The 144,179-nt window shown below is 34.9% G+C and overlaps 10 protein-coding genes across 29 annotated transcripts in view; 8 read left to right on the top strand and 2 right to left on the bottom strand.

Annotated features, from left to right (window-relative positions):
• LOC108607646 (voltage-dependent L-type calcium channel subunit beta-2) overlaps positions 1-44,181 on the bottom strand; it is a 45,321-nt gene extending 1,140 nt beyond the window's left edge. Inside the window, exons 1-11 of one of the 18 annotated variants that reach the window (XM_017998583.1) lie at positions 44,110-44,181; positions 39,636-39,936; positions 21,590-21,625; positions 5,295-5,411; positions 5,018-5,239; positions 4,839-4,950; positions 2,558-3,057; positions 2,320-2,487; positions 2,116-2,245; positions 1,404-1,658; positions 411-451 (exon numbers count right to left, since the gene is read on the bottom strand). In XM_017998583.1, coding sequence (XP_017854072.1) covers positions 426-451; positions 1,404-1,658; positions 2,116-2,245; positions 2,320-2,487; positions 2,558-3,057; positions 4,839-4,950; positions 5,018-5,239; positions 5,295-5,411; positions 21,590-21,625; positions 39,636-39,737 — 1,668 coding nt within the window. In that variant the 5' untranslated portion in view covers positions 39,738-39,936; positions 44,110-44,181 and the 3' untranslated portion in view covers positions 411-425. Of the gene's footprint in view, positions 1-367; positions 452-720; positions 951-1,403; positions 1,659-2,115; positions 2,246-2,319; positions 2,488-2,557; positions 3,058-3,840; positions 4,730-4,838; positions 4,951-5,017; positions 5,240-5,294; positions 5,412-6,049; positions 7,148-8,729; positions 8,861-21,589; positions 21,626-39,635; positions 39,937-44,109 lie in introns of those variants that run through there. The other 17 variants (XR_001915509.1, XM_017998572.2, XM_017998573.1 and 14 more) reach the window with 17 other exon arrangements.
• On the top strand, positions 15,997-16,969 carry LOC108607648. Its single transcript, XM_017998588.1, has 2 exons — positions 15,997-16,085; positions 16,174-16,969. The coding sequence occupies exon 2, from the start codon at positions 16,174-16,176 to the stop codon at positions 16,900-16,902; it is 729 nt and encodes a 242-aa protein (XP_017854077.1). The 5' UTR covers positions 15,997-16,085; the 3' UTR covers positions 16,903-16,969.
• Positions 44,182-53,106: 8,925 nt separating the features above from the next.
• LOC108607644 (protein abrupt) lies at positions 53,107-104,709 on the top strand. Its single transcript, XM_033294857.1, is given in 8 exon segments — positions 53,107-53,121; positions 65,250-65,289; positions 76,216-77,023; positions 78,309-78,681; positions 78,684-78,890; positions 78,965-79,246; positions 79,302-79,500; positions 103,300-104,709. Coding segments are annotated over 6 exon segments (2,553 nt in total). The 5' UTR covers positions 53,107-53,121; positions 65,250-65,289; positions 76,216-76,574; the 3' UTR covers positions 104,343-104,709.
• Positions 104,710-106,980: 2,271 nt separating this feature from the next.
• LOC108602912 (protein abrupt-like) lies at positions 106,981-108,406 on the top strand. Its single transcript, XM_017991228.2, has 2 exons — positions 106,981-107,649; positions 107,713-108,406. The coding sequence occupies exons 1-2, from the start codon at positions 106,992-106,994 to the stop codon at positions 108,156-108,158; spliced, it is 1,104 nt and encodes a 367-aa protein (XP_017846717.1). The 5' UTR covers positions 106,981-106,991; the 3' UTR covers positions 108,159-108,406.
• A 1,712-nt stretch (positions 108,407-110,118) lies between these two features.
• Positions 110,119-118,899, top strand: LOC108608044 (kinesin-like protein KIN-7I). The gene is given in 11 exon segments (XM_033293254.1): positions 110,119-110,294; positions 110,359-110,481; positions 110,547-110,890; positions 110,944-111,860; positions 111,965-112,120; positions 113,637-115,906; positions 115,909-117,413; positions 117,748-117,984; positions 118,039-118,159; positions 118,219-118,646; positions 118,708-118,899. Coding segments are annotated over 11 exon segments (6,378 nt in total). The 5' UTR covers positions 110,119-110,161; the 3' UTR covers positions 118,852-118,899.
• Positions 118,900-119,696: 797 nt separating this feature from the next.
• Positions 119,697-120,328, top strand: LOC108607778. The gene is made up of 3 exons (XM_017998811.1): positions 119,697-119,807; positions 119,860-120,099; positions 120,165-120,328. Exons 1-3 carry the CDS (start codon positions 119,720-119,722, stop codon positions 120,275-120,277), a joined length of 441 nt encoding a protein of 146 aa, XP_017854300.1. The 5' UTR covers positions 119,697-119,719; the 3' UTR covers positions 120,278-120,328.
• A 187-nt stretch (positions 120,329-120,515) lies between these two features.
• LOC108607775 (probable serine/threonine-protein kinase fhkB) lies at positions 120,516-122,265 on the top strand. 3 transcript variants are annotated; one of them, XM_017998806.1, is made up of 4 exons: positions 120,516-120,606; positions 120,868-120,959; positions 121,031-121,129; positions 121,207-122,265. In XM_017998806.1, exons 1-4 carry the CDS (start codon positions 120,589-120,591, stop codon positions 121,916-121,918), a joined length of 921 nt encoding a protein of 306 aa, XP_017854295.1. In that variant the 5' UTR covers positions 120,516-120,588; the 3' UTR covers positions 121,919-122,265. The 3 variants fall into 3 exon arrangements, with proteins under 3 accessions (XP_017854295.1, XP_017854297.1, XP_017854296.1); XM_017998807.1 differs by lacking the exon at positions 120,516-120,606 and adding an exon at positions 120,618-120,799; XM_017998808.1 differs by lacking the exon at positions 121,031-121,129.
• Positions 122,266-122,410: 145 nt separating this feature from the next.
• On the top strand, positions 122,411-123,905 carry LOC108607776 (lysosomal thioesterase PPT2 homolog). The gene is made up of 5 exons (XM_017998809.2): positions 122,411-122,614; positions 122,702-122,801; positions 122,861-123,010; positions 123,258-123,531; positions 123,584-123,905. Exons 1-5 carry the CDS (start codon positions 122,480-122,482, stop codon positions 123,780-123,782), a joined length of 858 nt encoding a protein of 285 aa, XP_017854298.1. The 5' UTR covers positions 122,411-122,479; the 3' UTR covers positions 123,783-123,905.
• Positions 123,906-123,953: 48 nt separating this feature from the next.
• On the top strand, positions 123,954-126,146 carry LOC108607774 (double-strand break repair protein MRE11). The gene is made up of 3 exons (XM_017998804.2): positions 123,954-124,363; positions 124,414-125,938; positions 125,995-126,146. Exons 1-3 carry the CDS (start codon positions 124,137-124,139, stop codon positions 126,085-126,087), a joined length of 1,845 nt encoding a protein of 614 aa, XP_017854293.1. The 5' UTR covers positions 123,954-124,136; the 3' UTR covers positions 126,088-126,146.
• A 1,162-nt stretch (positions 126,147-127,308) lies between these two features.
• LOC108608001 lies at positions 127,309-128,326 on the bottom strand. The gene is made up of 3 exons (XM_017999166.1): positions 128,299-128,326; positions 127,506-128,118; positions 127,309-127,444 (listed from the first exon to the last, which is right to left on the bottom strand). The coding sequence occupies exons 1-3, from the start codon at positions 128,324-128,326 to the stop codon at positions 127,309-127,311; spliced, it is 777 nt and encodes a 258-aa protein (XP_017854655.1).
• Positions 128,327-144,179: the final 15,853 nt, after the last annotated feature.

Genomic DNA, 144,179 nt, shown 5'->3' with positions numbered 1-144,179 from the left:
GTTGAAATCAACGATTTTTGAAATCATCGCTTTTCGTAGCATTTCGCGCTATAAAAACTAAATCAACTAAAATTCGTTTAATGGCAAATTAACAAGGACGCAATTCAAAATAAGTATAAGGAATTGAAAAGCAGTAACTTGGGTGTTTTTTGGGAATAGGGTTATGTTACGTTTGTTGTTTATCAAATTAAAAAATTAAGAAACATAACTGTAACGCCGACTTTTGGGGGGTAAAGAGTGCATACTCACTAAGCTTAAAGCTTTTTAAAAACGAACACAATTTGCATGAGTTGACAATTTGCTAACTTGAATTGATGAGAGCCACATAGTATTTAAACAAAGAAACGTAAGAGATTAAACAATTTGACTGAACTGAGGTTGTTGTCTCGAGCCTGTAGGAATACGAGTAGAAGTACGACAGACACTTAGAGGCGCACGACGCCAGGTGTAACTGGAAACGAGTACAAAACGAGTACAAAGAGTGCACATTTAGAGATAAGAGTAACGAGTACCTTGAGTTGATGTTTTGTATGTTGTATGAAACTGAACTTAACTGAAGTAGTTAGTGTGGTTAGCAAAAGAAACTCAAGCTAGCAAATAGAGTTAGTTAAACTTAAACTTAGATTAATCGTACTACTGCTGGTTAATGACGGAATTCGAAATGCTGCCTAAGCAAGCGAGTAACAGAAGAGCGAAAATATATATAAAAGAAAGAAACACCTCGACATTTCAGAGAGAGTCAGAACCTTTGAGCTTGGCTAAACTGCAACTGGACGCCTTTTGTGTAATTTTATACGAATATTTTGTTTAGATTGCGATATCGATATTGCTGTCTTTTTGTTTGTACTTTATATTGTTGATATATCGATATTGTGTGGAGTTTGTTTTGTTTTATATTTTTAGTTATAGCATTGATGTAAAGGGACCGGGTATGTCTCGTGCTGTGAATGCTGTGAAGTGTGGGCACAAAATAGAAAATTATAAATGAAATAATAAAACTAAATATTGAATACTTAAGCTAATGCCTCAGCTGAACGTATTACTTATGAATTACATACAAAACGGGAAAGGGGCTAAGACTACCGCATGAAATGACGTTTAAGTTACTACTCGTTACTTTAGAGCGAGCGCGTAGAACGACAACGAGTAAATGAACTTAAAATTTATACCATGATGTTAACTACTATTACCATTTTTTAATATTTTACAATAAACAACAGAAATATTCGGGTATAGTTGTTAAATTTTTCAAATGCGTTTACTTGGATTCATGATGATGACGTTTCTTTAAACAATACTTTGTTGTTTAATTATATAAAATTGCTGTTTTGGTACTTAGGCGATTATAGAACGAGTATATATTGTAAAACCAAAATCAAAAGCAAGAAATTATTGGAATTTACCTTGGTCCCAATCGAACTCTCTATCCCAATCCCTTTCTCGCTCTCTTTCCCATTCGCGTGCTCGCTCGCGCTCCCATTCCAAATCTCTCTCTCTGTCTTTCGAACTGCGATCGCGATTGAACTCTCTATCCCAATAGTCGCGCTCATTTTCGCGCTCTCTTTCTCTACTCTCGCGCTCCCGCTCACGATCCCGACTACCTTCGCGCTCAACACTCGCCATGCGCGGCTCGTGCTCATCAAACTCCTCGCCATCGACTGCACGCGAATGCGAAGAGAGAGCAAGAAGAAGCAACGATTGGATTTTATACGGTACAGTCATGGGAATTTGAATTTGAGAAAGACAAATTGTTTAGAAATTGTATATGTAATTAAAATTGTGCAAAAGTACGTGTAATTTGCAATTGTAAATGTATATTCATGTGAAATGTATAATGTAATAAAAACATAACCAAGAGAAATTAGAATTTGAATTAGTTTTGAATAACGACTGATCCGTGAGACGCTGTTAATCCTTTTTTTTCTCATATGTGTAATGAAGCCGAATATCTTAAATATAATATTCATTTTTTTTACAACTCGGAAGTTGTTGGGTGAAAGACAGTGGATACAATGGAGGTTTTCTTCTTTTTTTTTACAACATTTAGACGGTACGCGTTACGTATATGATAAATGAGAACGTATGAGTGTGGTGGGGGGAGAGTTTGGAACTTACCTGGTGGTGTTGGGCCCATGCGGGTTGGGTCCGCGGAGGGTGATGCCGAAACCTCCTGAGAGGGCAACGGTCTGGCAATGGCTGGAACTGTGCCTGGGCGTATATCTGGATGCGTGGCCTTCCAGTAGGTCTAAAAAACAAATTGATTGATTAGCAAAAGAAAACAAAATAATGCTGTTCATTGCTTTTCGAAATTGAGTATACCTCCAAATATTCAGCTATGTGCTCGCAGGCATCTTCCAATTGGTTCTCATCTAAAATTACATCGAACATTTCCGGTGGACATTGGGCTAATTTTTCAGCGGCAACCATTTGTACGGAGAGGTTTTTAGCTTGTGATTTGCCACGTGATTTGATTAAACGCTGTAAAACCTGTAAGACAAATAAAAAGAAGCAGATTAACATTAAGTTGATTTGTTAGCTTGTTTGTTTGTTTACTTACCTTACTACTACTAATCTTTAAGTAAACTATTGTTGGCGCTAATGAAGTTTTTGCTAATTGTGACGGATGATTGATTGTATCACAATCGAGTACGACCAGCTGGAGTGAACGTGCCAGCTCAAAGATGCGCTCGATCTCCTCTTGGACCTTGCCCAGGCAATCGGACCGACTGCTGGAGCGCTCCATAATCGCACGCTTCGATGGATTGTTCATTATGGAACGTTTCGCCAGAGATATATCGGCCATGACGCGTGTGATGATGATGCGTCCCTCGAAGCGTCGCTTCACATAGTCGAAGAGCGCTTTCTGCATCATGTCGGTTACCTCGTAACCCTTAAGGCTTGGACCCACTAACACAACGGGACGCATCGATGGCACCACATCGTACGGGCTGGCGGTTTCCTGTTTCTTGAAGAACGGCTTGCGCTTCTCCTTGTTGGGCGGTGTGGCCAATGGTTGTTTGCCATGACGTCCTGGTCCCATGGAATCTGATTCGTCACCTAATTATGTTAGTAACATTCGCCAAAACAACAAACAACCGAAAAATGTTTGCCACATAGCGAGCGAACGATTTTGAGCGAAAAAAGAAAGAACATAATGGGCAAAGTATGAGCGAGTTGTGATATGAAATGGCTACGATACGACGTACGTTCGCTACGAGTTGCCAAGCCAATTTACAGAACTAAATATACCACTCAGTTCGTAATACTCTAATTACAGCAGAAATTAATACAAATTTATGTACAAATTGATTTGTAGTAAGATTTGCAGTAAATAAGCAAATTTTGGTGTGCATATATTTCTTATACAAGTAAAGTCTCTGTGCAAGGTGAGTGTGGGTGTAATGTCTTGTCTGCTATTGTGGATATGCCAATTGATAATTTCTGCAATCGTATCAAGCGACGTCAAGATGCGTTTGGGTAATGTCAACTCGAGGATGAGATACAGCCTAAAGCTACTAAGACTTAGGTCTAAGGAGTTTGTTTTTGTATGAAGTGAAGTTGAACAACCTAAAGTTGAGCTAATGGGTTTGCTAAAAGGTTTAGAGGTACAACTAATTTGCATCGAATTGTGCGTCCGACATTATTTCCATATTCAAACTTTAGTTAGCTGTAGATTTTATAGTTTCCTTTTATTGATCTGAATTCTTCGCGTGCTTCTCTAGCCAATAGTTTTAGCATTAGTTTAGCTTTAGCTTTATGATAAGCACAACTGATTTGTTTAGTCGAAAATGAAGTTTAACTGAGTACTGAGCTTGAGCTGATGATTGACATAAGACAAACCTTTGTTTTTCTTGCGTGGTGTAGTACTATAGGGGTCTTTGGAACACAGTAGTTGTCGTAGGAGTAGTAGTAGTAGTTGTTATGTAGTTGTTGTTATTTGCATTTTATAAATTGTAACATTTGGTTTATAGTTAGTTAAAAGAGAGTTGAGTGCGATTTTAGTAGTATTAAATACGCTTCTAGTTATTATCAAAAGGGAAATTATTAGCGGATGAGTTAAGAGTTAAGAGCGTGCGTAATAAAGTTAAATCTAAAAGAAAGCTGTGTGTTTAGGTGTGTGTGTCTGCATGTGAGAGCGAAAGAGAGAGATTGAGAGTGAGCCAATTCGTAGAGGATTTTTCTTTTTGGTCATGCAGAAGTTTCAGAGATTAACTACTTCAATATAGGACTGGACCATATTTGACAAATGCTGATTGTAAATCATGTTTGTTATTTTTTTTTTGTTTTTTTGGTAGACAATTGCTTGGTTGCAGTTTTTGTTTATGAATTTTGCGCATGATATAATATTGGAAATTATAAAAATTATACAAAAATGTACAGCAATTTTGTAGCCCAGTTTGAATGCCAGATTGAGTAATTTTTAGCTCTAAATAAAAGTTGAACAGAAGACGCGTTTTAAGCTCGAATCAAGTATTTTTGGCTTTTCTGATATTAACATTCGGACATCTCTTGGTGGTGGTAACTCCAGTGTGTGGACTGTGAACTGTTGCCAATCGCGTTAATGGGGTTTTTTTTATTTTGATTGAAACTTATTGTAAAATGTTCGCTCGGTTCGTTAGATAAGTTTTTTTTTGGTTTTGGTAAAGCCACGACGACGATAGATATTTATATGTACGACATAAATATATACGAAAGAAAAGTAAACAATTACATTGAGATTATAAATAACAAGAGTTATATAAAAATCATAAAAGAAAAGTTATTCAAAAAAGTCACGAGTTGACGAACTAAAACCTCGACCAAAAAAGGAAATTAGGCGAATGAAATGTGTGTCATACCAGGTGTGGGGGGTGTGCTACCTCGAGATGGCTCCGCACCTGCTTGTCCCGCACCCAAATTGCCGCTCGACGAGCCCTTTGTGCCATACAGTCTTGACGGTCTGGTTTGATTCTACAAAAGATTCAGAATTAGCAAATGGTATTTCAAAAGGAAGATCTATAGCTTGTTGATCGGGCACCTGCATGCGAATGTTATCTAGCTTAGCGGGGCTGGGTATGAAGCCCACATCACAGCCTTCCTTAACCAGCCTGCCGATCCACCAGTTATTGTCATACTTCTCCTTGATGTGCAGAAACTCCCGCATCTCGAATGAAACAGCGCCTCCTTGTACGGGTGAATCGTCATCGATGGTACCATCGTATGCTACGTTCGTTCGCACTGCGAACGCTACTGGTTTGCTCTGGAAAGTTAAAAGATAAGATAAGTCTATAATTTGTATAGTAGGATATACTTACCCTCGCTTTATCCAACTGGCTTAAGGCCTGACGTTCCTTTTCTCGCCGAAGCGATTCCTTTTCCTCGTCTAGCGACAGATCGGATGACGGTTGTGAGTAGTTCGAGTCGGCAGAACCCTGTAAATAATAGAAAGAAAAAGATAATTATTTTATTAAGCAGCCATATGCTTATATTTTAAACAATTTTATGATGAGTGCGTTCATTGGTATTTCATTTATTGGACGCTTGCCAGCACTGAGTATAATAGAATTTCCTGGGTTTTGCTTTTTACTTAGACAGGCTGCAACAATTTGTGCTCAATTGCTGCAGTTCATGAATTTCACTGTTCAAAAGATGAAAATTAAATTTAACTGCAATATATATATTAGACAAGATATTAGACATGAAGCACATGCTATTGAATAGCTAAGTATTGAATGTAGAGGGCATAAATCTATGCTATATATATTATACTATGGAATTATCTCGATTGGCTTTAATAAATGAAAGTTTAGCTTCAAATTATTTTATGAAACTAATTCAAAGAATATTTTAAAATAATTATTCTTTTTTATTTCAAAATATATTTGAAAAAGCTTCAAGGTTAAATATATTTTGGAGTCTAATAAGCACCTAATGTTTTACATATTTTATCTATAAGCACTTTAACTGCTTTTAAATTTCCATTTTTAATTTGATTACACTTTAACGGCTTTCAAGTTTCTTAAAAATGTTTTCATAGTCAAAAATTTCTCGCAGTGTTGATTTTAAGCACCTGTGTGAATAGCTTATTGTATCCGCTTTGGTATGATGTATAACCGAGGCCAAATCGAGACTCTCGATGTTGGCCACCCTGAATGGAGGGAGCATCTGAGGAGGAGGCGCGCTGCACCATGGGCCTATCAGCCCGATAGTCTTCTTCGAATGAAGATATTTTGATACCGTTAACGACGACACGCTGCAGCAGCAACAACAACAGTAGCCACAATCGAATGTTGGCTCAAAGCTGCTGCCACAGCTGTTCAAAACTGATGCAAAGAGATGATGCTAACGATGATGATGATGACGATGACGACAGTCGGCTGGCTGGATGGCTGGCTGCTGGCTTCAGCACTTGAACTGTGAACTCTGAAGCAGCAGCACGTCCTGCCCGCAACGAAACGAAGTTGGGACGTGCATCAAAGCAAACTGAACTGATTAGCCAAGAGTCGTTAATACTACACGCGTCAGAGCAAGCGAGAGAGCGCGCACAATGGAGAGAGATAGCGCGCAAGTTAATGTTGGTGGGGGCGCACTAGTTAGTTTGGAAGTCAGTGAATGGCAAGTAACTGGAAAAGGCCACGCTAAACGTCTGCCGGAATGTTGGAGCTTTGAAAACAAAATATATATAAAAATATATTTGTACTCCAATGTGTTTTTTATTTATGCGCAATGTGTTATTATTACGCCGTTTTTTTTTGCTTTGATTTCGTGTTTTATTTTTTTGGGGGTTGTGGCCACTGCCTTTGTTTTGTGCGTTTAAAAATAGGTATTTAGTATGTCAGTTGAGACGCGCACACACACGTACGAGCACACGCACACACTCTCGTATTGCTGGAAAACGCAAACGCAAAAAGGAAAACCATTCGCAGGGCGTGTGGGTGTAAGGGCACGCAAATTTCTTTGCTTCTGAGCTTTAAAACCTTTAATGCTTTTTAGTCTTTGTTTTTTTTAAATTTATTTATCACTTGTTACTTTGGCAGTTGCTATTTAATGCTAGCTTAAATATTTATTTTATTATTTTTTTGTTTAATTTAATGGCACTCTCTCTCTATCTATACGAATAACATGCCCTCGCCTTGCAATACACAATCAACATTCACATTCACTCGAACTCAATTCCGCAAGCAAACTGAAATTTGTATGTCTTATTAGATTCTCCAAAAAATTCCAAATACACAGCAGGAGCAGTAGCTGCCAAACTGTGGAGCGCGTGTAGAGTTTCCAGTGCGTAAATGTTGTTTGGAGCAGCCCCCGCGCACCCACCCCCGCAAGCGTACACTATAAGTGTGAGTACTACGCGAGTACTCACAATTCAAATACAATTGCAATTTAGCGAAAATCAAATGTAAACAAAATAACATTTTGACTATGCGCCCATTGGAAATTCAAGTGCAATGGCAAATTACTTTGCCCCACTGTACTAATGGTTAACGAGCAACCCCCGTTACAAAGTTAGGCTATTAATAAAAAGCGTTTTGTAGCTATTTTTAGTTTAGTTTAGCCCTAATTGTTTTTCAATTTAGTACAGAATCTTGTCATGTTGATTAAATTGTCAATGTGTCAGCTTAGGGTGTGAAAAAATCAATATCTATCTAAATTCAGCATAAGGTCGTCCACCTGTTGGCGAACTTGTACATTGGGTATGCGCAAATTAAAATTAATTAAACAGACTTGAACGAAAATTGAATTTAATTAAAGGCTTGTCAAATGTTATCAAAGTTAATAATTTAAAAAAAAACGAATTTTTATTTAAATAAAACAAAATGCTATTAGCATATTAATTATGCTGACTAAAATCACAACTGTTGACATTGTTTAAAATAATGACTTTCTTGTCTGCCGCATCACAGTCCAATGTGCAAACATAACGTAAACATTTCGCATTCCAATGCAGGCATACAAATTCCAAGGAGCCAAGCACACACAGAGAGCGAAAGCTAGCGAGAGTAAGAGTGCGAGCGTGTGAGAGCGCGAGAGCTTTCGCGTAAATTTCTACACTTGCTGCTGGCGCAGGCGTCGGCGCTCTCTCGCTCGCGCTCTGCGCTGCGCTGCTGCTGCTTCTTCTTCTGTTGTTGCCATTGTCTTGTTATGTGCAAAGCAATGCCAAAGACAAATGCGATTGCCATTTGCCCCACACTCCACACGCTCACATTTCAGTATTGGGTTCGACGCTGGTCAAAAAGTATTCTGCGGGGCGAATTATTGTTTACCTTTTCCGCTAATTTTGCAAAATGTGGGCCAGCCAGCCCCAGCCACGTGTAATGAACTTGAATACAATAACAATAAACAAAACAATTGCAACCACCCAGCCATTTCATTGTCAGCATTTATTTGTCGTTATGCAGTCGTTCAACCTGCGAGCCCAGCTGGGGCAACTGGTGGATTATACTATGTGAACTGACCCAGTTTGAAATGCATTGGCATTTGGCTAAGCTGGGCGAGCATTTGTTAATGCCTTAAGCTTAACTTAGTTAACTTAGTTACAAATCAATCAGCACATATTTTGTTTGCAATTATTGAAATCAAAATAAACCGCAGTGAGAGCAAAAACAAACAAATTGTGGGGCAGATGTTGTTGTCAAGATCACAGCGAGAGAGCGAGAGAGCGTTGGATAAAAATAAACTAAAAACCAGACCGGGCTGGCTGAGTGCGAGCGAGACAGCAAGCATTTAGTTGGGGACCACACACTTACCCGACGGTTTTTATTTCTAAAGGGCTTATAAGACTTGGCCTTATGCTTGGCGCCCAGATGCAGCTTCTTCATCTTGGAGCGTCGTTTGTATATTTCAACAAAAATTAATTAACAAATTGTAATCGCTGTTTAGCACTTGCTGCTGCTGTCGATTTGGTTAATAAATAAATTATGCAATCATTTGGCAAATCATTAACAAATTGCCAAAAACATAAACAAAACACGCGGCTGTCATATTGAGCATATGAATTATTTAATGGGCCATTATAATTAAAAAAAATTAAAAGTGGGTCAGCTGCAGCCTTTGGCTTGAGCTGGGCACAGTAATAGCAACAAGTATATATACTATATATCGTGGCTATATGTATTCTAGATTTATGAGGCACTTGCAGCAACAACAAAATATTCTTTTGCTTTTTATTTTTATGACTGAGCGACAAAAACGAGCTGCGATCGAACCACAAACGCAAAGACAACAATTTCAACTGAGTGGGACACGATCTGAAATACATAGATCGACAACTAACAGAGAGAGAGAGAACCGCATGGCGACATTATTTAGTTTTCTTTTTTCTGGGGGAAACTCACAGCTGTTTGGCGCACCAAAGTAAAGAGCATGACAAATGACAAATGACAAAAGTCTCTAAGGACTCTTAAATTGGTTAGATTGGATTGAATGGAATTGCAATAGAGAATGTATAAATAGATAAAAATAAACTGCATATTATAATTGAATTATTATATCAATATCTACATATTATTGAAGTTCATTATTAGCGCTAAGACAAGACTAAAATCTGACCTAAGTCTCATACGACTCCAATTGTTATTTGTTGCATTAATTTAGTAATAAGTACATATTTATATTTATTATTATTATATTACATTTATTTTATTATGCATCTGCCTAATTTATTTTAATTTCTTATGCTTTTGTCGTCAACATTTAATCCTTTTTGCCTTGATCTTCGTTTATTGCTCATACGCATAGCCCTGTCTATGCAGAAAGTCTATGAAGCTCGTATAGCTGGGCACTTGCTCGCTGTAGGCGCCGGCGGAGCCATAGCTGGCAGCTGGAGCAGCAGCTGGCGCAGCACAGGGCACTGGCACCAATTGTGGCTGACAACTGAACAAATAGTTCTTGGGGCAGGGCGGGGAGGGCACTCCATAGCTATCCTTGCCGGCATTGCAGCTAGCGCTGGCCAGCGCCACACAAACCGTTATCAGCAGGGCTACGATGAACTTCATGTTGTGCGTATACTTAATGTTGCTTCAGTACTAATCAATACACAACATAAACAAACTTTTATATAGCAACTGCAGTCAAGCAAAAAATGCAGACATGCCAATCTTTGAAGAATTGCTTTAGTTGCTTTAATTTATGTGGGTGGCTACCAGGTGTTAACACTTTCTTTTTATTTATTTTATTTGAGAGTTATTTGTTGATGTCAGTAATTTTAGCTTGACAACCAAATACATTAATTATAGCACAATTTATTTAAGCTCAATTTGCAATGCTTACAAAATTCAAAAGCTGAATTTGGTAAACAGTTGCTATTTATATTTTTTATAGATTATTAATAAGCATAGAAAATATGTTAATAATTTTGGCTAGAAACCGAAAATTAATTTTTATTTTTTAATAATTATTCGTTTGGCAATTTGAACACAGAAAGTTTGTGTGGCTCTATTCGTTTAATTCAGCACTTTAACTTTAGTCTTATATATCAAATTTTAAGCTAATTTTGTATGGAAATATTTTTAATTATTTTAGATTTCATTATCGCTTGCGCTATAACTAACAGACCACTATATCCGCAAATAGTTCTCTATATGCTCTAATGCATTTAATTTGAATTTAACTGAAATACAGCTTAACAGTAACAGCTGCTGTTAACAGCAAGTTAACAGCAAAAGCAATGAATTTATGCAGTCTGCTTTTAGGCAGCGCATTTAATTCACAAAGTCTTTGATAGAAATGTTTGTTTTAAATTTCACGAGGTAATACTCAATATTAATAAGAAGTCTTCAAGCTTGTTTAAATTATTTCATATTTTTTGTAAACAAATTAATTTCCCCACAAGACGTATGCTAAGTTTTTTTCTCCATATATTTAAATAATTAATAATATAAGGAAACAAGATTTAGTTAAATTAACCCAAATGAACTAAATCTTGTTTAACCCAAGTAAGCCCAAAAATTAGCTGAAACTTGTTTCTAAATTTTTTTTGCTGCTTATGAACACCAAAACTTTTCCTAAATTAAAAAAAAAATGCTAAACAGAAAAACTAATTCCAGCAGAGATATTTTCAGGCATTAATTTACGCTTCCATATTAATGCATACATTTTTACAATTCTATAACTAATACTATTTAAGTTATATTTTATAGGCTTTTATATTCAAAGAGTCCCCCAGCTATAGTTAGGACTTGCTTACTTCTGAGAAATAACTGTTAACCCTTACTGCCTTTATGCAAACTAATGGACTCGTATGTAAATATAGTTTAATATCATGTATACATTTGTCAGTCATAATTGACATCAAACAATTTGAATAATTTCTGTGAGCGAAACTCGATTGAAATTGTAGCTTAAATTGGTGATCAAAAGCTGCGGCGGCTGCTGCTGCTGCTGCTTCGTTTTCAAAGCAATTGATCGTAAATTTCGTTTTGAAACTTTCATTCAAAGCAGTTTCAAACGAAACAAAAAAAGGGAAGACCCTGCAGCATTTTGAGGCAGGTACATGCGGTGCTTTTAAAAATTCTAATTTTATTTTGATATCGATGCATGGGGCAGAGGCAATTACCCACATGCAGATCGAAGCTTAGCGGCGGATCGAGCAACGATCGGATCGAGACTTTAATAATAGGGTACGGCTTAGGGTACAAAAGCGTGCGTGTGTCTTGGCCTTGGCAGTAGGGCAACGGGCAATTGGCCATGGTTCGAGCCAATAACGGTATATAAAATATATCAATATTTATTTGAAGCTGCAGCGTCGAGTAACTGACTAAATCTGTTTTTAAACACATTTCATTCGAGTTTATTGACATTGCAACTAAAATTGTTCAGCTGTCGCGCAGCTTGCCACAAAAGCGTTGCAGCTGCCACACCAAAAAGACAAAATAACTACAAGGCAGCAAAACATGTCGCGGTACTTAGACCGCCGTCGCTGAAAGAGACAGCAAGAGAGCGCAAGAGCGAGACAGCTTTTACCCCTTTGGCAGTCTAACAAATTTTTTATTGCGTCTAATTTGGCTCAAGCTGAAGCAGAACGTGGCATGTGTACATGCCACACACTACTACCGTAATTTAAGACACTGCAACAACAACAACAACAACAACAAACTTGGTCAGCAGCCGTCGCAAGCGGCGCAGCGTCCAATTAAATATGAAAGTTTTTTTTGTTTTTGTTTTTTTCGGGTCGACAGGACTTCGAACGTTTGCGCTGATGAAATGCCACGGTCTGTTTTAAATTAAATTTAATTAGTTTATTGTCTGGGGCAACACCTTGGCTAACTAACAAGCCACAAAGGCAGCAAAACAGGACACAAAGGACTTGTTGACGTGTGCCAAAGCAGCAGCTGCAACAACGTTCTGCGCCCACGTTGCCTGCAACATGCCCCAGCCCCAGCCCCAGCCCCAACTCGTGGCATCCGCGGCGAACGCCGTTTTAAGTGGCCCATTAGTTTTGGCTTTGGGTGTCAATTGCCATTTAAGCGCAATTTCCTTTTTGCATTCATCGATTTTTTTTTGCGCCATTGCTTTCCTTTTTTTATTATTTTTATTTTTTAGCTTTGCTGCTTGACAGCGAAATAAACTGAGCGAAGTGCATAACACTTGGAGTTGGGTTAATGAGTTTTATACTCACTAATGCTGATAAATGAAAATTCTATGTGCAATAATAAATTAAACGTTAATTGCACTTATGACTAATTGACTGATTTCTTTTTAATGTTGTACGCACAGCAATAGAAAAGAAGAATTTTATTGATTTAAAAATGAATGAAAAATATAATATACAAATATTTCCTTTTACTTCTTTCACACATTAGATAAATACGACATTAATCAAATTGTTCTATGCTCTAATATAAATTTGAGCAGCGCATAGAAGACTTTGACTTTTCATTATATATATAATAATAAATTTTTATACTGTAATGAAAAGCGCATAGAAAACTTTGTCCGTATTCAAAATTGAAGAGCAATATTCTCTTCACTCATTATATAAATACAAAATTGTTGTCTGCTATGTTAAAATTTTGAGAAGCGCATAGAAGCCTTTATCTGAATTCAAGCAATATTTTCTCTCACTCTTTCCATTCATTATATAAATACCAATATTAACAACGTGAGAAGCACAGAAAACTTTATCTGAAGTTTAATAAGCACTTTACACTATATTTTAAAAATATATATTTCTACATTCAATTAATTTAATTCCACCATGTTTTTCTTTTATAAATTTCTTCATTGTATATTAAGTTTTGTACAAATTATTTTTATCCATTTAATATTTGCAATATTTTCTTGCAGCCTTTTCATTTATATAAATACAAAATTGTTGAATTTTGTTGCCTGCTATGTTAGAAATTTGAGTAGCACATAGAAGACTTGATCTGAATTCAAGTAATATTTTCTCTCATTTATTATATAAATACCAATAATATTAAAAATGTGAGAAGCACATAGAAGACTTCATCTGAAGAGCAATAAGCACAACAGACTTCGACTGCTATCTTTTAAATATATTGCTACATATAAATAATTTATTTCCAACATGTTATTCTTTTATAAAGTTCTACCTCATATAATTCTTTGACTATTATTTTTATACATCCAGAATTTTGCTAATTTACGGTAGCAGTTTTATTTTGTTATTTAGTTATATTAAAAGTTGTAAGGCCTACCTGTTGGTTCTGCAATTCTCTGGGGGTTTGTTTTGGTTGGTTATTGGTTTTTCTTGTATTGTCTACTATACATATGCAGATACATATAGACTTGAGTGTGTGTGAGTAGCTTCTATATGCGCATATTTGTAGTTAATTAATGCTTTGGGCTTAAAAAATTGATAGAAATTGAAATTTCAACATTGACTGGAAGCTGCACACATCTGAAAAGGTAACAAGAGCAGTTTGGAAGTTAGTGCGAGAGCTTTAGACTAAGTAACTAGCCGTGACTAAATATAAAACTGAAAAAAGCGCAAGAAAATAAAGGCAGGCACTACTATAAAAATATATATAACAAAAAGCTAATATAGCTATGTGTGTGTGTGTGTGTGTAGTACATGTTGTGTTTTATTTTTTTGCAATGAGAATTTCAAAGCCAAGGTCAACTAAAACATTTGGTTTCCTTTCTCATATATTTTATATAATTTTTTATTTTTATTTTGGCGTTTCCTCTTTGTGCTTTTGCTTCTTTGGGCTGCTGTTTTCGGCAACTCCCGCGGGCACTGCACGTACTTTTGCATTTGTATCTGTAGCTCAGCCGAATTACGAGTATCTAACAGCTACGCAGGCGCAACTTGTTGCCTGTTTGGTGTCTGTCTGCTGCTACGTCCTGCCTGCCTGCCTGTCTGCGCGTCTGTCTTGCTGTCTGTCTGTCTGTCTGTCCTTTGGCTGACTGTTCACTTGATCAAGCACAAGTACAGCGTCTGTAGTCGCAACTTCCACACAAGCCAAATGCCATGTGTTGCTGCTGTCTGTGGCAAGGAATTTAAGTTTTTTTTTAGCTGAAACCTGCTTAACGAACAAAATAATAAAAGCGCCTAAAAATAACAAAACGCAACTTGCTTTGCACATTTGGCCAGCGGCGCAGACAGTCCCCAGACATTGCAGCACTCATTAGAATTGGCCAGACACTTGCCACAACAATTAGAGTTGCAAGTTCAGCTGAGGAAGTGGCCAAAAAATATAAAAAATTTAACTGAGCAACTTACAACTAAAATTTTGTTATTCTTGAGACTTTTACTTAATTTTTGCATTCTCATGTCGCTGCTTTTGTCATAACTTTGGGAATTTGCGCTCTGCATTTTAATATTTTTGTAATTCATAATTGCAGGCGTACAAAAAATTCTTGCAACCCAAAATGCAATGGAATTTAATTAAATTACGCTGCTCTCAAACTTGAGCTGAATTTTTGATTAATTTTAAATTTGTTATTATGTATAAAATTTTAATGCACAATTAGAAAAAAAATGCAAAATAATTTTAACAACGTTAAAGCAGCTGAAGTTGGCCCACAGACTGAGTCAGCGCAGCGCTGCTGCTCTTAATGCTAAAGCAGCTGCGGATGTTGGAGCGGGCAGTGTGGGGAGCTGTGGCCAAGTGCAGGTAACGCAAATGGATGGCTGGACTTGGAGGCTCGCACTTATTAATGCTTAATAAATGGCATTTCATTTCTTATTATTCTCGGACTGGGCGCGACGTGCATGTGTCGGAGGATTTTATTGCAGCACCGGCTGCACTCACTCACTCACTCATTGTTGTTGTTGTTGTTGTTGTTAATGCGAGTCAATATATTGGCCATGACTAAGGTTGCAGACGTTGTGTTCAGCGACAGCCCAAGACAGTCAGTCAGTCAGTCAGTCAGCGCGTCAGTTAGTCAGTGAGTCCAATGTGTGCTAAAGTAATTATTTCATTTGAGCCAACAATGAGGCTGCAAGTCTGCCTGGTTGTTGGTTTCAGCGCTTTGAGCGACTGTTGGCTGTTGCGGCTCTGAGATGGACGTGGAAATTAAAGAAACTGACCAGTTCCCATTGCCAGAGATAACCGCTTTCAATGCTTTTAACGATGCGTCTTTTTAAAGTACTTGGGGGAATGTAAATGAAGCGGGTGTTTGCGCCCAGTTAAGCTTCGAGGTCTGCGGGTCAATGCACTCTGCACACAATTGTAAATTTCATGGCCCAATTTAATGTTGCTATAATACATAATGTTATTTATTTTTTGCAATTCATTTAAAGCTTTTGTTATGCATGCTTACAAAATTAAATGTAATTTTTAAATGCGCTACGCACATGCGCCAAAAAAAAATTGACAATCGATAAGCGCTGCTAACAGCTGCGCGCGGCTAACAGCGACTTAACAGCGTGAGGTGAGTAAGGCTGCCCAATGAGTTAACATAAACGTTTAAAAACAACGTTTTAAAACACAAGCAAGCTATAAGTAAAACAATATAATAAACTATAATTTTTTTATAGTTTATAAGCTTTTTATAATAAACAAAGCATATGCGCGCAGCTGCTGGCAAAATTAAATAATCCAACAGCTGTAATCGATGTATCGATTATTTTAAACAGCAGCAGCTTAGCAAAAAGTCAAACAAACAAACAAATATTGTTGTAAAATCAACAAAAAGTAAGTTTAATAACATAAATTAGTGTTATAACTGCTGTGCTTAGACTCAAGTGTGTGAATTTAATGTTTTTTTGTTTGCTTTGCGCAGATGTCAGCGTCGACAACAAATGCAGCGGCGTCTGCTGCAGCCGCAGCCGCTGCGGCTACTGAGCGCAAGTCTGAGCTGCGCGCCTGCAGCACCAGAAACTGCCAGGTGAACAAATATGTTGAGGTGACCAAGCGCAAGTGCGCACAATTTGTTACCAAGCCTTATATTATGTCCAGGCCGCTGGTGGTCAATGGCAAGGGCAAGACATCGATTTTTCAAGTGGGCGGCGACGAGGGCTACTTGGAAAATGTTGCCGCCTTGGCAAGCACAACGGGCAGCGAGAACATCAGACCTATATATCGCATTAAACCAGGCACACATGCACATGTCATTAACTATGTGTTCATAGATGAGGGTTCGGAGTCTATGGAGAAAGCAAAGTCGGAGGATCAGGAAGCAATGCGACTGCTGCAGGAATCACAGCGTGAAAGCGCCACAGCCAAGCTGCTGAAACTAATAACTACACATAAGGGCGGCGGCGCAGTAGCTGCTCCAGTTACTGCTCCAGCTTCAGCAGTGCCCAGCACAACAGCAATAGCTTCAGCTGCTGTAGCGCCGCCGCCGCCGCCGCCGCTGGTGGCCAACAGCAGCGCACATGTCACCACACCGCAGCTGCATCCAAACTTGGCCATTGCCAGCGTCGAAGGCGCCGACGTTAGTCGACTACAGGAGGAAAATATTCGACTGCGTCAGCTGCTGTCGCGTCTAAATGCCACACAACGTTCTTAATTGTTAACTTAGTTTATACAACTGACTTGGAGCTACACAAAGTTCTGTATTCAATTTAAAATATATAATAATAGTAATGCAAAGTAGCGCAATTTTCAATTTTAGTTAAGCGGCTTATAGCCAGTCGGCTTGGCTCATTTAATGCTGCGCAACTTTTTAATGAAACTGCGGCACAGAATCTCAATCTTGGCCCATACACAAGTTAAATCTTAAGGGGTCATAAATGTGGAATTTTATGTGTCATACGCGGCGTCGTCCTCGACGCTGTTGTGTCCAGGCAGGCAAAGGCGAAAACTTTGCAATCGAACGTAAATTAATTTTTATGTTACCAGCAATGTTGCCACAAAACCTTGCCACACACTCAAGAGCAACAACCACAACAACAAGCAGCGCATACATTATGCACTTCACACGCACACACACACGCATGCTTATATGTATGTATTGCAGTTGGCATGTCGTTGGCTTTCTGTTTGTACCTGCTGTTAATTATTATTCGTAAGCAAAGCTTTCTGTATCTCAGTCTGTTATGAATTTATAATTTTCGATTCTACCAACTACAAAATGCAAATAATTATACAGCGTAATTAGCTAGGCGTAGCTTAAGCATAAATAAAGAGCATAGGAAATGAATTTTTACTATTGAAACTCACATTGAAATGATTGACATTGATTTTAGACTAATAACATTAACATAGAACTAATTTTGACTGAATTTCAATTTTGCATAACAATAAGTTCTAATAAGTTAGCTAGTAAAAATATAAATATTTTGTTACTTCTTCATAATTTAGCTAAAATTAGCGTGAGACCTTAATCTTTATAACAGTTTTATATACATATAGGTAAAGCTTTTGTAAAAAAGTGGCTTTTATTAAAAAAGTAGTCTAAATTGTAAATTAATTCGGTTTTGAGCATTGCAAATAAGGCAGCAGTTTTATTAAATAAAATATGCGAATCAATTCAAAATGAATTTTGCCTATTTAATTGCAGAAATAAGTTCTTATTGACACCTATATTAACTTTTAATGCATTAAGCATAAATTAGAATTAAAGTGAAAATTTGGGCATGTTGCTTGTACAGCAGTTGCTTATATAGTATGCCTACTGTACAGTGGGCTATGCCATAAATAATTTGCTTAAACCTACTACGTATGCATAGCTCTGTGGACAGCACTCAGTGTCAAGATCAGGACACGATTGAGATTGAAACGCAGCAGCCATTGCTCAACAGCAGAGGAAGCACAACTTTAACTACATGTGTGTGTGTGTGTGTGTGTGTTTGTTGTTGCCTCTGCGCGTTGATCCTCGTGGCCGCATAAAAAGTAACGAATGTGCGCAATAATAAAAATCATTAAAATAAAAATGTTTATGAGAGTGCATAAACAGAAACAGAGAGAGAGGTTGGGGCACTTGATGGCGACGCGTTGTCCAATGCCAGCGCGGACAGAACGCATTTGCGTTCGGCAGCGATGCGGGCGGCGCAGTCGCGGGTGTGTCAATGGACAACAACTCGAGAGAAAAAAAAAAAGAAAAGCAAAAGTATTCTGCGCATTTGTTTCGCCTGGCACTCAGCACACACACACACACACGGACAGACAGAGAGACAGACAGCGCGACAGCGATTGTAGCCTGGGATGCTAACTCATTTTGGCGTCGGCTGCTGCTGCTGTCGCTGCTGCTGCGCAGGCGCAGGCGCTCGGCTCAAAAATAATTTGCAATTTCTGAGAAATACTCACTTTTGAGCTGCTCTTTGCGCTTGGGCTTTATGCGCTGCCGCTGCCGCTGCCGCTGACGTCGCCGTCGCAGCTTCTCAAGAACCTTGCCCAGTTGCTGTGCGGTGTGCTTCGTAATGAAAATTAAAATACGCAACCGCACTGTCCCCCTCGCGCGCTCTCGCTCTCTTGCTCTCTCACTATCGCGCATTCGTTTTTCGACTCTCTTGACTTCGTCGCCTGTTCGGATTGCTTGTCGTTATCTTGTCATGTCAAAATGGTCTTACGAAAATGTAGCTTTTGTATTCCAAGTGCAAATGAGCAGCAAAGGGTACCCACGCCCCGCCCCCGCTACCCCAGCACTACACCAACAAGCAAATGTTCCTGCTGCTGCTGCTGCTGCTGCTGTTCGCCTTTGCGTTTTGTTTTCCTTTTATTTGTTTGCTCACTCGCAATTTTTATGCCTTTATTGTTGTTTACTTTTTGCCTTCGTTTCTGCAAATGCTTTTAAGACTTTAAGACTTTTTAGTTTGTAGTTGAGAGCGTACAAATTTTTACGCCGCCGCCTCGAGGAACAGGATTGACCACGCTCTCTCGCTCTCGCTCTTACATGCAGCGCTCTCTTTCCGACTCTGACTCTGACTCTGATGATGACACAACATGAAAAGGTAAAACACGCTAAAAAATATTAAATACGCTACACTGCGGCCTTTTGACAGCGCACGTAAATTTGCTTTTGCCCGCGCTTCCTGCTCCTCTCTTCACCCACTCGCTCTCTCTCTTTACAAAACACCTCAAGTGTCACCCTCCTGTCCCTGCTGCTGAACTGTTCTTACCACAGTTTGCTTGTTGTTGTTGCTGTTTAATTGCACATAAGATCGAAGATCATTTGCGGAGTGAGGAGTGAGGGGGCTGCTGATCCCAGCGGCAATTAAAATAGAGTGTAAGTTAAGGATGGCATAAAACTGGGATCTTTATATGGCGAGCCTGCACTCGCATTCGCTGTCATCGGATACGGATATGAGTCTCTCTGGAGGCTTCGGTTAATGCTTTCCAGGAAAGCTTCGATGGATGGCATGCAAAGCAAAGCTTAAGCGCATTATCAATGCGGCTTAACTTTAACTATTTAATTTGCTCCTTTATCAAGGTTTCATTGAAGCTTCAAATTAAGCAAATTAAACTGAATTAATTTTAAAAAATTGTTTAAAAATCTCTTTTTATCTGAAAATGCTAAACTTTCATAAACTGTTTAAATCTAAAGCGTCTGCTTTCAATTTATATTCGCTTTAAATTATATAAAAAAGCCTAATTAAGTTTAAAGATATCTTGCATTAAAATCTATTTGAATTTCGAATTCGAAATTTAAATACTGTTTATAGAAAATTTTATTCACGCAGAACTTGTTTACATCTTAAGCGAATTGGATATTTACGTTCTCTTTCAATTTATATTTTTTTTAGTTAGAAATTCGAACTAACTAATAACTTGCCTCATATTTAATTTTATTTAAAATTTTACAACAAATTGCTACACATAGAATTTAATTCTTTTTTGCTTTTTTTTTCTCTACTTTTAATTTATGTTTTAACGCAATTTTTTTAATTAAACAAACCCAAAAGACTGTGCAAATTTCTTTCTTATATAATAATTCCCTTGACATAAATTATTTCATTTAATGTTTTATGATCCATTGTTTAGATTTGGTGTAACGCGCTGATAAATTGCTTAAGATTTATATAAACTTTCAGCAATTAGAGTCGCCATGGGAAGCGCTGAGCAATTATTTTTTATTATGTTAGAAGAGCATATGCGCAGATATTTAACAAACATTTGTTTATTTAGAAAATGTGTCAAAATTTAGTGCGGCAAAAACAAATGAATTTAATTAAAACTTTAATGTAGCGCACTGAGAAGTTATGAAGTCAATTTAAATCGTGCGCATCGCCGACTGCCAAAAGAAAGAGAGAGCAAGAGTGAGGGAGGGGAGGTGAGGCGAGCTGGGAACTGGGACAAACAGCAGCCAACACATGCGAATTTTTGTTTAGAAGCAGCAGCGAAATTCAAACAAAATGTGAGAGGCAGATCCAGATCCAGAGCCAGGGTCTGGGCTCTCGTCATTTCCTGCGCTGCTTAAGGGAAAGAGAGGGAAGAGCGGGAAGCGGGCACAGGCAGTTGTCCTACCGCATTCTAAGTTCTATTGGCACAAAGACCGACTTTTGGCGTTGCGAAGCGCTTGGCAGTATCCGTTAGATGCGCGGGCTACAGATGCAGATACATTTGGCTGCTTGTTGTTGTTGCTGCTGCTGCTGAAACTTGTTTTCGTTACTGTATTTGCGCATAGGCAGCGTCTGCAGGGCTCTTGGACTTCCCAGGCTGTATCAACTGTATCTAGATACATATGTATCTGTGTCTGTCTGTGTGTGTGTGTGGCGCACTCTGGCGGCATAGTTTGCATTTTCAAGGTCGCTGCCGCTGCTTTGCTGCTGCTTCTGCTGAATTCAGCGCCATTTCTCGAACTCTAACGAGCGGGTAGACTTTGCAGATCTTGTAATCTCAGTCCTGAGATTGGGACTGAGCTGCGCTCATTACATGCAACATGCGGCTGGTGACAACAGTGCAACAAATTCAACACATAAACTAAAATTTTTACGAGTCGCACAGTTTGTTGTTTTTCGTTGCTGCAACATTTCGCGGCTGCTGACTCACCTGAGCAATCAACAGCAGCAAGGCGACGCATCCTTTGCCAACTTTTTTCTGTTGTTGTTGTTGTTTCCCATGCCACATTGCAACGCCTTGATTCATCGCCAGCAATTGTGAGTCAAACTAATTGCGCCATGAATCATTCAAGCACTCACCAAAGCCAATTTGCTTATATTTTAAGTAAACATGCGCTAAAACTTAAGCCAAGCCATGCATATTGCCTAAAGTGCAACTAATTGCAAAGTTTATAAGCCAAGTTAGTTCAAACTTACCTTTGAGGTAACCAAAGTTAGTGTAGGCGAACAGCCCTGCAAGCAAAACAGAAATTATAAAATTAGTTAAGTTTATTAAAAATATTAGCGCACAAATTTTATAGACTAAGCTGAGATTTGCTTTAAATATAATAAAATACCATAAATTGCATAAAAATAATACTATAGCTTAACTCAACAAGTTAATTAAGAAGTTACAAATATGCTAACAATTATATTTTACTCTAAGAACTTGTTTAAAATATCCACTAAAAAATATTTTATGTCAAAAATTTGTTTATTTATTATTTATGAATATTTAAGAGTAATATTATATAACAAATATACTCAAAATAATTATTAAATATTTTAGAAACCTGCGAACTTTAAAATTTTATACTATAAAAAATTATTGAGCACAAAATTTTAAAGCAAAAGTTTTATTATTATATTGCAAATCTTATTATATTATTTAAGTCAAAAATTTGTATATTATTTTCTGAATAAATATTTAAGAGTCATAATGACTAATAAATATGCGCAAAATAATTATTAAATATTTTAAAAAGCTGCTATGTTAACAAATTATTGCTTTAAAAAAATATTGAGCACAAAAATTTTAAAGCAGAAGTTTTATTATTATATTACAAATTCTAAGAATTATTACTATTATTTTATTATTATATTACAATGCTAAGAATTTGATTAAAATTTTCAATAAAAAATATTTTAAGTCAAAAATTTGTTTATCTTTTATTAATAAAGAAGAATAAATAAATATGAATAATATAAAATTATAAATATGTATAAATAAATAATTATTAAACATTTTAAAAAGCTGTTATGTTAACATATTTTTTTATTACTATATTTTTATATTACTATAAAAAATATAGAGCACAAAATTTTAATGCGGAAGTTTTATTTGTAATAAAAACAAATTATTTACGCCTTTTAGGCAATAATAAAAAATTATGCTAATAAAAATGCGTATGCATTTTAAATGATGCTATTTAAATTTCAAGCTAAATCAGAATTTTTTATGCTTGCTGCGTATTTTATGCAGTTAAAAGAAATTTAAAAAGTATAAAGAGCGCCCCATGCAATTTCTTGTAATTGTCGAACAATGAAATTATACAAATGGCAATCTGAGCATATGTATCTTATAGATACAATGCGCTGCTGCAGCGCAGACTCACGTACACTTGACTACAGCCAAAACACACGTGCAATTTTCGAAATTCGAAAACAATTGAAAAATGCATTTGCCGAAACGTGTGCCGAACAAAACGCAGCCGAAGTTGTTACCAGGAACTGCTAAATATTTTGTATCTTGCCATAGAAATCACGTAGCTGGATCCTTGTGAACTAATTGGGTCAGGCCATAGAAAAGATAAACAGCTGCAAATCCTTTCGCTTTCTAAGAATTTTCACGCCTCTAACAAAATGCTGACATTTGTTGTTTTCAGTGTAGGTGCAATGAACTTTACAAAGGCCCTAAAACATTTGAATTTTAATAAATAGTAAGCCGCAGTCGCAACTAAATAAATTCTGAGCGGCGTTTTCAACAACAAAAGCAATCAAATGATATTTAATTTTATACAGCAAACATGTATAAAGGTATAATAAAAAAAAATCTCAACTAACTAACGAATGTAAAGACTCTCTGCCAGCATCTTGGTCCACTACGCGTTGCCCATGATTAACATAACATGAACTGGAATAGAAATGGGGAATGACCGCAGCAAGCAGCGCGCCTAAGAAAAAAAAAAAAAAAACAAGCAAACAGCTTAAGCGAAGGCAAAACAGTCAACTTCAAATGGTACATTAATTAATAATTTCTTTAGAGAACTCAGTCGAGTATATGGCTATATATACTATATACTGCCTGTCCAGGCCATTGGCTCAAGCCGGATACGTCACAGCGCTGTGGCTTCAAATTAGAGTTCAACTTTTTTTTTTGGTAATCGCTACGATTCGCAGCACTCTTGTTGGCCAACAAAGAGATACAGTCAACACAGCTAGTGCTAAACAAAGAATGTAACTTTCTGTCAATGGTGTTTTGCGTATAGCAGCTAACGGCGTTTTCTTGTTGCCAGCTTTTGTTTTGGCAGTGGTTTGGAACTAACACTTCCAGCTTCAGTTTTGTCGTAATTGACTTTAAGTTAATTTTCTATATATATAATATAAATCAAATTTTATTATGTATAGCTCAAAGTTGTAGCGACTACAACAAAATACATAAACAATTTCAAAACACTTGAATTTATTTGCATTGAATTCTTTTAAGTCAAGTTTTTGTCTTAAGTCTTTTCATATTACAACAGAATTTTTAGCAAAGCGTATTTTATAGTCAGCTGAGCTTGGAAATTTATTAAACAATTTTAATAGCACATTTTAATATATGCATATTTTATTTGATTTTTTTTTATTATTTTGGTTTACTCAAATTGTTAATGCAAAAATTTTAACTAAGCGTATTGCTAGTTGGGTGTGTCCAATATATAATTGTATTACTAAACAAAATAATTGATAATATTTATAAATTATTAAATATATACAAAATATTTAGACAACTATCAAACAAATATATAATAGCTTTAACTTGCAGCAAAGCGTATAATAAAGTTGGCTATAAATGTATTAGCAAAGAAAATAATTGATATTTAAATAGTCATATTTTTTATTCATATTTTTATTTGAGTTTTTATTCTAGTTTACTCAAATTTCTAACGCAATTATTTTTAGCTAAGCGTATTAATAGTTGGATATGTTTAAAATATACGCAAAGTTACTATTGAAAAATACTGCATTACTAAATAAAATATTTGAAAATTTTATCAAAATAATAAATATAAAATATTATAGAAAATATTTAGCTATCAATCATTAATGCTGTAGCTTGCAGCAAAGCGTATAACAAAATTGAATGCGCTCAAAAAGCGCCCAAAATATAAATGTAAAAATAATTGAATATATATACAAATTATTAAATTTATACAAAATATTTAGACAGATATCAATAAAATATATAATTGCTGTAGCTTGCAACAAAGCGTATAGCAAAGTTGGCTGCGCGCAAAATATAATATAAACCATGTAAATAATTGAAAATATTTAGAAATAGCTTAAAATATTTAGGCAGCTATCAAACATAAATAATTGCTGTAGCTTAAAGCAACCAAACAAAAAGTTTTGTATAATTTGTAAGTAATTAAAATTTAAATAAGTTTTTGTGAATAATAATGATGCCTGCAGGGCAGTTTGAGTTGTAATAAGCCACAACTATAATAAAAAAAACGAAGAGTTCATTGCACAAGGCAAAGACAAGTATTTTTTTTTTGTAAAGTTGTTGCTTTTAGGGTTTTTTATTGTCGCTGTAATAAATACTTGATACACGAATTAACATAATTTGATCGAGCGGTCAACAATTTTTGCTTTTATGCTCGGCTGGAAAATTATTACAGGGAAAACGATACCTTTTTATTTTTTAAGTCGCAGCACCCCGCAGCCCGTTCGGAGATATACAAGACGTAGTGTTTAATAATGAAGAAGATGCTTTCTTTTCGGCTATCGCTGAGTAGGATCTTGCTATGTACTAATGCGTTATGCATGTGTGTGTGTGTGCTCGTGTGTGTGTGTGCACATAGGTAAACCCAACTAGACAAATGTTATTACCAAAAACGAAAGACAAGACTAAAAGAAGCGCTGTGACTAAAATTTATTCAAAAACGATTCCCCTTTCTTTTAAACACACACACACACACACATACGCACACTTTAACAATAGCTGCTTAAATTCTTGTTCAATGTATAATGCGTGTGACTGTCATTAGTGCATAGAGTACTTTTGATAGTCGCCGGTTTGGTTGACTTTAGTTCCATTTCCAAATCTTCATTGCAAGCAGCCTCAATCGCTCTTGCTCTCTTGCTCTTCTTCTTCTTCGCTTTGGCTTTCTTTCACCTACACAAGATTTATTGCATTGTATTTGTATTATTTTTAGTTATTTTATGTCAGCTGCACAGCTCCCTTGAATTTCTATCTACACTTCTATGTAGAGTTAGCTTTTGAGGCCAGACGACCCAGAGCGCGCTGGCATTGATTTTGATACAGTGCGGGGGAATGGGGCGGGGGCGACATTTTATTGCTGCTGCTCTTGTAGTCTCAGGCCCGTATAATTTTCTTTGCTGCAATGCCAATGTAATATAAGCGTAGCGTCTATATCTATCTGTAGTCTGTTCCTAATTATGTCTCCTGCTTTCTTTAGGTGTTTGTCTCGCTGTCGCTCTGTAGCTATTTTTAGCTTTAAAGTGTGCATAAGTATCTATTAGAAAGCGCAGAGGGGTTGGCATAAATTGCCCTGGTAAGTAGTTCATACGTGATATGATATGACTTTTATATAGATAGCTATAGATAGTAAAAATATACAATAATATAGCTTGCATAAATTGAAAGTGTGCATGTAACTAGAAACTAGAAAAAGCGCTAATATATGTATAGCTATAGCTATCTTAAAAAAAAAAAGAGTTTCAATTTCAGCTTTTAAATAATTTAAACTTTAAAAAGTCAGCTCAGTTAATGCTAGGACTTAACCCATGTTCAACTATATTAACTAAATTCCAAATGCTGTAAAAATCAAAGTATTGTTGGTAGATTTTTTTCTATTAGAAAATATGCAAATAATAGCTAACAAAATTAATAAAATTTTAATTTAATAATTATTTACAGTTTTAGTAATTTTCGTACTTATAAAATATAACTTTAAGAGTTAAAGACTTAAGCCGTATTTAGCTACTATACTTTTTTTAAATCTAAGAAAACAGAATTAATAATAAAAATTCAATTTAAAGAATATTATTGCTTTTTTTAAATATATCTAAAAGAGACTCAAATACTTAATCCGCATTTAGCTACAATATAAAAAAAGTTTTTTTTAATTAAAGAAAATTTTCAATTGAGAACAGAATTAATAGTAAAAATATAATTTGAACAATATTTTCGCACTATCTCTAAGAGTTAAGGACTTAACTCGTATTACTTTTATATTAAAACTAAAAAAAAGTTTATTTTGATTTATTTTAAAAGAAAATTTGCAATAATTGATAACAAAACTAAAACAAAAATATGAATTTGAAGAAGAGTTTAGAAGTTTTAGCACTTCAAAAGTATTTAAACTTTTTTTTAGACTAAAGTGAGTGCTTAAAAAATTAAAAAAATGTCTAAACTTAAGTCAACATTTGGCCAGTTAAAATAAAAATTTAAAAATATATATACATAAGTATTTTAATATTTTCTTAGTCTGCTTGTGCGCTTAAATAATAAATAAGTCAACATATTGAAAGCTTGCAAAAGTTTTAGAGTTTTAATTTTTATAAGTGCTAAATTATATAAAATATACAAAAGTATTTGAATTTTAATTTTAATTAATTAATTTGTATTAAATTTAAGCTGAATTTAGTTCAAAATATTGCAAGCTTGCATTCTATTTTGCTACTAGTTACCCCACTAACTACTGCACTAGCTACAGTTCGCCATAAAGTGAACAGAGCTTGCTCTAGTTACTGCCTAGCCTCAAATACAACATAACAATTTCTTTAAGTGTATAATAGCAGCGTACGCAGTTATTTTGTATACTTGTTTTTTAAGCATTTGTCTGTATATATGTATGTTTAGTTGTATGTACTGTCATATATGTATATGGGGGTATGTATGTACATTAGCTCCTACACACAATAAGCAGACCAACTATAAAACTTGTATCAAAATCGAACAAAACAAAAATACAACAACAAAATGAATAACACAAAATACAAAAAAAAAAGAAGACGACAAACAAAATTTTTTATTGCATTCCAGCACTAAAATCTTTTCGATCGTGTGATGCTCAGAGCTGGTCACTAGCTCTAAAAAAAAAAGAGAAGAGAAGAGAGACAGAGACACAACAGAGCAACAACTACAGGCAATGCGATAATTTAAACTTGTGTGTGTCGCTGTCGCAGTTGCCGTCGCCGTCGCCGTTGGCGTCGCTGTCTCGATGTGTCGTATATTGATATGGATTGGACTTCAGTGCTCTAAACTCTTTGCCTCTGCCTAATATTCCATTAACGGGCTTATTAAGGCAGCACGTAGCAAAACCCACACACACACACGCACACACGCACATACATACACACATGCATTTATATATGTCTTGCTGGCTAGTTTAATAAAAGGTACTGATGCATAAATGGCTGTTTGTATCTAAATTGATCGAATTTGGGGACACACACACACACACACATAGAAAAAAAACCACAAGCGCAGTTCAGTTTGCTCACAGGTAGAAATTCTACACAACTGCGACGTCGACTGCGACTGCGACAGCAATCGTATTGGACTGACTTTTTGGGTTAAAGCAGGTACAATTTTATAATTTCGTTTCGTGTTTAATTAAAGGTGAAGTTTTAAAGAAATAATAAAGAATTATCGGAGTGGACCGGCGAACCTCGCGACTCTAACTATTGCTGTCTCTTTCTACTGCTTGCGAGCATCTGCATATAAAACAGGCAATTCGGCAGTCAACAATCGGGGCAACTGCCGATCATTATGCCATAAATAAAGATTCGTTCCAGCGGCCGCCTATGGGAAAATTATATCCAAGCACTTTTATAGTACAGCTTACACACACACACACACACGCACACACACACATACTCTTATATGTTCATGTGGCCTAGTCTGTCTGCTTCTTCACCCTATAATTATGCTCAGTTATGTTTTAAAGTCCAGTTATTGCTTTCAAGTTAGTTGTGTGTATTTGTATTTCATTTAATTACAAACTTTGAATATATAAGAAACTTCCCCACTCATCCAAACTTTTGATTATTTGATTGCTTTTGACGTTTGAAGTTTGTGCAGCGCATTATCAATCATAAGCCAAGGAATGCTGAGCAGACATTTGAGATTGTTTAGATACTAAAATGCAAGTTGATATGTGAGCAATACGCATATCTGCATAGAGTGCGCCACAATTCTAAGAAGTTTTGACTTCTGATATTATCTGCATAACATATTTTTAGCTTTGACTATAGTATAATTTACTGCAGCTCAAAATTAAAATAATTTGTGTTGAGTAAATAATTATGTAACAAGAACGCAGAAAGCGACTTTGCATAAATTTAAATTATTATTTTAAGCGCCATACTGCATTAAATTATTTAATTATATTGATAATAATTAAGTCCACAAATATATGTATATTATTAAATTCTAAATATTCACTAAACTCTTTTTTAATTTGCTCTAATTATTTTATATGGCTTTATATTTTTGAAATTAATTTTTAAAAATAATAAATAATAAATTGAGCTTATTCCCAATAATTGCATAATAATTGTAATTAATTTAGTAATTTATTTATTAATATGTTTTAATTCTCAATCGTTTCCTAAAAACTTGTTGTTGTTATTTTGTAACAAATTTAATTAAGTCAAAAATAATATAAATATTGTAATTAATTTATACGTTCTAAGTCTCAATTGTTTCTTAATTTTTTTTTTGTTATTTCTGTGCATTATATAATTCATTTAAATACGTAAAAACTGCATTTGAATATTGTAATTAATTAATTTGTTCGAATTGTCAATCCCTTTTTAATATTTTTTTGTTATTTCGGTGCATTTATTTAATAAGTCATAATTGAATATGAATATTGTTCTAATTTTCAATCGTTTCTTATTTTTTTTTATTTCTGTGCATTAAATTAATACAAACAAAAATTAATATAAATATTGATTTGCGTCTAAAATAAATGTTAAGAATTTATGCTCATATGCTGACTGCTTAATTTATTATTATGCTAATTTTTTAACACATATTACTTTAATTTAATTATTAAATATATTTTAAGCTAAGCAAATGTTATAAAACGCTAATTAGTCACTCGCTTAACTTACTGAAATGACTTAGATTTGCGCTGTTTTTGAGTAAGTAAATATATAATTTGTTAAATTTGTTAAATTTGTCAATTTTTCATAGGCGCAAAGCAGGCGAAACGAAAATGTTTGACAGCCTAGATGACAACACTTGTCAAAATCTGACAACTCAAACTAATCATTCCAATTGGCGACGCGCTCGCTGCGCAGTTGGCGTCGCAGCCGCAGCGCAACGCGTGCCAAACATTTAAAAATTTTGTGTAGCACCCCCCGCCCGCAGATTGCGGCGCGGCGACTGACGAAGCGACAATGACGCAGCAAGTTGCTGAGAATCTGATTTGAAGCTTTTGGGTGCTGATGAGACACGTTTAAGATTCTTTATATATATATATACCAATTTGACAAATATGCAGCGTGCATTATTTTTGAAGCGTGTTTGCGTTAACGTCATCAAAATTAAATAGTGTGTACTTAGTTTTTTTTTATGAGCCACCAACGGCCGAGAAACAATTTAACGACATTGACAACAAAAAACTGTTTGCTTGTAGTAGTAATAAAAATAGAGTGAGCATAAAAATCTCTAATTGTTTTGCTTTGGGTATGTTTTTGGCAAAGTCGAAACAACTAATTGATTCACACTTTCTTCGCAGCCAGGGCTGTAAAACATTCTCGATTAAAATCTTTATGGCTTGTGAGCTGCGTCAAGTGACATCAGTTTGAGTGGCTTAAACCAATTGTAGCCAAGCTAACAAAACTCTGACCCTAATTACCCTGCAAAGCAAACTCAAGAGCGCAGCAATAAAAAGGGGCTCAGTTTCAGGGCAGGGGCAGGGGCAGGGGCGGAGGCGTGCCTAGACAACTAGATAATGATGTAGTGTTGTCAAAACATCAACAAAACAACAAAACGTTGAAACGTTGACGTCTGACTGACTGACGAGCTGCTGAGGATCAGGTTCGGTTCATTGTGCTGTCTTTTATTTTCAGCTTCTATCATTATTCAAAGCACATGAGCGCACAGTTAGGATCGCTCTATTAGCCGCCGCCACTTGACTCAGCTCTCACGCTTCTGTTCCAACATTCAAACAAGGATTGAAGGTCGTCGTCGTTCCCCATAGTCATCATCATCAAAGCGCCGCTGGCGTCTAGCTCAACCTCCAACTCTTCTCTGCTGTGTGTGTGCCCAGCACAAACAAAACTCTTTGGGGAGACTACGCCACTGCCACTGGCATTGGCTGCGCTTTTCTTCTATGCACTTGACACGTGCCCGCTCAGTTGGGAATAATGTGCCTGCCAATTGTGCATTGTCATCAAATTAAGTGTGGATTAGACTTCGCCTTTATTAACAGCTTAGTGCGTTGGCAGCCCAGACAATTAGCTTACAATTGCTAGCAGAGCTAACGTCATAACGCTTTAAGGCACTTGAGCAACTAAAGTCAATTGAAATAATGAACTAAACTTACTGAAATCTGTGCAATATTAATATATATAAAAACAAAATTTAAATGAAACTGTTCTAACAATACAAAAATATGGACAAAAAATGTTTTTTAATTTGCAAAATATTTAAGAATTAGCTAAAGTTAATTGTAAATAACAAAAAAGAGTTGATATTTTTATACTATGAATTAAATGCTGCTCAGTAATTTTATAATAATTTATTGTCTCAGTATAGTATATATATATGCTTATTCTTCAAACCACACCGATGTATATTAATAAGCTATAGCTACAAGTTTAACAAAGAGAATTATAAAACTCTCCTGAATGTTTCTTTGTTCACTTCCTAGGGGCTACTTAAAGAACTCAGCTATTGAATTCTTTCCTTAGGTATATTTACTTGCAATCTGCTTAGACTATTAACTTTATATCAAATGTGCTATGAATATAAATTATATTACTCAAGTCTGCTCAGTAATTTTAGAACTGTTTGTTGTCTGATCTGAGATCTTATATAAAAATATGTTAATAAGATATAATCCCAAGTTTAACCAAGAATATTCAAAAAATCCCCTGAAGGTTTCTTTGGTCACATCCTTGGAACAACTTGAGGTATTCAAAGAATTTAGATATTGAATTCTTAAGCTACGTATATATAAATTTACTTTCAACCTATTTATTATTAATTTTATATCAAATTTATTCTATAATGCGGCTTTTAAATATAAATTATATTACTTAAGTTTGCTCATTCATTTTAGAACTATTTGTTGTCTGCATATTCTTCAAACCTCATTGCATTTTGTTAATAAATGATTACTCTACATTTAAAAACCCTCCCGAGTGTATCCTTGGCTACCCCCTTGTGTCTACTTAGGAGTCAATTAATAGCACTGTCTGCATTTAAAGCGCTTACATATTTATTTCTATTTTCTATTTATTCTATTTATAACCCATTTATTTATTTTTAAAGTGCCAGCAAGTGTAGTAGCGAACCCTTCAACCTCAACATGGGTTTTGTGTGTGTGTGTTGTCTATGGGGCGTATGCGTCACTTAGATGCTCATTAGTCAACTGTCAGCAAAGATGTCGACAAATCCATCAGCGCAATTAGCCGAGTCCGCAACTGAGCGAGCCGTAGGCGTTGTAGGCGTCAGTTACACTCCGGGGCAGTTAAATAATCAAACAAATTACTGTTGCTGCAGCAAAAAGTAAACTAGTTTATTTAAATTATTATGCGGCCTGTACTATGAAAATTTTGTGAGTTTTCCAACGAATTTAATTAGCTCTCAGCCACGACAAACATTTAAACGGAGGTGGATGCGCTCGCTTGGCTGAATTTCATTTTCTTGGCATATTTCCACAACTCTGCAGCTTTGTCCAGTTCCGTCACTCATGGCTGCGCCGCAGCCCTTTAACCCTCTAATGCCCCCACAACCAAAAAAAAAGTAACTCAAGCGACTTGCGCGTTTTATCGCAACGCTCACATCTCATATTTAAATTAATAAAATATGCTAAAATGTGTTACAAGTGTGCGAGAAATATATTTCTATATAGCGCTCATGTAATAGATCATATAATTAAAAGAATTATGGTGGAAACAAACGTAACAACAATTGCGACAAACAATGGCAAATATAAAAATTGTATTTCCTTTTCTTTTTTCATTTATTTTGTTGGTAGCAGCTGCTTGTCTCGCTTTTATTTTTGGAAAGTGCCCTCAACTAGTTTCGGTCTGAGTGCAGCGCCAAACATTTGCATAATTTCTCTATAATAATTCTCTTTTTGATGAATTGTGACCCGGTTAAGTTTACTAACAAATATTTATATATAATATATTAGACAATAGCTAAAGGTGTGCTAACTAACACCTCAGAGCTCAAACCTCTGTCTTTTGTTCTGTTGTCCAAAATAGTTTCTAGTTTATCATAAATATTTAGCTGACAGATTGTTTTTCATTTTCATTTTGCAAAATTATCATAAAAACTTAATTTTGTAGCTATAAGTGGGAATAAAAATTTAGGTGGGAGTGTTAAAAATTGTAGAAAATAGTCATAAAAATTATTTAAATGTATTTTGGGGGCAGTAGTATGTGAAAAAATAAATAATGTGCGCCATAAAAATGTTTAAAAAATAATAAAAACTACAATAATCAAATTAAATTTTAAAGAAAAATAAATTTAACAAATTATTTGGGCATAGAAATAAATAAAAACAATGAGTTGTAAATTATTTAAGGCAAACAAATTAAATTTTATAGCAAAAATAAATTTAAAAAAATTAAATAAAAAAAAGAAAAAAACTATTAAAATAAGCAACAAATAACGTATTTCATTTTTAAAATCAACATTATAAACTTTTAGATTTAAAATAAATTTTAAATAATAACAAATTTTTGTGACAAAAATGAATTTAATTAATTTTAAAAATATATTAATAAAAAATATAAATGAAATTTAATAAACTAGAATGCGGCTATATATGTTAAATATAATAAAAAAAACTTAATATTAATTAATTATAAAATAAACATTAAAAACTAAAGTAAAATACATTTTTGTATAAATTGCTGAGCAAAAATGAAATTTAGTTTCAAATAATTGAAAAAAAATTAAAATAGATTATAATAAGGCTTGAAACATACAAAAGTAATTGTTTGGCCTATAATAAAAAAAACTAATATTAATTATGATAAGACTCAGTGCTTAAATAATATAAAAAAAATAGTTAGTGCAATAATTTCAAAATTAGAAATGATAATTATGAAATAGAAATGAGTTTCCCAGCTATTTAGGCTATTATATTAATTTTAAAATTAACTAAATTTCTCAAACGCAATTGGCATTGACACTTGTCAAGCTGCGGCTTGAGCTACGCTAATTAACTGGGCTAAGAAGAAGAAGCTGCTGCTGTTGCTGCTAGGCCATAAATTAATTGGGCACGTCCATGTAAATGGCCTTAAATTTTGTTTGTTGGCTAAGCCAAGCGAAGCGCCGCCAGCTGAGCAATTGCTTGCAGCTCGGAAAAGTCAAGCCAAGGCTTTTCCACCTGTGCAAAGGCACAAGAGGAAAAAAATACAAAAAATTAAATAACAAAATGCGCGGATGACGTCGCTGGCGGTCAACGCAGGTGAAAATTTCAGTGCCCCTAAGCAATAGATATATAGATATATATGTATTGTGGGCTATGCGTGTGAATGAGCGCAGCCTGTGTGTGCGCTAGTGTGTGTGTGTGTGTGTGTGTTGACAGACACGCATGTGTGCGGAACAGGTAGCTAAAGTCCTAGTTCCAAATTCGTTGGCATGTCTTTTTTTCCTTTTTTTTGGGCCAACAAATGAAATCATCGCAACGTTGTCGCCTCTCGCGCTGTCTCGCTCGCACACTAATTGAATTGGAAATCGATTTGACCACCAAAAAAACGCAGAAAAAAAAACAGCAACGGAAATTTGATATCGTTAAGTGATCAAAGTCGCTCAATGTGCAGTTTATGCAAACATCCTGCAATGTCCTTGGTCAAGTCTGCTGCAGCCAACAACAAGTTAACAGCAGCTGGCGAATCCTATAGTCAATTCAATTCTATGCTGTGTGGGAATTGTAATTAGTGGCACTTTCCCAGTTCCTTTTGCATTGCCACAGCGACAACGCAAGGACATGCAGCTCTTCTCTCTCTCTCACACATACATATGTATATATTATATTTATATGACTGCTGTGCAAATATCTACAATGCACTGCCAGGATATTTATTTAAACGTTTCAATTTGCCAGCCAGCTGTAGTCCTGACGCCAAGTTCCTGCGCTAATTCAATTTATACTTAGTTAGCTATAAATTATTATAATTGCATTTGATTGCAAGTCGTTCTAGTATGCACAGTTTTTAATAGAATAATTATATTTAAATGGTTAACTCCTAGTTCAATCGCCTAGCAGCTGTTACAAGTTCAACTAGTTAGCAGCTCATCGTTTATTTATTCGCAAAGGCTGCGTTAGTGAAAAAGCAGTTGGAATTGTTTTAAAATATTTTGAAAGTTATTTTATAGCAAAGTTAACTATTTTAAAAAATGCTTAAAATATTAATAATTTTTTTTCGCATATATTATATATCTTTAGCATTTTCTCATTTCTGTTTCAGTCATTAAAATTATTATTTTTATATTTAAGCTAATATGTTTAATTTAATGCATCATTTTGCTATAAAATAATTAACATTATTAATTTATATAGCATTTATAGCTTTATTATTTTAATAAATTTATTTAAATTTATATAACTACCAATGCTATTTAAAAATTTCATTCCTTTTGTTTTTAATTTGATTAAACTCATTTTACTATAAAATAAATAACATTTTAAATTTATGTAGCATTTATAGCTTTATTATTTTAATAAATTTATATAACTATACCAATGTTATTTAAAAATTTGTTTCTTTTTGTTTTTAATTTGATTAAATTCATTTTACTAAAAATAAATCAAATTTTAAAGCATAATAGCTTTAAAATATTTTTATTTCATATTTATTTATTAAATTTTGTTTAAAATTAATTTGATTAATTTAATATATAATTTTGCTATAAAATATTTAGCAGGATTTATTTATAAAGCATTTATAGCTTCATTTTTATTAAAATTTATAACTTTTTTTTAGCTTGTTTATTTTAATAACTCATTTTACTATTAATATAAATCTATAGCAATTATTATTTTTTATTTTTTTATTTAATTTTTTACTAAATTCGCACATTTATATTTAAGCTAAACTGTTATTTGCAATTAAATTCAGTTAAACGATTTAATTTGCCTGCAATTCAATCGCAGGAGGCAAAACATTTACGGCCATGGCTTGTGGCCTTTGGGCCCTCTGGGGAGGCTCTGCGGGGATTTCTGTGGAAATGCTGTGCGGACTGCGTGCGGAAGTGCGGCGCGTGTTTTTTTTGGACTTAATGGTCAACTAGGCGCAACTTGTGGCTTAAAGATTGATGAACCTGGTTTTGGGGCCGACAATTAACTCGGAAATGAACAAATTACGGCGCATGCAGTTTTGGAAACTTGGCAGCGAAGTTTGTGCCAGATCATTGCGAATCATAACTCCCCCGCCTGGACCTGGAACTGGGTCTGATGCTTGAAGCTTTAGCGCATCAGCGTCAGTGCGGCCGACGCACTCGACTGGCAATTAATCTCTTTGGCAAAAAGCCGACGCCAGAGTTCAAGTTTCAGGTAAACCGCACACAGTCCACAGATCCCACATCCCAGAGCTTGGACCTGGGCCCGAGCCAGAGCAACAACGTCACACTTCAATCAGACAATAAAAATATTGAAATGAGAGGTGCGCAAAGCTTTTCGCTTTTCGCTTTGAGCTCGGGCGCAGCTAAATAAATGCGCATTGCGAATTTCGCAGAATCATTTTAAAAGTTCAGTTGTTGTTGCTGCTGCTACGCTCAGGTAATCTGGCAAATGAATAATTGATCGCGCTCTATAATTAACGGACTCACTCAATTGCCAACATCTTTTTTTTCTCTCTGCAAAAATCGCACAGAGGGCACATGCAACAAATTCAGGGTCAGCACGAAATAAATTAAATTAAATATAAATTAAAATTCATGTGCAATTTTTATGCGGAAGTTGCGCATTCAATTCGTGGAAATTCAACTTTGGACTGAATTCAAGCTTCAAGAGAAGTTTCAACAATTGGTGAAACAATAATTTGGGGTCTGCTAGCAATTTTTTGTATAATTCTATGATTTTGTGGAAATTAATTAAAATACTTTATGCTGACTAGAAGCGGAGAATTATTTGCTGGCAAGTTTAAAAAAATATTTAAAATTTAACTAAAAGCAAGTTTCTATTTTATTTTCATAAGCTTTTAGTTCTTTTCTATAACAAAAAAATATTTCATTTATTTTACATTGCCTGCTACTGCTTAATTTATTTTTACTCATAAAGTGTTGTCCTAAAATTATTTAAAATTTAATTGAGCTGCAAATTATATCGAAAAAATATATCTATATCACAAAAAATATTCAATAGATTTTATTTTGTCCAGTGTTTAATTTAAATATTTAAAAATATATTTTTGGCTCATAAGGTCTTGTCCCAAAATTCTTTACAATTTAATTGAGCAGCAAACTATAAAAAAAATATATATCTATATCAAAAAAATATTTCATTAAATTTAAATTGTCTTCTGCTTGATTTAAATATTTAAAAATATATTCTCATAAATTCTTGTTCTAAACTTATTTAAAATTTAATTGAGCAGCAAAATATATCTATATAAAAAGAAAAAAATATTTCATTAATTTTATATTGTTTACTGCTTACTTTAAATATTTTAAAATATATTTTTTACTCAGCAAATCTATTTAAAATTTAATTGAGCTACAAAATTAGCAGCAAATTTTACTTTAATAATTATTTTAATATTTTAAAATTAAAAATAAAATTTGTGCTGTTCACTATGCTTAAAATTTTTTAATTAGAAATTGCATTAAAAATATTTAAAATTTCTTATATGAATATTGAATGCTTGCAGCTTGAAAATAAAATTTATTTGGCCAAAAATACTTTGAATATTGTTAATTATATATGCCTAGCCAAGAATTAATAAGTTGCTTATATAAATATGTATGCATATAATTGAATATTATTTTAAAGCCAACTTTATATTGTTACTATATACTCTCAAATATTTGTTGCTTTGGTTCAATCGCTGTATCTACAACTGTAATTAAATTGAAGCAACGACAGACATTAGAAGAATTCCCGTTGCTAACGTTAATGATCGTAACCAATGCTATATACAGTTGTTGGAACAAAGATACAAAGCTATGTAAATTCGAATGTAAATAACTATGTCGCTTCTTTTAATGCGTAGGTCTAAACACACACACACAAACAAACAAACAGTTTTTTATTCCATAGAAAAATAAATGTATATAGTATAATTGATAATTTATTCAAATAACTTGAAATGTAATTTTTGGGGCCATTATTAATTCGATTACTCAACGCAGCCGCTGGCTGCTGAGCTCAAAATCACTTACAGCTGAAGCTTAGCATGTGTATGTGTGTATCTGTGTGTGTGCGTATCTTACGGATACTGTAGCTATTTTAGTTGCTGTCTGCCTGTGCTGGCTTGTGTATTAAATTTTATATTATCTGCTCACAAAATCAAACGCATTGTTGTTGGCCTCATTTATGCTCTCTCTCTGTCTCTCTCTCTCTCTCTCTCTCTTTCTGGGGGCTTAAAGCCACTGAGTGTAAATTTCTTTAGCCAAATTTACATACATGCGAGTCAATTGCCTGTACTAAACTGTTAGTATATTGTGGTTAATTTTAAATATTATACGCAGCATTAAACTGGTTAAGTTAGTTGCCAAAAGATTTATCCACGCCCCGCTTGCGATTGATTTCATTTCATGTCTTTATACTATATAAAACTTTATATAAGCCAAACTGCTCAATTTATTCATTTGGTTTGCGTACTGGTTTCGTATTTAGTTTACGGAAGTGTTGCCCACTTGCAATTGAGCCAGGCTAACACGGATCGGAACCAGTTCTTAATGCGCTGGCCCATTAGCATTGCTCATCAGCAGCAGCAATGTCATTAGTTAGTAACCGTTGTGATTTTTCTTGTTTCATCATCAACTTGTTGACAAGCGAACAATGTTTGTCACGCTTGTGTTCGCCAATAATTAATCAGCGTGTCTAGTTAACAAAAGTAAGCCAATGGCAAGTGAATTCAGTGCGCGCTTATGTAATTACTTAAGAAAATGTTGCTCATTACTTGTGGCAACAAATTTTAGCATAATTACTCAAGCATTACTGCCTAATTACTTTTTTAAGCAGCGCTTAATAAATATTTAACTTGCTTGAGTTGCTAATATGCTCAAACTTTACATTTAACGCTTTTATTAAAAGTAATTGCGTAATTACTTGTAATTACTTTGTTAATTACTTTAGTAATTACGCTCAATTATTGTTCTAGACCTATGCACATAGTCATGTTACTACTTCTGCTTATTATTTATGTATATTTCAAGTAATTACTAGTAATTAAAGCGTCTTATATTTAATTAAACGTGTGCTTAAGCTAGCAGCGCTGCTTGTTTAACCTAAAAACTCAACACCAATTCGCATAGTGTCCATTTTGAGTTCAATAGCAATTACAATCAAAGCAAATATGCTAATTAATTCAGCTTATTAGCCAAGTGGCGATGGCTTAAAAATAGATCATGATATCATGCGCATGGCCCCAGTTCGTATAGCCAGTCTCCAGCCTCTCCAAAGATGAGAGAGTTGGCTAAACCGCAACACACAATCGCAAGTAAGTAGTTTTCAGTTCAGCTCAAGTTTAGTTGCCAATTTAGTGACAAAACAAATAAAAAACAATCAAAAACAAAAAACATACAAATGATTTGAATATTTTTGCTGTTGTTCAGCTCAAGGCGGAGCTCACACAGTTGAACTAAAATAGTAAAAGCTATTAAAATGATTATTGGCAGCCTCTTCATTAAAGATTCCGCATACATAAATTTCAAATTCAGTTGAGTTGAGGTTTCGTTTATAAATTACTTTCATGGAATTTATTGCCATTGCTATCTCAACTATAAAAGCGAAACTTTAACTTGAGAAGTAAATACTGGCAGACAATAGAGAAATCTAAGCTTAGCATATATAGTATAGATCTTTTATATAGATATAGATTCGAGACTCACCTGCGCTAGTTCGTGTTGCTGTAAATCGTTGCTGCTGGCCAAAGTGACGTAATTCACATCCAAATGGGACAGGGAATTTTCCTGCAATTTCCGCGCATTCATTACACGAACTATTTGGCTTTATATATATAGAGATTTCAATTTAAAACCGTTTTATGCTTATTTCGCGCTTTTTAAAACATCAACACACACACTTTTTTGCACCAATTTTATTTGCACTTGTTGTGTGGCGTGCCACTTAAAAAATGAACTTTGCATGCAACACTTGCGGGCTCAAAAAACTAATGAGAATGCACTTAACCTGTAAATAGAGCAGAAAGAGAGAGAAAAGTGAGGTTAATATTGAGCAAATTAAAGATATTAAAGATTTAGAGAGTTTGTTAAGAGAGAGAAAGAGAAAAAGAGAGTGAAGAAGGGGGGAGAGGGAGAGAGAGAAAGAGAGAGATGGAGAGAGAGAGAAAGAGAGGGAGTGAGAGGGAGAGAGAGGGAGGGAGAGGGAGGGAAAGGGAGAGAGAGAGGGAGAGAGAGAGGGAGAGAGAGAGAGGGAGAGAGGGAGAGAGAGAGAGAGGGAGAGAGGGAGAGAGAGAGAGAGAGGCAGAGAGAGGGCTGAGAGGGTGAGAGGGTGAGAGAGAGGGGTGATAGGGAGAGAGAGAGAGAGGAAGAGAGAGCGATATAGAGGGAGAGAGAGAGTCGAAGAGAGAGGGATGAGAGGGAAAGGGAGAGAGAGAGAGAGAGAGACAGAGAGCGATAAGGACCCGCATAAACAGCTAAAGGGTTTCAGTTGGGGTCTAGGATCTTTCGAGAAAACCCGAGGGTTGCCTTCCTCGGGCTCGTGTTTGAAAAGTGGAAACAGAATTATTATTATGTATGGCTCCGTAGATAAATATGAAGCTTGAAGAGTGAGATCAATGAAAATAATTAAAAATAAAGTAAAAATAATGTAAACAAATATTTATAAAATAAGTCGACAAAAAATTTGATCGAATCGAGACTGGAGCGAGGTTTTTATGCTTCGAGCCTGGAGCAGTGCTAAGCACCTCAAAATATATGCTTGAAATGGAAGTAATTGCATAATTACTTTGGTAATTACAGCAGTAATTCTTGAGCTTTAAACGGAGCTCGTGCTTAGTTCTAGTGCTAAACACTTAACTAAGTAATTTAGTATAGGTAAAGCAATAAAAATGCAACTACATTAAATAATTTTCGCATATGCTGCTGTCAATTTGGTAAGTGCTAAATGTCAAATCAGCGGCAGCTTAAAAAACAAATTTCAAACTTGCCAAAGTGCAAGTTCTTTGCAGACTTTTTAGCAGCTCAAGAGTGTTGCTTGCCAGGTAAACAGAGAGAGAGAGAGAGAGATAGAGCGAGAGAGACAAAAAAGTAATTTAAGCAGCAGTGCTTCAGTTCTTGTCTCATAGTGCAAAGTGCCGTTAAGGCAGGAGAGGCGACACTAACCTACTTTCCACCAACTGAGGCAGCAACTGAGGCAACGACTGAGGCAACGACTGAGGCAGCAGCACTTGTCGCCTTGGCGCGCGCCTGATGAAATTATAAACTTTTAACCAAAAGCCGACGTCTCGCGCTTTTGCCACAAAAGGTAGCGTAATTGCAGCTGCAGAGCGTTGAGCTACTAAAAGTGGGAGTTGGGCGTGGCAAGCACTTGGGGCATAGAGTCTGTGCCCTGCGCCACCTTGTGGCAAAATGGGGTTAATAAAGTTGGCGCAGCAACGAGGCCACATGAAAATGACTATGTTGCCGCAAAGAGTTGCATGCCACACACACACAAACACACACACACAGACACACATATTAGTGTTGCCTGTGGCAAACCATTGGCAGCTGTCGTTTGATTTTGAAATTGAAATAGGCAATGACGCTCAAAAATTGTTTAGCTTAGTGCAACACAACGCAGTCAAGGACAAGTTGCGTGCCCCACAGCACACACACACACACACACTAACACATACACAACTTGACCCATTTGGCAGTTGCCGCAGGTCCAGCCAAAAGCTGCTGCTCCCAATTTGAATTTTAGTTGCAGCTGGCAAAGTGTCAAAAACTTGGCAATTGCCAATCAGAAAAAAAGCAGCTAAGACGAAAAGCGAAATTTCTTTCAGATAAGCCAAGCAAACATTATATAAATTATCTAAACCTAAAGCAGCAATGTGGCAAATATAGAAATTACAGCCAAGAGTAGCTGCTGATTAAGTTTAATCAAATTTGTATTTTTTTATTTAATGTCAACTATGTAGAGTCCACGCAAAAGAAAGAAAATGCTTACAGAAACTATTTAAAATTAAATATTAAAGAATTCAAAATTAAGTTTTTCTATTTTCTTAGCAATAGCAATAGGATAGATTCATTTTCAGCTGCTATGAACAACAATTAATGTTAATGCTGCCTTTGTAAATAAATTTGTATTCGTTTGAATTTGTTTTTAGATTTTACGCTCATTGATTATGAATAATATCATAAATATTTATATCTAGCTATATCAAATAATTATAGAATATTTTTTTTTAGCTTTTTCGCTCATTAATATTTTATTAATATGAATAATATCTCTCAATATCTATATCTATCTATATCAAATAATATATACAATATTTAAAATTTGTATCTATATTAATCAGCATTAGAAAATGTGTACAATATTTTAAATAATTTATTTATAGCAATCAGCTTTAGCCAAGGTTTGCTTTCCTTTTATTTTAGCTATTTTTGGCTACAATAAATTTTTTTTAATTTTTATAACAATTTTTTGAGCTTAAAAAATTACAAAATTCTCATTTTTAAATTATTTTTGTTTATTGAAATTTTAAAAAATATTTTTCTTTTTTAAATTTAGTTGCTTAACAAGATTTTTAATAAATAGCAATCAAACTTAAAAGCAACTCTTAGCTGTTAACCCCTCTAAATTACATCTAAAGTACACCCATGGCCTTTTTTACTTTTTTAGTTAGCTTGCAATTCATAGAAGTTATATAAAATCTTAATTTTGTATAAAGTACACATAATTTATTTTCGCTTTTGGTTCAAACTCTTTACCAAGATTTATATTAAATAGCAAGTGCATAATCTGCCAACCCCTACAAATTACATGTTGACTACGCTCATGCTTTTAATATTTTTAGCTTGCTTGCATAGCTTAGTGCATAACTAAGTCATCATTTATTTAATGCTTATAATTCATCTAACTAAAAATTTGTTTGCCTTTTGTGCTAAACTTTTCACTTTTCATTTCTAATAAATTACTATAAAAAATAAAACCAAATGCACGCCCCTCTAAATGAAAGCACGACTACGCTTATGCCATATATTTATTTGCTTGCTACGCTTTTTCTAGCGCATTTATAGTGGAAAATCTAAAACTGCTGATCAACAAAAAGTTAATTTGCAATGAAAACTTTTAACTCGCCCCACACACAACATAAGGCGAAGCTAAGGAAAGTACAGTGCGCTTGAAAAAAATGTTTATGCAAATCATTGGCATATTTCCTTACACTTGGAGCAAAAGTTTCTGTTTCAGCGAAGTGTGTTGGCCTCAATCTCATTTATAGTTAAGAGTTTTACACACATAAATTACTAAGACTAATGCAATCAACAATTAAATATTAATATGCTGTTGGTGTTGGAAGGACGAGCGAGCAGAGCAGACACCTGGACTAGAAGTTAGAATGCAGAGACTAATAAACAAAGGGCGTGCAAACAACACAAGTGTATGTAACTGTGTGTGTGTGTGTGTGAGTTTTGTTTTATGGCTTGAGCTTTGAGACAGTTGGCAGCATCATTGATTTTTCATTTTGTTAGAGCTACAAAGCACGTGCAGGCAGCAGCAGCAAAAAAAAAAAGAAAAACAATTTGCATGTATAAAGCATTTAAATGTTGCTGCTGTTGCTGTTGCTGCTGTTGTTGTTGTAGCAGCTGCTGCTCGCGTGCAACGCCGGCAACAACCCTCGACAGCAAACAAACAAAGCAACAAACATATATAACATATATAGCTACGTAGCTACAATTTGTGTTTAATTGCAGGCAAGTTATTATATAGAAAACGCGCATACGCCATGTGCACTGCATATTGCGTATACGCGCTGTAAACTGAGCAAAAGCGTAGCGTAAAAAATCAATTTGACTTGACAAAAGTCTTGAGCAAAAAAATATTATATATATATAGACACATGTGTGTGTGTGTGTGTGTTGCCTTTTACATAATTAAATGCTATAGCTTTGCTTTAAAACAGCAGCTTAGACTAGTAGCTGCCTGTATGTGTGTGTATGTGTGTTTGTGTGTGTTTTTGTGTGCTTGTGTGTGTGTGTTGGGGGCACTCGCTAATGATTTCCCCGGGGCGCTTGCTACACATTCACTTATCACCACATTATTATATATACCAAAGTATATTGCTTGCTTATGCTTGAGAGCCAAGCTTGAGGCCACACACACACACATACATATGCACACACTCTATGTACTTACACGCACACTTGAGCAGCTTGCAACGCTTGCAGCCACACGCGGCTGGGGGCTTGCAACAAAAAATTGCCAAACACTTGCAGCAAATTTTTTGTTTGCTTTTCAATTTTTTAACGCACATTTATTTGTTATAAATTAATTGTTTGCGCGTTAGAGAATTAAATTTACTTTTTTTGTTAACGTTTTAGTTGCGTTTGGGGGGGGGGCTGGTGGTGAGGGTGTTAAAAACAGTGCACGCGACCCCTAACGGTAAAAACGTTTGGCGTTTGTCGTTTGGCGTTTGGCGTTTGGCAGCGAATTTGTGAGACTTGAACGCACGGGCGCAACGCTGGCAACTAATTTGGGTGACCGCTTGGGCTTGACGACTCGAGCTGCTCTGGCTGGCACTTGGCTTCCAAATTGAGCTGGCACTTCCACTGGCGCTTAGTCGAGTTTGCCACCCAAAGCTTGCCGCATGTGGCATGTGGCACTGTAGCCGAAGCTTGCAGCACGACCTATCCCACACAAAAAGCTTGCATGCCACACATGCCACACACACACACACACACACACAGTTCCAATTCCAATGCGCAGTGTTGATTCTGCGCAGCCCAAGCACGTGCCACGCCAATGCCCCCAACCCACTAACCACCCACCCATCGCCACTTTGGAGTTTATTCAAATCATTGCGCGCACTGAGGCTTGACGTTGACTCCTGACCGTTGCTGTTGTTGTTGTCTAAGCCCAGCGGGCGCAGCTTCATCCTGCCAAGTCATAGCTCAGCTCAACTCTATGTGTGTGTGTGTGTGTGTGTGTTTGTCTGTGTGTGTGGGTCAGCTGTGTGGCTAGTGCAGCTGCACTTCAGCCGCAAACTTCACTTTGCTTTGGCCTCGTGTGCGTGTCGCTCTCTCTCTCTCTCACTCTCTCTCGCTCACTTACAGCGCCAAAGTTACAAAAACGTTTTTATTGACTTTAGTCCTACAAATGGGTTTCTAGGTCAGCTCTAAAGACTCACACACACACACACACACACACACACACACTGGACACACGCATCGACTTGACTTGACTTGACTCTTGTTGTTGTTGCAATCTGCAGCTTGCAGCGCTTCTATGTCTATAAAAACTGCTTCGACTTACATTTTCTATTATGAGAATAAATTATAAAAATATGTTTTAATTTTTTGCGCAATTTGCATTAAGTTGTTAAGTGTTATAGACTTCAATATAGCCAATATTGTGCTATTTATTAGTTTAAAAAAATAATAATATAATAAAGCATTTGTTGTCTATGCATTAAACTGTATTGAGAACTTAACATATACTAAAATATTTATTTAGAAAACTGTTTCAAAAACTTTTGACTCGCAGTACGCTTAAATAAATTTATGATTTTAAATTGATTACGACATAAATCTCAAAAAATTGTTAACTTCTTTTAATGATTTTCAAATTTACCAAAAAGTATTTACTGGGAGTAGTGCGAATTTTATAGATTAAACTGAACTGAGAACTCACTATATAGTAAAATATTTAATAAGAAAACAGTTTGAAAATCTTTTGACTGTAATTTCGCTTAAATAAATTTACAATTCTAAATTTATTTGCACGAAAAAGTCAAAAAGTTGTGTTTAAAAATGTTTAAATTTAACAAAAAATAGTTTAGCAAACATTTTTTAAATACTATATATTTTGTTTTTACAAGCTGGACTGAACTGAGAACTTACTATATAATAAAATATTTATTTAGAAAATTGTTTCAAATCCTTTTGACTGGTAAATCGCTTAAATAAATTTTTAATGCTAAATTTACTTGCACGTAAAATTCATTTAAGCATATTATCAAAATATTGTGTTTAAATATATTCAAATTTTTTTTATTATTTTGCAAATTTAACAAAATTATTGTAGCAAACATTTTTTAATACTACATACTTTTTTATTTTATAGATGTAACTGAACTGAGAGCTCACTATATAAAAATTTGTTTATGGAAAATTAATCTAAAATTATGAATTTAATTTTTAAACTTAAAATGCATCAAAAAAACTTTAAAAAATGTTCATAGCAAAATTTGGAATTTTTATTTTTTATAAAATTTGTATTTTATTTTTTTAAAATTTTGTAATAAATTTCAGTATTTAAAAGATTTTAAATAAATGTTAACAGTTACATTATTAACGTTCAAAAAGCAAAGCAATGCAGTTTCAGCTATTTAACTATTAAAAATAAATATCGTACTTTCTATAGTTTGTTAGGCAGCTGTAAAATCTGTTAAATACACTATGTCTGCATATTAGACGCCATTATCTAACTGCCAGTTGCAACAATAGCTTAGACTTGGAACAATAATCCTTCAAAATTTAAGCACACAAATTTATTGTTCATAGCTCTGAGTCACACAAACAAAAGCTACATTTGCACTAGACTAGAGAGAGAGGGGGGAGTGGGGGTATGGAAAATATGCCTATATGCCAAAAGGGTTTTTAGTTTATTGTTTGCTCTGCTTTTTGGCCATGTGCTAATAATTGAGTGCGGCTTGGGCGCCAGCCCAGCATAATGCGTAAGGATAAAGAGCGACGCAGCATGAGCTCAGAGGGGGGGTGAGGGGCTGGACTCAATACAATGCCAGCATGCACAATTTTTAATGATTGCAGATATTTTAATGCGACAAGCTAAAGCCAAAGCCAAAGCCTTGTGCATTGTTCGCTCACAAAAAAAAAAAATAATAGAAGATACAATTGTATCTTTGCATCTTTTGTAGCTGCAGCGTCAGCAACTTGAGTGTCGCACATCTGCAATTCTAAAAACAACAACAATAGCGACTTCAACTAAATTTTAGCATTTGCGCCTTTTGTTGCCAGCGAAAAATGATTGATTGACTTTCGCAATCATTATTATTGCTATTATTATATTCTACGCGTTTTTTTTTTCTTCTTATGCTTGGGAGTAATTAACATACACACAGTTCGCCCAACTGTGGCAGTAGCCAGAGCTCTAGACCTGGAGCAAACGCTGCGCGGTTCATTCAACTCTTTGGCGGCGGCTGAGTCAAGTACAAACCGTTGGATTTGCTAAGCTGCGGCTGCGGCTGCTGCTGCCTCCAACTTGGCAACAAAAGATATATTAATAAGCTTACAAATCAACGCATTGCTTTGAATATTTAAATAAGCTCCAAGTTGCTTTTAAATATTCTAGTACTAACTAGTTAATCAGTTTGTCTTAAATTTATCACGGGAAGTTCAAACAAACAAGCGTTTAATATTAAAACTTTTATATCTTTCAATCTCAAACTGTTTTTTGTTAATATTCTAAGCTAGAATTTGAGTTCACAAGTTTATAAAAAAACTCCAGCTATCTAAAGATTTTAAAATTCTTGACTGTACAAAATATTTTAGATTCCATTTTCAAAAATTCTTCACTTAAAAAAAGCTTTCAGTTTATATTTAGAGCTTGTAATAATTTATTACTAACAATTTTTTTTATAATAAATAACAAAAGCTATGATAATGTAACAAATAAATTATTTTTTTGCTCTGAAAATTCTGATGCCCATAAATTTTAGTGAAAATTTAGGCTTGGGTTAGGGTTTGGGTCCCAAAAACATTCAATATGAATTTTAAAGCAGTAAAACAATTGTTAATAAAACAATCACAGTTAATATAATAATTAATAATTTTTAAAAAATCTAAAACTTTGATTTTTAGATTGTTTTAAAGTTTAATTACTAAGGATATTTGTAATCTATCCACAAAAAAATTTAGAATGTAATTTATTGAGCATTACTTAAGCTATATTCAAAATTCGTCTACCGAAATTAATATTTCTCTTATTTCTTGAATTTAAAAAATCCGAAACAATATAACCAGCTGCCAAAACTATATTTATAAAAATAATAAATTAGTTCTTAGTGCTCAACAATTTAAAGCACTCCAAAATAGTTGCTAATGATAATTTTATTTTAGCCTAAATTGTATGAACGACTAACATATGCCTACGCTATTAGCCAAAATAAAACTAATTTGAGCCACCATATTTGGTTACGAACAATTATACAAGTCAACAAAGTTATAAAACAATCGCTGTAAAAATGAGCACAACTGTACCGAAGAGTAAGAAAAAAAAACTTGTACCTTATGATCGGCACCATTTTGAGAGCTAAACTGAGCTAGCGGCACTTAATTCGTTGTTAGTTTCATACAATAGAAAAGCCGTGCCATAAATACACACACACACATGGATAGAGAGACACACACACACACACCAATAGCGAGTACTCATTTGTATATCTGGCGAATATCTTTCCAGTCTCTAGCTAAGAAACTATTTTACATAATAAGCCAAAACGCCAAGTACATAAAGGCAAACAAGTATATAATACACACACACACATACACACGCATGTATTGACGTCTATTTGCGTGTTGTGTGCGCAAGAAGAAGAAATAAAATAAAAATTTTTTTTAATCATAATTAAATTCATGGTTCGGTTCGTGTAGCTTAGCGGCAAACAACTGAGCGCAAATCAAAAGCTGTTTGCTGCCCTGCAGGCGTGCGCGCGCTCTCGCGCTCTCTCACGCTCTTTGACGCGCTCTCTTGTGTGCGTGTGTGTGTGCGCGATGTACGCAAGGTAAGTCAGTCCGATCGTTCGTTCGTTTGATCGTCTTCAATTTTTTTGTTTTCTTCGTTTCTATTGTTGCGCTGTTGCTGTCGCTGCTGGCGTCGCTGCTTGCGTAGGCAGCGGCAGGTTGTTTTGCTAGTGTTTTGCCGCTAGCTCGCTGCTTCTTCAGCTGTATGTGTATGTGTGTGTTGGATTTTAATTGCGCCTTCGTTGGCTGCTCGCTCGTTTTACACGAAGAGCGCATAATTCCATCCAATCTAATGCCGAGGCGTAATTTCACTTTGACGTAAGCGCCACCCATTTTTACCGCCACCCCAGCCCCCCACCTACACTACTTATTTTCACTTTAGCTCGCGGCCCTCAACAATTATTCAACATGCATTTTGTATAATTTCATAATCATGTTTCTACTTTTCTACAACATTTGCTTTCTCGCTTGTTTCTGCTTCTTCTTCTGATAAACGCATCTGCATCCGGAACTCTAAGCTCTATGCATGTGACATTAATAACTTATAGCCTCGATGCATAAAAATATTCAAAAACTTGAACAAACGCCTACACTTTCTTTCTCTACGCTGCAAAGATAAATGAATTGTCATTTGCCATAGCAAAGACTTACAAATCGAACTGTACATCATGAGCTTATTTATCGGGACAAGCAATATCATAAATATATATTTTTAGACTAACATATAGCGCATTGATTGGGCAAATTCGTTATAGTTATAAATGCTATGCTAGCAAATAAATTTCCAACTATTTATAATTTGTTTAAATGCTGGCATAATTAATTAATAGTTTAAAATAAACTGATCAAGCTTATGAGTCATTAAATGTTTTATAGAATACTTTATACGTTTAATAGCTTTAATAAAATATGAATTTGGTTTAATGTGAAATTAAATATTTGTATTTAATGCATCTAAAGTGTTAGAACATACAAAAATAATTATATGCTGTAAAACTTCTACATAAATAATAATTTTAATAATACAAAATATTTAATTTTTGTTTAATTACTAGCCTCATAATAATATGAGCAAAATATTGAGCAAATTTATAACAAACAGACTAATGAGTCATTTAATTTTGTATTAGCTAATTTATTTTTCAGCTAATTTAATTATTGTAGCATATATAAGAGTATTTAATTTATTTAAAATATTTTTAGAGTAACAATTTGCCCATTTACTGAACAAACTTTATTATTAAAACTTACTTAACTTTGATTTTTTTTTAATTTTGGTATATGGGCTTTGGACTTAATGCTCGTCTCTCTACCATAAATACCGTTAGATAATTTCTCACACCTCTCGCTGCTGAAATTTAGACTCTCTCTCTCTCTGTCTGCAGTTGCAGCTGACAAACAATTGTTCCAGTTTTGGAATAAAATTTAAGCTATTTTTGCTGCTTGCAGCAGCCGCAGGAAGTCATTAAGCTCACTAGCAGGCATAAATAAAGTTGTGGGTGTTGCGCCCCCACCCTCTAAAGCAAGAAAGCTGCAAGTCGCTATAGGTGACAGCCATAGCCGTAGGCAAGGGGGGGTAGCGGGCCAAGTGGGCATGGGGCAAGTTTATTAAACGCGACAAAAACAAAATAAATTTTTACGTGTAGGCAACACTCGAAGAAACATCAAATTGTCGACGCTGCGGTGGCTATAAAGGCAAAGAAAGTTGCAGCGGGGTGGGGAGGGGGGGGTGGTGTGCATGCAGCGGCTAATGTATCTAATAGATACACGACAGCATGTCAAATGCTGCCAGCCGAGCATAAACACTAAGCAGCAATAGTAGCTCACTACACCTAGAGAGAGGGGTGGGGTGGTGGGTAGGGGGGTGCTAGCAATGCATTCACTGCTGCGTGAGTTTCTAATTAACGCTGGGATTGTAGTACACACATTTTAATTTATATATCTTATTGATGCCGGCGACATTTGTATTTATTTTTATCCCCCTTCGCTCCAAGCATTGTCTACCCCCCACACACCCCTCCCTCATAGCTCAACCACTAGTCTATATGTTTCTATTGGTACTTTTGTTAAATTCACTTTTCTATTATTGCGAGCGAGTTTTTCTCATTTTTATCTCTATGTGTGTTTTATTTTTGAAATTTTTGAAATTTATATGAAAAAGGTGTCTTGTTGTTCTTATTTTCGTTTATAATTATTGTTCATAATTGTTGTTGCTGCTGCTGCTCACGCTTTAGTTGTTGTTGTTTTATTTTATCTATACTCTAATTAAAATATTCGTGTGTTTGCTTTTTTTAAAATATTTTTTTATAGCATAGCTGTGAAACAATTCGAGAGACTAAAGTACAAAAGTATTTTTTAATTTACGACAGAAATTGTTTAAAAAAAAACAACTTAGCGCAGCTCGTGGGAGGTTTATTTTTGAACATTAATGTTTTTCATATTTATTGCTAAAGCTACTTGTCAAAAATTTAAAAGAAAATTTTGAAATTGCATTTAATTGAAAAAATATTTGTTGTCATTAAAATTGCAAAATAAGTAAAAAATATATGCTAACAAATTTTTATAGCTACACAGCTAATATAGATTAATTAAATTTGTAGCTATGTGTGTATATGTTGTCCACTTGTTATATTTATAAACTTTATATTGTAGTACTCAGCTTTTTGATTAAACATTTTTGCTGTTTAGATATTTATATCTAATGTTGCTAATTGAAATATGCCTTTAATTTCTATATAAATTCAAAAATTAAATCAAAATCATCATTTTACATCATTACATACACACACACAGCCGCTTGTAATCCACACACACATGTCAAGCAAAAACAAACACACAGATTTGTATAAATCTCAAGCTGACTGCATTAACAGCCGCTTAACAGCGTTCGACGCTGTTACGACAAGCAAACATGTTAGCCGCTTGTACGAACATGCGCAGCTCTCACTCACACCTATGCCAAATGTATGTTGCGCCACTGCTTGTTCGAACATCGAACTGCGTTCGAAGTTGCTTGTCTTGCTGCTCGCTTGCACTTGCACGTTTTAGCATTGCTGCACTGCTTGCACGTTTTACTTATCAATTTCAAAAATTGTAACGGAAAATCAACAGTTCATTTTCAGCTATCAGACGGGCAGCAGGTGTCGCGGTTCAAGTGCGGCTAAATTTATTCGACACTTACAACTTGCAATACAATACAATATTAGTGTGATTTGTTTTGATTGCTGTAACAAGTAATAAAAAAAATAGAAACTATACAATTAAACGCGTGTGTGCATTATAAACAAATTGAATTAAATTAAATGCAATGTGCAGCAGTCGCCGCAACTCAAGTGCAAAATTCAATTGCAATTAATCAAAGCTAAACAAACAAAAATTTAGTGACAATGTCTAAGTGCAGTGCACAGCAGCAACAACAATAATAATAATAACAATAAAAGCGCAGCGGCAAATTGACTTGAACAAGGCAAACAAGCAAAAAAAAAAAACAACAATAAGCAAAAAAATAAAAACACAACATACGTTTTGCTTTTGCCTGAATTTTTTTTGCTGCTTTTACAACCTGATTTTTATGAATGAATGCAAGCAAATAACAACAACAAACAGCAGCAGCGACGTCGCTGCAGCAGCAGCAGCAGCAGCTCCTAGACAGCTTGTCACCCGCGGGACGCCGCCCGCTCACGCGCCCCCACTAAAGTGGGCGCAACTCACACACAACTAACGCTTTTGTTTATATGCGCTTCGATTGCGATTTTCGATTTGCATTTGCATTTGCCGCCTCTGCCGCGCGCTCTTCGCTACACTCTTCACTCTTCGTCGCGCTCTCTTGAGCTTTTTTTTATTTGTTTCGGTGACACATCGCGACTCAACGCGCTGTCACTGCGAATTGTTGTTGTTGTTGTTTTTGTAGCTGTCGTCGCTGCTGAGCTACAATTGTCACAGTTGCAAAATTAATAACGGAAGTTGTGCATTTTATTAATAAAAGCAACAAATTCACACAAAAAGGCAAAAAATCAAAGCAACTATAAAAAATACAAACGCAGACAAAATGCAGCGACGGCTGCTGCTGCTTCTTCTTTAACTATTTGGCTTTAGTCACTGCGATTTGTTTGTTGTTGTTGTTGCTTAGTAGAGACCGCTCATTGATTTTGATTGGCTTCGTTTCAGTTTGTTGCAGTTTAACGGTGTTTTTTGTGCATTTGTATTTGTAAGCGGCGCCCCCCAACTGTGTGCGAGAGACAAATTAACTAAAATCTAAATTTCGTATCTCCCACGCCACATAAAAAGCTAAAATCAGTTTCCCCAAAAGTGTTAAACATATTAATGTGCTAATTGGCCAAACTTGCTTTAAGCCAATAGCTTAAAAATAAACTGCAAGTGCAAAAAACAGTCATAAACAACAAATTTGGAATTGCAAGCAATTTTTTTTGAACAATTTTAATACTTGGTAAGTCTAAAATTGTTAACAAAGCTTGGCTTAGACAATTTTTAAAAATAGTTTAAGCTTTAATAAAGTATTTTAATAAATCATTTTTCTATAATTAAGCGCAATTTTATGCAATAGTTGTTTGCTTTGTATTCAGATTTATTATTAACATTTACAAATTGCAGCTAAATTTGTTTTAATTAAAATGTCAAAAAAAAAATTTTGTTTTAATTTATATTAGAATTTTTTATAGAAACCTTGCTTTGAATAAAATATTTATTATTGACGTAAAATTGTAGTCAAATTTATTGTAATTAAAATTTTGAACTAATGTTTTATTAAACAAAAAAATATAAAAGGCAAAAAAAATGTTATAAATTAAACTAAAATTTGTTTTAATTTATATAAGAATTTTTATAAGCTTGCTTTGTATAAAATATAAATTGTAGTCAAATTTATTGTAATTAATATTTTGAACTAAAGTTTTATTAAACAAAAAAATGTAAATGGCATAAATGAAATATTAACGAAACTAAAATTGGTTTTAAATTATATTTGAATTTTTTTAAGCTTGCTTTGTATATATTTGTTATTCAAAATGCCGCATTTAAAATTAAATATTAAAATTTTGGCATAAAAAACAATAAATAATGCATAAGTTGATTTCAATTTCTAGCGAAAATTGCACATGTTTTATATTTAGCTATTAAGTAGATTTAGCAAGAAATTTGTGCTTTTGTTGATTTATTTTATAGCCTTAATTTATAATAATTGCAGCACTAAATAAACCATTCAAGTACCTTTTTTAAATATATTTGTGTGTGAGTGTGTGTGTGTCCTTGCAGCTGTCTGCACTAGCAAATCATAAATCAAAAGACTCTCTGCATAATATATAATATATATAGCCGAAAAATCATTACAAGTTCGAACTGTGTCAGTAATTGGCCACACAACTGTCAGTAGCTAAGCTCAGGTGAGCTCAGGTGAGCTAAGCTAGCGAGACAATAATGGTAATGAAAGATAATGAATGTTGGACGCAGAGATGTCGATTTGTGGCTGCTGCTGTAAGTGTAGTTAAAAAAAAAAACAACAACAACAAAAACAAATAGAGAAAACGAAAAAAAATGTTTAAAGAATGCTGAGCAGACAAACAATTAACGCGCTGCTGTAATTACAGCCAAATGCTAAAACAAAAAACAAAAACAAAAAATAAGTTTGAGCTTAGCCGAACATAAAAATTAATAATCAATAACACGCTAAAAGGCACAAACAGTGGAAAGTTAAAGTTTAGTCAAAGTAATTTTATCGGTCATTGAACGAGTTGATTTTTAAGCAAATTTTTTCTTTACCTCTCTTTGGCGCTTTTGGGGCGGTTAATGTTGTAAGAAGCGATCGGTTTGCGCTTAATTACGCTACAAGTTTAGTTTTTTTTTTTTCTGTAGTATTTGGCCGAAAGTGTAGCTTTGGCTAATTACATAAAAAACAAGTGATTTGCGTGTGCCTTGGCCACATGTAATTTGCAACTCACCAATGGTTTGGCTTGGGCTTAGCTAATTAGCAAAAAAAAATAATAAAAAGCAAAGAATTTTGCGTACTACACTTTGCATAAAGAAAGTGTTGCAATTATTAATGATTGTTTATAGTATTGAGTTCGAAAACAAATACAATTGATAGTAGTTCAAAATCCCTTATGAAGAACCTTAGTACAGTGTCTAATCATCGGACAATAAGTATTTCTATTCAAATTCTCAATTGTTGTCAAAAAATTAATTTTATAAACCCTATATAATACATTCTCTAATGATCAGATAATAAGTATTTGTATTGAAGAACTCTTATAATCAGTTAATTAATTTAATAATATAGTTCATATAGTTGGATTTTGGCATAAAATAGGAATGACACTAAGTACAGTCGCTAACTATTAGACAATAAGTATTTCTATTGAAGATTTTTATTGTTCTCCCAATAATCAGTAATAATTTAATCAGCTCGAAATTTTCGAAATGAGTGGAATTTTCAGTTTTCATTACATGCTAATTCACAATTCGTAGCCTTTAGTTCATTAAACTCGTTATAGTTTAATATAATTTAATTTTTCTTTACATGCAAGTTTAAAAATTAGTAGCAAATAATTTAGTTTATTAAATTTTATAAAGAAAATTTTTAATTTAATTTTTATTTACTTGCTAGTTTGAATGTTAGTGCCAAATAATTTTTAGGTATCCAAAATTAATAAATATGCTTTTAACAATTTTTAATACAGTAGCAATATCAATGTTAAAAATAGTGAAAATTGATTAATTTTGTAATTGTGTACAAATTATTTGCTACTAATTTTCAAATTTATTAACGAATTTTTGAATTAATTTAGCATAAATTGTAAATTATATTAAAATATTAATATAAAATATTTATAAATTTCTTTATGCTATTTTTAACAATTTTCAACACAATTAATTGCATTTCAATTAGCATAAATTAATTAAAAATATGCAGCGCTTATTTTAGTTAAGTAAAATACAATTTTTGGAGAATTTAGAAATTAATATCTATGCTAAAAATTGTTGAACTGATTATTCCTTTTAAATTCCCATAAATTAATTAAAAATATAAAAATATGCAGCTCTTTAGTAGTTCATTATTTTAGTTAAATAGAATACAATAGTTTAGCTTAATGAGCTAAATTTTAGTGCTAGCGCTAGTTAACTATTTACTTACAGCATTGAACTGTATTAAATATTTCTTAAGATAAATACTTTGCATATTTTATATTCGCGCTGACTTTTTGTCTTATTGATTTTGCAATGAAGCAAGCGGAAAAAGACAGACAACTGCTATAGAAAGAGAGGAAAGACGGGGTGTGGGGGCAACTGTTAAATTAAAGGGTAGCTATGACCTTTGACTGGCGCCTATAGTACGCGCGACCTCAAACAATTTATCATTAAAAATAAAACTTTGTTTTTTTTTTTTTTGTTATTATATGTATATAATTTTTTTTATTGTAATATTTTTTGCGCGTACCCCCCACTGTGGTCAAGGACTTGCCGTTCTAGATAAATAAGCATGCTTAATTATCCCCCCCAAAAAAAAAGAGCGACAAATGTTATAAACAATGGCCAAAAACCGCGCACTTAATGCGTTTTCTGTTTTTGGCAACAACAACAAGTATTTTTCTTCATATTATTCATTATTTCATTTCATAATTCTTGTTGTTTTTATTACGCGCGCTAAAATAAAAAAAAAGGGTACGAAATTTTCTTTGTCGTTTCGTTAGCCATTAGCACCCCAACCCCCCATAGCTTATGAAAAATTCAAACTTGCCATCTCCAAAAAACAAAAAAAAACACAAAATTTTATATAATTTTTGTGCTGCTTGTTTGTGGTCAAAAGTCGTCGCTTGACTGTTGCCGTCGGTAAACGAGCATTTCAAATTGCCGCCAACTTTTTTGGCCTGACAGCCCAATGACTTTTCTCTTTATTTTATATTCTCCACCCTTGCAGTAGTCATAGTCATGTGCACCACTGTACTTGGTACTTGCTGCTTGGTCCTAAGGACAACAGTTTTCCCTCAATTGTTTTCTTAGTGGCGCCTACTTACGCCCCGGCCATGACTTGGCATAAAATTTTCACACACACACACAAGGCAAAAGGCAAAAAAATAAAACTGATTTGAAAATTGAAATGCACTTACGATTTAGCTGAAGATATGTATTTGCCTTTTGGCATATGCAGCAAGTCTGAAAGAAAAAAACATAAAGAAAGATTCTTGTCAACGACATGATTTGCAGAAAATAATATTTGACTAGCTGTGAGTTTGCTTAGGTTGAAAATTATTGTAAGCAGTGTTATTACAGCTCAGAGCAGCGCAAATAATTTCTAAAAAATAAATATTGTTTCTAAAGTATAAATATTAAGTGTTTCAATTATTATTAGGTGAGGAATTCCAAGTAATTAATGGAAAATGCTTTAAATATTGCTGTAGTAGGCTCAAAAGAGCGCTGAGAATTTTTTTATTTATTTTTTTAAGCTAAATAAATACGTTCGAGTGTAAAAATAGTAATTGCAATAAGAATTCCAAGTAATTCTTCAAGTATCACTGCAAAATAAGAAGAAATTCTAAAGCAAATGATAATATATCATTCTAAAATATTACAGAGCCTTTTATAATATTGAAAGAACTCTCAATACCTATTGTTTACCAAATTGCATAAAAGATGGCAGCTTAACTTAATTGTTTAAGTTAAATAAATATAATTGAGCTTAAAAAAAGTTATTAAAATATAAGCATAAGAATTTCAAGTAGTTACTTAAATATTTCCACTGCAAAATAAGCAGAAAATGATAATATAAAATATAAATAATATTATATATAAACTTCAATCTTACAGAACGTTAAATTTTTATCTTAGATATTCCTTTATAAATTCTTCATAAATAAATTGTAAAATTTTTTATGTAAAAGTTTAATGTAAAATATTTATAGATTTCTTTATGCTATCTTTAATACGATTTTTTAATAATACGGGAAGAACTCTAAATAGAACAAAATATGACAGCTTAGCTGAATTATTTAAGTTAAATAAATACACTTGAGTTTAAAATAGTTATAGCCATAAGAATTCCTACTAATTCCTCAAATATTCCAATTTCTATATTCAACTTTTAATTCCACACAACTACATTAAAAAGGAAAAATCAAATGACAGGCAATGTTTTTGGTCTCTCGCATTAAAAGCCTTCAACTGTAAGAAGAAGCGACTTAAAAATAAAACTTTATGTTAGCAGCTTGCAAAATAAACTTGCATCCCTTAAATGTTATATGTTTTAGTTGTTGTTTTTTTTTGTACTTTAGGTGCCTGACAGTCCCAAACTAAAGCCACGACCTAAAAAAGATTTTGCCAAATGCCAGCGCATGTGTGTGTGTGTGTGTCTATGTGTGTGTGTGTGTGGTATTATCAAATGCAATTTTCTAACGCAGCCGCACTTTCAACATTGACAAACAGCGACGCTGGCAGCAGCGCCGGCAGCAACAATTGCAGTTTTAAGTGAAAATAAAATGCATGACAACAACAATAAAAAGCCTAAAACCTAATAAAAATTCAAATTAACATTTGTCAGAGCAGGCGAGCAATAGACGAAACGAAAGAGATAGCCGCAGGCTAAGTGGGCGGCAGCAAGAGAGAGCGAGAGCGAAATGCAATAATAAAAACAAGAACAACAACAAGGCAGGCCAAAAGTAAAAAGAGAGCGCATAGCCATATGAATGAAACAGACAGAGCCGCAAAGCTTATGAAATTCTATTAATTTTTGAACAAAACTGCATGTAATGTTTGGCCAAAGCGCCCACACACACACACACACACACACATACACAAAAGTTGCCAACAGCTGCTCTCACAGCATTTGCAGTTTTCTAATCGCCACACACACACAACTAAATAAAAGAGTGTGTGGGGGGCAGAGAGCGAGCATACGATTTAGTTTTTGTTTTTGCGTATTTTGTTGCAATTTGTTTTTCGCTTGTTGTTGTTGCTTTTGTTGTCATGCAGAGACTGCAGACACTCGCATAATAATGCAATTTGCCAGCTGTCCCCCCCACTCCCACACACAAGCAAACACACACACACACATGCACACACAGTAGTCAACGTCACGCGCCAAAAAGACTGCACACGAATTGCAGTCGGCTTCGTTGCTCTGTTCGGCTACCCCACCTCTCACCCTTTGGCGCTTCATGCTCTTTTTCGTTCACTTACCATCTCCAATGCAGCTTGACTGCCACCTGCAGGCTTAGCTGCGGCTGCGGCGGCGACTGCGGCTGCGGCGGCGACTGCGGCTGCTGCTGCTGCTGCCTGCTGTCTTTTTCTTCTTCTTGTTGTTGTTTGGCTCCATACGTTAAATTTGCTATTTGATTTAACTTTGACTCTTTCACACACACACACACGCGCGCGCGAACACAAACGTAAAATGTACGCGCGTAGTTCTCGTTCATTTGTGATTTTTGTTTTTGTCCTTTTTTTCGCACAGTTGCCAGTTTTTCCCCCCCACACACATACACAGCAAACAGCTGAAAAAAGCACGTGTCATCATCAACGCTGCGCTGCCAGCGTCGCAGCCAACAATTTTGTCTGCCGTTTTTGTTTTCCACGCAAGTTCGCAGCATAGCGCGAAGGCAAGTGAGGGGGCTGCGCTGCCTTCGTTTTTATTCCCTTTTTTTTTCATGGTCGCCAATTTGTGTGTGCGCTGCTTGTCTCGCTGTTTTTCACGGCTGCGCTGCTGACTGCGCTGCTTTATTTGATTTTTATGCTTGCGGATTTTCTTTTGATTTCGCTTGTTGTTGTTAAAACGCGCAGCAGACAGGACTAAATGGGGAAAGCCCTACTAAATGATGTTGTTGTTGTTCTACTTCTTGCCTTGCTAATCAGCGCTGCAATTTCTTTTGCTTAGTAATATTATTGATTGGCTTGCTGATTTGGACGCGCGCCAAGCTACAAAAATCTATTTCTCAAGTTGTATTTGCCAAATGTGCAGACAGCTCCCCTCACACTCAATCGCACGCGCAAACTAATAAAACGTAAGAAGTTTTTACTGCTACTTGTTTTTGCTTCTTTACCGCTACTGCAGCAGCAGCAGCTGCATGCTCTTTAGCTTGCATGCGCGCGCTCTCTTTGGCGCGGGCGCTCTTAAGTTAAGCGCAGCGCGTTTTCTCAGCTGAGGTTTGTTATTGTTTTCCTTTGCCCATTTTTGCCGGCTTGCGCCAAATTCGTTTGCGTAAGCAACATGAATGAACGTGTTCGTGTCTGGTGTGGCCCTCGTGTTGCTTCGAACTTGGTTTGACTTGAAACAGTGGGTGTGTGGGCGTGTTTTAGTGGGCGGCCTTGTTGGGGCGGCAATAGATGGCCGCTAAAGACGGAAAAGGAAATCGTATAATGTACGACTGCAAGTACTTCACTTGTTTTTGTTTTTGTTTTTTGTTTTTTATATGCTGCTGACAATTGTCGCTGCCCACTGTGCGCTGACGCTGTTAAGCTGTTCATTAACCGTTAATGCTTGAAGATCGTAAATCGTAATGGAAGGTGTGTCATGCTGACTTATAAATAAAATTAACCACAAGGCACAAGCACAAGCGGAAATATTTGCCTGATTGTTGTTGTTGCTGTAATTAATGGCAAACAATTACAAAAATAAAATAAAATGAAGCCTGCCCCAAAGTTAGCCACTAACAAATGAAATGTGAAGAGCAAGTTAAAAAGTGAATTACCCGATAAAGGACAAAACGCGATTTGAGGTGTGTTTTTGGTTCACTACCCTCCCCCCACCCCACTCAAGCGAAGTTGTTGTTGTCATTGTTGTTGTTGCTGTGGTGCTTGCCTTGGACAGGTTAAAAACCCGTGCCCAGCATGAGAGCCTTTAACGACAGTCAGCAGTGATGCACAGTGGTTAAAAATCAAAGTAATAATTTTCCAAATTGTTTAAATATTAAGCAAATACAATACAAATTAAGAAGTGCTTAGAAAATCGACTAACGTTGGTTAGAAGTAAAATTTAAAAATAATTAAAAAATTATTTATGAAATTTATACATTATTTTAAAGCACTAAATTAAGTTATTTGCAAAATTGTTTAAGATTTAATTAGTTTTTTTTTTTTAGAAAAATGTTAAAACGTATAGAAATATAGCTAAAAATATATTTTTGATTTCTCTATATATTTTAGACTGTATTTATTGTCTTGATTTTGTTACTTTTTGTTATTGATTTGCTCCACTGTGCGCTTAGCTTTGTGTACTGATGGTTAAGTCTTGTCCAGTGTTCGGCTGACGCGCTTAATTAATTACGCGATTGTATTTGTGACTAACTGCTCCCGCCCCCCCTACACTCTACGCCCTTGCTCAAGACTAAAAGTTGCGTATCGATGAACCGCACAAAGTTTTTGTGGTAATGCAATCGCTCTTAAGCGCTGAACGTGCTGTAGCTTGGAATGGGTGGGGGCTGGGGGCACCCACTGGGGAGAAATTAATACCTACTTAAGCTTAACTGGACTGGAGTCGAGTGGAGAGTCCAGTTCAATGTTGGGCAAAGGTGATTCACACGATACGCATATAAATAAATCGCTCGCATAAATTGGAGAGCGCTGAGTAGTTGGCCTGACTTACTTTGGAGCAGCAGCGACTGCTGAATATTCAAATAGGCGCAATTATCCTGCGCGGCAGGACACGCCCCGTCAGCGTCAAATTATGAAGTAAAAAATACTGTTTTTATTACCAAAAATTACAATGTGCAATGCAAAAAAACTAAAAAGTCGTAAAAAAAATTAAGGTTGCCACAAAAGGTGGCAAGAGGGTCGAAGAGAGTTAATTGTAGGCTATGCGGTCGAGTCCGAGGTTAGGTCGACAGCTTGGACTGCATGTGGGAGAGTCGTCCGTCGACAACTGTAAACACCCTTCGAGACTTTGAGCGTTCCAGACAACAAAAATGTTGCTCAGCTGACACAGCGGGCGGTCTTAACCCTACGCTTTTGACCATTATGCTTAATTTCATTAGAAATTCATAATTTTCTATACGGGGGGGTGGGGTGGTTGGGGTGTTTTTTGTAGTTTAGTGTTGGGCTACATGTGTAACTGTGCGCAATAAAAAACAAATTTCATGCGAGTCCTTTTGGGCCATTATTATTGTCGTAATTTGTTTATAACGGCATTTATGAAATGGTCACAAGTCAACGCTTGTTGCCACCCACACTAACACACACACACACGTGTGCACAGTTGGTAACACCAATTATTCTTATTACGCCTATTACTTGTTTAACTACTTTGGGCCCTGTTTGCTGTTGGCCATTGTTGCCCTTTTATGTTAATCGGCTATAGCTAGAAGAACTAAACTCGTGTAACTGTAATTGATATGCTCGCTTATCATGCAATCCTTGCCAGACAGCCTCATTGTAATTTTCGTTTTTGTTTATAAACTATTATTACGCATCGTCTATACTAGAGAAAATGTTTGCTTTGTTGCCGATCGCAGCAGCTCTTTGGCTTAGCTAATTAATAAACTTTCACATTTGTTTAGTTTTTAATTTCACTTGCATGCAACTTGTAGACAACTTGTGCTTTATGCAAATGATCAACGAAAGCAAGAAGAAGCAGCAACAATCAATTAAATGCTGTAGAGATTTAAAGCATTGAAGAATCAAAAAGAGTTAACTATTTTATACTCTGACAAAGCGTAGATCAGTTGCTTAAAATATATAAATAAATTCCAAATAAAATCTGCAATCTTTTGTGCTTTCATAAATTAAAAAATGTAAAGTAAAAAGAAAATTCTAAACAATTAATTTTTCTAAAAAAGTATATAAATAAATTAAAAATGAAAGCTGCTTTTTAGAAATAATAAGTAAACTCTTTAAATAAATAAATGTAAAGTAAAAAGAAAATTCTAAACAAGTTTAAAAATTTCTATTTCATTTATCGAAATTAAATATCAGCTAGTTTGTACTATAAAAATATATAAAAAAAATTCAAAAGTAAATATGCCTATTAGAAATACTAAGCAAACTTTTGTGCTTTAATAAATAAATAAATTGTAAATTAAAAAGAAAATTCTAAACAAGCTTTTAAATTTATATTTCATTTATCTAAAGTGGATATCATATTAAAATAAATTATAAATAAATTCATAATAAAATATTTTGTTATTTACTTACCTAGAATTTAAAGCAATAGTAGTTAATTATTTGTGGTTTGCAGTAATTAACTGAAAATAAATAAATTAGAGTATGTTATTGCTTAGTTATATATTGAAATTGTTGTTTAAAATATTAAGTCTAAATAATTATGCATTTGTAATTTCTATAAATTTAGCTATAATATTTTTTTTAAATTAATAGATAAGCTTTAATAAGCATTAATCTAAATTATTAACTTTGCTTAGTCTGCTAAATTCTTAGAGCATCTAAACTTCTTCAGTAGTTTACTCTTTGCTTTTTACTTTTTTTTGTGCATAAATTTTGACACTTTAACTTTAATTACAACATTTTCTATATGCAAATATTTAGCGGCCTTGGGTATTTACTTTTATTTTCTTTGGCTTTTGTATTTTTGCGTTTGAAGGGGAAAGCGGCTAAATATTATTGAAGTGCGCATAAGTCATGATTCAATCGAGTTTTACTTTTGTACTTGTGCGGTGGCACAACCTTTGACCTCTGTGCGCGCCACACAGGTAACAAGAAAATTGTCAGAGGCGTTGGCTTCACCTTTTTTATATTTCTGTTGTTCTTATATCATAAAACAATAAATCTTTTTAATATCTCTGCGCTGGTTTTTCACCATTTTTTTTTCTTCTTTAACGTGGGCGTACATTTTCGCTTTCAGCTCAGAAATTTCTCACGTCCTTTTTTTTTTTGTATATTTTGCGTACTTCACAAGCTGCTGGCATTACTCAAGTTTTGTGGATTTGTAGTAATAACTCAGTGCGTCATAAAAATTTTAATTGCTTTGGGTTTTAATTCTTCTTTTTTTTTTTTTGCTGCCGTACAGTTGGTCAGCCAAGTGCCAAAGCAGTTTTGGTAATTAACATTAACCCGAAAACGTACTAACAATAGCGCAAACAATGCAAAGAGCCCCCCCCCAGTCCCCCCAGTGCCCACCCCCAACACACACAAAAATTGCCGCAAAGAACAATGAAGCAATAAAAATTGCAGCGCATAATTTTCAGCTGCCTACTGCATAAAAAGTGGGCTAACCCTTTTTTATGCCATTGCTGGTTGCTTCTTCTTCTTCTACTTCGAGCGTAGAGCAGCAGATTTTTAAAATTTTCACGCGTATTTGTAATTAGTTTGCTTATTGTTTTGCTTTTGATAGAATTTATGCTCTCAGCTTGGTCTTAAGTTTAAGGCGGGGGCGTGGCGTTAAGTCTTTCCAAGTAAAGCAAGTGCAATTACTGTGGAATCTTAGTAATACATTAATTAGCTAATTCTGTAGTTCTTAGTAATTTGTAGCAAAGATTAAAGCACATTTATTAGCTAGTTAGTTATTCTTTAGTCTTTGCTTTGGGTTATTATTTTTGTTTGAATTATATTTAAATAATGCTAAACTCATATCTCTAATTGTTGTATTCTTATTTAAATTGAAGTATTTTTTGTATGCAAATTTAGTTGCTTACTGAATTAAATAATTTTTTTATTAAACTATTTTTATTAGGGCATGAATTAATAATTTGCATTGTATTGTTAAATGTCTTCAAATTTATTTATAAATTTATTCCAAAATCACTCAACTCTTCTTTTGATCCAAAATTGATATCAATCCAATCGAACTCAACTCGTTCTTTGATTAAATTTATACCTTCTAATTCAAGTAAACTCTTCTATCTGTCTTCCATTCCTTAATTCTTCTTTTGCTACAAATTATGACTTCCAATCTAAATCAACTCTTCTTTTGATTAAAATATTCCAACTTAACTCTTCTTTTTTTATGACTCAATATTCTAACTCAACTCTTCATTTGTTACAAAATGTTGCCTTCCATTCCGACTTAACTCTTCTTTTCATTAAAATTGTCTTCCAATTCGACTCAATTCTTCCTTTACTGCCATTCGCTCCAAACTCTTTCAATTATTCCAATCTCACTCACAGCTTAAGCAACATACTTAGTTATAACTTAGCTTACTTTTATAAAAAGAGCATTACAAAAGTCATATATTAACCCAACATTCTTCTGCGTTAACAATAACAAAAGGAGTTACAAACAATTGCAGCGCAATTTCAGCTGTTTCAAAAATTAGAAGTAGGGACTTGCTGTCATGCAGTTTATTTATTTTTGGGATCAACGAGAAAACGCATCCCAGAAAAATCAACAGCAATTGTTGTGCACTTTGGACTGTGACGCGTTGGTCAAGCAGGTTTCGATGCTAGGCCAAGTGCTAAGTGGTTGCAATTAGATATAGCCAGGCAGGTAGGGAACTGCAGAGCAGGGGAGGAGGGAGCATCTAATGCACCGACAGCGCATAAATCTCTGGCTGCGGATATTGTCTTTTTGTAATTCGTAGCGTATCAAGAACGCAGCACCAAGAGCTATAAATTGTGCTTAGAATCGACAGTTTTATCACGCATTTCAAGGTATCTAATATTATCTTTTGCTTTTTCTACTTGCAGCGCATTCTTCTAACCGAAAATCAAAGGCGTGGCACTTGTTGTAAGTATAATAATAACAGCTGCAGTTAAATCAAATCAAAACGCTAATTGAATGTTACTTTTAATATGGTTAAATCGTTGGAATTGCATAGAGAGCACCCCTTGCTGTGGTTAACTTAATAGAATCAAAGAGCCTACGCTCTATATGAGTTTTAATTTGGCATAATTGTTGGATGTTGAAATCAATTGAAACAAATGGCGCGAGTACTCTCAACTGACCAACAAACCAAGTCGATTAATAATTGTTTCTCTTTTTTTTGCAAACAAATCAAAATTCAAATCAAATTCTGCTGCTGCAGAGCATCAAAAAATAAAATAAAATGTATTTTTATATGGCAACAAACAGCAGCAGGCACTTTGCTTTAAAGGGGTACCACCCCGCTCCCCAGCCCCTTCTTCACTTCATCTAGTCTTGGGTTCGCATCAATTGTCTGCACTTGAGTTCAATTTCTGTAGTCGCTGGCAATTTTATTTTTGGTTAAAAATGCTTTTGAAGCACACATGTATGAGTAAACAATAGCGCACATCTTTTTAGTGCTGGGCATGGGTAATATTGTCATAATCATAAATTTTATGAAGATTCAAATGTACTGCGTACAAATTTAGCTACAATTATTACTTACTTCACTGACGCCATCGCACACACACACACACACAACACACACATACACACACATAGCTATTGTTGCTGTGTTCTTCATTTGCTCAGTTAACCATGGCACTAAGTCGTGAGGGCGGCAGCAGCTTGACATGGGGTCGCCTGTCTATAAAAAATATGTAATTTAAATGTGTGTAGAAGATTTAAGCTGAGCTAGCTGGGATTGCGTATAAAACTTATTAGGGGTATTGCTTGATATTTATACGAAACATTGAAATCAAATCATAAGCTGTGTAAGATCTTCCAACAAATATTTATATTGACTTGATGACTTCATAAGGTCATAACAAGCTATATATATCTCTTAGGAGCTGAGAATACGTTCTGAAATATAAATGTCATTAGCTAAATAGGAACTTAGAATACTTCAATACTTCATGTCAATTTGTTCCATATTCCTTTTTTTAGAACTGAGCACACTTTAAGACTTTCTATCATTTTATTCCATATTCCTTTTTCTTCTTCCTTTTGGAACTGAAAAGTGAATATTTTATTCCATTCAGCTTAACAGCTTTAACTTTTGTAGTCCAAATTCTTCTTCTATATGTCAATCTTTCATGAACTGAAAGCAATACCAAAGACACTTCTTCCGCTCTTCTTCTTTCGCGCTACCCCATTTATTTTTGCTCTCAATACTTTAATTACCTTTCTAGCTAGCTATAACTAGTACCAGGCTACTATTATAATCTTCCGCTGCTTGTCACCCCAAAGTACCCCCGCCCTACGTATATTTCGTAGTATTGTGACAACAAATGAAAAATTGCAATGACTTAATTACTTTTAATAAAGATGTCCGTGTGCGTGGAAAATTTTCTACTTCATTAGCAAAATATAGTTTTGCATAATGTCTCATTATGCGACAGCGACAGATCAAGTTGATCAGCAGTGGGACAACTTATTGTCTGTCTGTCTCTCTGTGTGTGTGGGAGGCAAAGTGGGTGGGTGGGAGGTCGCCTTAATACATACAAATTGAAAATTGATGAACTTATCCGGTGTAACTGTGTGTGTGTGTGTGTGTAGCATAAGTGTATTTCAATCAATGATGCCTCTCGGTCGCTACAAATATCAATCAATTGCCAAATGGCAAACGGCGGAGCAAACTCATTTTATAGGAAATTACTAATAATAATGATTTTTAATTGAATACTGCGCACTTCATTCATTTGAATACAAGCTGAGGGGCAATGAGAACTTTCGATGCCAGCCATAAACACTTGGAGGGCGCTTCCATTAGGCAGCTCCGATCGATGTGAGGTACTCATGGTTATATATTTGGCTACAGTGGGTCACAGCAGCAGTACTTGTGGCTGTTATTTTCGGTTCGGGCACCGCAATCAATTCAAGCATGAAAGCAATTTTTTAAATTATTTTGGTTGAGCGCTTCATTTTCCTAAAATTATGACATAATCAGCAGCAGCAACAGCAGCAGCAGCAGCAGCAACAATAACGACAGTCACCTAATAATGTCATGTGAAATTTATCGTAGACTCCCCCCCACCCCACCACCCGCTACACAAACCCAACTCGAGGGCGTGGAACAGGAACAGCGAACTGGAAGCTGCTGTGGCTGCGGCTGCGGCTTTGGCTTTTGCTTACCACGTATGTTAAGTTCGGGGGGGTAGCATAAATTTCGATATATCTAAATATATTTGGATGCGACACCTTCCGCTTCACAAATCAGCGCATGTGTGTGTTTTGGCATTGAAGCTAAGCGGGAGGGAGACGGGGTAGACGGGCGGGTATCGTTGCTGGAAACCTTGGCTGACCAGTTGGTTAATGTTAATTTTATAATTAACCTACTGTCAGCGCGACAGAGCGTGCCTCAAGTGCTGCGCTCTATATATCGATTGAAAATCAAACACTTTATGTGGCTTAATGTGAGACACACACAAAGTCTATTTGTCTATTTGTTTGGCTTTTGTTTCAGACATCGAAGACATGTAGTTAAAACTAAACTCATAAAACTCTCAAGTGTAGACAAAAGAGCAAATGCAATGGGTTTGCTTTTAAAAAATAAATTAAAATGTTTAAGCGGGAGTATTCACTTAGCTTAACTGGGTTAAGGTAACTACAGCGTGTTAAGCTAATAAAAGTTAAGAAAGAGTAAGAGAAAGGCTGCAGTACAAAAATATAAACTAAGGTGTGTTTGGCTACAGTTTAAAGCATTAACAACTGCAAGTTGCATTAATAAAAATAATGCAAAGCTAATTTTAAAAATATATAAAATATTTTTGTAGTGTAAAAAATTCAATTGCATTGCATTTTTTACTTAAGCTGTAAAGCAAAGTATTTAATTATAAAAGTATTTTATGCACTACAGTATTTTTCAATGCAAATTTAAATATTTTGCTGCCAATTTTTTAGCACTAAAAAGAAAAATGTTTTTAAAGCATATTATTTAAATTGTTAAACGTTTTTTAAAGCGTTAAAATAAATTTCTGTTTTAAGCATTAAATTTTAAGCATTAAATGGGTTTTTGAAATATAAATTAATATAAAAACATTTTTTAAAGCGTTAAAAAAAAATTCTCTAAGCTATTTTAAGCATTAAATAATTTTTTAAATACAAATTGATGTATACATATTGTTTAAAGTAATAAAATAAAATTCTTTACGCTATTTTAAGCATTAAATAATTTTTTAAATATTATTTAATGTATTTAAATAGGTATAGTATTATTTTTTAACGCTTAAGTCACACTAAAATATTTTTGAAAATGTTCAAAGCAACATTTATGTTTTATTTAAGTGTATTTGTTGCTTAAAAATATTTTAATAATATTTTAAAATATAAAAAATATATGCTTGCCATTTAAAAGTTTAAAGTCTTGTGTTAAATGAAATTTAAGCCAACCAAATGATTGAAGTACGCATTGATATAAAAAATATATAATACAATCAAATGCTGGTGGGCGAAGTAGTTGTTAGCCAAGTATGTAAAGCCGATCATAAACTCGAACAACAACAACAACAAAAAGTAATGAACACACACATACAGTGACAAGCACAAATAGAAATAGAAAAGCAAAGCAAGTTAACCAATGAAATAAACGCAAATTTAATGACAAAAACGCGAGCGTCGAACAACTTGGCCAATACGCGTGGCCACTTGGCTTGTTGCTCATTACAAGTGCGAGAGCGAGAGAGAGAGACAAAGAGAGCGCAAGCGCTCGCGTCTACGAAAATGAATAAAAAGACGCAGAGCCAAACAATGTAAGCGTATAAAAAAAAATGTTATAAGTTATAGACGCGTCTAATAAAAAGAGACAAGTTAAAGCTAAAGCAAGAGCCAATGACACTTACAACTTTGCATATATATAGTGAAGATCGTTAAGTTAATTTCTATATTGAGAAACAAAAGACAGCAACGAAATAAAAAAAATTAGCTTGTGGGTACTGCAGTCAGTTTTAACTAAAACTATTTGTCTGTATTTGTTTTTCGACGCTATTCGCTTTCTCTTTGTCATTAATTGTATACGAAATAATGTTGCAGCTACATTTGTATCTGGAAGATACTTTTGGCTTTGGCTAATTTAATTTATGATCAGTTTATGTTAATGTGACTGACGCTTGCTTGTTGTTGTTGCTATAATATATATGCGTGTATTTTCTCAATTTCTCAATATTATCAATTTTTTTTGTGTGTGTAAAGTTCAATGACACGCAACAAAGTAAATACTTTAGCTGTATCTTTAGCGTATCTTTAACTATTTGTATGTGTATTTTCGGTCAAAGAAAGTTTGATTTTTATTATATTTTTTTTTTTTTGCATATGTGTGCCCCAAAAATTGCTTGAAGCATGCGAAACATTTACCTCGCTCCATAGAGCTAATTGCATAGCATTTAGTGATGACTATCAAGCCAACTGGACAGCGCCCATTAAGCGACGTCGCCATTTGCCTAAGTTGAAAATTAATTAGCTAAGCTTAGCGCGCACGTGGGTGCAACTATAACTATACAGTTATATTGCAGTCATTATAGTCACATGTAAGCGTTCACACAGGTGCAACTCAAAGATACTTTTGGGTCTTGCTTTAGTTTTTTGTTCATTTGCTTTGTTTTATTTTATGTCTATGTGTGTCTATCTCGTCTGTGTATCTCAAACTATTTACTCATTTAATTTCAACTTTGAAATTTTGAAATTACTCAATTAGTTTAATTAGCAGTTCGTGGGCAGCGCGACTTGATTTTAGTGCAGACAGCTTGGCATATAAAATAAATAAAACTACAAATATTTAGCCATTGTGGTTGGACAAGTTTTCAGTTTTCAATACGCATTTGGGCCATATAAATTGTTTACTAAACAGTTTTGTCGATTGTGTGAACTTAACTAATTAAAAGGTATCACATTTGCGATGATTCGTTGCGATTTGATTTGTCAAGGTCTTCACATTTGTTTAAACTACAAATAATGTGGATTAAGTGTGCGGATAAGCTAAAAACATGAGAGAGTGGAATAGGCTTAAAAACAAATAAAGAAATACACACAAAAAAATTCTAAGCATATTTCGAGCTTGAAAAATATTTTTATATTTAAAAACAAATTAATAAAGGCAAAGAAAATCTAATCAAATTTGGCGCTTGAAAAATATTTATAAAAATAAAAAATGCTACAAGATAATTTTTTTTAAATTCTAAAATGTTTGTATAATAAACATTTGACTATTGTTTAAGCCATTGTTGTTAACTACTATTGACAATATTGTAGCTAGCTTCGTTTCAAAGCAAAATTAGAGAAGTAAATAACGAAATTCTAATCATAAAAAACATTTATTTAAATATTAGTTGCCTTAAAATATTTTAAGAAAATTTCAAAATGCATTTACATTTCAGTTTGGAGAAATTTACTTATAAGCATAACAAATTTATTAAAAGTTGAACATAAAATATTCAACAAAAAATTCTAAAATATTTGCATTGCTATATTTTTGCTTTATAAACATTTGACTATTCTTTAAAGCATTATTGTTAACTTTTAATAACAATATTATAGCAAGCTCAGTTGTTTTCTCAAACTCTAAGCTAAGAAATAGCAATAGCAATATTATAAATTTATTAAAAAAAATTCTAAGCAAAGCTGTAATTAAGAAAATATTTATTTAATTCAAAATTGCATGCAAATGCTTAAGAAAAAAATTCTAAATCGAAAAAATTTTTAAAAGTTGCACAAAAAATATTGAAAAAAATTCTTAAATATTTGCTATGCATTAAAAATAATTATTTAACAATTTTACTATTGTTGAAAATCTTTAATGACTATATCAGTTACTTTTTCTCAAACTCTAAGTACACGCGTCAAAGTCAAAGAAGTTGGGTGATTGTCATTTATCAAAATCATTAATGCAATTACGCGAATCATGTTAGAGCGAGAGCGCGCGATAAAGAGCGAGTAAGACAGCGCGCTGCTTTTGGCTTCTTTTGCTAATTATTTTGAATTATTCAATTTCATGTCTCAATTTAAATTCTCAGAGGCAATTAGGAAAGTCGTGCCCAGTCCATTCTTATCTTATATATATAGACATTTTAGTTTTCAATGTGTGTGTGTGTGTGTGTGTGTAGCGCTGAGTGGCACTTTGATGCGTGTGCAGGAGCGAGGGTCAGCGCTACAAATGCAAATTAGAATTTCTATGTGGGGGAGTGAAAAACCATTTAAATAATTGAAAATCGAATAAATCGCACAAATGCAAAATAGAAATATATATATCGCATGTACGTTATATAAGAAAAATTGCATAAAAATTAAATTAAAACTCATGCAAATTGCAAAACATGCACTAAAAGTTTTTTTTGCAAAAACCAATTTTCGGGCTCAGGCCTACGAACTAACTAACAGCAAAGCCAAAGCAATAATCAAACGGACAACTGTTATATATATATAGTGAGATATATATATATGTGCGTTGTCTAAATGCGCAACGGTTTGTTGATGTGCAAAATCTAATTAATTATTTCATTAAAAGCGTATTTTATTGACATTCTAATTTGAATTTTTCGTACATTTTCCACATAGAGGCTGCCATTATATACTCATCGTATATATTTACTTATCAAATTGTTTACAATTTGCGGGCGGGCGGGCTGGCTGTGGCCTATGCGGCGTATGAGCAATTTTAATTGGTTTTTAACTAATTTGCTTGCATTTTAGTTGTAGCCGCCGCCCCCCCCGTTGACAATGATTGGGTGGGACTGTTGATTTATTTTGACATTTTCTAATCAATTTTATTTATGCATTGCGAGCAATCAACAACAAATCAAAATATTTGAATCAATAAAGTGCAAAGAAATTGCAATTTACTAAAGTAAAAATGATTTCGCCTTTATGCTCGATCATAAACGTTAACTAAACATAACGCGCTTGTGCCTTCAAATTCTACTTACTATTCAAATGGCAATGGTAAACGCTATCATTATTACTGTTATTATGATTATCATCCACCCACCCATTTATGAGCATGTTGAGTTTGCACAGTGGGTCTCTCTCGGTATCAGTTTACCCAAAAATATAAAAGTAGTTGCCCATAAACGTTGCTAGACTAGCGAGTCCTGCCAAACAACAACAACAACAACAACAGCAATAATAATTTTGATACAATTTCTTACGCACACACGTACAAATTTATGCATGTCCATGTGTGTGTGTGATGTACGTAGCCCTCATATGATTGGTTATGCGTCGCTTATTTCTCTGTATATTCTTGTTTAGCAATTCGCCTTTTTTTTTATTTACTCGTACTATTATCATTTACATTTTATTTGTTATTATGCTACGTTTTGTGTGCTCCTTTTTCTCACAGTCTCCACCCTTCAATTATAAACACACACACACACAGCACACAGACAAATAAACTTACAATTAGATATACATATAGTATATGTGTCTGTTTATTTGGCTCTGTGACTTCATTTCAATATATACTCTATAATATGTGGAAATATTAAAAAGTGAGTTCCTTAAAACGCATTTATTATAGTTTTACTCAAAATATTAATAATAAATAATTATTTTTGCAAATTGGCATATTTAATACGTTTCTTTCGTTATTATATATATTTTTAAATGTATAATTTACTTTTTTCTGCTAAAATAAACTTAAAGATTTTTATTTTAAATATTTCCAATATTTTAAAATAATTATTTAAATGTTTTCAATACATTTCCTTAAATAAATTTGAATTTCCAATTATTTCTATATCAAATTGCTATTCATCAAATATTTCTATATCAAATTCTTTTCAACTTAAAAATTTTAAATAAATTTTTGTTTAATTACGCATTATTATTATTTCAAATATTTTAAAATAATTATTTAAAAGTTTAAATTTTAATACATTTGCTTAAATACAAATTAATTTTACTATCAAATTTTTTATTTTTATAGCAAATATTTTTAAATCAAATTCTTTTCAACTTGAAAATGTTAAATACATTTTGGTTTAATTCTAGCTATATTTTAAAATGATTATTTAAATGTTTTAAAATTTTAATACATTTCCTTAAAGGCAAACAAATTTTAATTTATTTTTTTATTTGTATAGCAAATGTTTTTAAATCAAATTAAACAAATTTTAATTTCAAATTTTTAATTTTTATATGAAATATTTCTAAATTAATTCAACTTTAAAATTTTAAATAAATTTTTGTTTAATTACTAGCTATGTATATAATTAATTTTGTGTGTAAATGAAAAAAAATTTCTGCTGCATATTCATTAAAAATGCTTGTTATGCTTCTAATATAGAAATTAAAGCGTATTCAATGTTAGGTGTGCTCGTATTTCAACTTCTTGTTACTGCACGCAAATTTTTTGATATGTTTTGTTTTAGACAGGCGATTTGATATCCGCACTGCCATTTATATTTTGCAATATATATATTTTTTTTTCTGCTGTTGTACGTGTCAGTATAAGCAAATGCAATTGCGTTGCACGCCCAGCCACCCACACACACTTTGAAAGTACAGTTACTGCTGCCAACTCTATTTATGTGTGTGCTTAATAAGTTTTTCCTATTTTCCTATTTTTTTTTTATTTGGCGGTACCTTTAGCATTTACATATTTTTCTGGTTACCAACCGGAATCGCATTTTTGTTTTGTTTTTCGTCTTCATATATTTGTTGTTGTTGTTGTTGCTATTATTGCTGCCCTTTCGAATTTATGCGATACGACGCGAATGTTTGTTCAATAAACGAAATAATTGTCGGCAAGTGTGTTATGATGAAATTGTTTTGGGTTACTTCATAAATTAGCGCACAACAAACAGTAAAGCGTAACAGATATATACACAACTTACCTCGTAACCAGTGGCGTGGGTAGATAGGGGGTGAGCTGTAAATAAAGCCGCCCTCATGGCTATATTATTTATATATTTGATAGTTTGCTTAATCAATAAAATAAATAAAATTTGTTTTAAATTGGCGCATTCTAATTTAGTTTATCTCTCTCTCTCAATTGAGCGAGGTGTCTGCCTTATAAATGACCCACCAAGTAGTAGTTTGGGTACTCATCTTATGTGCTGCTCATAATCGAATTTAAAGCGTCATATCATTAATCAAACAAACCCAAAAACTCCAAAGATGTAAACACGTAATTCAAAACCTTGAAGCAGCAACAGAAACAGGAACTCCAAACCCACAAACAAACAAAACTGTGTACAAATTTCCAGTTGGAATTTTCATGGGATATAATTTTTCTTCTTCTTTTTTGTTGTGTTGTGGTCGGGGGCATGAAAAATGAATGCAGGCGCCAATTGCAATCGAAAAAGTTAATGCATTTGGCTTCTGTGATTACTTATTTTTCGCCTGTCTTCTTTGCTGCTCTTTCTTCTCACTGCCTCTTCCATTATTTTGGGCGTTACGCTTACATGGATCGCAGCAGATCTCAAATATGTAATCGTTTGTATATTAGATGAATGCGTTTATAAATATTTTGAAGGCAGCACATCGATCAGTTTGGCTTGAGGTTCGTGTGTGTTAAATGAAGATGGCTACAATAAGTACAGAAGACTCTACACTCAAAGAAAATGTGCGCAATTGCTTAGAATAGTAATTTAGTAAGAATTTAGAATAGTATTAAGTAATTTAGTTTGAATTTTATTGCTCAAATGCTTTAATTAAGTCAAAATTAAAAAACATTTTTGAATAAATGGAGAAATTGTAAATGACAAACTAGAAAAATTAAATTACATTTTTTTAGACTAAAGCAATCAAGTTTTTGTGCAATTATTTCGTTTTAAAAATTAAAAAAAACCAATAATATTTTCTTATTGCTTTGATTTTAAATTTATATGCCCGAAATGGTTTTATAAATGTTCAAAAAAGTATGAAAATAATAAATAAATTGTAAATGCAACATTTTAAAAATATAATTTGTATTTTTTTTTAGCAAAAATTTATTTTTTTTTTTAAGATAAAATAAAATTGTCTTTAAATTTATTGCTTTAAAAAAAACCAAGACAATTTGCTTAATTGTATAAATTATTAAATTTAAATTAAAAACTTAAATAGCAATTACTTTATTTAAATGTTTTTTACTTTTTCTATATTTTTGGTATAATTTTTTTGTATAATTAACTTTTGAAGTGTATTTAAAACTATAACAATAGTTTTAAAATATTTTTAAAATTCTTTAACTCTTTTTTAAACAAAATTCTAAATATCAATATTTGTAATGCATTGCATATAAATTAAATTTTTTTTAATTTTTCTTTAAAACAAAAGTTATAATAGATAATTTTTGAATGCATTTTGCCTATAAATTTAATTTCTGACAGTGTATCTATGGCTAGTACGCCTGCTTCTAATGATCTTGTACAATTATTTAGGCTTGTAACTCAAACCCAAAATATTGAAAGAGCCATAGAGAGGGAGAGAGAGAAAGAAACGAACGCGTTTGCTGCTTTTATTGTTCGCTGCTTGTAAACGGTTAAATTAAATTGATTTGCGTCTAATGCCCCCGACAAGTGGCCAGCTCGGTGCTCGGTGCGGAGCTCAGTGCTCCGGTCTTCGGTCGCGTAATTAATGATTCCATTAGACATACGCCGAGTGGGGCAAGAAGCAGCCGCTAGCCGCCAGAGCCGCCAGCGTCTTGCTGCTTAAGTATGAATAATTGGTAATAGTATTTAATGATGGGTTTACCAATGCCAATAGCTGTGGCGATTGGCAGGGGGTGGGGGAGGGGGTAAGGCCACCTGCCGCTGACGCAGTGGCAATTGAAACTGAAATTGTGTGCGCCAACTCATGTGATTTTTTTTCGCTCTGTCTCTTTCTTTTTAGCTAACGCTCTGTCGCTTGCAAGTAAAACGTTCCGTCCATGCTTTGGTTACGCCAAGTTCGGTGAAAATGGACAAAGGCCGCAGCAGATTGCCACAAACTACGCCCAATTAGCCGCCACCACCCCCACAAACCGAAAGGAAAAAGCAGCAGCAAAAGTTTGCGCATTTTTTTCTGGCAGTGTAAATATTTGCGCAGTTTTTTTTAACAAAAGGCCACATAATAAACAACAATAGGCATAGTCCAAGCAGCGTATTAGCAACAAAAGTCCATTAACAAACATAGAGTGAGAGAGATAGAGAGCGAGAGCAGCTGCAGCAGCATCTGGGGCATCGACTATAAAAAGTTTGTGCCACACATAAATGACCGAATCCACTCAGCTGCAAACGGCGGAGAATAACAACGCGGGCGTGGTCAAAATGGAGCCACCGCCACCGGTGACCTCCCACACATTGGCCGCTGCCGCTGCCGCAGCCGCTGCGACCGCTACAGCTGCTGCTGGCGCCAACGCGGCGCTCTCACCAGCAACACCACCCCAGCAATCGCTACAACAACAGCAACAACAACAACATTATGCGCTTAAGTGGAATGATTTCCAAAGCTCGATACTCAATTCGTTTCGTCACCTGCGCGATGAGGAGGATTTCGTTGATGTGACGCTCGCCTGCGATGAGCGCTCATTCACCGCCCACAAGGTCGTCCTCAGCGCCTGCAGTCCCTACTTTCGCAAACTGCTCAAGGCCAATCCCTGCGAGCATCCCATTGTCATATTGCGCGACGTGCGCTGCGAGGACGTCGAGAATTTGCTAAGGTAAGCGCGCAATTAAAAAAAAACTTTTCAAAACAATTGCAAATTATTTAATCAAAGTTTCATCAAGGCTAAGACTAATCTTAGTAAATTTTAATAAGAAATTAATAGAAACTCAACTAACTAGCAATAAAATAAATATGAGAAATTTTTGCAAGTGCGAATAATTAGCGCTTTTAACATTTGTATTTAATCTTTTGGCATTTTTACTTATACAAAATTTTTTATGCAATCAATCAATCAATTATTTAATAAGAATTTATTCAAGGCTTAGCAAATTCTTTGCTAAATCATTTTAGCAATTATAGAAACTCAACTAAGCTGCCCACATATAATAAAATAAATTAGATTTTTTTGCAATTTATAGTAATTAGCGCTTTTAAAATTTGTCATTTTTACTAATACAAAATTATACCCAAATTTTAATAAGAAATTGTTAGAAATTCATTTCAGTTTTGCACAAATAATAATAAAAATAGGAGAAAATTTTGCAATTTGGAATTGTGGAATAAAATTTGTATTTAATTTTTTTTGGCATTTTTACTAATACAAAATTTTTAGCAAATGTGAATAAGAAAATTGATAGAAACTCAACTAAGTTTTTGACAAATAATAAAAAAATACGAGACATTTTTGCAATTTAGCAATACTAGTATTGGCGCTTTTAAAATTTGTATTTAATTTTTGGTGGTATTTTTGCTAATACAAAATTATTATGCAATCAAAATTATTATGCAAAATTCCCTAAAAATGTAGCAAGGGTTTCTTTTTAAAATCTTTTTAAATTTAAAATTAATTTCAAATATTTTGCATACTCAAGAAATCAAATTAAAATAGTTGCAAAATACCCTAAAAATTAAGCCAGGCCTTTTTTAAAATGTTTTTAATTTTAAAATTAATTCGACATTTTTTTTCATGTTCAACAACTTAATACAAAATTAAAAGGCAAATTGTTGGCGTTAGTGCGTTATTAGCAACTTGAAAATTAGTTAAGCTGCAAACATAAATATATAAAAATATTTGTGTAATAGAATTCAAATTAAATTAAATTAAATTAGCAAACTGTAACTAAACTTTGTGTTAAATAATTTTTAATAGCGAAGTTATCTATATAAATAAAAAAAAAAGTGTTACAACCTTTATGAATGCAATTTAAAATATTAAATAAAATTAAGCAACTTTTTCAAAGCTTAGTTTTTTCAGCTGTTTGAGCTTAATAAATTTTTTTTAATATATGCCAAGCGCTACTGTCTTTTATTTTATTTAATGAATTTTTTTTCAATTGCAGCTTCATGTACAATGGCGAGGTGAACGTCAGTCATGAGCAGTTGCCGGACTTTCTGAAGACCGCACATCTGCTGCAGATACGCGGCCTGGCGGATGTTAACGGTGGCTATCCGTATGCCAAGGCGCTTTCCGCTGCTTTGAGCCACAACAACAACAACAATAGCAACAATAACAACAATGCTGATAGCAGCAATCACAATAAAATTAGCAGCTATTTGCCCACAGCGCTTCAAAGCAGCCACAACAACAACAACAGCAGCAACAATAGTAATAACAACAACAACAGCAGTAACAACAGCAGCAACCACAGTCAGAATTCAACGTTTAGCACACCACAAACACCAGCGGCAATGCCTGTGTCCAGTGCAGCCGAACCGCCGCCCCGCAGCTGCCACGCCATTCATTGACCGCTGCGGTTGCCGCTGCTGCCGCTGCCAACAGCAACAGCCAGTTGCAGACACAGCAGCAGCAGCAGCTGCAGAGCAGCAGTGGCAGCAGCAATAGCGGCACGCCCGCCATACAGGAGCTGAAGGCATCCTCAGCTGCGTCGCCCGTAAGCAACTCACAAGCAAATGCAAGCAAAGTAATGTGCAAACATTGCCAAGCCCAAGACTGAGCTGCAAACTTATCGAACCACCCTCTCTATTCAATTTGCAGGCCAGCAATCATTGGGATCTGAGCGAGCTGGAGGGCAATCGCAAGTCGCACTTGACGCCGCCGCCACAGAAGCGCATCAAGAGCGCGGATTTGTTCCGTGCTCAGCATGGCATCAGTCCCGAGCGTCTGCTGCTCGATCGTGAGTTTCCCGTTGCCGGACAGCATCCATTGACACGCAATCGCAGTCGTGACACCTCCAAGGATCGCGATCGCAGCTTGGAGTTGCGTGAATCGCTCTTGGGACAAGCTTTGGAGAACAGCAATGGACAACAAGCCAATCAGGTAGGTCCTTAACCCTCTTGTCTCTTCCCTTGCTACATTCTGCTGTTTGGCACAGAAACACGATCTCGGCCAAAGCGCTGGGGAAGACTCGAACAGCAGCGATACGGAACCTTCGGATCGTGGTGATGGTCATCACGATGGCACCTTGGATGGCATGGATAATCGTTCGCACTCCTTTCCCAATGCATTCCTTGGACTGCAGGGCATACCTGGTCTGTTACCTGGCCCATCGGGTCTAACTGGCAATGATTTTGGTAAGTTTGCAATTTGTCCTTCATCGTTTACTCATTTGCTATCGATTAATGCGTATTCGTATTTGCCTCTTGTGTATGATTTATCGAACATCGATATTTTGCGTATGATTTGCAAGCAGCTCGTTCAAACATAACTATTTTATATATATAGTGTAACTAACTATCGATATTGAATCGATAAACCGATAGCGCTATACAAATTCGACAAACAAAACAATTGGCCAAACTATTATAAAACCAAAATGAACCCCAAAAATTATGCTTAAAATTATCGATATGTAAGCTTAGTTGTAAAACAAAATTGTTATCGGTTTATTGTCTACACCATACACACTGCATTTGTATATTTAATTACTTTAAGTACTCGTAGTTGTTGCAGTTTATGTTTTCAAATGCAGCAGCAAAACTCACAGTTCGATAAGCGATTAACGTTATCGATGAAAATTACAAGTCAAAGCATAAAAGTGTAAATTATAGCAAAATAGCACAAATGCATGCATATTGAAAAAGTTATCGATAGTAACGATAACAAATTAGCTACTGCAGCTGAGCAACAAATCGATAGACGTTATTGATAAATATGAGAAGTCAAATTAAGTGCTTGGATTAGAGTTTAATAATTAAATTAGCACAATTGCATGCAGCTATAAAGCAGTTATCGATAGTAACGATAACATATTAGCTACTGCAGCTGAGCAACAATTCGATAAATGTTATTGATAAATATGAGAGGTCAAATTAAGTGCTTGGATAATTGAATTAGCACAATTGCATGCACTTTGCAGCAGTTATCGATAGTATCGATAACACTTAAGTAGCTTAAACTGCTGCTTTGAGCTAATTAAAGACAGCCCCGCATAGCAACCAGCCTAACGACTTGTCCAAAACGAGGCAATCATTTAGCGCATAACCCACTTGGACTATAGCCCAAAGCTCGCCCCCCCAACTTCAACTCCAAGCTGCGAACTAAAGAGAGAAATATGTGACAACCACGTGTCGCATTAAGCTGCACACACACAGACTAAACTTTCTGAACGGGTCCGATACGCATTTAGCAGGCGATTATAAACACATTGGGAATGGACCGTAATGTTCATTTACGTATGTGCAAATGTTTCGTCTAACGCACACAAAATATTATTATTATTGGTATTACTATTACTATTATTATGATGATGATTACCATGCTGATGGCAAAAAAACCGAAACCCGTTACAAATATGAATCGTTGCACGTATATGAAAGTCAAGAAATCGTTGAGAATAAGTATACGCCCCGTATACAATTTTTATACGATTTCCTCACATTACACGCACTTTTGCTAGCGTCTGTTGTCGCATTTATCGCGCATTAAAATGATAATAGGCAACAAGGACACAAAGGCTGCTGCCCAAAGGCGACACTACTCACACTACTAAGCTCCAGGGCTGGCAGCCATTTAATATTCAGCGCACATAGATCATTGCAACAAATGTTTGGTTTGGCTTGCCCACTGACGTTTGCTACGTCTCGAAGCAGCAGCAGCAGCTGTGGCTCTGGCTCGACTCGAGAAATCAAATTTAATAAAGCATAAACATTCAATAAGCCACGTTCGTGTCTCTGTCTATTTAGAAATTCAGCCAACGCTTAACGTACTTGGGCTAACTTCAACTGAAAATATTAACGTGCCTATATAACAAAAAAAGGATAAAGTTTTTGTGCTGTTGTGCAATGATAAAAATGATAAGTTCGATAGACAAAAAAAGGGACATACATATTTAGATTTTATTTCGTTTTATTGCTTTTTTGTGCATTCGATTTATTTCGATGGCCGAAAACCAACTCGGACTTTGGAAATTGCGCACATGTGTGCGCAAGAACTTGAGACGTGTGTATCCTACACAGCAGTAATATGAGTTGGGTTTGCATTTTAATATATATTTGCCTCACATGCTCCAACTCCAACTGCTCGCATCCTTCGTGCGGGATTGTCACACACTCGCAATCAGTTTGGCATAAGCAGCGGGCAGAGCAAAAAAAAACTACAAAGAAAGCAAAAAGTTTACTTTGCAAAAATCCCCGTTGCAGAAACATTTATAAAGTGGCCAACCCCCCTTAAGAGCAGCTGACAGTGACTAGGCGACGGTACGGCGACGACGTTGAGAGCAAGAAAAGGACGCATAACAAGGCGTAGGAGGCGCTGCCGCCGCTGACCTCTGAAAGGCGTTGCCAGTGAACATTTTAAAATGAAAATGATAGCAAGAGAAAAAAAATGGAAAAACGTAGATACAACTGTATTGAGTGGGTGGGTGGTTTGGGGTGGTTTGGACTTTTGTAGGTGGACAGGCAACATTGACAGCCAAATAAATGGCAGCCAAAATAATAACAGCAAAGGGGAGGTGCAACACACACACACACATATGTTCGTATGTGTGTGTGTCTCGTATAAACAAAACTAAAAACAAACAAACTTAGTCAAAAGAGCTAAGCTAAGCTAAGCTAAGCTAAGTTATGCTTTAGTTTTTATCTTTTTTGCTGGCCTACAAGCGCCATCTGTCGACAGCCGTTGGCAAGGTGCAAGGCGTCAGTGGTAACGCCCACAAAAAAGCAGCAAAATGCAGCTGGCGCCGGCTAAGCAAAAATCATTGACATATGAGGCCAGTTGCTCAAACAAAGCGTCGAGATAGTTGCAAAAGAAATTGAGCGAAAGCGTTGGGGGGAGCAGAGAGAGAGTGCGGGGAGCTGCATTTGTACTTGGCTGGACCGACTGGCGCTATGTCCAACTAATGCGCAAAGTTTCTTTGCGCTGTTTGCATTTGTATTAGTACACACACACACACACACTTGGCCACACTTGGCCAGCTGCATTTTGTTTTGCTCCCTTCTGCTATTGAAATTTTATTTTATTCGTTTGGGCCAACAAATTGATGCGTTTCGCTTCAGTTGCCAGCAGCTTTGAAATATTTGTGCAACTAAAAACAAAGCGCATTTCAAAATTTATCAAAAATACAGCGATAAGCACAAATGGCTGCAATTAAATATGTTGGACAGACAGTAAATATTTGCTATGCTGCTAGACAAAAGCGATTTTGAATTGTCTAAAAATGGAATTATATTAAATTATTATATTATATATATTTTGTAATAAATTGCTTACATACCAAAATTTATGCCAGTTATCAAATATATTTGGATATTTGAGCCATTGAGAAAAAGTTTCCACCTTTAAATAAAATTAAATTTTTTAAAAGTGAAGTTTGTTGTAATAATGGGTTTTATAAAATTATACAACACTTTTTTTTATTATTTTTTTTTGTATAATATTAAAGAAGAATATTTAAGAAGAATTGTATTAATTAAATATTTTATTTTTATATATTTTATACTTAAAAAATATTTGAAATTTATTTACACGCTCCAAATTATTTTTTTTAGTAAACGGTTGTAATCTCTAATAATATAATTTTTTTTATAAAAATATTATACATTTTTTAAAGCCTTAAAAGTTGTAAATAATTTTTCTAGTAAACACTGCGGCTCTCATAATCTAATCTAATCAAAAAATAAAATATTTGAAATTTGCTTACACATTTTTTAAAGATTTTTATAACAAGCTCTAAATTAATTTTTATACTAAACACTGCGGCTCTTATAAACTCATCTCTAATCTTTATAATGTAATTTTTATATATAAATAAAATATTTGTATATTTATCTTACACATTTTTTAAAAATTTTTATAACATACAACAATTAATTTTTATAGTAAACTCAACTTTTCCATAAAATTGACAGTTGCTAAAATATTTACGCATTTAGCTAATATAATTTTCTAATTTTAAAGCAATTTGCTATACAAGTTTAAACTATAAATTGCGAACTTAGAAAACTATTAAGCCCACATAGTTTGTTATAAATAACAAATGTAAGCGCCGTTTAATAAGCCATATTAAACAGATTTTTTAGATTTATAAGACACTACAATAGTATTTTAATAGTTGTACAAAAAAGAGACAGAGAGAGTGAGAGAGAGAGAAATAAAGACATAGGGAGGCGCATAAAATTAGCAACGGCGGCAATAATCATGCAAGCAACATTATTTTTGCTTCTGGCCAAACAAAACGCGCCCAGTTCTCGGCTGCTTTGCGTGTTGGCCAACAATAGTAAAGTAGAGTGGGGTGGGGGTGGCTTAGGGACTCGCTTGGTAGTAAATGTTGGCGTGTTTGCATTTAATAAATTCGATTAACAACGGAATAAATACGCTTAAATGCGGAAAATAATGAAAACTAACGAAAAGCGTTTTGTTAGGACGTCGCAGTCGACGTCGAAGTCGCTTGGGCGCCGCCGCTTTCATTCCAAGCGGCATTCAATCATTCCATACAGTTATTCATTCGTTTTACGAGCTGTGTTATTATTGTAAATATGTGTGTGTGTGTGTGTGTGTGTGTGCTGCTTGTTGTTGTAACAAATACAAATACATTACGTGAATAAACGCACCCATTATTTCATTTCATCAAGAACCATTAACGCCAACACGCTTGCAAACGAAGAAGAAGAAGCAGCACCCAACCCCACTCAGTCGCAATCGCGCTCTCTTTTACTCTTATGCATGCATGTGTGTGTGTGTGTGTGTGTGTGTTTGTGCGTAAAACTTTCGCCAGGATAATGAGTAAAATGATTGGAAATACATTTTCAGTGCGTGCGACGCTCGCATGTTTCTGCAACAGCCACAGCGCCACAGTCAGCGCCAGCTCGGAGCTGTATCTATGAAATACAAATGTAACTGTATCCTCTATAGCCTCTAACTGTAATTGTTGTGGCGCTGCTGCTGCTGCTGCTCTCGTGTGTGTGTGTTTGAGCATCATCTGTTATTCTTTATACATTTCAACTGCTCGTCCAGTTTTATTTAACGATTTGGCAATAGCAACGCTTGCAATTGTTTGCAATAAAGTAAAATAATTATCACAAAGCTTTTTTATATAATACAAATTGCTGTTTTAAGCAGTTTGTTGCATTGCTGAAGTATATATATTTTAATATTAATATATATATTTTTTGCTTAATTTTTGATACATAAAATAAACTATTTGCTTAATGCTTAACCTTCTGGGCTCAATTTTGTTATAAAAATAATTTGAGTAAAGATTCAAAGCATTCAAAAATAAAATAAAATGAGCAAAAAAAATCAATTTTATCGCTTCTTAAAAGTTGTAGCATTTCATTTATCAAAAAATTCGCCTTCAAAATATTTTATGTTATACATTAATTAATTTGCAAAAGTTTTTAGCACATTTTCTTTAGACCTTAAAATATTTCATGTTTTACTTTAATTAATTAGCAACCGTTCTTTCGCTGTATTTTAGATTTAAAATAATTTTAAAATAATTTTTGTTTGCTTTCAAACTTAAAAGACCGTTTGTTATTATTTTGCTGCTGGGTCTAGCGCTGCGCCTCAAAGCAGGCAACACAATTTTTGTTAAATTGCAAGCAAAATTCCTTAGACGCTACTGCAGCCAAAATTAAAGAATGTTTTAGCTTAAGAAACTAATTTCAAGCAAATTTGTGCTGCAATTTTGTTGCTGCTGCTTTGACTAACTTTTGTGTAGTCAAAAAGTTGCTATAGTTGGCCACGCCCATTGCTAAAAAATAAAAATAGCTAACAAAATTAATTTGAAAAACTCGCAGCTGCTGCACACACGCACACATAAGCAAAACGTATATAATAATACATAAGGTAACAAATACATGCACATGTGTGTGTATATAAATGGGCAGTGGGTGGGGGGCTGGACCGAAAACGAAACCGAAACTAAAAACTTTTGAGTTAAATTCTCGCTCTAATGTTTATGTAGATGAGGGATTATGTCATTGTATGGCTAGCGCCAAGAGCTAGGCATGGGATAAACCTCAATACATATATATGTATGTGTGTGTGTAGTGGGGTTGGTTGGGCAGCTTGAGCTGCAGCACTTGAAAAATTTCGAACTTAGTGCTGCTGTGAAATTGTTTTGCACACACAGTTACTGCCAAATGTAAAAACATTATTATTATGTATTATTATTATGCAGAAGGTTCGTGTCTGTGTGTGTGTGTGTGAGCTGAAGTGTTTGCTATGGAAAATACATTAAATTTAAACAAAATTTTGTTGTAGTTGCTGCTGCTGCTTGTTTGTTGTGCTACTTGAGCTTAGCACACACACACACACAGGCACAGGCACACACACACACAGCTAACTACACAGACATTTATAGACACAAAGCCCAGGCCGAAATGCAAAACTTTTGAAAACTATTTGTTGTCGCTTCAGCCCTTTTTGCCACGTCGTATTTTAAATTCAAGTGGTCTTCAGCATACACACACACACACACACAGGCACACACACACACGCATACTAATACATATGTACGTGTCGTTGTTATGCTTAAGGTTTTCGCTTCGCTTTTTGTCAGACGTATGCGCATACGAATCCGTTTCAAATGTGAATTTATTTTCTACAAAATATTACAAAAGTCAAAGACACATACCCTTACCTTGCCAACCACCCACCACCCACAACCCACTTTAGCCTTAGCCTGTGCTAGGCCGCTTGGAAAAAGGTCACTTTTTGGGCATAGAATTTACATAAATCCATATGGATGCTGCCAGGTCCAAGTGTAAGTGTGCCAGGCTTATGTATAGCTGTGTGTGTGTGTGTCATGTACGTATGTGTGTGTGTGTGTCCATTTGATGTGGCACGCTGAATGTCTTCGCTTGCTTCTTTGCTTTCAAGCGAGTGAGCGAGAGAGAGAGAGAGAGCAACAACGAGCGTGCAAACAAAATTTCTGTGCTTATCATATGTATAACTGTATGTATGTGTGTGTCTATGTGTGTGTGTGTGGCATGCTACAAAACCCATTGATAGCCAAACTCAAACTCCACACATGCATACACAACCTTCAAGTTTTTGGCGATTGTATTACCAGCTTGTATAAAAACACTGAGAGAAAAGTATCTAGTAAAGCAAATAGCTTAATAATAAATTTAATTAAGTTAAGTTAAGCATTTATGCGTAATAAAGTTTTGTGTTGAATGAATTTTAGTAATTTTATAGTATAACTTACTGAGATTTTTAATTCAAATGTCTGTCAGCTAAGCTTAGTTTGACTTTTTAAATTTAAAAATATTAACAACAATTTTTATTGCTAGCTAAATATTAAATTTAACTTTTTTAAATAGTGAAAATGCTAATAAAGACATTTTTTTTATACAAATAGTTAAGCTCATTTTATCTAACAGCTAAAATTATTTTAATAAAAATCTTAGCCAGATTAGCTTAAATTTATTTTTGGTATACAAAATACTTGCAATAATTTTTTACAATTTTTTCATTATTAGAAAAAGATTAAATTTAACTTTTATTATTAGCAAACATTCAATTTTAATTAATAAAGATTAAATTTATTTTTCATTATTAGTAAAAATTTAATTTTTTTTTTTTATTAAGACATAGTTTGCATTTTTATATAGAAATAGTTAAGCATTGTTTGTTAGTAATAGCTAAAAGAAATCTAATAAAAATGTTAGCCAGACTAGAATAAATTTATTTTTAGTATATAAAAAATAATTGCAGCAATTTTTTAGAATTTTTTTCATACTAGATTAAATTTAATTTTTATTATATATTTTTCAATAGTTAAGCATTTTTGTTAGTTTATTTTAATAGCTAAAAGAACTTGAATAAAAATGTTAGCCAGACTAGCTTAAATATATTTTTAATATATAAAAATAGTTGTAATAATTTTTACAATTTTTTTTATTATTAGCAAAAGTTTAAATTTAATTTCATATAAAGAGATTGCTACATTTTTTAATATTTTTTTTTTAAATTAACGCATTTTTATTGAAATGTGCTTTTTTATAGACGTCGCATTTATATTTAAATATTGTACAATGTACATTAGCAGCTAAAGCTTAAATATTTAATTTTGAAACTTGAGAATTGAATTTCAAATATTATATATTTTGGTTTAAGTGCAACTGCAGCATTTGATATAAAGCACAAGCTGAATGTTTAAATTTAACTTAAACTTTTTTCTGTCTGTATGTTTGTGTGTGTGTGTGTGTGCGTGCGGTTTTCAAACGGAAGCTGCACGGTAACTGAAGCGACTGCCGCTGCTGCTTCTTCTTGCTTACAGCCTTTTTCATTTGACCCCGTTGCCTTAGCCTCAGTCGCTGTACTGTCCTGCCCTCGTCCTGCTCACAGCCTGACGCATTGATATCCCTTTTAATGGATGAATTATTGCCGCACATGCGAAAGTAGTTGCCCAACCCCCCAGCCCCAACGCCCACACAGACTTTTACTTTAGCTTGGGTTTGTATCTTGAGTTCGTTTTACTCAGCAGCGTGTTGAAATACGCAACTCGCACACACACACACACACACACACACACACACATGAACATGTGGCATACGCTTGACTGTGTTTGCATTTCATTTGCTTTAGGGCCAAGAGCTTGCTTAGTTGACAGCTTCAGCGCAAGTTTGGCTGCGTTCAGTAAAGAAAAGAGCAGGAGGTCAGTTAATTAAGCAGCGGCAGTAACCCCTTTAATGTTAACTCAAATGCGCCGGAATGCGCCAAATATTCATAATAATTGTAGGATATTACATCAATAAACCAAATGTTACACACACACACACACACAACTGACCACGCAGCAGCTGTAGAGTGAGCAGCGGGTTGAGCTTGGGCGCTGCATTTTAATATTTCCCAAGTATTCACGCACATACGCATATAATTCAAGCATTGACAAGCGCCCACACACGCACTCGCTCACACACTCTAATGCTGTCTCTCTCTCTCTCTCTCACACACGCTGTTTGTCAGTTGAAGCGCCCAGTGCCAACAGCCAACGCCATAAACTAAATTTATGGCAAATATTTCCTCAGCAATGAGCAATTTGTGCGATCGAATGCTGCGTTATGCATACATGTATTAGTGTGCGTATGTGTGTGTGTATTGATGTGTGTCGATGATATATTTGCGGCTTGCTTTCAGCCCTGTTGGCGCACTTGACCAGCCCCTGGACTTCAGCGTAACATTGTGCAAATTATGTGTTAGAATTTTTTGATTTGTTGAGCTGCTAGTGTGAGTGAGAGCGCGTTAGAGTGAGAGCGAGCGCGCGCTACTTAAGCTAATAAAGCGCTTGGCTTATTATAAAATATTTATGTTTATATTACGCATAGCGCCGCAAATTTATGAGCAGCTATGCTGCTTATTTATAATAAATATTTAAAAAATATAAAGACTTTAAAAAAAATATAGAAATACATTTAAAATTTAGCTACAAATTAAGCTTGCAACAGAATTGTAGTAAAATTATTTGAAAAAATGTTTGGGTAATGTTTAGTAATAAAATAAAAATATATAAAATATTTTGACAGCTATAAAACATTTTTAAATCAAACACATATACATTTAAATATATTTTCGTATGCTAGACTCTTTTAAAAGTTCCTGAGTCGCAATAGATTTAAGGCAAAGCCTAAAAATTATTTGAAAAATCTTATGTGACAAGTTTGTTAATAAAATAAAAAATATATAAAATATTTTGGCAGCTTATAAACATTTTTCAATCATATACAAATGCATTTAAAAATATTTTCAGCTGTTAGGCGCTTTTAAAAATTTACTTTTATAGCAAACGCTAAAAATTATTTGTTTAAAATGTCTGCGTAATATTATAAAATATTTGCTTTGGAAAAACTTAATTTATATGCAATAAAATAAAAAATATGTTACATATTTTGGCAGCTTTAAAACATTTTTAAGTCAAGCACATGCATTTAAATATATTTTTAGCTGTTAGGCGCTTTTAAAAATTAGCTACAAATTTGTACAGATTTATGGCAAAAACTAAAAATTAATTAATAAAAATGTTAGTTTATTTTCTTTGCAAAAACTATTAATATAGAATACAATAAAGAATATGTTTCATATTTTGATAGCATTTAAATTTAAAAAAAAAAAGCACATGCATTTAAATATATTTTCAAGTGCTAGGCAGTCTAAAAATTTAACTAAAACTAAAATTTCTTAAGCACTAAAATAATAATTTTTTAAAATGATGATGTATATGCATATATTTCTAAAGCAAAACAATTTTATTAATAGCAAAACTGCTGAAAAATTATGCTGGCAATAAAGCAATTTTTAAAATTAATTTAGAAACGCATTTGAAATTTATGCAAAGCGACAAAAATGTTAGAAAATTAGCTTGTATTAAATTTAATATTATAAACAACATTTTGGCTGCTTTAAAAAATATAATTGCATTTAAATTCAATTCAAATGTTAGCTACAAAGTTAAACTTGTGTTTATTATTTTTATCAAAATATTTTTAGCAGCAGCATTTGTTTTATTTTGTGCATTAAATATTTCTTTTGCATTGTTTTATAATTTGTCAACAAATAATTGTAGCAAATTTGTTTACACTAACTAAACTAGCATAGATAAAATATATAAATATATATATATGATAGATTGCTAAAAAGAAATTTTGGCAATGGTATTATTGATTTATTGTTGCTGTATATTTATTTTTGTTGTGCGATTTATTTTAAGCTGCTCACACAGACAGACAAACAGCAGTTTATGTACAGGTTGGGAAAATTCTAAACACAGCCAGCCATGAAATGAAAATATGTGCAAAAAGAGTTTTTAGTTTCAGTTGGCAGCAGCAGCAGCAGCAACAAAATAAAACATAGAAAATAGCTGAGAGTAAAATAAAATTACTCATACGCTCAGTTACATGCACACACACACACATAGACACACAGGCAGTTAAAGCGAGAGAGGCCGACAAAATGGTTGGCCAGAGCTGTCTAAACAAAAACAACAACAACAAGCGCAATAACCAACATGAATTTTAACAAAATACAATTTCAATACAATTCAAACTTTCTAACTCACACACACACACACACACAAGCATGCAGCTTAACGCAGGCTAAAGCGAGACAGCAATAGAGCAGCAGCCAGTGCGCCTCACAACCGCTACAGTGACTCCCAAAAATAAGCAACCCAAAGTGTATATGAAACTAAAACTTCCTCTGCTCATTTCCTGCGCCCCACCCCCCTCTGTGGACTGTGCACAGCAGCTGCTGATAGTGGGCGCTCAAAAAACTATCCACGCCCAAAACTGTCTCGACGGGTTTTACAGTTTGCGTTCTAAATTCATACATTCATTACCATCGCATTTCATTCACCCATCCACCCAACCCCCCCTTATGGGCAAGTTAAATACAATCGCTGGTCCGTAAACAAAAGCCTCGACCCACTCGATGCGTTGGCACGACGAGCGTCCAAAACTACAAACGACGAGTTTAGTTTCTCGCTTCTCTCATAAAGTAATAAATTGTAGCGTAAATAGTGCGACGCAAGTGTCGACCCACCAGCCACCACCCACCTGCCCACCCCATCACACACAGTTGTATAGCAATTCATCTTTTACTCACACACACACACTTACACTCAATAGTGTGCCTTGCCTTATCTTTGCCCCCCCACCTCCCACCTGCGCTTTTCTTATGTGTGTGTGTGGCATAGATCCCAACTGGTCTGCCTTAGACGTTGGCTGCGCAGCTTCAGCTTCAGCTTGAGCTTGTGCTAGGCATTCGATTTATAAGCATAAGGGATCAGCTACACTGCGCCAAATTTGCATACTCATTGACTTTTAATTAAGTTGTGCACATTTCAGTTTATTACAGCGAAGTTTTTTAACATTTTTGTTATAAGCAAATGTATTTTAAAATAAATATAAATATAAACTAAGCAACTTACCATTAAAAATGCATAAGAGATGTCTGAAATTAGATGAAAAACATACATTAGCACAAGCATTTAAATTTAAATGAAAATCTTAAAAGTTAAATCAAGGAATTTTAAACTTTGCATTAAAATTAGTCTATAAAATGTTTTAATTAAGACTGTAGCTTATAAATCTTTCAATATAAAATTTAATTTAATTCTAAAGCAATTCTCAACAGTTTTAAAAATTTTAATTTCAATAAAAGAGCTGCAAGTAATTAAAATGTTCGTACAAAAATCAAGCTAATATTTTTAAAAGATTTTAAAACTTTCAAATGGAAAACAAAATATTTGAATGATTTTTTAAAGCTTTAAATTGCAATAGAAAAAATTTAATTGTAATTTTTTATAGATACTTTAAAAATTTCTTTTTTAAAGTACTTTTAAAGACAAATTTGAGCTGACATTGGCTTTAAAATATATTTTTGAAATATTTTTAGTGTTGATTATGTAAATAAAAACATTTTCACTATCTTTGGCTTGAAAATATATTTTGAACTATTTTTAAAGAGTTTATAATGCAAAATAAAAAGCACTTTAAATTTATTTAGTATTTTAAATTCTTTTTAAATAGCTTTGTGTTTAATATCTATCTTTTTGAAATATTTTTATAGTTTTTATGCTAAAAATAACATTTTTAATTTATTAAGTACTTAAAATTCTATTTAAATTCCTTTGAGCTAAAATTAGCTCTAAAATATATTTTTGAAATATTTTTAAAGAGTTTATTATGCATTTTAAATTTATTTAGTATTTCAAATTATTTTTTTAATTTTCTTTGAGCTAAAATTGACTAAAAAATATATTCTTAAAATATTTTTGAAATTTATTATGCGAAAAAAAATTTTTAAATTTATTTTATAATGAAAATTCTTTTTTAAATTTCTTGAGCTAAAATTAGCTTAAAAAAAAAACATTTGAAATTTATTTAGTATTTCTTTGAGCTCAAAATAAACTTAACATATATATTTATAAAATATTTTTAAAGAGTTTAAATTTATTTTGCATTTAAAATTCTTTTTTTACGTTGCTTTGCGCTAAAATAGGCTTTGAAATATATTTATTGTATTATTTTCAAGTAAAATGATGCAAAACAAAATTTTTATTAAATATTTAAACTCTTTTTGCGCAGTGTAGTGGCAAAGCCTGGAAACTAGTATATGCTTATTTGCTGCTGTTACGCCTCACACTGCCCAAAAAAGCGAAATCCCTATGTCCCGACCACACAGCCCCAACCCGCCCCGCCCCGCCCGCTATATAAAGTAAGGCGCAACTTTGAATGTAACAAATCCCTGGCAGAGGCAGCGGGAGAGGGCAGAGGCAGAGAGCCTGGCTACCAAAAACTCTAAACGCTAACCACATACGACCACATCGTTCATCATTTGCCGTGTGTATGGGTGTGTGTGTGTGTGTGTGTGTTCGTTTGGATTTAGCAATGTGGAGCTCTGACTGTACTAATGAATTACGCAATCTAAAACTATGTACATTTAATTCAAATTCACAAAACTGTACGCCCCAAAAACTAAAACGTAACGCACACTAATACATAGAAAAGTTTTTTTTGCTGCTGCCCAATGCTGCCGGCTGCCGACTGCGCAGCTGGCAGCGACGGCTGCTGTATATTTTGGAATAATTCAAAGCGAAATACAATTTTGGGGCGTGCAAAAGTTTCAGAGCAGGCAACCCCATCACACACAAACACGCACACACACACACATACACACCCATGCCCATTAGCGACACCATTGGCGTCAACGTCAGCATCCATCGCACATGTCCTTGCAATTGTTCTTGCTGCGCAGCCCAAGCCCCCACAACCCCCCTTGCCACACCACTGCTCAACCAACAACAACAAGTTATATTCCCATATAATATTCGTACACACTTTGCAAACATGTTTGTCGATGATGTATTATACAAAATGCCCATAAAAAGGCCCGCATGAGCAAGAGGGCCAGGCCAAGAGCATGAGCGTGGCTAGAAGGGGGACGGGGGGGGCGTTTGTGTCCTGTGCGCCAGAATGAGAGCAAACGATGGCGTAATCATCGTTTGTCTCCTCTATGTGTATATATGTATTAGTGTGTGTGTGTGTGTGAGCCACTAAATCGAAATGCCAAAATGCCCATTTCTATTCCATGTTGGCCCCGCATAAGCGATACAGACATTTCGTTTTTTGGGGTAATACATCAAACTAGCCGCATCAATAGCACACACACACACACACACGTACACACACACATATACACAGCGTTTGTGTCTCGCCTTTTGTTGTATTTGTATTTTGGGCATTGCATGCGGCGTGTTAAAATAAAAGCAACAACAAAAACAAAGGCACAAGTTAATATGCACATACATGTAGCTGTATGTGTGTGTGTGTGTGTGCTTGGCAAAAAGAGTAAATACTTCATGCAGAACCGTCGTATATAGCTTTGGCCACCGAAGTTCTTGCCACCAAAAGTAAAGCAGATAATCTTGAGAACGCAAAAGCTGCAGAGTCCTGAGTCTGAGTCTGAGTCTGTCCGTTCGTCCGTCCGTCCGTCTGTTTGTGCTTGGGTAAGGGGTTGACTTTGTGCGGAAACCCAAGGCGCTGTGCTCTCGCCAAACTCCGTTCTAATGACCGCCAACATAGAATGACATTTTGCTTGCTTGTGTTTTGGGTGGGGGGTTGGGGGTTGGCCTGTCAGCTCTCATTGTTGCCACAGTTTGTTGTATTGGTCTTTCTGACTACGTATGTGTGTGTGTGTCTATGTGTGTGTGCAAACTTTAAGTACACAGCATGCCCAAAAAGTAGCAGCCCTTGCCACACCCCCTGCCTCAGCCCTTTGCACAGTGTCTAAATCTTTGGCTACTGAAAAGGGTTAGTGTTGCATAAATTGAGTAGTTGCGTTTATAGTTTATTTTGCTTTGTGTTTTGAAATTTACATTAGTTTAATTTCTATCTATAAATTGTAATTTAAAAATTTAAAGCAACATATGAGAACAGAGAAGAAAGTTTACCTTGAGACAGTTCCATTGTCTGCTCTAAAGTTTGCGTATGCAGAAATTAAGTTCAAAAAAATAAATTATTACTATGCAAAATTCGTCGCTTTAGTTTTCGATTAAATTCGATTCGATTTCGATTAATAAATGCTACATTTTTTTAAAACAACTTAATTTAATAATTTAAAGCTTAGGAAAAGTTTAAGAAATGAAATATTTTAGCGCTCAAAAAGCACAAATAAAATTGTGAGGTTATAAAAAATTTTTGTTGCAGAATTTAGCATTAAATTTAATTTTTTTAGCTAAATGTGCTTACAATTTTTTCCAAGCGACAACTTATTAAATTTTTTGTTATATTTTAATTGAGTCTGTTGAACTTAAAGTGAGAATAAAAACAAACTAATAACAAGTTTTTGTAGCAGATAGTTGGCATTTGCATATTAATTTTTTTAACATATTTTTAATATTTTTTTAAATTATTTTTAAATATTTTATAGCGCGCAAAATGAGTAAATAAATATGAATAATAAATTAATACTTAGCGAAAGTTTGCATCGTATTATCTTTTTACATATAGTTCAAATTGATTCTATATTTCTTTTCATATATATTTCAACTTTAACGTTTTTAGAGCTGCTCAATGGAGTAACATAATTGTTCTATAATTATTATATATATTTTTTTTATTTTAAATTTAATTTTTTTTTCCAGGGGGGGGGGGGGGAAAAGGGCCTTCAAAAAAAAAATGAGTGAATCAAATTATTTGGTTAAAGATTTTTTTTAGGAACATTTCTTACATAGATTTGATATGCTTTATATATGTATAATAATTAAAATAATTAAAATAAATTATAATTGTCAAACTAAACAGTTTACTTAGTTATTACAATAGTTATCGATACTTCGATTAGAAGCTATAAAAGCAAGAAAATGCTCAATAGCAAATTTTAATTAATGCAAAACTTAGCTACGAAAAATTTGTAGCTAATTTTCAATGGCTCTGTAGCAAATAAGAAAAAATAGCTATAAATTTATATTCAAAGACTTAGACAAATTTGCAGTTAGTATTTCAACAAGCTTAAGCCAAAACCCGAAGAGAAAAACTTCACACAGACACAGATAAAATACAAAACTCAAGCAGAGCCAACTGTGCGGCAAGTACGTGAAAATTGATAGATGAGTTATGGGCGAGCAGAAGAAGAAGAAGAAGAAGCAGCAAACAGTTGATGGGGGTTGAGGGTACGCATGCATATGTCCTTAAGCAAGCAGACACATGTGTGTGTGTGTGTGTGTGTGTGTGTGGCACGTTTTGTATATGTAGATGTAGCCAAGAGTGTGAGACACACACACACGTATGTATGTGTATGTATGTGTGTGTAGTTGCCTTTTACAAGTGGCAATGAGTCCGAAGACGTTCAATGTCTGTCCGGTTAGCTTGCTCTATATGTGTGTGTCTGTCTCTGTGTTTGTGTGTGTGTGTGTATCAAATGTTTTGAACTTGCTGTGTGCATGTGTGTGAACATTTTTCAACACTTTGCTGCGGCGTGCGGGCTGCGGGGGCGGCGAGCAACATTAAAAGTTTTTGTATTTATTTTGCAGTCGGTTAACAATATTCCTTCCACAGACCCAAAAACTGTGCGCCCGACGACTGTCGACTCGCTCACACACACACAGTGCGTCTCGCTCTTACCAACTGCTGCATACGTGTAACAGTTTTGTAATTGTATGCGTGCGTTTTGTTTGCGAACGTGGCCGTTGTGAATGTCTTGGACTTGTGCTACACATACAAGCGTCGTGTGTGTGTGCCTGTGTGTGTGGAATAGTAATAGAAAAGGGCATAAGCAATGCGAGTACATGGGACTGTCTTTGTATGTGGCTGTAGCTGTGTGGTGGGGTGGGGTGGGGTGGTTGGCATGAACTGTGGGGCAGCCTGAAAACTTTTATGTGTAATACATCAATTGCAAAAAGATAGCCAAATGCTGTTAAGTTTATATACTATACACACACATATATATGCATTGCTATCTCGCTCTAGCTTTAGCTGTGTGTGTGTGTGGCAAGTTACTTACGTCAAGCTAGCGTGTGTGTTTGTCTGTCTGTCTTTGTGTGGGGGGCAACTCCTTGGCGGCTGCTGCTGCGCAAGTAAAAGATACATTTATTATGTGCGAAGAGCGATGAACACAAGCGATTTATCCTTTTTAACTTTTTCCTTTTTGCTGCTTCTTGCAGCCAGCGCAGCAGCTGTCCACCCACTTTGCCTTGCTCTTGCTCTTGCTCTTGCTCTTTGCTTGTTTGTTTTGTCCAACTGTTTGCATATGTGTGTGTGTGTGCTGCTTTTGTTTCGCTCGGCCCACATCTATGGCGTGACTAATTTATTACCGCAAGCGGGCCAGCAGATTTTGCCATCTCTCGCTTAGCTAATTTCCTTAGCTGTCTCTTCTAAGCCTTTTGCCTTGGGCCCCCACTAAGTATGCAGCACATTTTTTTATTTCATTTACCAACCATATGCAATTTTTCAATCGCTGTGCTGACCCCATCGCTGCTGTCGCCACAGCTCGTCGTCGAAACTTTTCTCATTTCAAAACTTACAAACAACATTATCGCCATTCGTCACACACGCACACACATAAAGCATTGCACATGTATACATATATATATTTTATATAAACAACAAAAGGCAAACAAAACAAAATATAATAATAATTTTATTGCTGCTGCTCAAAAGTTTAGCTCAAAATGCTCTTGAAAATAGTTGCTAACAAAAAAGAGCTGCGCAGACACTTTAAAATTATTTTTCATAGTTATTTGGCATATAAAATAATATAAAAAAATGCTAAAAAATTATTATAATATTTTTGCTTAATAATTTGAGCTTCAAATACGTTTAGCGTTTTAAATTTTTTAAGTTTCAAAACTTAAGACCTTAAAAAATAAGTTTTTTCAAATTTTAAAGCTCTAAAAAAATATTTAAATAATATACGCAAATATTTCCATGCTACTAATTCATCAATTTAATTTTTTTAAATTTTAAAATATAAATAATGCTCTTAAATTGAATATATAAATTTAAAGACTAAAATAAAAATATAGTTGAGCACATATTTCTAGAATTTGCTTGATGCAGAGACTTTTGGAAATTCAAAAAATTAGTGAGAGCTCTAAAAAATATTTAAAAAATATACCTAACGCAAAACTATATTAAAAAAAAAAATATTTCCAAAGCTTCAACACATTATTAAGTTAAAAAATTGATGCAACGAATTAATTTTTTTAAATTTCAAGTGCTACAAAATTATATAAATAATATAATTAAAGCAAATATGTAGTTGAAAATAAATGCCAAATAATTGCTTAGTTAAAAAAAATATGTGGCTGAGAATTTATTTAATTTAAAATAAGTTGAAAAGAAATTTAAAAAACTTTCTTTGTGAAAAAAATATGTGGCTGCGAATTTATTTGATTTAATATTAAACAAAGCTGCTAAAAATATGCAAATAAATAAATTAGTGCAATTATATAGCTGCAAATATATTTCCAATAAAGCAGAAATATAATAAATAATTTCTAAGCATTATACAATCAAATCTTGCGCATTATTTTAGGCTATCCAAGCAATTGGCAATTGCAGAGTAAATAAAATTCGCAAGCGCAAAAAACTAATTCAAAGCTTTGGCTGAACGCGTTTGGTTATATTTGCTATTGTTGTTGTTGTTTTTATTGTTGTATATGCAACTTTCTTTTTTTTTTTGCTACGTTCTGTTGTCGCTTTTGGGCGGCGTCACTTACAATTTGGACAAAGCTCGAGTGGCGTTTGGCAAAGATGCGCAACGCGCCTTGTCTTGGAAGTTAGTGCCGCTGTCAGTTCATATATCACAGCGCCCAGCTCAGCCCCCAGCCACTCCCCCTCGCCTCTTTGGGCACTTGCTGTTGTCCTGTGCTGTCGTCCTGTCGTCACACATGCTCAACGGCAATTTCGCTTTCAATTTCGAATGCTATCTATGCGAAAAAAAAGCGCAAGGAAAACAGAAAAAGGCAACACAAAAGAAAACAACAAAAAAAAAAAACGAAGCAAACAAAACTTGTTTGCAAAGTTTAAACAACATTTCAGTTTTTTTTTTTTACTTTTTTTGTAGTGGCTTTGGCTTGCTACGTGCCACAGCGGCTAGCCCAATTTCCATGCCACACACCCACTCTAAGTTCATTTTTTTATTTTGATGCGTATGTGCCCTTGCTCCAAGATAAACAAATACTGAGATGGATTGTCTGCTGACATCGCCGGGACTTGGGCGCTGGACACGGCTGCAATCTCAAATGGGTTTTCGATAAATCTTTGCCAGTTCCACTTGAGACTTGAGGCTAATTAACTCGCAGTCGCAGTTTAATGCATACGCTGAATGATTTTTACAGCCCCCACACCCCTTTGCGCCTGTTATGAAAATGCTTGAGCTTGTTCCTGGCAGCGGTCAGCGCAGTGGTGTAATCACTTTATCAATAATTCAATCACAATCACAACTTATTTTTGCCCAAAAGCAGACGCGCTCGTAAAATTCTGACGCCGCCACAATTTGTAGCGGGTTGGTTACTATACTTGAGTTGCATGCACTGCAAAAAATTCTAACAAATAAATAGTGTCAAAATATGACAGCAATAAATTTTTAGTACTCAGTTAGTTTAAAAAGAAATTCTAATGTTTAGAACGGACCAAAAGTTTACTCAATTTATTCTTAGCCTACTTTCATGCGCAAAAATAATTGCTAATTAATAAAATAATATATAGAGTTCAAAAATACTTTAATTTGTGAACTTCAAGCTCAAAAATAATTGCTTTGAATATATGACAGCGATTTTTATAATATAAAAATTTATATGATTAAACAAAGTGTGTTAAAAAAAACTTTAATTTGTGGTCTTCAGCCCATTTTTGTTTAACTTATGCTAAACCTTCTGCCAAAATCAATCAAATTTGTTTATAGAAATATATTATTTATATACAAATAGTTTTAAATAAATTTTAATTTGTGGACTTCAAATTTTTTCAAATTTTTGCTAAACCATCTTTCAAAATCAAGAAATTTTGCCTTTAGTATTTTACTAAGTAGCTTAAACTACTAAATGGTATACAAAATTTTTGATTTATATAATTTAATACATTTAACAAAATTTTTTCGAGCAGCGAAATTATAAGTTTTACTCAAAAGTATAAAAAAAAAAATTATTAAGAATTTCAAAACTAAGCAAAACTAATACAAATTGCTTTAAAAGTGTAAAAAGATTAAGAAACGTACAATTTGGAATTTATTTTGCTACAATACAAGCAGTTTCCATATTAATATAATAAGCTATATATATAGTACTGAAATTTAAATATGCTGCTTAAGACTTTACTTGACTCTTTTGCACTTTGTGCTCCCCAATTTCTTGCAGTGCATGCATATGTAACTTGCTGTATTACGTGTTTTATTGCAAATATGCTGATAAACTTGTGTGTGTGTGCGACGACGGCGGCGCTAATAAAACCGAGCACCATAAAAATTAATAAAAGTCGCATGTAGTCAACATTTAAGCTTTTTATAGTTTTATTATCTATCTATGTGATGCGTACACTTCATAGACATTAGCATTGTAGCAATTTGTGTGTCCAGCTGTGGAGAAAAAATCTTGAAATTCGCTGAAACAACAAATCGTAAAAATTTTGGTAGTACCAACCACCGAAGCTGAAAAATTGTGTGCAACCCGCACATAAAATGTTCGAAAGCCAAGCCAACTTATTAAGTAATAAATTCCAATAAGAACAAAAGGCGCAGAGCACGCCCAAAAAAAGAGAAGCGAAAAAATGTGCATAATAATAATAATAATAATAAGTTGAGGTGATAAGTATCGCAAGACATCGAAAAATGACCATTAAACACACCTACGCGTTAAACTACAAGCCCCAACCCCTAAAAGCAGGCAACCCTTTTTTCGTGCCATCGACAAAGACAAAATGTTTACATACTTTGAGCTCGTATACAACTTTATCAACATTATATCAATGGGCCTGGCCTGGCCTGGCCTGGGCCCATTGACGCGAGTGATTTATATAGAAAAATTCATTATTTGCCACAACTCAGTTCATTTACCAAATGCAAAATAGTCCAATGGACTGAGGGCGCGAAAGGAAATGTTACTACGACGACTCTGTGGCTTTATCTTTAATAAAGCTAATTTCTATTGACGCTAACAGCAACGCGACATGCGAAGTCTGAGCGTAGAATGAATCTGAATCGAAGCGCCTCAGCTCAAGTTTAAATAACCATTAAGTTGCACACTAATACCATGCCACATGCAATTGCTTAAAGGTGTGTGTGTGTGTGTCTGACTTTCTTACATAACTGTGCCCCTTAGTGGGACAACTAAGGGTCAGCAGCAGCAGCAGCAGCGCCTTAGTCCAAGTCCAATGGCTATAATTGATGAGTTCAGGACACCAAGCCCAAGTCGTTTGGCCACACACAAGTCCGTTTTAAAAACACACACACACACACATGCAAATGTATGTGTATGTGTGTGTGTGTGTTTGTGGCCTGACTTTGCATTGATTTAATTATACAACTTGAGTTGCGTATTTATGTAAAGCAGGCAAAAATGCCTTGGGGAGTTGCTTCTACTATAAGAATAGAATAGTTAGTTAGTTAGTTAGTTAAGTGCCTAACTAAAACCTAAAGCTACAGCCTACAGATTTTAAGATATAGCTATACTAAGTTGAGCAGCAACTATAAATTTTTATCAAAACATTTTAGCAGCTCAAAAGTAAAACATTTGGTATTTTATTTAGAACTTTATGTTTCTAACATAGAAAAGAAAAATCTTTGCTTATGATATTAACAAATTAAAGATTCTAAAAAAGTAAAGATTGAAAAAGCTGCAGATATAATTTTTGCACTTGAATTCATTTTTATCTGCATTTTTGTACAATAAAAAAACTAAACTAAATTAGGCGCAAAAGATTATTAAATTAAAATTACATGTCAGGATTAAATGGATTTTCAATTTTTATAACAAAAGTTTAAAATAAAAAATAAATTTTAAATTTGTTGAATTAAAAGAACATAGAAAAGCAAAATATTTACCTGTGAGTTTGACAAATTAACGATTCTGAAAAAGTAAAATAGAAGAATGAGCAAGTTTATTTTTTATATGAATTTTTGTATAATAAAAAATCTAAACAAATTAGGCACAAAAGAAATTATTAAATTAATTAATTTTATTAAATTTATATTTATTTTTTATACATGTCAGCAAATAGTTTTTCAATTTTTATGACTGTATAAAAATAAATTTTAAATTTGTTGAAATAAAAACAAAGCACATATAAAAAAAATATTAAAAAAATATAAATTATATACATGCCAGCAAATATTTTTTCAATTTTTAAATTTTAAATTTGTTGAAACAAAAACTAAGCAAAAAGTTAAACATATATTGGTGCTTCGCAGAATTTTTGTTTTTAAAATGTGTGTGGTATTAAAATGAAAGCCAATGAATTCTACTAATATTGCACAATGGTATTAAAAACAATTGTTTTCAAATTTCCACGAACTTGGCCAAACCAAACAAAAAATATTTCGAAACATAAAAAATGCAAAGAAAATGTCTTTGAGCTGCTGCTACTGACTTTGCTACTTAAACAATGTGCATAACTATTTAGTAAATTGAGTTTGCATTTTATATTTAATTAATTATGCACAAAATGAAAGCAAGGGGGGTGGTGGGGGTGACGCACAGGCCAACGCACAAGCTTTTGTGCAATCGACTAACACGAAAGAATTCTTTGAGCAAAATTAAACTAAACTAAATAAAAAATGCAGTGCAAGAGAGCAGCGGCGGCGGTAACATGGGGTTAAGGGTTAAGGGCTTACGCCTGATTTGCGTTTCATATGCTGCAAATGACAAGCAGCAGCAGCAGCTCGAGCTGGGGCAGCCTGCACTTTGGGCTTAGAGCTTGGCCGCCTTGTGTGTGGGACAGATTTGAAAATGTGCTTGGCTGGTCAAAGGAGACGACGAAGCTGCAACAAACTGTGAGCCAATCGAGCTTGGCTGCACACACATACACACATATGGCTTATATATAGTAAACTATATATGCACATGTTGTAAAAATTTTATTGTATTTTTCACATGATATATTTATGCAACGAATTTGTTTGCATTTTCCCTTGAGTTGTCACGCACAAAGGCTGAAGTAAATTGTTTAATTTGATTTCATTTTTCGTTGCCACACACACACACACACACACACATGTAGCTATCTCATTCGCACACTTGCGTCATGTCGAGACTATATATTTAGAGACACGCCCCTTATATTTAGCATGCATGTGTGTGTGTGCAATGCAAATCTCTGATTCGCATATATATGAGGCCAGCCCTGGCAATTTGCTATACATTAAATTGCGTTTTAGTTTTTTTCAAATATTTATTATTATTATCTATGCAACACACATATGAGCTATGCATGCTATATAACTGATCAAAACGCTGCTTGGCACGCGATTTTGTGACGCGCCTTTATCAATAACTGAAATTGAAATTCAAATTGTAGCGCAAAACAAGCTAATTATAGCTAAAAACTAGCTGACGCGCAAAAGTAGGCAAACAATTTTTCGACTGTGAGTTTTGCTGCGTAAAGAACATTTTAACTAGTTTAGCGCTTAATTTTGTACATAATTTAAATTGTTTTAATTTTAATGCATCTATATAAATATTGCTTGCCTGCCTGTCAAATTATAAATAATTATATGAATATAAAAATTGGCTATAGCAAATAATAATAGCAAAACTAAAGAACTGAAGCTAATTGGCAAGCATAAAATGCAAGAAAAGTTAAAAAAAACAAATTCAGTTCTGCTGTTGTTGTTGTTGTTGCTGCTGCGCTGGATACAAAATTGGCTCAGAAATTTTGCAATAATAAATATTAGTGCGGCTAACTGTTACTTTTGTATATAATACGGCAACATAGGCAACTTTTTGGCTACGCCCAACATAAAACAGGAGGCAATCGAAATCGATGAGCAGCAGCAGCAGCAGCCGCAGCAGGCGCATGTGGCAGATCGACAGCCGTCAGCTTGTAAGTTGGCCAAGTTAATGCAGCGACCGCAGCAGCTGGCGCAGTTATACGGCAGCAGCAGCAACAACAACAATAACAACAACAACAATCTTAGTCAGCATAACAACAACAACAACAGCAGCAGCAGCAATCGACAGCTGCTTAAAAAGAATCGCTCAGCAAATTCATCGCCAACGCCTTCGGCGCGCAGCTGGAACGACAGCGAAGAGGAGCCGTTCCAGGATCAGGATGAACGCAGCAGCTCAGCAAGTTCGGCTATAAGTTTGACCATGAAGCGCTGCAGACAAAGCGAGAGCACTTTGTATCAAACTTTGCAGCAGCATCAGCAGCAACAGCAACATCAACAGCAGCTGCAACATGCCACACGCCATGACACACAGCAGCAACAATATTTGGATGAACTGCAGCAATCCGTATCCGTTTCACATCAGCAACAGCTGACTGCCAATTTGTTTATGGCACGCACCATCGCCTTGAGTCGCTCGCGCGACTTTCCAGAACTTTTTCAAAACACTTCAGCAGCAGCTGTAGCCGCTGCCGCCGCCGCAGCAGCCACAGCCAGCGCTTCAGCCTCAGCCTTGGCAGCCAGCAGCAGCAACAGCCAAACTGCTGCCGCCAGCAACAACAACAACAACAGCAACAACAATAATGGCAGCAGCAGCAGCAGCAACAACTATATGCTGCCTTGTCCGCTCTGCGACACGCCGCTGGAGCAGCGCGTCTTTCGCCAGCATCTGGATCGTCACTATCCGCGCGATAGTCCCGTATGTCCCGTTATTGAGTGTGGCCGCCGCTTCGCTCATCCCAATTCGGTGCGCAATCACATGCGCATCAAGCACACCATACAATGGGCCAAGATGAAGGCCATGCGCTCATCGGGCGGCCCCTTTGCCGGCGGTCCCGATTTCAAATTCAAAAGCGAGGCGGCCAACTAGTTGGCATTGTGAGCGGTACACCCATGACCGCCTTGCATGCCACGCCCACACGCCCGCAGATACTCGCACTAGTACCAAACATTATAATGTAAAAGCTTTCTAGGGTTGCTGCTTACCAAAGTCAATGGCGACAATAATTCTAAAAACCAAAAACTAAAACCAAAAACCAAAATGAGCAAACTCAAGACAACTCGCATTCATTGTAGGTTAGGCCAAGTGACAAAACTTAGCACAAAATACTTGTATGCGTCGATTAGAGTTCTCAAAAGTCTTTTCCAGCGTGTCATGGGGCAGTACGAAAGTCCAAATTTGCAGCTTGCTTGATTTTAAGTTCAATTTCGCTTTTAGAAAATCTACAGAATTTATAAGCGAATTTATTTTACATATTTTTATAATTTCGAACTTGAATTTTCGATTTCGAAAAAACAAAATACAGAATTTATTAAATTTGAAATTTAAAATGAATTTATTTAACATATTTTTATTATTTCGAACTCGAATTTTCGATTTCGAAAATTTAAAATACAGTATTTATTGAATCTACTAACAAGAATTTATTTCACACATTTTAAAGTATTTCGAATACGAATTTTGGATTTCGAAAAATTAAAATACAGAATCTATTAAATTTGAAATTTAAAAAGAATTTATTTTTACATATTTTCATTATTTCGAAATCGAATTTTCCATTTCGTAAAATCAAAATATAATTTTTAATTATTACATTAGGTGTACTACGTTTAGAAGTTTATTATTTGGTAAAAATTGCTTTAAAAAAATTAAACTGTATTTTTTTTAAATTTTTCTAACATATAAAATTGCTTTTAATTTATAATTTTTGAATATTACAATTTTTTTCAAAACAATTTTTGAAAGTTCTACCAAAGTTTGTTATTAACTTTTTCATTTTTGCATATAAAAACTTTTCCCAAGCTATTTTTATAAAAAGTTGCACCCATGACTCTGCCTAAAGTTAAAGTCTTTCATTTTTTGATACAGACAGCGATGACATAAGATGCTAGCATTAAAAACAATTATTACGTTCCTATATTCCATATAGTATATATACATATATATATTTAAAAAAAAACTAGTACATACGCGTACTTCCAAACTTTATATACAACAAAAGCAAAAACAACAAATACACTGTAAAAAGTTGAGAGAGCTACACAACTACAGTGAAGATATGATAAAAAGTATACTCGTAACATTTCAAACTTATGAGGCGTAGCAGAGCTGCAAAAGGTTAACTGTAATTTAGTGAACTGGATATACATATGCAAATAAGAAATAGGGAAAAAACTTAGATGAATTGAAAACAACAAATTGGCGACTCGAAAACAAAATCCAGTTGGCGCTTAAAACGAGGCACTAACTAGCTAGTAGCTCGTAACTACAGTATTATAAATAGAGCTGGCTACACACACACACACACACACACATACACAATTTATAGTATTTGAGTCTAGGCATAAGCAGAACTCCCCATAAGGACGCTAAACTATTTGTAGATAAAAAATGCTGCAGTAAAAAATCCAAAAAAAAAAAAAATAATTATTGTAGGTATTACAACTAAAGTTAATGATAATGAAACAAAATAGAATGTGCCTGCGTAATATATTTTTAGCCAAAAAAAAAACACAACTAAAAATAATAACTATAACATTAAATAAAAGCGACAATGCTAAGCCAAGCAGCAACAAATTGTCTTTAGTATTAATTTCAGTTATTATAGATTTTGTTTTTTTTTTTATTGGGTACATTTTTGAAGGCAAAAGTGAGCAAAAAATTAACACATACGTAAAAAGGTTCCTATAATGTTAATCAGAAGCAAAAAAAACTAAACTAAAGATGATCAATGGTCATTGATATATAAATCTATAACTATTCCATTTCGACACGGACAATTTTACAATAAAAAATTTCAATTATATATATTGTATTTATAAACTTTTAGTTTGGCCAATTGTTTGCATAAACTGTAGCACTAAAGCATTATAATAAAAAAACAAAAACAACATTAAATAATTACAATTAATAATGTAACTGCAATTTATGTACGATGATGCGATGAGGCAAATATATTTTGATGAATAATAAAGAGCAAACGATGAAAAAGTTATGGAGCTGCGAACAAGTTTCATTTAGCAGCTGAATTAAATAATTTAATGACAGTCCAACTAAAAAACTATCGTGCAGTTATAATAAAAAATATTTAAAAAAATTTGCAAACAAATTTTGAGGCAATTGCGTAATTTGAAAAAATAATTGAAAAATTATTAAATAAATTTAAATTACATACAAAAAATTAAAAAAAAAAAAAGAAATTCTTATACAAAAATATTTTACAAATTTTATACTACTAAACTGATTTTTTTTTTTTTTTTTTTACAAAAATATAAAAATAAATTTTTAAAAAAGATTCAATAATTTATAAATTATAAATTTTTATAAAATATTCAACACACAAAGAAATGAAAACGAATGAAATTGACAATATATGAAATTGTTAAATATTTGTATTAAATTAAAATAATTAACAAACGATAGTTTTCTAGTTGCTGTTGCAAAATAATTGAAATAAATTTTAAACAATTACTAATTGTTTGTTAATTACTATTTACAGTTTCTCGTCGCTCTTTGGAAATGCGTGTGCGTGCCACCGATCCACGCCCATGCCCCAAATGTGGCAAGATTTACCGTTCGGCGCATACGCTGCGCACTCATCTGGAGGACAAGCATACAGTGTGTCCTGGCTATCGTTGCGTGCTGTGCGGCACTGTGGCCAAGTCGCGCAACTCGCTGCACTCGCATATGTCGCGTCAGCATCGCGGCATATCGACCAAGGATCTGCCCGTGCTGCCTATGCCAAGCGCATTCGATCCGGAGCTGGCTTCGCGGCTGTTGGCCAAGGCGGGCGTAAAAATTTCGCCGGCAGAGTTGAGAGCACGCGCTTCGCCCACTGGCGGCAGCGGCAGCAGCGGCAATGGCAACGGCGGCAGCGGTCAGAAACTGGATTTGAGCAATGCCAGCGGCTTGGATGACGCTGAGGATTCGGATGATGATCCCGAGGATCTGACTACAGGCAATGGGCTTTATGGCGGCAGTGCCAGCGATTTGAGTCGCTATCATGAAAGTTTGCTAAGCAATTTTGGGCATGCATCGCGTATGCGTAACGAGGCCGCCGCTGTGGCAGCTGCAGCAGCAATGGGACAGCAAAAGGATGCGCAGCTGCCCAACAGCAGCAATGCAGGGCAGTCGCTGCTGGACACTTATCTGCAGTTTATAACAGAGAATACATTTGGTAAGTACACTGAGCGCAAAGTCTGAGCAACAATTGCTAAACTAACATATAACTTTTTCTTAGGCATGGGCATGTCGCAGGAGCACGCCGCTGCTGCAGCGCTGCATGCTGCAAAAATGGCGCAACTGAATGCCATGGGTCATAGTCTGGACAAGCTGCCGACCAGTTTGCTGCCAGCGCAGTTTGATCTCAGCAAATTGGCAGGCGCTGGCTCCAATGCCGCCTTTGGCGCTGCCGCTGGCGCCGCAGGTCTAACCATTGAGCCCATACTGCGACGCGAGCAGCAGCTGGCCAGCAGTTTGTCGCCAGATGGCGCTTTGAGCTTAGCTGCAGCGCAGGAAGAAGCAGAAGCTGCTGCTGCTGCTGCAGCGGGCGCCGAAATTAGACGCGATGGCTCCGAGCCCATGGATTTGGGCTTGGACAACAATCAGTCGGGCAGCAATCAAGAGGCAGCCAATTCGGAGGCCGAGGACAACTACTCCGAAGACGAGGGCGTGCATAATACATAAGAGGCAACAAGCACAGCAGAGAGCAAAAGATAAAAAACAGTTGTATACTCCAAAAAAAGAAATTATAAAAACAAAATTTTATGGAACATTTGTAACGAGTAGCCTTATCCTCATGTATACCAGTTTACCAGTGTACAATACATAAAAAATGAAGCAAAAAACATACGATTTATATAGTTAACTAGCAACTAGCAACACAAGCGGCAGCAATTTATAAACAATTTAATATTACCACTAGTAGAATTTATGTTGTGCTTCTTCAAACTTCATCTAAATGCACTACAGCATATATATATTATATATATATATAATAATATACACATGTACCTGTTTGTGTGTATAAAAAAGCAGTAAAAAGCGCATTTAATATCCAAACCTATATAAGCACATATATTACTAAGTTTTAGCATTTATAACAACTAATGACAAATTTTGTAAATAATTTATGCAGCACTTTGTACTTGTATCCAACGTTTTTCTATAGACTCGCAGTTATTTTTTGTATTCATTTTTAAAACTGATTAATTCAGTTGTGCCATGACAACTTGTGTACTTAACCTCAAACTCAGGTACAGAGCAGAAGATTTAAAAACAAGCAACCGCACTACCTCAGCAAAAAAAAAAAATCATATAAACATATATCTTCCAGTTCAAACTTGCCAATAATATTAAGAGTCTTCATTGGATGCATTCATTTTTATAAAAAAAAAAAACAAAAAAACAAACGTAAACCTCAGAGAACCAGAACTTTAATTATTACATCGCCCCATTTGCCAGGCAATGTATATTTAATTTATTAATAACTACTATACATAAAATAAACTACTTTAGTGTTAAGCATTAAATTCTGGTTAACAATTACCTCAGCATATACTCAGTTTTGCATTTAATTTTATATCTTTTTGCAATTTTCCTATATATAGTACTTATAATTATATATAAGTTTGCTTAGTTCTTATATTTAGTTTACTTATTGCATGAGCTGAGCCGTATCCCTATGCAGACTCTACAAGAGTCTTACCCACACACTTGCCTTATTATTATAACATACACATGTGTTACTTTTAGTAATTTTCTACCTCAATTTAATTTAAGTTTTTTGCGCAATTTTTTAAACTGTTTTCTTTTTGAACTATGAGAATTCATCACAAGTCAACTAACTTAGCGTAATTAATAAAAAAAAAAAACAACAACATATATATATACATACAAGTTGCATAGACATAAATTATACATATGAATAAAGCAAGCTATAAGTACAGACAAGTTATATTTGTTTATTGTTTCCTTGTTTTTTACATTGCGTCCATTTTAAATAAATACAATACATATACATACACACTTTAGTTGTTTAAATGTGCAATTTGTTTGCACATAACATATAAAAACAAATTATATACACACACACTTCAGTTAAGTCGCTAGCATAATATGGAATTAGTTAAAAAATGAGTCGTTAAATAAGCAATTTAAGTAGAGATCCATGTGCTTAGAGAGTTATTAATATTTATTAAAAATACAATAAAGCTGCGTTATGAAGAACAAGACTATCTATTTTTTATTAAAAAAGTAAGGGCGCACTACAATTTTTTCAAACTTAGCGCGCACAACTTAGCTTAGTGCTTAGTGAAGGTATCTGCCTATCGAATGTTTTGTGGCGGCAGCTATTTAGTGGCGGCATGTAATATGTGGCGGCATGCGAATTTGTGGCGGCCGTTGGTTTATTTCTGCTGGCTGCAATCGGTCACACTACAATTCTGCGTACAGCGCGTCGTGTTTAATATTTGCGCCACTTTTATTAATTTATATGTGAAACGCCAAGACACAGTACAACAAATTGTTTATTTGATGTTTATAATCGTATACGTTGTGTCAGTGTGTGCGTGTTTGAATGTTTAGACAGTTATTGTCAAATTGAAGTGACAATAGCATTGTGCTTCAAATCAAAGTGCACCATTTTGAAAATAACTGTAATAGTGTAGGAATTTTATGCCTGTCTAAAAATGTCTGTGAAAAGTTCAATACAAGTGTGCATCAAAGTGCGTCCAGTGGAGCCGGGACAAACCGTCTTGTGGCAAGTTAAAGAGGAACGCTCGCTGCAATTAATTGACGGCGCATCGGAGCCTTGCGCATTTGGTAAGCAACAATACCAACAACAACAACAGCAATAAGTGATTGCTAATAAGAATACTGCCTACAGATTATGTCTTCGATCAAGACTGCAACAATCAGAAAATCTTTGACTGCATGGCCAGTCATATTGTCGAGGCATGCATCAAAGGCTTCAATGGCACTATATTTGCCTACGGACAGACCTCATCGGGTGAGCATTTACACATATATAAGCTATATATAGCTGTCAGCTAATGACATTTGTATTTTGTGCAGGCAAAACTTATACAATGATGGGAGATGAGCGTAATCCAGGAGTCATGGTGCTGGCTGTAAAGGAAATCTTTAAACAGATTGCCAAACAAACCGATCGCGACTTTTTGTTGCGCGTGGGCTACATTGAGATTTATAATGAAAAGATATGTGATTTGCTTAATAAAAAGAATCAGGATCTGAAAATACATGAAAGCAGCGGCATGGTTAATGTCAACTGCGAGGAGTGCATTATAACTAGCGAGGAGGACATGCTGCGTCTGCTGTGTCTGGGCAACAAAGAGCGCACTGTGGGTGAAACCAATATGAACGAACGCTCCAGTCGCTCCCATGCCATTTTTCGCATAGTAAGTTACAAATTAAAATATGTTTTCATATATAAAATGTAATTTTTTTGCAGATTATAGAGTCACGCGTCACAGGCGGCGATGCTGACGGCGCTGTCAATCAGAGTCTGCTGCATTTGGTGGATTTGGCTGGCTCGGAGCGCGCGGATCAGACAGGCGCACGTGGTGCGCGTTTAAAGGAAGGCGGACACATTAACAAGAGTTTGCATTTTCTCAGCAATGTCATCAAGCAGTTGAGCGAGAACATAGACAATCGATATATATGCTATCGTGAATCAAAGCTAACGCGCATACTGCAAGCCTCGTTGGGTGGCAATGCCTTCACCTCCATCATATGCACTATTAAGCCCTCCATTGTAGAGGAGTCCAACTCCACGCTTAGCTTTGCCATGCGTGCCAAGAAAATCAAGCTGAAGCCGCAGCTTAATGAAAATGTATCGGATGCTACCATGATGCGTCGCTTGGAGCGTCAGATTAAAACGCTGGAGGGTCAGCTGGCTGAGGAGAAGCGTCGCAATGAGTCGCAGGTCAAAGTTAGTCTGCTGGAGCAGCGCATTAAAACCGATACGCTCAAGATTATCTCTAGTCATTCGCTTATTGATCAGCGCAATAGAAATCGTCGTCGCACTTGGTGTCCAGCATCGACAAATTTGGAGCCTTTGCCAGCGGTTGAGGCTAGTGCTCAGCACAAGGTTTCCAATCTGCCCAAGCCTACGTTCTATGCCGAAGCTACCGAAGCTAATCTGCTCAAGTTTTCCAACTTGCCCAAGCCCAGCTTCTATGCGGGCAATGTGCATCCGCGCATTGGCAATGCACCCAAGACTATAAACATAATGAAATCATTGGATATTGCAGAGGAAGAGTTTAAGCCCGCAGAGCTGCATGAATTTGGCCAAATGCCCGACTCTATGATATCCAGTCAAATACAACTGACGCTAACCCCTTGCCCAGAGCATCTGGCGCCACAAAAGTAAGTTCCAATATATTAATTTGCACATTTCCATGCTTACACACACACACACACCAATGCATTCTCATTCATTCATGCCCCATTCATTTTCATTTTGCATGCAGTAGGGAAAAGTTTGAACGTGAGCTTATTGAGCTGCAAACGTTTTCCAAAATAGAACAACATATTAACACCGAATGGGAAGATCTCACTCAGAAACTAACCACAGCCACAGACAAAATTAATGAGCTGCAAAACGAGCGCGCTGATTTCACAAAGCGGTGAGTAATTAAATAATCGACTATAGACACTTTATAATTCATTATATATCAATAGAAATGCAAACAATTGTGCAATAATAATTGAATAAAAAATATAAATAACAAAACATAAAATAATCATGAATTGTGTTGAAATATATAAAAATATATAATTATTTGTTATTTTTATACATTAAAAATAATAATTAATTGTTAAAATTATTTTGAATTTGTTGAATTAAATAAATAACATTTAAATAAATTTAAACTCAACTTTGCTGTACGTTGAATACGTTCAAATGTTAAATTCAACACTTGACAAGCGCGCGTTGCCACTGCGCACATGAATACAAGCGAGGTGAATTTAAGCGTGGTGACTTAGCGCTGCCGCAGCAAAGGGCCAGCTACGCTCTCTCACGCTCATTTGCTCTTGCTCGCTCAAAGCACTCGAGACAACGCGAGCGAGCAGAAGTCAAAATAAAGCTGGAAGATAAACAAAAGTACACACACAAGCAAATTGAGTATGCGTGTGTGTGTATGCGTGTATTATGAGCCAGTTTTGCAAATAAATTGGGCACGATCGTTTGTAACTCTCGCGCGCCAGCCATGGCCAATAAAAATAACAACAAAATGCAAATTGCGATAAGCAAACGCGAAACGGTTTGAATTCATTTTCGTGGGTGACGACAAACTAACTAACTAACTAACTGGCTACGGTTTACTCTGCACCCATTATGTGGGCACCTTAAGCAATTGAGAGTTAATTTCAATCAACTACAGTCGTGTCTTGGCGTTCCGAACGAGCGAGCGAGCGATCAATGACGTCTTCGCTTGCAGCTGTTGCTACCAAAAGAGACGCCCGATCAAACTGTGATATAATCACACATACATACGTATAAACAAATCTATGTAAGTCAGTCAGCAACAGAAAACAAAAGCTAAGGGCCAAAGCTGGGAGCAGCGGCGGCGTAGATGGCTCAGCTGGAATGCCGAGGCGTCTCTATTTTTACGCATCACACAAAATTTGTCCGGGCAAAGTTGCAGCCGAAATGCATTTGGTTATTTTACTTTGATGTGTGGGCTATAAATAAAATTAAAACTGCAGCTGTTTAGCCAAGTAAAAGCAGCATTAAATAATAAAAAATATATACAAAGTGTAAACAAGCAGTTTATAAACAAAAAATAATAATAAAACAATAAATTACAATTATAAATAAATAAGTGCAAAGTGTTAATCAAAATCAAATATAAATAGTACAAAATAAAATAATAAACTTAACAATTACAAAGCTAATACAAATTTAAAAACATTTAATTAAAATAAATGACACAAAAATGTGCTATAACTATATATATATAATTATAAATATTTTAAAAAATTATAACAAAGTCAGCTAAAGAATTGTCTAACCTTGTGCGCTATTAAATTCTTGTTAATGTTATGCTAAGCACGCTTCAGCATTTCTACACTGTGCAACAAACAAATAGCACTAATTATTATTATTATATATAATTAATATATACTATTTGCTTGCAGCTCTAACGACCTGCAGGCCAAGGTGGACAGCTACGAGGCGCAGCTGAGCGAACTGAAGCAAACAGTGCAGCGTCTTGAGATGGAGAATCGTGCGGCAGTTGATATTGAGTTTCAGTATGAGAGCCACAAGTCTAGAGCAGAGCGACGCGAGAGCGAACTGCTCAGTGCCATATCGGAGAAGGAGTCGGAGCTGCTGTGCATAATTGCGGAGAAGGAGCATTTCCAGCAGACGCTCAACGAGCTGTCCAGTGAAATGCTGCGCAATAGCAAAGATGCGCACATGCGTTCCATGTGCCCGGACATCGAAAGCAGCTGCGAACAAATATGCAACAAGTGTCAGGAGCTGGAGCGCATGCTGGAGGAGTACAAGCAGGCGCAGAGCAATGGCAAGCTGGCGGCGCAGGAGAAAATTGAATGTGAATGCGAGCAGCTGCGTGTGGAGATTGAAAACACGCGCGCCAGACTCGAGTCCGTGCAGCTGCTGTATGAGCAAATGAGCAGCGATGTTAATGAGCGCACCGAGCGCTGTGAGCGTCTCAGTCGCGATGTTGTTACAGCAGAGCAGTCGAAGCAATCGCTGCAAGCCAAGTACGTGGAGCTGGAGCAGTCGCAGCAGCGTCAGGAGGCAGCCTGGCAAGCAATGCAAAAGGACTACGAGGCCATACAGCTTAAGTATGCAAAACTACAGCAGGACTATGCGCTGCTTGAAAGGAATACAGCGCTCTGCGAGCAGCTGCAGCAGCAGAATGAGCAGCTGCAGCAAGAGATTACCAGACTGAAGCAGCGCGTGGAGCAGGTGCAGCAACAGCTGCTGCAGGCAGAGGAGCACAAGGAGCAGCAAACGCTTGCCGCTGAGCTCAGAGCGCGCAATGAGGAGCTGCTGGAGAAGCTGCAGCACATACAAGCGAAATTCGATGATATGCAAAAGGAATACGATGCGCTATCCAATGATCTCATGGAGAGCGTGCAAGAGGGCGACAATCTGCGCGAGCAATGCACAACGCTGGCTGCGCAGCTGCAGCAGCAGCAGCAGCAGCAAGCAAAGCCAGTGGAGCTGCTAACGCGTCTGCAGCAGCTGGAGCAAGAAATTAGCGCAAAGAATCAGCTGATCGAATCAACTGAGTGCACCATACAAGAGATGCGTGAGCAAATGAAGACGCTGGAGGATGCGCTGCTTGAGAAATCCTTCATTGTTAGCCAAGTCGAAGACTACAAGCAGCAAATCGAAACGCTGGAGAAGCACAAGGCCGAAATGACGCTCGTCTACGAGGAGCTGCAGGAGAAGGTCAAAGAGAATACCATCAATGAGAGCCTGCAGCTTTGCAACAACAACAGTCAGCTGGACATTAAGCAGGAGCAGCTGGTCAGCGTGCAGACGACGCTTTACAATATGAACGGCGAAGTCTTTGAACTGCAAGCGGAGCTAAAGCAGCAGCTCTCACAGCTTGGCAGCAAGAACGAGCTCATCCAACGCCAGCAAACGGAGCTGGCTGAGCTCAACGAACGCTGCATCAGCATGGATGTGCAACAGGTGGAGCTGCAAGCGAATGTGCTGGCAAAGCAGCAACAGCTCGATAGACAAGCGGAGAAATCCGCGCTCGATCGCACGCACATTGATGAGCTGCAGGCGTGCAAAGCGCAGCTGGAGGAAACTGTTGCGCAGCTGGAGCAACAGCTCAAGCAGTTTCAAAATATGGAGCTGCAGCAGCAGCACAAGGCTGAGCTGGATGCCATGCAGCTGGACTATTTGGATAAGATTGAGCAAAGCGAGAGCGGCTATCGTGAGAATTTGCGTAAATATAATTTGGAATGGAAGGAGAGTAAAACTGAATATGAGCAGCGCTTGGAGCAGCTGCGCATGGAGAATGCCGCATTTGTAGAGCAGCTGCACGCTTTGGAGAGTGAGCAAAAGCAGCAAATGTCCTTGGAACGCACTGCAAGTGTAGAGAACTTGAAAGCTGCGGAGAGTAAGCAACAAGCGTTGATGGAAGAAAAGAAGAAGAACCTCGAACAGCTGCAAGCTATGGAAACTGAGCGTAATGAGTTGCTCAAGAAGAATGCACAGCTGGAAGCGAGTGTAGAGAACTTGAAAGCTGTGGAGACTAAGCTCAATGAGTTAGTTGAAGAGAAGAAGAAGCTGCAGCTGAGCTGTGAAGAAAACGTGCAGCAGCTCAAAGCCTTGGAGACTGAGCGCAATGAACTAGAAGCGAGTGTAGAGAACTTGAAAGCTGTGGAGACTAAGCAAATAGCGTTAGTTGTTAGAGCATGAAGCAGTGTTCTGGAAAATCTACAAGCCCTTGGAGATTGAGCGTGTTGAGTTGTTGGCAAAAGAATAAACAACTGGAAGAAAGTGTAGAGAACCTTAAAGCTTTGGAGACTAAGCTCAATGAGTTACTTGAAGAGAAGCAGAAGCTGCAGCTGAGCTGTGAAGAAAACGTGCAGCAACTCAAAGCCCTGGAGACTGAGCGCGATGAGTTGTTGCAAAAGAATAAACAACTGGAAGAAAGTGTAGAGAACCTTAAAGCTTTGGAGACTAAGCTCAATGGGTTACTTAAAGAGAAGAAGCAGCTGGAGCTGCGCTGCGATGAAAACGTGCAGCAGCTCAAAGCCTTGGAGACTGAGCGCAATGAACTAGAAGCGAGTGTAGAGAACTTGAAAGCTTTGGAGACTAAGCAAATTGCATTGCTAATGGAGCATGAAAAGTGTCTGAAAAGTCTACAAGCTGCGCAGACTGAGCGCGATGAAAGTGTAGAGAACTTTAAAGCTTTGGAGACTAAGCTCAATGAGTTACTCAAGGAGAAAGACGAGCTCGAGCTGCGCTACAAGGAGAATCACAAATTGCTGGAGCAGCTGCAAGCCAAGTTGGACTTGAGTCAGGCGCGTAGCCAACCAGAGCAGCAGCTGGAGGAGCTACAAGAGAAATTGCAGGACTACGAGCAGCTAAAGAGCGAGCAGGCAGCCAAGCTTGCAGTGCTGCAGCTCGAAAAGATCCAACTAAGCAGTGCGCTGGAGCAAAGCAAGCAGAGCATACAGCGTATGCAAGCAGAGCAGAAAATAAAAGATCAACTGATTTTAGCAGAGATTAAGAAGCTGGAAGAAGATCATGAACAAATGCAAACTGAGATGTATGAAAAAGTCGAAACGCTCAACAGCAAGGCAAATGATATGCAGCTGAAGGTGGAAAAAAATGACCAAAAGTTTTTAGAGTTTGCCAAGCGCAGCGAAGAGCAGCAGCAGCTGCAACTGCAGCTAACTGAGGCAAAGGCGCTGAACAGCAGCTTGCAACAACAAGTCGACACGCTCAACCAACAAATGCAAACTGATGCCACATTGCAAGCTCAGCTGCAAGCGCTGGAGCAGCAGAAGCAACAAGCTGCGCTGGAGCAAAGCAACTTGTCCACACAATTGCAACAGTTGCAAGCACAAATGACAGCAGACGCAGCCGCATTCGAGCGGCAGCTGCAGGAGCTGCAAGGCGCATGCGCTGAGCAGCAGCTTAAGCTCGACTCCTTTGCCGCACAGAAACTTGAGCTGGAGGCAACAAATCATCAGCTGACTGTAAAGCTTAAAAATGCGCTCAATATGCAAACAGCGCTCGACATGGAGCAGCAGCGGAACAAGCAACTGCAATTGGAGCTGCAAGCCAAGGAGCAAGCTGCTGAGCAGCTCAAGCAGCGTCTGGCCGCAGCTACAACAGCGGAATCCAAGCAGTTGGCCCAGCTAAGCAATGAGGTTAATAAGCTTACCACTGATATTAACAAACAGTGCGCTACTCTGGTAAGTTCAAAGCGATTGAGATTACTAAATTCAATTTAGAAAATATATTCAATAACGCATTGATTAGCACTACAAGTTATTGAGATCAAAAATAAATATTTGTGCTTATTTTTGAATTTAAATTTCGAACACAAATATTGTATTTTACCTATTGAGTTAATGCTGCTTATTGAATATTGAATAAGCATTACAAATTATTGAGAGTTAGCTCCATTAAACAAAAATAAATATTTGTGGCTAATTTTGAATTTAAATTTCGCACACAAATATTGTATTTTACTTATGAAGTCTTATTTTTTGGCATATTTTTCTTAATCGTTTTGTTAACTTGCAGAAAAACTTTGAGCTGGAGCGTGCGCAAATGAGCGGCACCATCAATAGCTTGTTGCAGGACAAACGCGATCTCGAAGAGAAACTTTGTGCCACAGGTGAATTGCTCAAGAAGCTGGAGCTTGACTTGAAAGCAAAATCCACCAATAGCAGCAGTAATACATCGTTTGAATCAAATGCATCCGCTTCATCGCCTACATTAGGCAGAAGAAGTTTGGAACGTGATGCGGTGCCACCCAGAGTAGGTTTTCACTAAATAATTTAGACTTCTTTTAATGCATTTTATGTTCAATAGAAATCGCTAAGCTACGAATCGGAGGTGCGCAGAAATCGTCGCATTAGCACGCATGATGAGCGACGACGTCAATCTTATTGGAATGATACTAAACATGTGGCCATTATGACAGATCCAGTGGGTAAGTAGCTCATACAATCTATTTATGTTATCGATACTATCGATTGCCTATATTTGCAGACAACAATTGCAATTGTGCAGAACTTGATCTCAAGCTAAAGGACTGCCAACGAGAGCTGTATATAGAGAAAAGTAAAGTCGTTGCTTTGAACATTGAGCTGCGTAATCATCCACTTAAGGATGAAAATGCGCTGCTCAAAAAGCGACTGCAAGATGAACAGGCCAAGAGCTATGAGGAACTTAAACGCTTTAAGCACAAACTAAGTTTGGCTACAGCTGCCAAGCCAAGTTCCACTATAGCAATTCAAACCGATGGCGACTACGACAAGGAGCTAAGCAAACTTAATGCTAAACTAGCGGACAGCTTAACCATCTGTCGCTCACGCTATAAGCAAATCATTGCGCTCGAAGAGCGACTTAAGCAATTTGAAAGCAGCGATGCTACCAAACTAGCAGCAGCAACTGCTGAGGAAATTAATGATCTTAAAGTAAGCTACATATTTTAATATTTACCAATTATTATTGTAATTTTTTTTGCTTTCTTGCTAGGCACAAGTGGCGCAGCTACAAAAGGACTATTCAACTTTGGTTAGCAAATACGATTTGGCTAAGCGTGCGCTTAAAATGCGTCGGGATGAGATTAATGAGCTGCGTCTTAGAGTCGGCAATGCCGAGTCAGATCTATCTGATTAAAAGTCATTATATTTAGTTTCAAATATAGTATTATAATTATCAAAAAACATGTGAAGTGATTTTGTTTTACTTAATTTATATTATTAATATAACTTGTCAATATAAAATACTGCATAAAATTATAATGTTGTTGTTTTTGGATATACAAATTCTGAACTTACCAGCGCAGTTTACAAGGCAATCTGTAAATATTCAAATATATGCATTAAAAAATTGCGTTACAATAATATAATTATATTTATTTTAGCTTAATAATATTTAATTGTCTTATAACAGCGTCAAAAGTAAAAATTTACGCATGACGAACAAAAGTTTCTATTCTAAAAATATAAAACAAAATGCGATAAAAGTAATAAGAGGCGCAAGGGTTCATGTTAACATTAATGCCTTAACAGGAATACATAATATTTATATATATATTCGATGCCGTCATCGTAAGCTAAAGCAAAGCTCCCATCTCTATTTCTCTGTAGAATACACACCCATGCACTTGAATAGAAACAAATCGTATCAAATTAAATTTTAAGTTAATAAGAAAAATAAACAATAGAATTCAACAAAAGATTGAAATATATTTTAAAGCACTATATGTATATACTATACTATATTGCTTTTTAAAGCGTTTTTTTTTTGAATACTCTAATTATAGCTAAATCATATTCTTATATAATTGTTGTGTTGATTTAAGTATTGCCTAAGATCTATACAATGTTGAATTAAAATTAATTGTAACCGATTTGAAGTTTCCTAATGCACAGCCCTATTCAAGTGAACGTGAGTGTATGCATGTTTATACATATATATGTATATAGGTGTGTCTGACTGGCAAATGTTCAGTTCGTTGTTGTTCTTCAAGCGAGTCGGTGAAATGTCCAAACGCAATAGACACATTTATTTTGGCATTTGGGCCATGATACTTGTAATAGTTGGCCTGGAGCCGGGCTTATCTGACTATGGTGAGTCTTGGAATAAAATGCAAGTGGAGCAGTTTGTTGAATTTGTTTGCAGATAAATCTAAATTGCCGGATATGGTGCGAGTCATGCAAGTGACTGCAACAGTTGCTCTCTTGTTTGGCCTATTGAAGAAATCGGCGCTGCACAAGGAGAAGTTTGTGATGTACTGGATGGTGATAAGCGCAATTTCCGGCATCGTCCTAATAAGCACTTGGCTACAAAAGTGGCGTGAAGTTCATCATTATAGTTTCAGTTATCTACAGATGCATTATAGACTGGTGATCGTGTCATTTAGTAAGTTACGGATAGTAATCAAAAGTATAATTGCCAGTCTAGCTAATGTTGTTTTTTTGTTATAGGTCTATTGCTATATCTGATTTATAGAATATACAACGATTATTTTGAAAACGAGGAGCAGGAAGAGCCGCAAGCGGAAAAGCTGCCAGCAAAACAAAGCGAACAAGTTGCTTAAATCAAAGCTGCAGCTGCAACATTTTTTATATAAAAAATTAAATTGTTCAAGCTACATATATTAAAATGTAATAAAAAATTGGTAACTAATTTTTATTAAGCATAAACAGCTGCGCATATAAACAAAACGCAGCTTTAAATTTGCAATGCGGCAACATTTGCATTGTTATCGTTATCGAACGACGCACAAATGCGCCGCCTATTGCTTGCTATCGAGCAGCAGCGAGCTCAATGGCGACTTATCGCCCAACCACCACAACACTACATTAAGAATTGTATTAAAAAAAATTTAGTTATTTATTTAAGTTGGCCATGAATTCGGCAACAAAGGTACGTAAAAATCAAAGCAATTTGTTGCACAGCTGCAAGTGCAACATTAGCAGTAAATTGTGGCTGCCACATAAATAATGCGGTAAAGTGGCGGCAGTGCGTCTCGCTCCTGCGGTGGCAAAATGTTAGCAAATGTTGTTGGCTGTTATTGTTGTTGTTGTTGGTGTGTGTGTTTGTTGCAACGCAGGCAGAGGCGCGTTTGTTTTGAATTTTACAAAGCCGGCAATGCAGCTAACTAACTTTTTGAATTATTTGCGGCAGGTTGGTGAAATATTTACGGCGGCGGGACAAGCGTTCAGCAAGCTTGGCGAGCTGACAATGCAATTGCATCCAAATGCCGAATCGCCATCGGGGTAAGTGTTTTGAATATTTTCAAAATGTTGTCAAAGGCTCATTCATGTTCCCTCGCTATGACCGACTACAGCAAATGGACAGATGAGGAAATTGATATGCTGCACTCGTCGCTAATGCATTTCTCGGATGATCTCAGCAAGATCAGTCTAAGCATAAAGAATCGCACAGTGTAAGTGACGCACACCAAATAGCGAGAGAACATGAAAAGTAATAAATTAACTAACTTTTTTTTTTTAAATATTGCAGCACGCAAATACGACAGGCGCTGAAGAAGAAAGCATTCGAGGAGGCGGGCATACCAGCCAAGCAGCTGCCAGTGCAGCAAGTACAGCATGTGATACAAACAGTGCAGCAGCAGCAGCAGCAACAATCGCCGCAGCAGCAGCAGCAACCAGCTCAGGTATTCAAAACACACATTATACAGCAGCAGCAGCAGCAACAGCAGCAGCCACAGCCACAGCAGCAATCAAAGCAGCTTATACTGCAGCCGCAGACAACAGTGACAATCAAGCAGTATCAACAAATGCAGCAACAAAAGGCAGCAGCGCTGGCAGCAGCGCAAGCAGCAAACAATACGCCAACAATCACAGAGAATATAATAATACAGCAACCCACATCGACAACAGCATTGGTAGTGCAACAAGCGCCGCCGCCTCAGCAGCAACAGCAGCAGCAGCAAGTGGTGGTCACAACGCAGCAGCAGCCACAACCACAAACGCTCATTGTGCCTGCTACCAGCGCCGTAGCTATAACCACAGCTGCCGCCGACGATGATGTTGTTAGCACCACATCCGCCACGACTACAGTAACAGCAGTTAGCACCGGTCTTAAGTGCGTGCCGGATATAATGAAAACGCTTAATCGCATTAATGTGGGTGAAAACGAAGTGGACGTCGAGGAGTGTCTGCCCGCTGAAGTTGTTAAGCTTGACTTTGTTAGCGAGGAGGTAGCAGGATGAAGTTTGCTGACGCCTGCCGGCCTGGTCGAGGAATTTTATTATTAGTTTGTAAAGCAGCTAACACATCTTAAAGCAAAACCTCCCCCCTCCCCAGTTGTTCCCTTGGATTTTAAACCACAACGGCCTCTAACTGTTAAACGCGCATTACCTTTGGAAAGACAACAAAAAAGCAACAAAAAAAAAAGTTATAAACTAAGCGCGCCCATTTGGCGTCGCTTCAGTTTAAGTTTTTCATACATTTTTAGATATTTAGTAATGTTTGCCGCACCTAGAGCTAAATTTAAGCAAGAGATTCAATAGTGCAAAGTATATAAAAGTAATATTATGTAAGTTGAAACTGAATTAAATGAGCATAATTTATAAATATTATAGTTTTTTAAATTGCAGTTCAAGCAAGCAACAGCGCTTATGTTAACTAACAGCGCTTATGGTAACTAACAGCGCTTATGCTAACTAACAGCTGCTACAAATTTTAAGCGAGTTGGCAGCCCAGTACAAAAACAAAACTATTTACAAACAGACGCAAATATTAAATTTTTGCTTTGCTTGTGCTAAACAAAAATGCGGCTTGTTAACTTGGCTATAATATGCAGTTTTTTAATAGCTACAAGCCTGGCTTATAAACCTGTGGTCATACTACATGGCATTCTATCTGGCGCCGAGTCCATGTCATTCTTGGAAAGATTCATACAAGCGGTAGGTCAACGCGTCCTTTGTTTTTGTTTTTTTCAATGACGCACATACTAAAGTCTAACAAATTAATTTCCGCATTTTTGTTTACAGTTGCATCCTAATACAACAGTTTATAATTGTGATAAGTTCAGTGGCTGGAATAGCTTGGAGAATGCCTGGTGGCAAGTTGTACAGATACGAGATTATATAGGTAACAGTTTGTTGCTTTTGTTTTTCAATATGTACTGGTTATTTATAGCTTATATTCAGATCAAATTGGCCGACTGCATGCGGAGGGTATCATAGTGCTGGGCTATTCACAGGGGGGACTGCTGGCAAGAGCAGCAATACAAAGTCTGCCCAATCATAATGTTAAAACATTTATATCGCTCTCTTCACCACAGGCTGGTCAATATGGAAGTGAGTACTATAATATATTTATATATAAAATTTATAAGTTAGTAGCTTTATTAATTTATGCATTTATTTTATGCTAATAATTCTAATGTTAAGCTCAAATATTTTGAATTACAAATGCTGAATCATTCAAAAATATACTTGTAGCTTTACTAAGCGCAGTATATTTTAGTTAATTTTATTTATTATATATAGTTAAAATTTATTATTATTTAATAGCTTTAACTTTATTAATGTTTTGTATATGCAGCTAGTTTTCTACATTTGATATTTCCTGATTTGGCGGCCAAGACCGCCTTTGAACTGTTTTACTCACGCGTGGGTCAACACACTTCAGTGGGTGGTTACTGGAACGATCCACACAAGCAGTCGCTATACATGAAGTACAGTGAATTTCTGCCGCTGGTGAACAATGAAAAGCTAAGCAGCAACTCCACAATATTCAAAGCGGGCATGATGCGTCTGAACAAATTGGTGCTCATAGGTGGACCCAATGATGGCGTCATAACCCCATGGCAATCTAGGTAAGCTAACACCATATAAAATTGAACAGCTAACCAAACACACTGCTTACAGCCATTTTAGTTACTACAATGAAACTTTGGATGTGGTGCCTTTTTATGAGCGCAAAATCTATGCAGACGATTCAATTGGTTTAAAGACTTTGTTTGAAGCTGGTAAATTAATAATAATTGTAAAGCCAAATGTGCATCATTTAACTTGGCATAGAAGTCATAAGGTAATCAAACAAGTTATAATGCCTTATTTGGATTAAGTGCGGTAAAAAGTTTAGCTGGCTGTGATGCATAACAAAGGAACTGAACAGATATTTACACAAATTAATGCTAGTTACATTTTATAGCATTAAGTTTATTTTGACATTTTAGTTACATTTTATAGCATTAAGTTTATTTTGACATTTTAGTTTTAGGTTGAAAGTTTTTGAATTTGAATAAAGGAACAAAAAAGTGCGCGCAAACGTTTGAAATTGAGCGCGCACTGTTATCGTTAACAGAGCGTTGCCACTGCGTGAGCAGCTGCAAACAGCTGTTGGCATATCGATAACGATAATTTGGTTGTGCGCATATTTAGCGACGCGCTAACTTTTCTTTTTATAAATTATTGTGAAATGGCGGATGCAAATACCACCGAAGTGGGTGAAGAAAATGTGCTGCGCATTATGGTGGCCACCGATAATCATTTGGGCTATGGCGAAAAGGATGCAGTGCGTGGCGAGGATAGCTTTACTGCATTTGAGGAAATCCTGCAGCTGGCAGTGTCCGAGGGTGTGGACATGATACTGCTGGGCGGTGATTTATTTCACGACGCTGTGCCCAGTCAGAACTCCATGTATAGGTGAGTCGTTTGCCTTACTCATAAACATAATTAATATAATTTAATTACAGATGCATTGAGCTGCTGCGTCGCTATACATTTGGCGATAAGCCTGTAACGCTGGAAATACTCAGCGATCAAACGCAAACATTTCACAATGCCATTAATCAAACAGTTAACTATGAGGATCCCAATTTGAATATAGCTATACCTGTGTTCTCTATACATGGCAATCATGATGATCCCAGCGGCTTTGGCAGGCTAAGCTCTTTGGATTTGCTAAGCAGCACTGGCTTGGTTAATTACTTTGGTCGCTGGACGGATTTGAACAAGCTGGAGATTAGTCCGCTGCTTATGCGCAAGGGCGAGTCCAAGCTGGCGCTTTATGGCTTAAGTCACATACATGATGCACGTCTAGCGCGTTTGTTCAAGGATTTTCAAGTAACAATGAACTGTCCTAGCGAACAGCAGCAAGATGAGGACTGGTTCAATTTAATGGTTGTGCATCAGAATCGCGCAGATCGTGGGCCTAAGAACTATTTGCCTGAGGAGCTGCTGCCTGCATTTTTACATTTGGTTATATGGGGACATGAGCATGACTGTCGCATTGAGCCGGAGCGCAATGCAGCGCGTGATTTCTTTGTGTCACAGCCAGGCTCTTCGGTGGCCACTTCGCTAGCGCTGGGCGAGTCCATTAAGAAGCATGTGGGTCTTTTAGAAATATACAAAACAAAGTTCAAGCTTACGCCGCTGCCGCTGCAAACGGTGCGTCCATTTGTATTTGAATCCATTAATCTGGACGACTATGCTGCCGAGCAGTGCTTCAATGAAGGCGACGCCTCTACCAAGGTTTACAATTTTGCCAAGCAGCGTGTCGAGTCTATGCTGCAGCAAGCTAAGCAGCTGCTCACAGGCCATCCCAAGCAGCCTACAGTGCCGCTCATACGTCTGCGCCTGCAGTACACCAATGAGCTTTATATGTTCAACACCATACGCTTTAGTCAAATGTTTGCTGGGCGTGTAGCCAATGCCGCCGATGTGGTCAAGTTTGAAAAAATGATTAAGCGCATTAAAAGCGACAAAATTAATGTGGATATGGATGCCATGCATCGTGCCATGAAGGAGGAGAACTCAGCGCGCGTTGAGGAACTTGTGGATCGTTATTTCGATGAAGTCAAGGACAAGCGTCCACTTAAGCTTATGCACTCCAAGGCGCTTGCTGAGATTACCTATCGCATAGTCGAACGTGATGACGTCAATGCAGCAGACAGAATATTTAAATTCTATAAAGAAAAGGCTGTGGAGCATTTAATGGACACGCTGCCGGATAATGATGCCATTGATGTGTCGCTGGCCAATTTTAGGCTGCAAAACAATCATGAGGATTTGCTTAAAATGCTGGACGCGCGTGGACTTAAGCCTGAACCTGCTGCTGCTGCTGCTTTGAAGCACGAGCTGGATCTAACAGCTGCAGCTGAAACAGCAACGCGCGGCGCTACACGCGGGCGTGGGCGTGGCAGAGGCCGCGCAGCAGCGAATGGCACTACAACTAGCAGAGCTAGAAGTGCAGCGACTGCTGCAGCAGAAACAACAACAGTAAGCTTAACATTTATTTAATTTTTTAATATTTTTTTAATATTTATTATTTGCAGCGCTCGTCAGGCCGACAGCAAACGCTGCTTACTGTTGCCAGCAAAGGACGCAAAGCGCCGCCTTCCTATGTTATATCCGATGATTCTGATTAGTATATATGCCATATATTTATTGAGTTATTAATACTTTAGTCTTGTTTGTTAAGTTACATTCCTTTTCATGCTGTTTTCTTTAAGAAACAAGCACTACATTGTTATTTTGTAAGCTTTATGAAACAAATTTTGTACTTTTGCTATATAAATGTATTACTTAATATATTGTCAACATATTTGTAACAAACATGTGACACAAAATTATGTATTACTTATTGTTTTTAATACAAACTCAAGTTATTTGCAAACCCAACTACCAGTTATAGTCGTAATTATAATAAACAACGACCTAAAATTCGCGTTATCAAACACATAAAATTGTTGTAAATTTTTAATATATTTTTATAAATATATATATATTTTTATAATAAAATAGAAATGTAATTCGACTGTTTTTCAACAGCAAAATATATTTTAAAATATATTAAAGGCTTGAAAACTTTTATAATATAAAATTACTTTTTTTTGCACACAGCTAAATATATTTAAATATTTTAAGTGCTGTAATTTATTAATAAAAAATAATAAAAGTGCATTTTTATATTTTTCTTGTAGACAGCTAATAAAAAATAAACAGCAAAATATATTTAAATATTTTAAATGCTGTTATTTAATTTAAAAAAGATTAAAAGTGCTTTTTATTTATTTTATAGACAGCAAATATTTTAAATGCTGTGCTTAAATAATAGCAAATAAAAATATATTTAAGTATTTTATGCAGCATGTTTCAAATTTAAAAATATAAGAAGCAAAAATATAAGAAGCAAATCAATGCTGCTTATTTTTATATATTTAAATATTTTAAATGCTGTGATTAAATAATAAAATAAAAATATATTTAAATATTTTAAGCAACATGCTGCAACTTTCAAAATATAAGAAGCAAATCAATGCTGCGTATTTTTTATTTGTAAAGTAATTTTATTAGTAAACAGCATTTGAATATTTTATATGCTTTGTATATAAAAAGAAAACTAATACGTTTTGTTATTTTTTTTTTTGTTAACACCTAAACTCAATTTTATTAATTTGTATATATCAAGCATAATTTATATAATTATATTAAATACTAAAACTAAAGGATTACAAACTAGTTCAAAAGTCAGCAAAAGCAACAAGTTGAGCTTAAGATGCGCGACATTCAATTTGCTTCTTTGGTAGTTTAGCTGCCGAAAACTCGAAGAGAGCTTCAAGTGTTGAAATTGAAGACAAACGGTAAAATTACTGCTGATGGTACTCGTAGTAGTAGCGATAGGGATCTGTGGAGCTGGCGCCGCCGCCGGCAGCGGTAAGACCAACGCCGCCAGCAGCAGCGGCTTTGGTATTGGATACGGGGCGAATGACGTAGGTGTTGCGTCTAAGCGAGAGAGAATGGAAGATGAAGCTGCTGAGAGGGATGAGTGGAGTAGCTGACTTACCTGTTATGCTCGCCGGCGTGCACTTGGAAACTTGTCTCCTCGGCATGATCGTGTGAGAAAAGTTTCTTGAGCGCTATAATGCCAGCGATGGTCAAAGCGACTTTGCTGATGACCAAAGCTTTGCCAGCAATGGCCGCCAGCGCTTTCAAGCCCAGCGGACCAGCAATGCCCATGGCCGTAAGCAAAGCAGCAATGACATATTTAATGTGTCCGCCATCCTTGTGCTTCTTCTTCTTCTTGTGCTCACGTCCCACTCCAGAGCTCGAGCTGCTCTCCTCCAGCTCCATATCAATCTTTAGCGTATGCGTGCGCAGCAGCTTGTCCAGCTTGACGAGCAGCGCTCGATCCAGTGGCGCCAAGCTGCCAAATTGTCGCGCATCGCTTAGCATGCCCATGATGCTTTCAGTTTCGCTTTGATTTTGTCGCTCCAGCACCAGCCCGTCCACAATTTTGATTGATTGCTGCTCCTGCGCGCGCGTCAGCGCCTGCAGCGACTTTTGCTTCAGGCAGCCAATGAAATCCTGTTTATCCTGGCAATCATCATACACGCGTCGCACTAGCGCAAACTCCGCTGGCAAGCTCCATAGACTGTGCTCAGCTGTTGCTGCTGCTGCTGCTGGCGGCGGCGGCAACACGCTCTGTCGACGTCGACGCTGTGTGCTGCTTGCTGCAGTCACCAGCACCAGGCACAGCAGCCAGCATGCGCTACTTATTCCTCGCATATTCTCTATTCTATATAATCCACTTGAGCCTACGTCCAATTGTTGCTGCCCCAAGGCTTGCGTTTGCTTACTGCCGCGAAATCGCTGCTCACGCTGCATTTTTATAACTTGCAACGCGCACTCAAACGTTACCAATTGGCGTGCCACCAAGCCTAGGCGTCGTCTTCGCTTTTGGCTAATTAAAACACAAATAAATTGTTGCCATATTTTTGCAGCGCAGTCTGCCTAATCAGCTTCTTCTTCTTTTTTATTATGGCTCTGACATGTTTCTGTTAGCTACTCAGCCATGCGCCCATCTCACTGGGCTGGGATGCTGCTCACTCATGCCCACAGCTGCTGGCTGCACTGCATCTCTCCTCTGTCCAGTTTAGTTACACACACACACACACACACACACACAGTTGAGTAGTCATTGCACTTTGCTTCAACTAATTGTTCAAAGCTGTTTAGCTTCAATTTTAATTTTGACAATTAGGCTGCAGCTCATAAAGTTAAGTAGCTGCAGCTTGCTGTCTCGCTTGCTCGCTAGCGCTGTCTCACTCTTTCATTGTAGCAGCTCTTTTGTTTGGTAGCGCGCGCAGCTTTCAGCTTGTAAACTTGTTTAATTAAGCATAAGACGACAGTAAAGTAATATTTATAAATATTGAAATATAATTAATATATTAGACAAAAAATGCTCAAATAAATTTTCAATTTGTATGAACATATTTTTATAAAAAATATATATTAAACATAACAAAAAATTTAAACTTACTTAGGTTAGCTTGAGTTTTATTTTAAATAAATATAAAAAATTGAATGTCTTTTTTAAAGAAACGCAAGTGTAATAAGAAAAGAAATTTAATTTTTTATAAATATAAACGGCACAAAAATAATTATTTTCAGAAAAAAAGTTGAGAATATAAATAATATTGAGAAAAATTTATTTAAAATAAAAAAATATAAAAAATATATATTTATAAATAAGAGGTATTGAAGAAAATTAAAATTTAATTTTTAATCGCCAAAATGAATCACGTAATCAAAAAACCTTAAAATGTTTTTTTTTTAAAGAAACAAAAGGAAATAAAAATATAGAATAAAATTATTCCCGGTTAGAACAGCAAGGCATCGAAATATTATTTATAAATTCAACAGATTTGCTTTGGCCTTAACAAATAGATTAAAGCAACATCGATTTTTTTTTTATTTTTGTTTGGCAGGAATAATCTATTTTTTTTTTTTATCAAAATGCATCCCATAAAAAAAATTGCTTTGCCACTTTATTTTGTCTACAAGAATTGAGTTTAGTAGAACTCTAACTGCTTCGGCTGTCTAAGATTCTTTAACTATTTATTAATTATTAACAGCCTTGAGTAATCACTTGGCCACTTGTGAATTTTTATGATGCGTAAACATAAACTAATTAAGCGGCTGCAGCTGCTGCTGCTGTTGGCAAATTGATTGCTGCCACAGATTGAAGCAACAAATATATTATGAAGCTGGCTGCACATGTGGTGCAGTGGCCCAGTGGGTGAAATTGAGTTAAATACAGTTAGCCAAATGGATTTTCTTTTCGCTGCCAAGCAGCTCGACTGTGAACAACATGCAACGGCTACAAGAGCCTGCCCCAAGCCACTGCCACAAAGCGTGTGTGTGTATGTGTGTGTGTGTTTTACTAGTGACAGTTGTTGTTCATTTTATGTTGGTGAAAAGTGTTTGAGACACTTTCAACTAATGAGCGCCAGCAGCTTGAATTACAAGCAATTTAGATAATAAAAAGTTTTTATGATTATTTATATAGAAATTTTTTTGTATTATTTATTATATATTGCTGCATAAATTAAGAGAATTTGTAGTTAAGCTGAAAGAGCAGCAGCTCAGCATTCAAACTTTTCTAAAAAGTTTGAAACTTACATTTTTGATTTAAAAATTGTTAGTTAACAATTAGTCTGTATTTATTAGTATTTTTTCTTTAGTAAGAAAATGACAAAGTAACTATTAAATTTGCATTTTTATGTGCTTAACAACAAATTAAATAAATAATATAATATAAAAAAAATTGAAAGACATTTGCTTCGTATTTCTAAAAATTGAAATTCAAAATTGAGAAACTAATAATTAAGCTTGATTTCCCAGCTAGTTTTTATTACTAAGCGCAAATGTTAATATATAATTTTTTTATTCTCAATTTAAGCATATAAAGATTTTTATATATCTTTGATAGCATAGATTAGCTTAATCTTTAGTTTCAAATAAAAAGCCTTAAGAATTGTTAAATAACAATATTTAAAAAACCATATTTTAACTTTTTCTTTAATAAAAAAATCATCAAGATAAAGCCATTTAATTTTTTTTTTTTAATTTTTTTTATAAATAAAATTGCTGACTATGCAAAATATTTATTTATTAAATCAAAAACAAAAACTACTCTTGATATTTATTAGCTGTTTTATAAACTAAAATAATAATTTAATTTTAAGAGTTTAGTTTATATTACTAAGCGCAAACTTTAATATATAAATTTTACTTATTGTTCAATTTATGCATATAAATTTATCATATAATTTTTTAACAGCTCTAATTTATTAATTAGTTTAATCTTCAGCTTGAAATAAAAATCAGTCGCTTGTATTTTCAATAAAAATTGAAATTCGTTGATAAAATATTTATTTATTAAATTAAAAACTAATAATTAACTAATTTCCCAGCTACGCTCTTAATATCAAATAAAAATTAAAATTATAATTTAATTTTAACTATTTTTGATTGTATTTTGCTTAGCTTGTATTTTTGTTTATATAATTTATTTAATGCACAATTTTTGCATTTTTTTATAGCTCAATTTATTATTGAGTTTAAGCTTCAACTTGAAATAATTTCATGCGCTTAGCTTGGCTACAATACGCATGTATGCATACCTAACTGTAATTTTATATATATAAAGATTTTCATATGTGTGTGCACGCACACGAAAATCCTGTGCTCAAGAGGCCGTAAATAATTTAATACATCAAGAAAATTGGAAATGAAAGTTTCGTTTGTTTTGCCAGCTTTGGCATAACTTTTTAGTTTCGATGCGCAGCTGAGTAGGGGGCTGCATAAAACAATTGTGCGATTTATTTGCACATTTTTGTTGCACGAGTGTGTGTGTGTGTGTGTGTGGAGCAGCGCTTATCGTCAATAATCATCATATGCTCAAATTTTTGGTCGCTTAATTGGAAAATTGTTGTTGCTGCCCACACAACGTTGAGTTCGAGTTCGAGTTCGACTTCGAGTTCTTGTTGTGCATTACGCCTGAACGATTGCTGGCTATTGCTAGATTTAGTTGATTTACGAATTGGATGATTGGATGAGCAGCAGACTGCGTCTGAGTTTGATTGATGAGCAAACGTTTTGCGGCATTGTTGTGATAATATTTGTTGCCTACAATTTGATTGGCATGCCAGTGGTCAGAACTTAAGCCCAAGTTGCGGCTAAAGCAGTTTGGGGGTGTTGCCTGGACTCGTGCGTTTGCGCAAGAAAGTTAAGCGCACAAGTTAAGGGTGGCGCCGCCTTATAATATTCATAATTTAACATATTTCATAACAGTTTGTAACTATAATGGGCGTTGCCTGTAGCTGCTGCAACAAAATGGCGGCTGCTGAGTCTTTGAAGTTTTTTCGTAGCCACTGCAAATGATTTATCAAAAGAAGTCAAAACCACAAAGAAAATCTCAGCGGCACAAACCCGCATCTCTTTCTCACACTCTCTCTTCTCTCTCACTCTTTTAGTATTTGCACCTTTTTGCGTTTTTAACTGCAGACAAAAGACAGTTTGCCGCAGACGACTTTGTTCTATCTCTTGGGGCTGCGGTTCGTTCTAGCTAGCACCCAATTTTCCCTACCCACCACCCACCCACCCAACTCGCCTTGCTCACCCAGCTAACTGTAACTTCAACAACTTGTGTGTGCTGCTGGCACAAAAAAGTTTTCACATTTTCAATTTGTTGGCTTTGGCCCTGGCGTTTTCTTCTTCTTCTACATCTTCAGCTGCTTGAGCTCTTCGTGTTTTTCTTGTTGCTTTGCTCACAGTTTAGTTGGTGGTTGCTAGATCTGTTCAAAACTATATTTGTCTGTATATAAGCTTAAGCAGCTACACTGCAAGAAATTGCAGCAAATAATTATGTATAAGTTTTGCATTTAATTACAAAAATTGCTGCTGCTTTTTAAGCAATTACTGCAGCAATAATGCGTAATTACTTGGTAATTATGTTGACAAATGCTAAAGTGTTTAGTTAATTACTTTGTAATTATGTTGACAAATGCTAATAAATTTAGCTAATTACTCGAAAACATTATTAGTTATAGCTACAGCTGCACTTTTTACATATTTAAATGTAATTACATAAGTAATTAGCTGCATTACAAGCAATAAAGCTTGCATTTTTGCATTTTCCCATATTGGAACGCTTATGTTAAAGCAAATAAAGTAATTTAAGCAAGTAATTATAATGACAAGTTGTAATTACTTAAGTAATTAGTATTATATTTGTGCTGCATATATAAATTTTAAGTGTGCACATGCTACTTAGAGCAATTAAAGTAGTTACAGCAAGTAATTGTTGTAATTACTGCAGTAATTAGTTGTCTACAATGCATTTTTAGTAAGCAAGCTAACAAATTTTAAAGCTAAACACACTTTTTAGCGTAATTCAAGTAGTTAACAAGTAATTAAGCAGTAATTTCTTCAAGTATGCGGCAGCTAACGAAGTAAGCAAAAAAAATCAAAGCCCTCATATGCATGCAGAGCTTAGTAAGCGCACAAATATGCAAGTATATATGTAAATACCACATTTTTTTCTTGCTGCAAGCACAAATATGGGCAAACTGAGGTTGCAACTCACTTGTAGCAGCAGCAGCTGAAAACTTTTGACAGGCAGCAGCAGCAGCTTGTGGTAAGAGCATCACATTTGCATTTGACCAGGTGCGACGTCAGTGTCGCCACATGAGACTAGCTTTATAGTTCTATAAGCCATTATGAACAACTTTCATTTCAGCTGTGTGTGTGTGTGCTGAGAGCTGGAAAAATGTTTTTCTTTGCTGCTGCTGCTGCTGCTGCTGGGGCGGGCGTAGTCAAAATAAATTGTGGCAAGTACGAGAGAGAGAAATATCAGAGGAGTTTTTTGTATTTATGGCATGCCAGCACGTACGCGATATATTGCAACCCAATCGAATGCGTTGGTGGGGGGTGGGGGGTGTGGCAGCTGCTATACATTTATTTATTTGCACAAAAAAATAAAAGTTCGCCATGTTGTGGGTGTGGGTGGCTCTTGTATATTTTTCTTTGGGGGTTGTCATAAAACCCAAAATTGCGCCCAGTCAGTTGCTTTGCTGTTTTGTTATGCTTGTCAAGCATTTAAGGCAACAAAGTGTAAGCGAGACAGCAATAGGCTATTTGTCTAGCTGCATATTTTGGCGCTTATCGTTTGCTTGCCACACTTTGTGGCGCACCATGTGCTGTGACTTTTAAATTGCCACTCAAATGTGTCAAGTTCATTATAATTCCACGAAACTAACGCAGTCGCTGCCCTTTGGCTTAAATTATGCATTTATGCTCGTGCCTCCATTTAGTTTGACAAGGGTTCGTCTTGCCACTCGTTACCTTTTGCTTTAGCCTGCCTGCCTGGCCACATGTCATAATTATAGCTCCAAATGTTCTGACTTTTGCTTTTGCCCCTGCGGCTGCTGTTGTCTAGACAAAAAGTGTCAGATTTGCTGCTTTTGACAGTTGCTGCCACACAACGCTGCACACACTGTTTGCTGCCACTAATTTGATAATCATTTCCATATAAATAAGCTGCATGAATTATCAAAATGAGCTGCCAAAATTAATGCTGCACTTATAGAAAATCAAGTCAATCTGTTGTGTTAGCTAAAGTTTGGCATAGTAAGCGTAGTAAGCTGCAGTTACTTATAGCAAACTAATGAACAGTTTGAAGCACAAAGAAAGTGGCAGCTTATTTATATTAAAATTTATTTAGCATTTGGTTTAGTATAGAAATTTGAGCTTAAGCTCAAATCCATTGCTAAACTGTGCTGAGCATTAGACGGAGTTAGTTTTAGCTTAGAAAGTGGACTTGCAATTCAAAGCAGGACCTGCAAAATATCCCTACACAACACTTGCTGAGTTCATAGAACTTGAAGTTGCCCAGCACAGCAAAAACTCTAAGCCTATGAGTTCTTTATATATTCTTTAGTCTGTCTTTATAAAAAAATATTCTTTTTAATAATGAAACATTAAATCAAAAGCATAAGCAATGTGAATTCAAAAGCGCAGCTTTCATTTCTTAGCACTTTGTTGGTTTAGTTCACAGAATTTTGTTATTTATTGCAATGAATTAATTTAAATTGCTTTAAAGCATAAATAAATATATATATATTTTTAAAATATTTCTGCGCTTGAATTAATAAACAATCACTAAGAATAAGAAATAATTTACTTTGTTTAGATTACTTCATATAAAATATTGTTGTAATAATTTTTCTTAATAATAAATATTTTCTACAATTAAATTTGAATGAAAATTCCTGCAGTAGTCAAATAAGCAATTGATTTCATTATATTGCAAATAATTTAATTGCAGGGAATAATAATAATAAATAAAATAAAAGTTCAAACGCTGATAAATATACAATTTGTTTAAATATTTGTGAGCTTGAATTTGTAAACATATGCTAGTCAAATTTGTATGACAATTGAAGCAAATAGTTGCAACTATATTGTGCGAATATTGTACTAATGGAAATAATTAAATTCGCTTTAATTCTTGAACATATCGACGCATCGTATGTCGCTTTTTATTGAAATTGAGAATTTTGATGCAAACATGTTCTAAATCCTATCTCTAATAATCTGCATAAATATTAGAATGATATGCTCTATAGTTATAAATATACAATGATTTCCTTCATTGATTTTGTTCAATGCTACATCAGAAATAAATCATTATAAACGCTCTACTGTAAAATTTGGATTTTTTTTTGTAGCTAATTTTAATATATAAATATTGTCTATTGTTATAGGCTGCCACAGAATTTAAATTTAATTCGTATTGCTCTCAAAACTACGCTGAGATGAAAATTTTGAGTTTGTCTTGAGTTAATTATTTAATTTAATTATTTAAATTAAATAAATAATGTGTAAATATTAAATATGATTATTAAATATTTTTAAAAATATTTATGTACTTATGAATTTTGATTTGATGCAACTATTGGTATATAAAAATATATATATATATATTTATTTATTAATATGAACTTACTCAGCAAGCAGCACAAATTTGTAGCTGAAATTAAATAAAGAAAAATATTATTAATAAAAATATATTAAATACAAAATGTAGTCTAAATCTTTGCATCTAGTTTGAAAATTTTTATTTGGTATATACTAAAAATATGCAAATTTGCTATGCTTAAGCATAACTAAAGTTCAACTACTGATTAAATCGTTAGCACTTTTGAATATTTATACTAAAACTTTGCTTGAAGACAAGTAGCCAGCAAACAAACCGTTATTGCTCGTTAAGCAACCAAAAGTGTTGAAAAGCAGCAAGAAGAAGAAGCAGAGAGCAGCTCCAAGATCCAGCCAAGCTGCGAGGCTGTGACAAAGCGCAGGCGATGCCATTAAGCGAGCAATTCAACAGATAAAACGTATGCAAAAAATTCTACAGGCTAGGGGGGGAGTGTGGTAGGGTGGGGGCTTAACTTGTTTGTATGTTTGGACTTTTGTTGTGATTTATATGGCTTTTAGGATATTTTATTAAAATGCATATTCGTTGCTCGAGTGTCAACAGCGCTGCACTTGGATCGGGCGAATGTTTATGATTTTCATAAGCGGCAAGCGCTGCGGCTGCCGGCTTGCCGCACAATGTGGCAACATGTTGCGGCTGCTGCTGCTGTTGTACGTCATAAATTGTCACTGCTGCAAGGAGCTTGCAGCTTGGCTGTGGCCTTAGTGTCAGGTGAAGATATTGGTATCTGATCGTTGCGCCCGCAGCGTGGCTCATAAACAAGCGATGCGTGAATGTGGAGCGCGCACTTGGTGCCCCAAGTGGCAGCGTCGCTTGCATCTGCGCGTCTGCAACTTATTTTTATTTACTTTGATTTTATTGCTTTTTTACTTTTTGTTGTTGTTGCTGTGGAGTTTAATTAAAGCAGTTTGCTTGTCTTTAGTTTTGTATCTGCGAGTGGCATGCAACACCAACAACAACAACAAAGCACGTAGCTTAGCTTGGCTTTTCGCTTTATCGTTTTTATTTAAATTTAGCTGCGACTGCCGCTTCTTCTTCCGCTGCTTGTTGTTGCTGATTTTTTGGGGCTTTATGCCTATAATCAGCACATGGCACATTTTCCCGTTAAATCGCCTCATAAGACACTGCGCCATTTTGTGCTTATCGCTGCTGCCACGCCCACACCCCCACACACACACACACATTGACTGAATTTTATTGTAGCGCACAGAAATTGGATTTGTAGCTATAAGACACACACACACACACACACAGCTATATATGCATATGTATTTGTCTTTATGGCAACTCATATCTGACAGCTATAAAAAGCTCACACACACACACAGCTACAGTCGCCGCCATTTTGTATTGCGACGACGACAAAGAAAAATGATAATAAAATAACGCAAATATGGCAGAAGGAAATGCTCGTTATGCGTGGATTTTCTTTTTATTTTATGTATTTACTACCTTCAACTCATAAACATACACGCGCACACACACACACACACAAGATAGCAGCAGTGTGAGAGCGAGAGAGTGAGTGAGAGAAAGGCAGCAAGATGCGCACTGATAGCTTCAATGCATATATACATATATATAGATATATACACAGCGCAAAAAATTATATATATTTAAAAACAGCTATGTGCTAAATATTATAAAAATTAGTACAAAATTTTAACAGCTGCATTAACTATTCTACCTCATAATTTATTTTATAAAGTTCTGCAAATTGCACACTTCAACATTATTTTTTTTATTTTATATAATTTTAAAACAAACTTTATATTAAGTTTTAAAATGCACTAAAAAAGTTTTATTATAAAAATATTGATTTTATTGCATAATTCTTTTATACTTATGCATGAAAAATATATTTTATTTTATACTATTAAAAAAAGCTTTATTTTGTATGTTCAATTTTAAAACACAACCAAAAATATTTATTTATATTAAAATATTGCTTTTGTTAGAAATTTCATAATTTTTTTATACTTTTGGCTTTAATGTAATTTATTTTTTTTTTTATAATATTGCAACAAACTTTATTTTGCATGTTCAATTTTAAAATTCAATAAAAAATGAATAACTTTTTTTATATAGCTTTTGTTAGAATTGCATTAATTATTAATATAATACTTTTCAAACTTTTAACATTAAAACAAAACTAATTTTGCATAATAAATTTTTTTAATACAATAAAAAATTAAAGAATGAATTAGTATTTAAATAGCTTTTGGAGAAACTGCATTAAATATTAATTTCATAATTTTTTCAAACATGTGAATAAAAAATACATTTATGTGTTTTATAACATTAAAACAAATTTAATTTTGCGCATTCAATTGTAAATTCAATATTTTTATTAGAGTAGAATTTTAAAAAAAGACTCTTGAATTTGTTTTATATTTAAAAATATGTATTTAATTTTATAAAATAATTTTTGTATTAAATTTTTACTGCAACTAAAATTTATTTATAGTAAGAGTAGAATTTCAAAAATTGCTGCTTAAATTATTTTATATTTATTAATATTAAAATTAAATGCATAATTTTATAAAAGAATTTTTGTGCTAAGTTTTTACTTCAACTAAAACTTATTTATAGTAAGAGTAGAATTTCTAAAATACTGCTTGAATTTTTTTATATTTAAAAATATGTATTTATTTTTTTAAAAGAATTTTTGTTCTAAATTTTTACTTCAACTATAAATTATTTATAGGAAGAGTAGAATTTCTTGCATTTTTTATATTTAAAAATGATAATATAATTTTATTAAAGAATTTTTGCAATATTTTAGCTATTGTGGTCTTTTTGGCTCAGTGTATTTACTTGTATATGTATATAGCAAATATATATCTGCATAAGCACGAAAGGATCAGGCATAATGCTGACTACGATTCATTGTTGTTGTTGTTGTTGTATGTGCCATAATTTGCAGCCAAGTGGCAAGGCAAAGGCACAACACACACACACACACATAAACAGACGATACAGCGTAAGGATAACATTTTTGGTTTGCCTTACAGTCAGAGGCTAAGTAGGTTGGGGGTGTTGTGGGGGGGACGGCATATGGAAAAATGGGTGCATGCCATAAAAACAATAGCGCACATAAATTCAACACAAATATATTTACACATACAATATACACATGCACATATATATATATATATACGATATATATATAAAGTATGCAAAAAGGCATAAAACGTAACAAAGCTTGGGCCAGACATAAGTATGCTGCGCCCCCTTTGGGGGTTGCGAAATATAAAAATGAGCTGGGAAAACTCCGAGCACATGCAAAGTGAGTGCGAGCGAGTGAAAAATGTTAACGAAAACTCGTAAAACATGTGGCAAAAGTCAGCAGCAGCAGCAGCAGTGGCAGCAAGAGTTGCAACGTTTATTTGTTTATTTTGCTTTTCTGCTTTTTTTTTTTATTTATTTGCTTTTGTTTTTTATATGCTGTGATTTCATTGGAATTTTAACGAGGCACACAACAAGCTTTGTGTCTGTGTCTGTGTCTGTGTGTGTGTTGCACGTCGTATGTAGCACAATTGCATGCAACATACTTAACATTGAGTTTTATCAAGCGGAAGTTGCAACTTCTGCAGCTTGTTTGGGGTTTGTTTCTTGATTAAGATTCATAAACAGCTCGTATGATGAATTTTATATGCTGGAATTTAATTGGGGTGCACAGTTAAATTAAAAGTACAATAAACTAAAGTTGTATAAAATTATAGAAACATTTTTTGTTTGAACAGAGTCAATACTAAAAAGTTCTATAATAAAAGTTAAGACTCAGAAATAATTTAGATATAAAATTGTGAAAATATTCAAAAAAATTGAATTATAATTCTAGCAATATGTTAATATTTATATAATTTACATATAATAATAAAAGTTCATAAGAGTTAAGACTCAAATATAAATAATTTAGAAATAAAAGTAGTGAAATTAATTTAAATTCTAGCAATATGTTATTATTTATATAACTTATATAAAGTTCTTTGCTTCACTTTTTAACTTGTTTCCAGCTCTATCTCAAGTTTAATTCCAACCGCTTTAAGCCTTAGTGTTATATTATTTTTATAATTTTTAGATTTTGGCAACAGCAACTTTTTTTAAATTTTAGCTAAGTAAGCTTTAAGTTCTCAATTAAGAAAAACTTTTCTAAAAATTGTCAAATTATTTATCTTAATAAAAGGACTGCAACAAATACTTAAATTTATAATTCTACATGCAAATGTTTCTATGGCTTACTTAGTTTTTTTTTTTAATCTATTTCAAATTGCATTTTAAGTTACATACTAATATATGGTTTTTTTAATTTTCCAAATTCTAATCTAGTAAACTTTAAATTGCCAATTAAATAATAGAATTTTACTAAAAAAGTATAAAAATGTTTAGCAATTATAAATACCTTTATCTATAATTCTTTTCTTCACTTTCTTACTATTTTTCAACTCTAACTCTATCTGAATTCAATCAGCTTAAGTCTTGTATTCAAGTAAAATTTAAAATTACATGCAACTTTATTATTTTTAAATCTTCAAAATGTAATAATCTAAACTTTATATAGCATAAAATATACTAAAAGTAGTCAAGTATTAAAATGTAAGCAATTTCATAATTCTTTTCTTCAATTCCTTACTAATTTTAAACTCCAACTCTATCTGAATTCAATCAGCTTAATACACACATTACCCTAATGGAAATCGGCGCACATAATTCCTTAAAAAAATTCGCAACTTTCGCTACACTTTGGTGTGCATTTAATTGGAATGTTGCAGCAACTGATATCGGGGCATGGATATCAATCTTGCTATAAAGGCAGACGGAACCAATGCGAACTAACAAAGGAACTTTCACGCTCTCGCGCTCGCACTCTCCCCACCCCTCACTCTCTCTATGGAGAGCTCTCTCTGTTAGTGCGAGGTCAACAGATGTTTGTATTTGCGCCCATCAGCGCTACCAGTAATTGGACAATGGTTCAAGTGGGCAGTTCCCTTGCCCTAAGTCGAGGAGAGTGAAGCGAATGCCAAAGTAATTGTGATTTTTTGTGTTTTCCGTTTGATTTTCCATTGCGGGCAGTTGATGATTTCTAATACAAAAATTGCGTGAAAATATAAAAACACTGTTGGGTGACGTTTTAACAAAAGAGCGAGCGAGAGGGAGAGTCAAAATTTATGCTTTTTAGTTTATTGCTTGCTGTGCGGTCGAGGGTGGGGGCTTGACCTAGGGGTTGGTTTTTGTTTGCTGCATAGTTTTATGAGTTGACCTCTAGCTATGGACGCCTCATATGTTGATGTTGGCGTTTGCCCCTGCGTCCAACTTGACGTGTAATTGGGAATTTATTAGTCGCTGGAGACACATTTACATTTTTCGACTCGACTTTGCCTACGCTTATGTATATGTGTGTGTGTGTGTGGTGGGTGTTGGCTACGCCTGTGCAGTTGAACTATTTTGATTGCCAGTCAAGGCCTAGAGCAAAGTTATATGGCAAGTAATTATTAGTTGCTGTTTAATTTATTGCTAGAGCAATTTGATTTGTTTGGCTAGTAAAAGCAGAAAATTGTAGAGCTCTAAGCATAATGATGTTATGTCGAGCAAGGAAATTACAAAAGTTAATTGAAAGTGATTAATAACAAAAGAGATCAATATACGCAACAATTGCTGTTGTGTAGTAAAACTTAATTGAAGCAGAAATAAATAAAATAAATTTCTAACAAAATATTTGTAAATTCGTAAAATAAATGTTTAAAAAATTAAGGAACTAAAAATTTATTTATAAAAAAAATCGTATCTAGAAATTCTAACAAAATGTTTTTATTAATGCGGAAAATAAAAGCTTAAGAAATTAAAGCCAAATTAGAAAGAAATTAGGGCTATGAACAAGTTAAGCTCAACCAAATTTTGCAGTAAGTTTAAAACTACTATGTTGAAATAGAAACTGAGTATGACTTAAATGAGCTACAAAAGGATTTTTAAATAAATATTAAAAAAATGCAGCAAAAATTATTTTATTAAAAAATGTAACACTGGCACGCAAAAGCGTAAAACTTGCACAACACACATAATGCATAAAAAAGTAAAAGAACAAGGAAATTATTTTTGAAAATCTTTGCTTAAAAATTCTAACAAGTGGTTTTTAAATACAAAAATAAAAATATTTTTTTAATTTTCTTTATTTATTTTTTTATTTCTTTATTATTATATATTGTTTTTTATTAATTTTTTATTTATATAATTTTTATATAATTTATTACACACATTTTTTTAATTTTCTTATTTACTCCAACTGTTTGTTCTATTAAAATTAAATCCCATTATCTGCTTGACTTTACGCATTGTTATGTGCGCTGTTTTTTTTTTGTAAATAAAAATAAAAATATATCAAGCAGCGCGCTTCAGCCAATTTCCGGCCAATTATTTCAACTGTCGGTCGATTTAATTTATTCGTTGCTCAAAATTAAAACCAAAGTCGAACAGCAGCGGCAGCAGCAGCAAAAAACAAAAAGAAAATCCCCTTGTCCAAATCGCGACATTGTAAATAGGCGCAGCACACAACACGCCCCCAACCCCCCACCACCCACTTTTCATTGCTAGCGTGATTTTTCATGCCCAAGCGCAATTGGTTTTCAATTCAGCGGCAATGTAATCCGCAGCTCCGTGGGATATTTTCAGTGGATTTATGTTGTTGTTGTTGTTTTTTTTTTAAACTGGGGGTCGCATATTATTAGCAAGCTACGCTTAAACTTTTAATCAAATGCACATAATTGCCAAAATAAATCAATCAATTTAGTCCTAGGACTAGTCTAGCAAATTAGAACTGACAGCAGCATAAATTACCGAATGGAAATCTTTGAATTTTTAATAAGCACTAAGCTCAAGTCAGCGGCCACTTTAACGAGCTGGTTTACGTTTCATTTGCAGACACACACACACACACACACACACACACACACATATATTTTGTTGTTCCTTCGAGTCTTAAATTGTGTTAAATATACATAAATATAGCTGCCATAGCTGATACTGATCTTCATGCCACGTGCAACGCTTTGGCTTAAGCCCTCAAGTTATCTTGCAACACGCACACGCTGCAAAGATCACAACGCCACGCCCTCCTACCCCTCACTCCTCAGCCTACTTATGTAAAATGACAAATGTAGCGCAACTGTCTGCACTTTGAGCTGGAGAGAGCGAGTTGAGCCATTAGGGGCGACAATTTTTGGTTTCCGCTTTCGTTTATGAGTTGCATGTTGCACGTGTCGGCTTAACATGTAAAGGATTAAAGACACTTTTTCGTTAACGTGTGAAATGCTTCGCACTGTTGCCATATTGACTTTGGAATTAAGCTAAAGCTTGAGATCGCAGCATAAGATTTCATTTTTATATTTATTATTTCTTCAGCCTAGAAAATATTTATAAGTTCTAATCTTCTTTACTGAATTCAAAGAGCTTTAATATATAGAATGTGGTTTGATAGTTGCTTAAGCTAAAGAGATTTATTATTTATTTAAAATTTATTTAGAAATTGCATCAATTTTCTTTTCTGAATTTAATTATATATTTTCTTTAACTCTTTAAATTAAGAGATCGATGACTAATTGTAAGATTTAATTTTTATATTTATTGTAGTTCACTACAGAATTTATTTAGAGCAATTTTTCAGCTTGCTACGCGAGGAATCCTCACATTGAGTGAGCAAATTAATCGGTATTCAACAAGAAACGACTCCTGACCCACACAAACCACCAAGCGGCTTCAATAGCAAACCCAATGTCTAGACGAAGGCTAAGGAAAAGCCATCCAGCAGACCTATGGAAAAGCAAAGAACCCGATTGCTAGTCCAATAATTCATTTAACTACTAATTTTTATTTCCATTATTATTACATCGTTGCTGTTGTTTCCATGTCATGCTACGCTTCATAACCATCTAATTGGTTGCTCAACGTAAAAATAAACATTTAATCTATATATTAATCTAGCAATTTTCTTTGCTGAATATAAAGAGCTTAGTTATATAGAATGTAGTTTGAAAGTTGCTTAAGCTAAATGACTTATTTTAGCTTTTTTAACTATCAATAATTAACACTAATTCAGATATATATAATATTTGCTGTTAAAAAAAATTGCAATAAAATATAAAAAAGCAGTTATATGCTAATTTATTTCTTTAAAATTTTAAAAGGAATTATTTCAATGACATAGCAAATTGTAGAAAAATTTATTAAAAAAGTTGCAGTAAAATAAAAAAAAACATTTATTTATTTATTTAATTCTTTAAAATTTTAAACACAATTATTTCATTGCTTTATTTATAGACATAGCAAATTATAAAATAAATCTATAGTCGCTATATCTATTATCTATAGATTATGTTGAACAAGTTGCAGTGATATATTAAATTCAGTTATAAGTTAATTTATTTATTTTAAGTTTTAAAGTCAATTATTTCAATCGCATAGCAGTTAAAAAAAAAAATAGTCGCTATATATATATTTTATGTTAAAAAAGTTGAGATAAAATTAAACAAAAAACATATAAATTGCTTTAAAGTTTTAAAAATTATTATTTATTATTTATATCAATTTCATAGCAAATTTTAAAATAAATCTGTAGTAGCTATATTTATATATTATGTGAAAAAAATTGTAGTAAATATATATATAAATGAATTTTCTATAACT

The sequence above is a fragment of the Drosophila busckii genome, chromosome 2L (genome assembly GCF_011750605.1).
Source record: "Drosophila busckii strain San Diego stock center, stock number 13000-0081.31 chromosome 2L, ASM1175060v1, whole genome shotgun sequence".
Classification (NCBI taxonomy): domain Eukaryota; kingdom Metazoa; phylum Arthropoda; class Insecta; order Diptera; family Drosophilidae; genus Drosophila; species Drosophila busckii.
This window is presented reverse-complemented; position numbering and strand designations above follow the sequence as displayed.

Coding starts and splice junctions, on each gene's coding strand:
- LOC108608001 (XM_017999166.1), bottom strand. CDS start 128,326: ATGCAGCGTGAGCAGCGATTTCGCGGCA. Junction 128,119..128,298: donor TGAGCAGCGATTTCGCGGCA/GTAAGCAAACGC, acceptor CGCCGCCAGCAG/CAGCAGCAGCAACAGCTGAG. Junction 127,445..127,505: donor CACGCCGGCGAGCATAACAG/GTAAGTCAGCTA, acceptor TCTCTCGCTTAG/ACGCAACACCTACGTCATTC.
- LOC108607776 (XM_017998809.2), top strand. CDS start 122,480: ATGCGGCTTGTTAACTTGGCTATAATATGCAGTTTTTTAATAGCTACA. Junction 123,011..123,257: donor ACAGGCTGGTCAATATGGAA/GTGAGTACTATA, acceptor TTGTATATGCAG/CTAGTTTTCTACATTTGATA. Junction 123,532..123,583: donor ATAACCCCATGGCAATCTAG/GTAAGCTAACAC, acceptor CACTGCTTACAG/CCATTTTAGTTACTACAATG.
- LOC108607774 (XM_017998804.2), top strand. CDS start 124,137: ATGGCGGATGCAAATACCACCGAAGTGGGTGAAGAAAATGTGCTGCGC. Junction 124,364..124,413: donor AGTCAGAACTCCATGTATAG/GTGAGTCGTTTG, acceptor ATTTAATTACAG/ATGCATTGAGCTGCTGCGTC. Junction 125,939..125,994: donor CTGCAGCAGAAACAACAACA/GTAAGCTTAACA, acceptor TATTATTTGCAG/CGCTCGTCAGGCCGACAGCA.
- LOC108607778 (XM_017998811.1), top strand. CDS start 119,720: ATGTCCAAACGCAATAGACACATTTATTTTGGCATTTGGGCCATGATA. Junction 119,808..119,859: donor GCCGGGCTTATCTGACTATG/GTGAGTCTTGGA, acceptor ATTTGTTTGCAG/ATAAATCTAAATTGCCGGAT. Junction 120,100..120,164: donor ACTGGTGATCGTGTCATTTA/GTAAGTTACGGA, acceptor TTTTTGTTATAG/GTCTATTGCTATATCTGATT.
- LOC108607775 (XM_017998806.1), top strand. Junction 120,960..121,030: donor AATGCCGAATCGCCATCGGG/GTAAGTGTTTTG, acceptor GACCGACTACAG/CAAATGGACAGATGAGGAAA. Junction 121,130..121,206: donor AGCATAAAGAATCGCACAGT/GTAAGTGACGCA, acceptor TAAATATTGCAG/CACGCAAATACGACAGGCGC.
- LOC108602912 (XM_017991228.2), top strand. CDS start 106,992: ATGCGTGTGCGTGCCACCGATCCACGCCCATGCCCCAAATGTGGCAAG. Junction 107,650..107,712: donor TATAACAGAGAATACATTTG/GTAAGTACACTG, acceptor ACTTTTTCTTAG/GCATGGGCATGTCGCAGGAG.
- LOC108607648 (XM_017998588.1), top strand. CDS start 16,174: ATGTCAGCGTCGACAACAAATGCAGCGGCGTCTGCTGCAGCCGCAGCC.